Consider the following 144,179-nt stretch of genomic DNA (forward strand, 5'->3'; position numbering starts at 1 on the left):
ATCATTGAGACTTGTCACCAGCCTGTCATGTTCCTCAACAGCCAACGCATCCGCGATGGCGTGGTCACCAATTCCCGCATCGCCACGTGGTTGATGGCCCTCCAAGGGCGCAATGTTGAGGCAAGATATGCCCAGAACCACAAGTCAGCGCTAGGCAACGGCCTGGCTGCCTGCCAGAACTGCTCTGAGAACGCACCACCTGTGACAGCTAATGTGGAAGAACCACAACCACAGACGTGTCACAGATACTTCGAAGACAACACGTGCCAAGGTATGCCCACAGCTTACGTCGATGGATGTTCCTACAACCAAGAGGGCATCCGCCAAGCTGGCACGGGTGTGTTATGGGTAAATGACTTCCCTTGCCCACCTCAACACTTCAAGCTGGGGCCTCAGTCATCACAATATGCTGAGGTGGCAGCCATTCTCATAACTATGCAAATCTCAGCGACCCACAACATCAAAGAACTCCTGATCTGCACAGACTCGAACTATGCCAGACTAAGTTTCACATGCCACCTCCCAGGGTGGAAACAAAATGGCTTTAAGACTTCGAACGGTAAGCCTGTCAAACACCAACACTTGTTTCAGGCATGCGATGACCTAACGAGACAACACGACATGATCGTCTACTGGAAAAAGGTGAAAGGCCACTCCAAGCAACCAGGCCTTGATAAGGACATGAACGACCAAACCGATGCCCTTGCCAAGACTGGCGCACTGCACGGTAACCCATGGTCACCTCCAGCCCAACCACCGGCTTTTGATGTGGCAGCACTAACCCGCAGCAAACGTACCTTTCCTGCCGCACTGCCCGCCTCTCAGCCTCTCACTCTGACCCCGCAGATCTCAAACAACGACATAGCGGACATGCAAGCCACTGACATGTCCATAAAGACTTTCCTAAACCACCTATCTGACCCCTCCAACCACCCACTCACACAGTCTGATCTCACTGACAACCCGTGCCTCAGACGACTGCACGACATCAAGCACATGCTGCGTGTGATTAACGACATTCTGTGGTATACACCTGATGACACCACCACGCCACGGCTGGTGGTCCCTCAGTGTCTAAGGGGGGTGATGTTAATATACGCCCACGACGCGCCATGTGCTGGACATCACGGCACCAGAGCCACATATAAGACACTGAAGCAAGTGGCATATTGGCCCCGCATGCAAGAGCACGTAGCGGAATATGTCAAAGAATGCCTAATTTGCTGCCAGTTCCAACCTGCAAATCCGAACCACAGAGCTCCGCTGCAACGCAGAAGGGTCACCTTCCCATGGTCAAACCTCCAAATCGACTGGGTAGGGCCTCTGCCAAGGTCAACGAAGGGCAACAAGTACTTCCTCACAGTCGTGTGCCAGTTCACAAAATGGGTAGAGTGTCTTCCAGCACCCAACGACACCGCTCAGACCACGGCATACCTCCTGATGAATCACATCTTCTCCAGATTCGGATTGCCAATGAGTGTCAACTCAGACAGAGGTACTCACTTCACAGCTGAGATTATGCAGCAGATCTGGAAACTCCTGGGGGTCCAAGCTCAACTACACGTGAGTTTTCACCCGATTTCATCTGGCCAAGTTGAACGTTCGAATCGGACTGTGGTCAGCATGCTGAGAAAGTATGTGGCTGCCAACCAGAAAGACTGGGACGTGAAACTCCCGCTGGTGTTAATGGCTCTCAGGGCCACCCCACAGGACTCAACTCAGGTGTCTCCCTTCGAACTAATGACTGGACGACAGATGACCCTTCCACTGCACCTGCTGTATCAGCCAGGAGACTCCGGTCTCATCACAGCCTGCACCACTCACCAGTACCTCGATGAGCTGCACCGGCACCTGAAAGCAACCTTCGCTTTCGCCCAACAACAGCTTCAAAAGAGTGCCGAGGGCCAGAAAGCATACTATGACCGGAAAGCGTCACACCAGGAACTAGCCGTGGGTGACAGGGTCTGGTATTACAGCTTCGCGCAGCCGCCACGCACAGCCTCCCATCGGCTGTCAAAGAAATTCCTACCCCATTGGACAGGACCTCATGAAATTATTGACAAACTTTCTCCGGTGGCGTACCGAATCCAATTGAGCCGGGGACAGAAAGACCCAGTGCTCAAATGGGTCCACCGCAACCAAATTAAAAGACATTCGGCTGTTGGCCGAGAAAGGCGGGGAGAGGCCAATGCAAACTAACCTGATTACCCTCCTAGGAGTGAAAAGACTGTCCTGCCAAACCAAGGACAACTCGCTGACACACTGTCCCTCTCTCTCTCTCTCCCCTTCTCTCTACACATCTTCCCTTTCACCTCTAATAGGATGTTGATGTGGTTCGCCATCCTGCTTGTCCGGTCGACCCGAGGGCAACCGCCACCTGACGTCATCTCAACCGGCCCGGCGTCAGGCATTGTGCTGAGGGAGCAACCAGGTCTCTTGATCACCAACTGCCGGACCCACACCCAGAAGGTGTACGTTCGACTAGATCCCCGCAACGTGTACCGAGCACACTACCCCAGTGCAACAGCCCAGTACAGCTGGGCCGGGGCCCGATGGACCGAGGACTCCCTCAACCACGCCGAGGCCGACGTCAGGCACATGCTGAACCAACTCGAAAAGATGACCGTCACCCAAGCAGAATTAGGCGGACACAGCCGCCGCCCCAAACGGTTCCTTGGAGCTCTGCTGGGAGCCGCAGCTGCGGTGGGAACTCTGTTCAACATTGGTATGTCAAGTGTCAACGCCGTCAACCTAGCCACCATGAGACGACAGGTGGCTGAAATTCAAACAGAGATCCCACAGCTAAAAGAGCAGCTCAACGTGCAGAGTGCTTCCCTGCAGACCGTCGGAAGGACCTTGAGAGGAACTGTGGTCATTCTCAACACCCACAGTGTCCTGCTGAACCAGACTATAAAGTCCATGAAACAGCTGTTCACTGTTTTCCAAAATGACTTTGCCCAAACTCAGCTAGTCACCGCCCTGATGTCAGACATGTTGCGGGAGGTGAGCTCATCCATCGACAGCCTAGCCATGGGTAGGATCCCGCCCTACCTCATACCGTTGAGCCTTGTCCAGACTGTGCTGGCTTCCGCAATCACCACACCAGCTGATCCGCTCCAAGTACACCTGGCCTACTCGCTCGGCAGCGCCATCCCACTCTATGTCGACCCAGAGCAAAGAGAAATGGGCTTCCTCCTGAACTTACCCATCATAGAGTCAAGCCGAATCTACAGACTCAAAGACATTGTCAATGTCGGGTTTTGGAAGGGTAACACACACCTCAAAATCCGCACCCCAGACGTGGTGGCCTACCACGACAGCGATCCACAGTTGTACCTGGCCCCAAACCTGCACATGTGCACATTAACGAAAGACATTCACTATCTCTGCCCTAGCAAACCCTTCCTCAGAGATAACACTAATGGAATCTGTGGGCTGCAAACCATGTCCAGCGACAATCTCTGCCCGGCCGAAGCCAAGCCTCGCATGCAAGTGGAAGAAACCCGAGCAGAGATCATCGGTGACCGGTGGCTCGTCAACACTCCGGTACTCACGGCTACTCTTACCTATGACCAGCATGACACCGCCACCCGTGTCAGCCTGCTCAACCAGAGCATGTGGATTCAGGTACCTAAAGGTGCCATCCTCCACGTAGATGACCTGGCATTATATCATCTCCCGAGCCACGAGTACGAAACAGAACTGGAAATCCCCTCCTTCTTCAAGGACCATAACTTCACCCTGGCTCCAGAACTGGAACTGGAAATTGAGACAGGGGGGTCACAGCTGATCGACATTGCTCCCCTCGACTCTGCCCTACAAGCTTTGTCTCGACAGCCCCTCTTGACTACCTCACCTGTTGTCCGAGCCTGGACCGCAGCCGACACGGCGCTGTGCCTCTCTATGGTAATTAGTCACATCCTAACACTGGGCTTGGCTTTCATCCTGTACAGGAGACTCAACGAGAACCGAGCAGCTACCATCAGGCTCACCAAAGCCGTGTCCGGAGGCTTTCGACGAAACCCCCGGAAGGAGGATAACACGCAAGAAGCCGCGGGCAACCTCATTGAGTTAAGCCCTCAGCCCTGATAATCACCCGTGATCCAAATTCATGATTCACCTTCCATCCTCCCATGCAATGATTATCGGCAGACGAGATCTCCCCAGGGACCTCATCTCCCGAAAGGGGGGACTGTAGGGATTGAAGGGACAATCATTGATTCTCTTGTAGTAAAATCCTTAACTCACAACAGGAAAAGTTAACAAAGAACCCTAACTAACCCACATTCCTATTACCATGTGGTCCCGTGATAAGGTCTCCAACCTTCCAAACTGGCGCCTAAAAGTCTAGAGAGCAAATGGACTTTCAAACATTTATGGTGATAAATGGTCCTGAATGTCCATTAAACAGCGAATCCCCCCCTCCTGAGACAACACCCAGACCTCCTCGTGCCAGCCCGATTCATTCGCAAGGCACGATCAAAGAAGACCGTTATCTCTAGCACCCCTCTCCGGCGAGAAGGGGGGTGCCAGATGTTCAAATGAAGATACGCACACACCTATGTTCACACACACACATACGAACCCTAAGTTTTTATCTATAAATCGGCATTAAAACAGAGTTGGTGTATTAAAATACCTGCAACAGAACTATAAATGTGCAAACATGTCCTACGAATGTTTTCATGAATGTAAGACACTTATAAATACCTGAAAGTGTGGATTAAGAGGTGACTCTGCAATATGATGTCTGTGATGTGTGATGTTTGATATGTTTGTGACCCTAAAAGTCTGATCTATTCATTAAGCTGTATATCGATAGCGTGAAATATATATATCTACCTATATATGCCATTTCCAAAGTAAGCTTAAGGCCCTGCTAGTCATAAAGATGCAAATTGATTCCGAATGACCCACTCGGGGGGCGTAGGCTCTCTTCAAGATGGGCCATTATCATTGGCCGACACACCTATCCAAGGCGTGTTCTGTTTATCTTTAAAACCCCAAACATTCGCTCTCTGTTCTCTGTTCTCTGTTCCCTGTTCCTGTATCCCGATGTAATCTTTGTGTTTTATTTTGTTCCTGTTTTATTTTGTCTTCGTTTTATTTTGCGCATAGCCAGTCTGTCCTTAGTGCGGTCCTCGAGATACCCACGTGCGTTTTGTTAGTCTTCCAGCATCCCAGCGAAAGGACTATCTTCACGCATACAGAACCGCGTTAGAACTTTTAAATCTCCCGCGACAACCACGCTTGGAGGAATCAAAGAAGCCCGCCTCCTATTCCCAGGACGCCACGAGCTCGCTTCCACACCACTCTAACCAGGTCTGAATGCAAACTGTTCCATCTAAATTTAGACGCTCTGAAGTGTGTATTCTGTAAGCTGTCTCTGAGGACCTAACTGTGCTAGCAATTGTGTTTTTCCCTGTGTTTCTACCTTATTTTCTTATTGTTTAAGTTCATTTTGGTTTCATATATATATATATCTTTGTTTTACATGTAGTGTAGTTCATTAAACCTCATTTATACTTTATTGCCTCTGTGTTTGTTGTTGATCACATAACAAAGCCTCTTTAATATAAAGATCCTAGCTACAATCTGATAATTGTTAAGTGCACAAAACATTGTCAGTAAATTTAAGCTAAAATAAGACCACCAGCCATTGTACCTCTAGCGAAACAGCGCGGCGGACGGGCTGGCTTAGAAAGAGATATCAATCGCTGTGGTAATTTTAAAGATCAGTCATAGCCCTCTGTGCGGGATGTATATTCATAATTAATCATAATTCGTTGTGTTAATTGTGGTATACATGCCCTGAACAGACGTATATGCTGTACAACCCCTAGTTGGGTGATTTATCTATGCAAGGACTCGGTTCAAACTATATTCGATAATTTGTTGATCAGAGATTAATAACTGTTGAATATTTATCCCCAAAATCAAAATTGACTAAAGAGCTTATGAACCCCAGATTCCTTACAGTTGTTTTTCATGCTACTAAAAAAGACAATATGACTTTTCAGTCTGTCTTGATTTTGCCAATGCTGTGTTTTGGCATTATGGTTTGCAGGCATCTATATTTGTTTTTATTCAAATTGATCCTGTTGTAGAATATTTTCCTTAACCAACATGCACCAAAACCAGTTGGTGGATCAAAGCGAATGAGGCATTGATCTGTGTCTGTGCAGGCAGTCTTGAACTGATGTACTTTTTTTTATTATGTAATAAAAAAAACGGAGGTAGAACACGAGTCATTTTGGTTTTGGTTTCAATAAAATAAAAGCTTGGTTTCAATAAAATCTGACTTCAGACTAACAAGGAAGTTTTGAGTTCTGAAACTTACAATATGTTTTTGAGTTGTGTTTGTTGTGTAAGAATGCTTACAGTGCAATTAAAAATGTTTTTTAAAAAATGTGTCAATGATCGTTAGTATATGAATAAGCTTCCATTAGTTCCATCAATTTACACAGCAAGAATCTGGTCTTTTAAGAGTCTCAAATGACGTCTTACTCATGACTGATACAGGGAAATCCATGGCTCTAAACCTTTTAGATCTAAACACTGTGTTTGATTTGGTTGACCATGGCATACTCCTGTCCCAACTGAAGACTTGTGTGGGACTTCGCTGCACTGTAGTGCACCACTGCAGTGGTTTCGCTTTTACTTAGCAAATAGGTGGTTTACTTTTGGTCGTTGACATCACTCGTCTTCGAACATACCTTTTGGTTGTGGTATTCAACAGGGATCAATTCTTGGACTTGTGTTGTTTTCCCTGTATATGCTCCTCCTGGCCTCTATTTTTTGATAAATATGGTATTTCTATGCCGGCGACACCCACATCTATCTTCCCTTACAGCGTAACAATAAACACTCTCTTCATTTTTCTCCATTCTGTCACCTGACGGAGTTTGGGTTCCTTGCCAATGATGACACCTCTGGCTTGCTTAGTTGGGGACACATAATATTCAGCAACATTATTGATTTGACTGCACTATTGGATGAGAACTGAACTGAGCTGGATAACGACATCACTGTTTTTCTGCAGAACTGCTTTATAGATTAAATGAACTCATTTTAAAATTGATGATCTTTACAAAGGAACTGAATCAACACTGAACTGACTTCAGCTGAACATTGACACTATTTTCTTTTAGAGCTGGTGTACAGCCGAAATGAACTGTTTGCATCATTGAATCATTTTACTGTTATCACTGTAAAGCTGCTTTGAAACAGTCTGTATTGGATAAAGCACTATAAATAAACGTGATTTGACTTGACTCCTTCTAGAACCTTAAGATCATTTGACCTTGACCTACTCACTGTCCCTAGAGTTAAACTTTAAAAATCAAGGTAATTGCATTTTCCATACCGCTAGACCGAAATTTTGGAATAGCCTTCCACTTTACACATGCCCCATCCATCACTTCTTTTAAATCCTATCTTAAGACATATTTGTTCTTCCTGGCTTTAAACATTCCCTAAGTGTGTTATTCTGGGTTTATTTTGTATATTGTTTTGTATATTGTCTATTGCTTGTTTATTTTGTTTTTATTTCTATATCTTGTTTCCCTTTTAATTAATTGTGATTCTTTTATTAATTGAACAGCACTTTGCAGCCTTGGTTGTGTTTAAATGTGCTCTGTAAATAAACATATATTGATTGATTGATTGATTGATTGATTGATTGATTGATTGATTGAATACGTTTCCAGTAGTACACAAATAAAAAATGAAATTAAGAAGGTGTTCCTAAAAGTTCTCCCACCAATGATTATGTGATGTCATACAAGGAAGGGGAAGAGAACAAGATAGCGCCGTTGTCTCTGGCTTGCCGTCTGTCTCTCTGGATTACTTTTTGCCTCACTGCAGTTATATATTTCCTTTCCATGATACATCAAAGTGTTGCCTACCATGTCATTACATCACCTATGTACGACCGCCAGACGTTGCTTAACATTGGAACGGCAATGGAGTCCTGCTGTGGAAAAGACGTGCCGGCCGAGTGCTCCAATTTTCCGCCGCCTCCTTTCCTGATTTCCTTTCCTACCTCTGTGGTTGCGCTGTGTGCCGTCTGCACTTCCTTGGAGGAAGCAGCGTAGGAGGAGAGGAAAACGGGGTGGTATGGCCGTCAGGCTAAAATTGGGACTGGCGTCTGGACTGGTTGGTCGGCCTCGCCAGGACGCTTGTGTCCACGGGAAGGATCGTGGATTTTACATTGCGAGGCGTTCTCGGGAGACACCTTATCAATGGATCTGTCATCTAACTGGGGACTCGTCAGTGCAGCCTCAACGGCGGCGCATCCCTTACTTATGGCGTGGTGGAGTGGATCAGCGGCACCTTCTTTCACTGGAACGGGTACATCAGCAAGCATCGCAGCCGGTCAGTGATTCTGTATCAATTAGGATGGCCTTAGTAAATTCCAGATTGTTGGGAAATAAGACATTTATTCTGAATGACATTATAACCGCCGGCAACATTGACTTTTTATTTGTGACGGAGACCTGGCTCCCTGTTGGTGATATCAGTTCTTTCTCGGAACTCACTCCTACCAACTACAAATTTTTTAATACCCCTCGTCGTTCGGGCCGGGGTGGAGGACTGGCAACTGTGTTTAAAAATTGTTTCTGCTGTAGGTTATTGGAAACAAATTTATACTCGACTTTTGAAGTACAATTCTTTTCATTAGACCAGTTAAACTCGTTGGTAATTACAGTACTGTACCGTCCTCCGAAAACAAACAAAGATTTTTTAAAGAGTTTTCAGACTTTTTAGGGGGTATTACTCCCAAATATAATAGACTTTTAATTGTTGGCGATTTTAATGTTCATGTATGCTCTGACTCTTCAGCACTAGCAAAAGACTTTTTAAATCTTATTGAAACATGTGACTTTGTTCAATGGGTAAATCAGCCAACCCACGTACATGGCCATACGCTCAATCTGGTTTTATCCCATGGTTTCTCCATCTCAGATGTTAAAATTGGTGATTTAAGTTTCTCAGACCACAGGCCTGTTATTTTTAGTGTTGATATTTCATGTTACACCATTGCTTCTGTTAGACCTAGTAAATGGTCACGTGTAGGCTTATCCTGTCCAACGTCTGCTGATGCTTTTTCTACAGTTTTTTCTGACGCTGGGCAGGTGTTTTCTATGGAACATCTAGCAAAAGCAGTAGATATTGATGAGCTACTGAGTGTATTTCACTCTCTGTGTACCAACGCTCTTGACACTGTTGCACCTTTGAGACTTAATTGTCAGAAAAATACATTTGAACCTTGGCTGAATAGCAACACTCGCCACTTAAGACAACTTTGCAGATGAGCAGAGCGAAGATGGAATAAGGATAAGCTACGGGTGTCCTATGAGATATTACGGGAGTCTTTAATATCATACCAAAAAGCTGTTAAAGCAGCTAAGTTTTATTATTTTTCTGAGATAATAGCTAAAAACTGAAACAATCCTAGGATCTTGTTTACGATTTTATATACTGTTTTTAACCCTGTAGGTAATAATTATCTTACTGAATCTGCTTCTACGTGTGAAAATTTCTTGAATTTTTTTGTGGAGAAAATAGTAACAATTAGACAGTCTATACTAACCTCGACCACAGATCCTGCAGATACTCCTATGGCCACCAGGTTTCTAGACTCTTTTGAGCCAATTACCATATCCAGTTTAACAGATGTAGTTGCTAAGTTGAAACCTACTGTCTCATCTTTTGATATTGTTGATATTGAACAGATATTTCAGAATGTTGGGTCATGGATTTTGTCCATTATGAATGGACAGAAATGCCTTCTCTCAGGTTTTGTTCCAGCTCTTTGCCATGCCATGGTGAAACCAATATTGAAAAAGCCTAATATGGACATTACAAATTTATCAAATTTTAGACCCATCTCAAATTTATCTTTTATATCTAAGATCCTTGAGAAAACTGTGTTACTGCAGTTACAGAGCTTCCTTTATGCGAATAGTATCCTTGAAAAATTCCAGTCTGGTTTTAGGATTAACCACAGTACTGAATCTGCTTTATTAAGAGTTTTGAATGACATTCTGTTATCTGTTGATTCTGGGTCATTTTAATTCTTTTAGAGTTTGATACTGTTGACCACAGAATTTTACTGTCACGCCTTGAAAAGTTTGTGGGCATCCGAGGAAATGCTCTTAACTGGTTTAAGTCTTATCTTACAAACAGAACCTTTTCAGTTGGCATTGGAGGTTCTGTTTCGTCTATAGCTCCTCTTACCTGTGGCGTTCCACAAGGCTCCATTTTGGCTCCTACTTTGTTCTCATTATACATGTTACCACTAGGTTAAATTTTTAGGAAACACGGAGTGTCTTTTCACTTATATGCAGATCATACCCAAATCTATCTGCCTTTCAAGCGCACTGACACAAAAGGCCTAGAAACCCTATTTGCGTGTTTGAATGATATAAAATCCTGGATGGCCTCAAATTTTTTACATTTAAATGCGAGTAAAACGTCTCAGGTTACGACTGTAACCATAGTTCCCTGAGAAAGGGAACGAGACGATGCGTCATCGACGCTTTGGGAACGCCCCCAGCGTGAATGCGTCTGAGCATCAATGTCAACTAGTCCAATGGAAAGAATGAGCGTCACGGGCGGGTGACGTCATGACCAGGAAGGGATAAAGCACATCCGGTGAAAACCGGCATTAGCTTCAAAAATGTCGAAGCAAGCCGATCACAGGGATGCAGGAAGTATGGCAGGGTGACGCATCGTCTCGTTCCCTTTCTCAGGGAACTATGGTTACAGTCGTAACCTGAGACGTTCCCTTTCGAGGGAACTCGCGATGCGTCATCGACGCTTTGGGAACGAGAATACCCAAAACGCCAGAATTCCAAGTACCTGAGTGTCAGTCTGTTGAAACTAAGCACTAAGCACCTGAGAACCTGGGGCAGCATCCAGGTCCAAGCTGTAAAACCTAACGAATGTGAGCGGTGAGGACCAGCCTGCCGCATCACAAACGTCTTGAAGAGAAACTCCAAATAGTAAGGCTTTAGAGGCCGCCATACCACTCGTAGAGTGAGCTCTGACCGCCAAAGGACACGGCTGGTCAGAGTACTCGTATGCAAGTGAAATAGCCTCAACTATCCACTTACTAACCGTCTGTTTAAAAGCAGGAAGACCCTTCTTAGGTAATCCAAAGCAAATAAATAACTGGTCGGACTTCCTCATTGAAGATGTCCGATGAACATAAGTATCCAGTGCTCGCACTGGACACAAGAGGTTCAGCCTTTCCTGGTCCGCAGATGTAAAAGGAGGAGGACAGAAACCTGCAGCACAATAGGCCTCGGAATAATGGTAGGCACCTTTGGAACATATCCATGTTTCGCGTAAGATTGCCTTGGCCATCCCCGGTGCACTCAAGGCAGGTGGGGACCGAAAGGGCCTGAAGGTCTGACTCTTATAGGGACGAAATAGCTAGCAGAAAATAGTCTTAAAAGAAAGGAACTTCTCTGAGACCAAATCTAAGGGCTCGAAGGGAGCCCCAGATAGGCCTTCTAGAACTATTGCAAGGTCCCCAAGCCAGCACCCTAGTGCAAGTTGCAGGCCTCAGCCTCGAAGTGCTACGAAGGAAACGAGTGATCAGGGGGTCTCGACCCACAAAAATGTACTACCCACCAGGGCGTGGAAAGCTGCAATGGCCGCCACGTATACCTTAAGCGTGAAAGGACATAGATCTGATACAAAGCGTTCTTGCAGAAACTCGAATACTGTGTTTACTGAACAGTTAACCGGATCCCACTGACGCTGGTAACACCAAGAAGTGAAAAACTCTCGAAATAGTGAATAATTTCCTCGTAGCGGGAGCTCTGGAGCTTAGACTGGTCTCAACAACCTCGGTTGAGAGACCACTCTCTATGAGTTGGGCCCCCTCAGAGGCCAAACCCACAGTTTCCAAATCCCCTGCCGGGGGTGCAATATTGCATCCCCTGCCTGAGACAGAAGGTCTCTCCTGATCGGGACCTCCAAGGGAGGTCCGTCGAGGAGAAAAATTAGGTCCGCAAACCAAATTCAGCTCGGCCAGGGTGGTGCTACTAAATAGGCTTATTCCATCCTGGCGGAATCACTCCAGAACTCCTGGGAGCAGAGCAACAGGGGGAAATGCGTACAGACGTAGCCTCGGCCACGTCTGCACCATAGCAACCAGCCCCGAGGGGACTGGTTGAGTGAGGGATAACCAGAGTGGACAGTGCGTCGTATGCTGAGACGAGAACAAATCCACTTCTGCCTGGCCATAAAACTCCCATATTTGCTCCACCGCCTCGGGGTGGAGTCCCCTGGCCTCAGCCCCTGCCTCGACAGGGTGTCTGCTCCAATATTCTGGCCCCCCTGGAATATACACTGCGCTCAGACAGCGTAATTTCCTGAGGGACCAAAATAATAGGCCACCAACGTGTTGTCTGTGGGTCAAGAACCAGAGTTTCCTCCATATAACCAAGGCGCGGGGATACTGCCGCGTGATCTTGATCGTACGGAGTTGGTTTCCCCTCAGGGAGAACCCTCTGGTCCTGAGCCACCACTGTAAAGGTCTCACGTACAGCAGGTCAAAGGGTATCACATTGAACAGTGCTGCCCTGAGGCCTAACAGTCACTGTTTCAGAACAACACATGATGGCCCCTCAGGTCTGGGAGGAGATGTCTCAACGCATTGAAGACGACCATCATCTCTAGGCAATTCATGTGCCAAGCGAGATGATGACTCCTCCCAAGCCCTGAGCTGAGCGGCCTTCCAATACCGCTCCCCAGCCGGTGAGGGAAGCATCTGTCGAGATCACAACTCGATGGCAAAGAGCTCCCAACACCGGACACTGGGCTAAGAACCAGTGTTTCCTCCATATAACCAAGGCGCGGAGACACCGCCGCGTGATCTTGATCATACGAAGTCGGTTTACCCTCGGGGAGAACCCTCTGGTCCTGAGCCACCACTGTAAAGGTCTCATGTACAGCAGGCCAAAAGGTATCCCGTTGGACGCTGCTGCCACAAGACCCAACAGTCTCTCGAACTGTTTTACAGTGCGTGACTGGCCTAGCCTCAGGCTGTTAGGATAGCAGCTACACGAACGGGCGACAGAGTGGCCCGCATCGTCAACTGAATCCCATACCACACCAAGGAAAGTGGTTCTCTGTACTGGAGAAAGCACACTCTTCTTGGCATTGAGCCTCAACCCCAACATCTGCATATGAGCGAGAACGACACCTCGGTGCCGAACCGCTAACTGTTCTGATTCCGCTAGAATCAGCCAGTCATCTATGCAATTCAGAATGCGAATACACTGCAGCCTGGCGGGGCCAGAGCTGCGTCTACACACTTCGTGAATGTGCGGGGTGATAGAGCTAGACCGAAAGGAAGTGCCTGATAATGGTGTTCTTTGCCCCAAAGAAAACCTCAGGAACCTCCTGTGCTGAGGGAGGATGGAGATATGGAAGTATACGTCTTTTAGATCTATCGTGACAAACCAGTCCTCGGATCTGATTTGAGTCACGATCTGTTTGAGTGTCAGCATCTTGGACTTGAGTTCCAGCACCAAACACTCCAACAGACGAAGATCTAGTATGTGACGCAGCTCTCCATCCTTTTTTGGAACAATGAGATAACGACTGTAAAGACCCGACACAATGTCGGGTGAGTACACCTGCTCTATAGCTTTCTTTGCTAACAGGGCCTTTACCTCTTGCTCCATTACCAGAGAGATTACCATTACCCATAGAGATATATTTGGCAGTAGCTTCCGCGCTGCCAGAAAATCTACTAAGGGAACCAGCCCCTCGAGGCTGGCCTCTGGTGTAATAAAGACAGCCAGTTCGGGGACCTGAAGCATACTGGCAGGAACCACCCGAACTGACTGTTTTCGAACCCCCCTCAGAGGGCGCGAGTCCGACGCAATGTCGAGTTGACGCTAAATATTTAATTTATCTACAGCCTTAGTAAACACCTCCACCAGCTTATTATTATTTTTTTTATATATACATTCTTTATATATGTATTCACTTTATTTTATATATAATATATAAACTATCATATATATATAGGCTATATATATTTCTCATACGCTGGGAAAGAGATGGCAAATCCACTTCCCCCATGATTGTGTCACTTTCAATGCCCAGCACATCTACCTCCTCGGAGGTAGAGCACTGAAGCATTGATTTCTCTCCCCGGGCGGAAGAGACCGCAGCGCCGGCTTCCGAGACCGGCGAGAGAGCACTGGATCCCTCGTGGAAAGGGAGGAGATAAGATCCGCGGACCCGTCTCCAACCCCGTAAAGAGATCCTATTCGCGATCCACAGGAATACATTCTCCGCGCTGCCTCGGCAAACGCGGTTCCTGCACCCTGAGGATCGCGAGCCTGGCCACTTTCCTCAAAAAGCGCCAGGCGAGAGCGGAGCGGAAGCATCTCGCAATGCTGGCAATCAGCCCCCTCGAAGGCTGACACCGCATGCTCCACTCCCAAACAAACTACACAAAGCTTGTGTGTGTCCCCACCCGTTAAATAACGCGGGCAGAGAGAAGCACAGAGTATGTAAAGTTGTTTCGCCATAACTCTTCCCAATAATATCGAACAGACAACAATAAATAGACAGAGACAGAGTAACACAGATCGCTTGCTGAGACACAGAAGCTAATGCCGGTTTTCACAGGATGTGCTTTATCCCTTCCTGGTCATGACGTCACCCGCCCGTGACGCTCATTCTTTCCATTGGACTAGTTGACATTGATGCTCAGACGCATTCACGCTGGGGGCGTTCCCAAAGCGTCGATGACGCATCGCGATTTCCCTCGAAAGGGAACTGAGGCTATTGTGTTCGGACCCTCTGTAGGAAATGGGAAAAACTCTTTTAATGTTTCAAACCTGTACTTTGACATCAAACCTACAGTTAAAAGTCTGGGAGTCACTTTGGATTACTCTCTTAAGCTGGATAAACACATAAACTCAGTAGTTAAATCAAGTATTTTTCACTTGAAGCTGTTATCTAGAGTAAAGTCTTTCCTATCACCGAAAGAGCTTGAAAGAGTTATACATGCTTTCGTTCTATCCCGCCTGGATTACTGTAATTCTTTATATGCAGGAATATCTCAGTTTTCCTTTACAAATGGCTTCAAATGGTCCAAAACGCTGCTGCTAGATTCCTAACTGGGGTTCGCAAACATGAACATATTACTCCTATTTTATTGTCTCTTAACTGGTTGCCGGTGCGTTATAGAGTCGATTTAAAAATATTACTGTTGGTTTTTAAATCCTTAAATTGTCACATGTCTGTCCTGTCTTGTGATGCACATGGGTGTTTGTTATGTTGAGCCATGTGCTCTTGTCATTGTCTGATCCCTCCCCCTCGTTACCTGATTATTGTTTGAGTTCTCCCACCTGTTCCTTCTTGATTTGTTCCCTTCTTAAGTCTCCTCTTGTTTGCAGTCCTTGTCGGATCGTTGTCTAATGTCTCCCGTTCCCCGTGATCCTCTGTTCAGGTTCTGTTCTGGTTTTATGTTTATTCATTGTGTTTTTCCCCCCTTGAGGGTTTTGGTTTGTGTTTGTTTATTTTATAATTAGTTATTTTCTCCTGCACTTGAGTCCTAACACCTTTTTGTATTACCCATTCCGTGACATAAATGGCCTTGCACCTTCTTACTTATCTGAACTGTTAACTGTGAATGTGCCCGGTAGGTGTCTACGGTCCACTAGCAGTTATAATCTGTCCCAGCCACATTCACGATTAAAGTCGAGAGGGGATCGTGCCTTTGCAGTTGTCAGCCTTTGCAGTTGTCGGTCCTAGGCTTTGGAATAGCCTCCCTGTATCCCTGAAATCGTTGTCCTCTTTATGTGAGTTTAAATTTAAATTAAAGCTGTATCTTTTTGACCGGGCATTTCTCTAAAATCCTCCACATTACAATTATGGTTCTATTACATTGTCTCAATGGTAATGGTATTTTGATTTTCATTTTATGTTTTCTGGATTTTTGTTTTGTAAAGCACAATGGTCAACTTCTGTTGTGTTTATTCGTGCTATATAAATAAAATAAATGAAATGAAATGAAATGTAATTGATTAAAAAATACATATAGTAATTTGTATCCTCATTTGTCAAAAAAATATAAAAATGAGTGAGTAAGGTTTTTTTTGGTTACACTTTATTTTAAGGTGTCTTTGTTACACTGTAATTATACATTTAAGTACTGAGTAATATTAAGTAACTAGATGTACTTACTATAGGGTTAGGATTAGGGTTTGGTTTGGTTTAGGGTTGGTTGCATGTAATTATGCATAATTTATAGTTATTACTTTAGTAACGGCATGTAACATATGCAATAATGACACTGTAAAAAAAGTATTTTTTTATTGTAAAAATGCGGTTTGGCAATGCTGCAGATTGGCATAGGTGGGAAGCGACAGCTTTCTTGACTGGGTGAATCTTCACATAACCACAGCGATCGATGCTGTCAACAGAGGTGAGGAGAGTCTTTCTAGAGACATTAGCATTAGCTTAGTGCAGGGAGCGCCATGACTCAGGAATCTCATAATGCAGCTCTGGAAAAAAAAGAGTGGGTTCAACGGGGGGTGGGTGACTTTGTTCTTCCAGTGCCTTGGTCAGCATGCTCTTTGTCAACAGCGCCAGGAGGGTCACCTGTGTTGCTGTAGGGAGCATAGAGTCCTCGATGGGACTGCAAAGACTGTGGACTGAGGACATGACATCATAATCGTCCTTCAATGCACCAAAGGAAACTAGGCCATGGGCTCCAAAGGAGGGGTGAAAGCTAGTTTCAGCAGAAGTTACTGGAATTTCAGAAGAGTGAAAGGGATGGGGGCACTGAGCTTATCACCGGAGTCCTTAGAGTTTCTGCAGGCTCTTTCTCCTTGGCTCCATAACAGCTGCAGAGAAATCTTGTGGAAAACCTGGGCGGCAAGATCGCACACAAGAACTAGGGTGATCTGGAGGTGGAGAGCCCTAACATTCATCACCTTGCAGTGAGAGCAGTCAGACTTGTTGGACACAGCTTTGGTGTGGGCATGGCCCAGCAAAAAACACAGCTCCTGCTGAGAGATCAATAGGTCCATGATAGGTCATGATCCTCAATGCTTTGCTGTTCTCGTTGAACGTTGCAGGAGGTTTTTTTTCATGTTTTTTCATGTTTTTTTTTTTTGTGTAACTATTCATAGAGTCTCTGTATTTTTCCCCCCTGTGTCAGTCTTTTTTGCCATCCATTCAAGAGGAACCATAACCTAAACAGCATTGAAAACAAAATGAACTGTGGTTGGTTGGTTGCTTTACATCTCAGTCAGATGATTTCTTCTTGAAATTCTCCAGAATAAGTCTGCAGAGACCAGCAATACGTCAAAAGTCTGACTATATACAAGACTATTCCAAGACCAATAATGGATGTTAATTGAATGATACTTGAGTAAATCATATACATAATGAGAACTATGTTCTAAATTTCCTCAAAGGTAGTAAAATATAGATCTTATATTTAGTGGTTGTAAGTGTATTAGCTTGAATGATCTGAAGGTCTCTCCACAAACCCTCTTAAGCCCTATTCGGATGGGATTAGTTTTACATGGAGTAAAATAATTATTTAAGTAAAAATTACATCAGATAATACTAATCCCGTGCGAATAAACCCGTTGTAAATATGTACGTAAATAATCCGTCATTACCTGTTTAAAAGTTGTTTTCTGCGGTTTTGGGAGTATGGAGTACTTTGGGAGTATGGAACGCTTGTAAAAGCATTCAGTTGCGACAAGTCTGTCGCAAAACTTAAGTGTTTTCCACATACCATTCAGATCAAAAAGAAGGTCGAAAGCACTTGTCAGAGGCACAAAACTTATTTTAGCTTTAGGTAAGTGCCTATTAGCAACAGAATCCAATCAGAATGTAATTCATTTAATTAATAAATCAATCAACTGGACCTAACTGTTATATATAGGTGATATAGATTATATGTGTTTGCACACGTGACATTTGGAAGCAACGTGATACACACACACGACAACAGGGAGGTGACGGCGTTGCGTAAATAAAGTCACCCCTCCCACTAGTTTTACTGAGATTTCTTATTCTGTGCAAATTGGCCATTAATATTACAGATATCCTGTGGTAAAATTACATTACTCCATCTACCCTTGTAAAACTAATCCCGTCCGAATAGAGCTTTAGTTGCCTAGAAGCACTACCTGTGTAAACAATGTTAACTTGCAGTGCAAACTCTTCCATTTCTGTGGCTTCTTCACCTCATAGCCCTTGGTTTCACATCCAACCTCAGACAGAATGAAACATGTTTCAGCACAAAACCTCTATGGAATGGGCAGCTACACACTTCTGCTCAATTTGAGGCTAGTGAGAGGACTGCTGTGTACTTTTATGCTGTTTTCACACAAGAGTTTAGACTGACAAATTACCTCACTTTCCCACCCTTCTTGACCATGTCAACCCTGTTGTGGGGCTTAGCAGACAAAATGGTGAGAACAGAGGAAACAGATTTCTTTTGTGTGTGTGTGTGTCTGCTTGGTATTTTTTACAGTCTTTGCTCTAGTTGCACCCACTTCCTCAATGGTAACAGCTGTCAAAACGTTGCAGGATTACAGTACACCGCACTGGCATTAGAGCCTGGCAGAGGACAGGAAGCTAGGAGGGGTGATGCATGCTAGGAATAAGGGCCATACGGTTCGTCAGAGTGAGGTGAGAGCAGCCCAAGGGAGGAAAAACTAATGTAATGAGAGCAGCCATGCTAATGATTGTAATTCTACAACATGTGTCAGATATATGACAGGGTTTCTACTGTGATGATCTAGCTACAAACGATTAACAATGTGGAAACTGAATATTCTCTGACATACAATACAGTACACCGTTTAGATTTAAACCACCACAAAAAGCTGTTATTGAAGAAATATAGTGAGGCTCAGTTTCTCTAGTAATGCATCTGACAATAATATTCAGTCAGGACCACTTTTATCAAATAATAATGATACAGACTTCACTGACAATTGAAGCAAACTGTATGTGTTGGACTAAGCCCCGCAGTGGTAAAGATCCAGCAGAATTACATTACCACATGATGCAGACAGTCTCACATGCATATGTTACATTGAATGGACACTTGATATAAGTTCAAAGTAATAAAGGTACAATAACAGATTTAAGATAAATACACAATAGATTACCAACCTGAGATTACTAACAGCTTAGATTAACAAGACCTATATAAAGAGTACTAGAGGCAGGCTGTTACAGGACAGCTTGCATCCTTGGAATTGAAAGGAAGTCGAGAGAATAAGTGAATGGAGGAACTGCTCTAAAATCATGATCATCTGAATGTCAGCTGATGGCGAGCTTGATTAATATGATCAGCCTGAACTAACACTATGCATGTCTCTAGATCGGGTACGGTTCATATCCTGTAAGAACTTACAGTGAAGTTCATAGTGAACATGCTGTCAAGCAAAGCCAAGGTCATAGGTTAGATTCCCATCAATGGACCTATGGAATTCTGCATAATTAACATCCAACCATGATTGAGATTTGAGAGCTTTGGGAAAGTGGATGATCAGTGAACAAAAGTGTCAATTTCGGTCTGATCATCAGTAATCGAATGGCTTCAGAAGACTTGAAATATAGCACAGAAATTTCTATAGATAACTTTTAAGGTGATTGTTATCTTTTCCGGAACTTGACATTCAGTGGTCTATGCTTTCATTGTATGGAAAATAGTGTTTACATTATGCTGAATACTTTTTGTTTTCCACTGAAGAAAAAAAAAGTCAGTATGATGGTGAGTAAATTATAGCAGAATGTTTATTTTTGGGTGAACTATTACTTTATAACTGAAGTAGATTTGTCAATACTAAATCACTTTTATGAGCAATTTTCTAATATTCTTAGCACATGAATGTTGTTGGGAAAGTCAGAGCTCTCTCACTATAAGGCTTTACACAGCTGGTGAAGAAATTGAGGCTGTTGACCGAACAAAAGATCCTCAGTGGGGAACTAGTATCATAATCTGGCAAAGTTGTTTCACTTCTGATTCAACATAATCAGAGGTCCTTAAATTATGTCAGCATGATGTTGAACAGGTTTGCAAAAACATGTCATCAGAGAGGTGCATATAAATGTTACTCTGTTGTTTATGTTTTACAAAACATTATAGGGTTTGGTACCAAGACGTCAAAAATATGCTACAAAAGATGAAATTATATACTTTATTTTTTTCCCCTTCCTGTCCATCTCCCCAGATGTGCATCGTCCTCTCAGCTCACCAATTCTCACTAATTACATCTCTGGTGGCAACAAATTCAATCCCATTCCCAAATAGAGCCGGACATTGGAAGATGCTATTCCAGAGAGAGTTTGAAATGGCTTCAACTGAACCAAGTTTGTGGACTTAAATATACAGATATGAAAGCCATCCAATATAAAGTCCTTACAGAAATCTGTCATTGCAGTAAAGCACCTTGAGACAGCTGTTTCCTGTCTGTAATTAACCTCTGTGCTCCCAAAACAGGATAAAGGCAAGAACAGGAAACTGTGACACCATGTTGATCAGTTCAGTTCCTTGATGGCATGTCTTTGTTTACACTTGATTGTATAGTTGTGTTATATTAAATGTTAACCTGGCAGCATAGGTTACTTTTTTCAAAATGAAAATAGAATTTAATTAAATCAAACTCAATGAAACCCAAAGATTTGTAACCCTTCATACCACTTTTACAACTTTTAACAGTAGAGAGGATTACCTTTGGTAAACCTGGTCAAGTTGGATATGACAAAATAAATAAGGATCTTTCTTTTTTCATTTTAGGGCCTGCACACCTATGATGCTTGGACTCTATTGGAACTCCTCCATTTATAAGGGTCCAAGCACTGAAATTGCACAGGGCCCTATTTTTTTTCTAAGGATTATTATTTATTTATTTTAATCGTTTGGGTGCTTTTGGGGCCCTTAACATGCTCAAAAACTCTTTGTACTCATGTCGCAATCGTCGGCCATTAGGGCATGGGCTTGGGGAGGGGGGTCTCTACAGTGCCCCCTTTGATCGACTTGGTACATATATCATACATTCTTGCACATATATGTAAGCAACTTTGCACACATGTAGTTCTCATCGAGTTGAACAACTTCTGCACTGCAAGACATATGTTCCATTCGACAGGAAGTCAGCTATTTAGAGTTTTGTGAAAAACGCATACACTGAACTTTTTAATACTCCTCCAAGGGGATTCAAGTAATTGCCAAGACATGATGACAAGACATTGAGGATGTTAAATTGCAAACAGTTTTTTGATATCTCGAACGGTTTGGTCATGGCAAGGCTATGAATTAATGACAAAAAAAAGGGAAACAGAAAGTCTATGTTCATTGAAGGAGGCTGATGACATGGATGTGACTATTGTGAGTCCATGTCATAGCGCCACCAACTGGTAGCAGGAAGTGTGTCACTTTCAAAATTCTCTGTAGTGGACCCTTTTTTTTTAAATCCTGGAGATTTAATCAGATCAACATCAATTCTAGTCAGTCTAATCCAAAGACCTCTGCGATGCTAAATTGTGAAGCTTTTGAGTTTTCATTGAAATGAGTGTTTGTGGTGGCCTGACAAATCTTTATGTTTTGGTGTGAAACAGGAGATTTTTGTAACTCAAACAATGTCCAATCTGCCCCCAAATTCCAGTGTTTGTTCAGAGTTCTGGCCTGTAGACATCTACATGCCAATATTCAGTTATAATCTTTGGCAACAGGAACTGACATGTTTTACACTGTAATACACTCACCTAACATGCACCAAGGTGTGAGGGCCCGATCAATGATGCTTGCGGCTTTAATTCTTTCTTTCTTTCTTTCTTTCTTTCTTTCTTTCTTTCTTTCTTTCTTTCTTTCTTTCTTTCTTTCTTTCTTTCTTTCTTTCTTTCTTTCTTTCTTTCTTTCTTTCTTTCTTTCTTACATTTGGACTCATTTCTTTATTTTAAAGATGATTTCACCAAGATGAATGAGTAATTTCTGATCAACAATATTCAGATAAATGAAATCCCCACATCTAAAGTCCTGTAAAATCAGAAACACAGAATCTCAACATTCTTTAAAAAATCTTTTATTGTTTTCAGATTTTCTTGCCTTTGTTATACAAAGATGTTAAATAACTTAAATACATTCTTACCAGTCATTCATGATCAGTTTATACCTACAAGCTATACACATGAGGTAGAGGAAAATAATTTAGAGGAAAATAGTTTCCCATAAGACAAGAAAAAGTGGACAAAGACAAACTACTGAAAAATCTCTGCCCTTAAAAGAAAAAGAATGCATTTTAATAGTTGCAGCATTGCACAAACCCTGACAAATATCAGAATAGTGACCAGGCCATTAGAATTTAAGAGAGAGAAAAAAAATAACATTGGTCAAATTCTAAGTGTCTGTGATCCACTCTTAATGAATGTAAGTCTAAACAATGAACTCACTTGCTGGTTCTTAACGTTATGTTTATTTAATTTAATAATCAATATAGTACTATAAAATTGTTCAGTATTACCATTTTGCTACAAAGAATGAGATTGCTACAGCTAACTGGGATATATATATATAGTCTTACTGTGGGTGTTGAAGTTTAGTATTGGTTACATGCTAATATTCTTACTCTTTGGTATGTATTCCTTATAATGAAATAAGGAAAAGTTGCATTTCAGACGTAAAAGCAGAATTAAAATTTAGAGTGTTGGCATTTGTCTTTATCTTGGGGGAATTATTTATTTTGACGATCAGGAACAATTACACTGAGAGGGGAAAAAACATACCTCAACCCCAAAAAGCAAAAACCCAATTATAGGCCAAATGCAAGACAGAGAAAAAATATATAGAAAATCATCTTGAACTTTACAAAATGTACAAATAACACATGCTCATAAAACATTTAAAAAATAAGTTATATATTGTCTCTGTGTCCTTTTCCCCCTACCAAATACATTTTATACAGGTTGCATTGGAAAGTAAGATTAAGGAACCAAGACAACAACAACAACAAAAAAAGAAAGAAAATGAAAATCTAAAAAAAGCCTTCTGTCAATGAAAAAATATGACTGATTACTGAGAACATGCAGCATGCCAAAAATGCAACTATATATGATATCTACATTGTAGGTCAAAATACTTATTGAGCTGTGATGTGAACAGGCATCTGAGGAGAATTGCATCTCATATGTATGTCATTGCTGTTTTCTGTTCACCTCTTCTGTGAGCAGACGCCATGACTGATGAAAGACTAGGTATAGCCATTATGGTTTCCATGTAGTGTGCTAAGGTGTTTGTGTTTCCAAGCATTCTTTAATTTATAATAATGTCTCCCCATCAACTACTTGGAATTCAGCTCATTAGTTTAAATGAAATAAAAAATGGGTAACAGAATGGTTGTTTTAAGCCTTTATGTATAATGCATTTAAAGGTATTCATAATGTACATTATAATGCATTATATCTTTTCATAAATAACTGTAACCAAAGAAAAAATGCATTATAATATTAGCAGATTCTTTGTTACATCTGAAATTGGTTGTTTGTCATGTATTATAACTGTGGTTACAATTATTCATGAGTCCATACAATGCATTATAGGGTGCATACAAATTCATTTCAGATTTAAAAATGCTTTTATAATGCATTATACATAAAGGCTTTAAGTCAAGTGTTACCAAAAATGAATCCCTTCTCAGACAGAATTATTTCCTATGTCATCGTACACCCCTTGTTTTTCTATTTAATTTTTGCATCAAATTATTCTCTGAATTATTTGTATTACTATCAGTATGGAATATCAGCATTTTTGGCAGGCATATATATAAACATTTTTACTTTAGATTGTATGCAAATTTGCACAAGTAGATGTATCTTGTTTTATGGATGTTTCGATATTTTTACTGGGATACAAGACAAAATAATAATACAACGATTTGTTTTGTAGTGCTGTCATGTTTGACTTTTTCATATTTATGTGGATGTATATTTTTAGTTGAGCATTTGCTTATCTTCAATGTATCACCAAAACATTACTAGTTGAATCATCCACCATATGTTTTCGCAACATTTGTTCAAAAATTAACAAAAAGTATATTTGCTACTTTTAAAGATTTGACACAGATAAGATTTAAAATAAAAAACAGTGCTTTCCAGATGACACATACTTTCACAGAGATCATAGCGACATAGGTGTGCTTTCTGAGGATAATTTCGTAACAGCATAACATTTATTTACAAAGCACTGAACTTGGCACTTCATACAAAGTTTTGGGGAAAAACAGTTTGAGTTTGAATTTAATTGAACTTAAAACATCAAGTTAGACAGATCTAAACATCAGTATTCTGGAAACTTTTGTCCAAATGCATGTAAGCGGTATGCATGTGCCTCACTTTTGTCTGTATGCCACAGGATCATAACCATAGCTATTTACAACTTTAAAAAAAATAATAAATAAAAGATTTTCCAAGCTTCAGTGCGTGAATGGTGCCATTTTTTTTCTTTTTGTCGGTCTCTCACTCAGTAGTTCATTCACACTAAACTAAAAAAATAAAGAGCATATATAATTCATTTATATATTTTGTCATATCTTTGTTTCTATATAATTTATTTACACTAAGTGGATCTCAACAGAGTTTGGTGATCTGAATACAAAGTCATACATTGTCAAAATTCTGTGTTTTAAATTATTAAAAGTCTGATCAGAAACTTAGATCTTGTCATTAGGTCACACAGCGGTATTCTCCATCCCAGCTGTCATGTTAAATAATTTTCAAAAATATGGAACTTCAATGTTCTATTTTACAATATATGGACTTCTACATCCATATATTAAAAAATGTTGTGTTCAGCCTCTCAACAATTGTGAATAGATTCAATGTAACAGTCATTTTAGAAGAACCACTGATCGATTTACGAGCATGGGCATTTGAATCTAAAAACTGTCCACCATAATTTTCCAACATCAATATCTGCAAAATGCATTATCTCTGAGGTTAATTATTTCCCCCTAGAAATACATTGCAGAAAAGGGGAACTTTCTTTCTTTCCAACGCAGATTAGTGGCCCACATTTGCTGTCATGTTTATTCTCAACTTTTATTTGCTCCCTCCAGTTGTCTGTGAAACTGACAGAGCATTAAGTGACCATGAACCATAGCATATTTCATATTTAACTAGCATTGTCCTGAAAAGCACTGCTACAACGATTACAGCATTGAATCAGCAGCTTTAAATGAGGATGGACAGATCTGTCATCAAGCGGAAGCCTAAATCATGGAGACTAATGCTCATTGTGATATCTCCAGGATTTCTTTACCATCGAATGGTGCATAGTGGTTTCACTTGTTCCCTGAACAGTCATTTGTAGAGTTCATTTAAGGCAGAGTTAAATCTTAAATAGACTGGCAAAGACTTCCACTGTCAAGCAAAAGAAAAAAAAGTAAAAGCAAATCATTTTCATTCCTTGCAAGAACTATTCCTTGCGGTGTTCCACAAATTATATCCACAGAAAAACACAAATCAAAAGTATTGCTTTCCTAAGGGCCTTGTCAAAGAGAGAGATACAACACAAATGCAAGCACACAAACAATAAAACATTTGTGTGGTTAGTGGTTATTTAACATACTCAGATAAGTGGTGTATATAATAGAATTATAATGTAATTTTATCTATGTACATATGCATACACACTCTTGTGTGGGTGTAGAATACATGTGCATGTAGAATAAATCTGACACCATTTTGTCATTGCAAATTCCATCTCCAAATTAAATCATTTGGAATTAAGTCACATAGAAACACATACTCTTACACATACGGCTTGAGACATTTCAAGCTATTATTCAAATCATTGGATCAATAATTGTCTGTCCAAGACTGGACTTTACCGCTGATTGATATTTTGGCAGACAAATTACTCTGTGAAATGTTTAATTTAGTTCCAAAGTGTCGCTTAAAACTGTAGACCATTCCCTTAGGCTTGGTATATTACACAGCTTTCACACTGCTCCACATGGAAAACAGAAAAAATTATATAATAATAATAATAAAATAAAACGCCCTGCAAAACCTCTCAAAAAGTGCTTTCATCGTTTTTTTTAAACTAATTTGATGCCTTTGAGACCTTTCCCCAAACTAGGACAAGGGAATCCACCTAAACTTTTCACTTCTTCTTTCTTTTTGCCTTCCACTCATTCATTTCTCTCCACTGTTCCTAGACTGGTGAAAGATATTCTGCATGATTGTGATGGTTTTTACCCCTTACAGGTGTAAACCTCTTCTCTTTGTGTGCACTGTTTGCATTCAACATAGCAGCACCAGCGCACCTGGCACTGGCACGGTCTCGTCACCACTCGGCTCTGAGTGTTGTGCCCCCTGCCACAGCAGATGGCCTCGCAGTTCTTATCCTTGTAGCATTTGCGGGCCAAGGTGCCTGCTGAATATTTGCTAAGCCTGCAAAAATTCGGCGAGTCCTCAATGTGAAGAAGATCGGGGGTGCGGGGAATGAGGTCCGGTCGAGGGCCTGGAGGGGGCTGTTGCCCCTGGGATCGGGTCTGGGAGATCTCCCCCTCCCCAGTTGCCTCATTGGTGGAGCTGGCCACTTTGACTGAAGTCTCGTAACGCTGTTTGAGCTGCTTACCAATTTCATGAAAGGGTGCCAGCTGCCTCCAGCATGTTTGCACGGTACACGAACCTGAAACTCCGTGACACTTACAGGTGGTCTCCACCCCAGCCTTGATGACCTGTGCGGGACAAATGTTAAAAGAAGTTAGACGACGCACATCAAAGGTATTATAGTTTTACCAAACATCAACATGTATGTCTCCAATTATCTCAGCAGACACAGCACAGAGCTCAGCTGCGATACATGAAAGACACAGTAAGTGCAGTGTTTACCAAACCCTTATGTTACCCCTTATATTGAAAAATCTTTAAAGGTCAGTTAAACTGATGGGCAATGTTATTTACAAAACAAGTATTTCAAAAGCACATTGAGGCAATAACTTTGATGTTCCCACATAATTTGATTGCTGTAACCCTTTCCAAGACTGAAAAACAATATAATACAGGGCACCGAGGAGTAGGTATTATCCTCATTCTTACTTAATTGCCATAATTATGGCTTTATCAAAAGCAGCATCAGCTGTCATGGAATATCTGCGCTTTAAACAGTCAGTTATACAAGGATACACTTTTTTAAAAGAAGTTTGACCAAATCAATTCTTATTATGATAGCCATGGTAACTTTAAATTCAATCACAATATGCTAAGTGGAGTTTAAAAAAAAATGTTTTTAAGGAATTAAATAACCACTGATATGCAACAAAGTAGAGTTGTTGGGTTTCCATTAAGGAAATTCTATAGACATAATGATTTTTATAATGTATAAACTGTATATTCTATCCCATAATAATATCACAGACACCTTTCTGCATTTTTAGATTTTCAAATAATAATCACTTGATTATGTATTGATTATGAGTATGATTTATAAGCTGTTTTCCTCATGGGGAATAAAAAAGCCACACAAGGAGAATAAAAAAATTAAAAATGCCCCGCTTGCAATCATCTATATAAAAGCAGTGAATACCGACCAGCATCAAGGGGCTATATGATGCTTTTTAATGTTTTCCTTTTCCTTTAGTGTGTAATGTATCTGTGTGTGAATATAAGATCTGCAAATTTACAAAGTTCATAGTCTCCCACAAAGAGTGTATGCTATCTAACAGAGAACACTGCTCCAGACCGGCCTAAACCCCCTTGATCGAAGTCTAGATAGTACTTCTGCAAACATCTGTCACCATTATGTTTAGTTTAATTCAGTTCAAGGACTTTCAGTTTGCATTTCTTCAGTTCATGCCTTCCTTTGTTTGATTTCCTGCCTCTCTTTAGTTACTATGGTCAAGTCATTATTAGTTCCTTTGTTTCAGCTGTGTTCTATTTACCTTGTTTAGTTCGCTATATAGTTGTACCCCTATCTTCACTCTTTGTCTGGTCTCGATCACCTTTTTTTGAGTCCATAACTGAGAACTTTATTCATCTGTCTTCGTCTGTCTGCCTGCCTGCAAACACCTTATGACAACGTCTATTTCACAATGTTAAATATTAGCATAATGCCCACCCAAAGGCATACGTAAAGAAAGAAGACGAGGCTTCAGTGAATTGTAGTGTTGCTACCATGTTGTGGAGACGTGTTTTGATGCTGAAGCAAACACCTTTGACTGGCCTTGCAAAAGTGGATGAACTTACAAATCCATGGTTAAGATTTGTTGTTCCTTATCAATACAACCCAAAAGTTACAGAGCTGCAGCGTGTTTTCTCCCAGCTACCTGAACCTTGGAGAGTACAATGCCGGCTATATACACCTGGTAACACTTTACAATAAGGTTCATTAGTTAATGTATTAACTAACATGAACTAACAATGAGCAATACATTTGTTAAAGTATTTATTAATCTTTGTTAATGTTACTTAATAAAAATACAGCTGTTCATTGTTTGTTCATGTTAGTTCACAGTGCATTATCTAATGTTAACAAATACAACCTTTGATTTTAATAACGTATTAGTAAATGTTGAAATTAATATTAACAAAGATTAATAAATGCTGAAGAAGTATTGTTCATTCTTAGTTCATGTTAACTAAGGTTGTTAACTAATGAACCTTATTGTAAAGTGTTACCATACACCTAAATAAATTAGAAATATACACTACAGTAAAAAAAAATTAAAAACTGTATTTTATGTTGTCACTTGAGGACATACAATTTTTACTGTGAAGAAGACAAATTAAACCGTTATAACATCATATCTGAAAGGTAAGAGAGTTTCTAAATAAAAACTTACCACTGTGAAATGTTCTGGTTTTGATCAATCTGCTTCTATTCTATTATTAACTGTGTTTACAGTTACTTTAGAAGCCTTGGAAGCTGAAGTTCACGATTATGGTAAGGGACGTTACATTTCCAACACACGCTTGAGGTTTTTAATCTTTAATCAGGGTTTATTAAAACACGACATGAAATAAAATCCATGTACTTTCTTCTCTTATGTGAATATATCTGTTCGCAACAAGAAGTTATCGTGTTCACATCTGTCAACTGTCATTCTGACTGTCATCTGACAACTAGAGTTCCAATCAGGAGATGAACTTACAAAAAGAAGAAAGTACACAGATACTTTTTTAAATCTTGATTTCTCACAACTTTTGTGAGAAATCGGAGTCGGAGAAATTGAGTCGGAGTGAACTGTGGCACTAATAGAATCTTGCAAACTAATTTCAGTTTGTTTTTTTACCAAACCCTATCATATTCCCCCAGAACACTTGTAATATCTGACACGTGTAGTAGCAATTTATTCTGTGATACTTTTACATTTAAAAAAAATATATTGATGCTGATGAGCGCGAGCGGGACATTTCTTTTTTATTATTATTAGTTCTCCCTTGGTGGTCTGAAAAAGAAAGAAAAGCATACTGCAGGGTGAGTAAATGATGACCTATTTTTCATTTTAGAGTGAACTGTCCCTTAAATTTCATGTTATGCAGAGAGCATTACCAACCACAATGTTTGATCCATTCAACATTTCTGTAAGAAAGTGAACCTTACGATAAGCATAAAAAGGCGCTGTCTGGACAGTTTCTCTTGAACCAGTGGTAGACTTGTTCAACAAAAACTGCAAATCCACCACAAAGAAAGGAGAGGAAAATGTGTAACGTCAGCTTTAAAATGCAGGTGATGCCGAGGCTAGCACATTCCAAGTTTGTTCTCCATATGGGATTTGACCCCAAACCCCTTACACCTCCTTACATGTGCAGATGGACCAAAAATGCAGTGTTGTAAATCTCTTATCGCAGACAAAATGGCCCGAGGATGACTACTTCAGATGGACGAGCAAAGAGTCCTGAGCCTCTGCTGAGCGGTGCTGTAATTTATATTCATTCTAAAACTAAAACTAACAATATGAGACAATATGTTGGTGCCAGACCTGTAGTTTACTTTGGCTCTATGTTATGGGTCTTTTTCTGTACCTTCTTTTTTTTGTTTTTACTCTTACAATGTTACCTCGGCTCTTTCTCTTACCAAAAACAATGGAGGACTTGGACAAACTTAGTGCTCTTTAGACTGAAAGTGAAACCAAACCTTGATTAAAGGGCATTTATTATAAATTACTGAATTAAAAAGTACATTTAAGTGATTTAAAATGGGTCTTTTACAGACTATTTAAGAGACCGTAAAGAATGTGTGAAGCTTTTAACCACAACAAAGAAAGAAAGAACGCTAAGTGATACAATCAACTACAGTATATTGTGTGCAGATAACTCCAAGTTTCTCATGCATGTTTCTTTCACACAACATTTCTCACATTATTTATGATTCCCATTTTAAAGACAGTTTTGCTTGTGACGTTCAGGATCAGTACACCTGATCCAAAAAAAAAAAAAAATCACCCCCATAAACATAAACGTACTAACCGGACAAATACGTTCTAATTTATATCTTAGCAGCCTACCTTCATTCCTACATTGCTGTTGTGCATGTCTATCCGGGCGCGGAGGTCCTTGTTGGACCTCTTACCCAAGAAGTCTTTGACAAATTTGTTGCTGTACTTGAGGTTGTCTCCACAGCCACCCCACTGCCAAGCCTTGCGGTTCTCCAGGTCAGGAGCCTCATCACAGGTGCAGCGCTCCATGCGGCCAGCGCTGCAGGCTTTGGCCATGGCGTGGGTCAGGCCTGCTGAAGAGATGGCATAGAGGAATGCCGTCTCTTTGAAGCCTGCAAGGAACATGGGGATTATGAGGCAGCCAATAGTTCATTACTGACCTGCAATCCTGTGATTTGTCCTGTGATTTTATGTTGAATTTCACCCACAGGGAATGCTAGTAACAGCACCAAACTCACCTTGCTCTTACTTTTGTTCAGCAAGGAAGCATTAAATTAATCTAAAATGACAGTAAAGACAATTATGATGTTACAAATGATTTCTATTTCAAAATAAATATTTTTATTTAAACTTTCTGTATTGTGGGTACCACACTTTTTGGTGTCTTGAGTACAGTAAATCAGCTTATTAGAACGATCTCTTAAGGATCGTGTAACACTGAGACTGAAGTAATGGCTGCTGATGGAGCTTTGCCATCACAGTAAAACAAAAAAGGTCAATATTAAAATAAAAGTATTTACTTGCCAAAAGTTGAGATAACTTTTTTAAATTTTGTCAATTTAAATACATTGGAAAAGTCAACTGGATAAACGGTTAACTTAAAAGTGCCCCTATTATGCTTTTTTGGATATTACCTTTCATGTAAAAGATCTGCAAAATTTCAAAGATCGAAATGCACAATAAATGGAGTTATTGTTTGCTAAAAGAAAGAACCGATTCTGAACTGCCCGAAACAAGTTGTCAGAAATTCCGGTTTTACTTCCTGCACAAACCTACGTAGGTTTGTAACAAATTGCATAATGCCAGCCTATGGTCTCCATTGGCTCCCCACAAACAGAATCTACTCCCCACAAACAGAATCTACTCTGCTCTCAAACACTGTAGTTGTAGCTGAGGCATTTGTACTAAGGAAGCCTACAGAGCTGGTAATGGATGTTTCATAGACCAATCACAACAGACTGGGCTATCAGAGCCGAGTAGGCTCTCGGAAAGGAGGGGTTTATAGAGCCCACCAAATAAGTAATTGTATAGATCGCACACTACTTACCTCTCTTTAAAATGTGAGCCCTGTAGCGGCCCTCCAAGGTGCAGTTCCATCTCTCAAAGCGGAACTGGTACTGGCACTCTAAGGCACTCATGCTAATGGCCTCCATGAGAGTTTCAGCCACTCCAGGGTCCCGTCTGCACATTCTGCGCTGTTTTTTCTCCAGTTTGAGTCGATCACACAGCTTGTAGTGTGCCTTGCCGGCCCTTTCGTCTGGCTGTGAGGTCAGTGGCAGAATGGACAGGGGTTCATTACCTGTCAGCCTATAAGAGAGATCAATGAGACAAATATCATTACTGTTACTGGGAATTGTTAAAAGGAAATGATTTGTTGGTATGATGGCATATATATATATATATATATATATATATATATATATATATATATATATATATATGAATGTCAGAAGGGATGTGTCAGCCACTAGCCTTTACCATTTAGAAAAGGTTGTGTCCCAAACAAAGACAAAGTTAGTTAAAGGGATACTTCACCTCTGGAAAGATGAATGTGTATTTAAAATGGGTCATTTATGTAGAAGAAATGTGAAATTATTTTTGAATTTGGAGCTTTCTAGACTGAGAAAAGCCAGAAAATGTATTTTTGGCTTATGTGGATGAAAGACAACAACTCCCAGAATGCACTTGCTTTGCTGCCCTAGGAGGCCACGCCTACCGGTAACAGAGCGCAGTAGTTAAACAACAAGTCTAGGCTACTAGTGAGTCTCCGTGATGAGTCTGCCCGAAAATGTGTTTCGAGATCGCCCAAAATGTCCGGAATTCGGCTTTTGCGTTCTACAGTCGCTATTCATTATGTTTACTGTGGCGAGCAGGACGAGGCTAGGGCCACGGGAGAACGGCACGAGGCCGGTGGCGTGATTACCGATGAGCGACACCTGTGAGACGCACCGGTCTCGTATCTCTCACGGAGGAGCGGGAATTTTCTTAGCAATGTTAAAACGCACATCAACCGATCACTTGTTTAACGTTCATGTAAACACTACATTCAGATTCACCAATCGGAATTAATTCAGTTAGATTGAAACAAAAGCTGTGCATGTAAACAATGAATGGCGACTGCAGAAAACTAAAGCTGAATCCCGGACATCGACGGCCGGACATGTCCGGGAAAAAGAGGATGGTAACCCCTACTACTCAGCTTTCTCCACAGAACAAGAGCCTGCTAGCTTAGCTTCCAAAAAAAGATGGCTAACACTATGTGTACATTATGTGAGTGAGATCCCACCCTCTATGGGCAGGATGAAAACATGCGGAACAGCCCCTACTACTGACTGTAGTCTTTAGCCTCTGGTCAAAAAATCCTCCGATGACGCAAAATGACGTTTTTTGCGTCATCGGAAGATTTTTTCCAGACAAAAAATACATAAATCTCTCGTCTCAGGGGGATATGAGGGTGGAAAGCATGGTAATTCGAAAATACTACAGGTTTTCTACTAATACAAAGCCCTTTAATATATAAACAGTTGTGAGGTACAGTTTACAGTTACTGTGATATATGATACCGTTATTGTGATATAAATACACTCTACACATAGAACCAAGCTGTTTGTCTGGGCAATGCAAGTTCAAATCTTATTCAGATTATTTCCTGATCCTATTCTGCTCTCTGTTTTATAAAATTTCCTTCTTTTTTTTCTTTCTTTTCTCTGAAATTACAGCTGTTCTTAATGTTGGCCGTTAAGTGAACTGCAGCCAGCAACTTATTGCTCATGATCGCACTCATGCACACACTCCATAGTGACTCGAGCTAGCCTTGGATGACCAAATCAGTCACATAATGTACAAGACTGAACGTGATTCAAGGCCCCGATATACTCGCTGCGCAGTTTTTGTTCTCATTCTTCGCTTAGAATTAAAAAGAAGTTGGATATACCTTTGCAGCGATGTACTGTTAACGAACATTCTGACATCGTCCACGCTGCTGAGAGCGACGTTTAGATGAATATGTAAATATGTGCCACAAGCTTTCCTCTCGGTAACTAAATAAACACACACAACAAAAATGACAGTTAAGCCAACACATTCTCATCCCAAGGCGTCATCTAACTGACACTTTTGACCATGCGTCAACATGCCGACGCACATGGTACCCTTTAAGCGTCAATATGAGACGCTCATCCTCGGGCGTCATCTAACTGACGCTTTTGACCATACGTCTAAATCCGACGCACATGGCACCCTTTAGCGTCAGTTAGATGACGCTTCCGTTATGGGTAGGTTTAGGTCTGGGTTAGGGTTAGGGTTAGACCACTAGGAGGCGCGTTTCATATTGACGCTTAAGGGGTACCATGTGCGTCGGCATGTTGACGCATGGTCAAACATGGTCAAAAGCGTCAGTTAGATGACGCCTTGGGATGAGAACGGGTTGGTTAAGCAGTTAAGAAAGCATCTGATCATAGCGATTTACTTCCTGCACAAACCTACGTAGGTTTGTAACAAATTTGCATAATACCAGCCTATGGTCTCCATTGGCTGCCCACAAACAGAATCTACTTTGACCCGCTCTCAAACACTGTAGTTGTAGCTGAAGCCTGGAAGAGTTTGGTTTGTATTGTTGACATGACGAGAAGATTCTGTTTTCATGTGCTGCAAAAGCAAATCCATGGTGACTTGAATGAGCTGATAAAGCTGCACAGGTTGACCAGTAGGTTTATTAGTTTATAGTGGCCCCCTTTCGAGATAAAACTGATTTGAGTGGAATAACGTATAGTACTTGGGTCCAATACTGACAATAGTTGGACCCCTATGTTTGTATGTGTATGAATGGAAGTAAAAGGAGCTTAAAGTGTGACTGTGGCTTAAATGTGATACTATCAGTCCAGACAAATAAGAACTACTTTAGAGTTCCTGCTACATAACTGAATGAATGAAAGGACAAGCCCGGCTTCACCTCCAGGAAGGAAAAATTAAGGAGGGGTGCTTTGGGCACTTTTTTATGTGCGCCCTGTCAGCTCAATAGCATGAATGAATTCTGATGTGGTTAATGTTCTCAAATGTCTAATGCCCTATGGAAAACACCATTCTAGTTCAAAAGTTAATGTTTGTATGAACCTACAGTACACTGGGCTTCACTTTATCTACTGTCCAGCTCTGTGCATTTAGCAGCGGTTCTCAACTCTAGACCTGGGGACCCACAGCACTGCACATTTTGTATGTTTCCTTTGGGCCCTATCATACACCAGGTGCAATGCAGTGCCAGGCGCAAGTGTTTTTTGCTAGTATCCGCCCGACGCATTTATCCTTTTCACGTCCAGCGCCATGTTGTTTAAATAGCAAATGCATTTGCGCCCATAGGCGTGCTGGTCTGAAAACCCAGGTGTGTTCAGGCGTACTATTGGCGCTTTGCTATTTTGAGGCCACTGAAATCAATTTACCAACAAAAACCTGGTCTAAAGTCAATGGCGCAATATTTGTTTTGTTATTTAAAGAGCGCGTTAGTAATGTGCGCCCTATAGGCGGGTCCACAACATGCGTACACTCTGCTTATCACACACAGGGCACGTGCAGTAGCACACAAACATGCCAAACATTGAAAATAAAAGGGAATTGGAAATTACACTCTGATTGTTTTTTTTTTTGCACGTTATGCCCAAAACACACCCATTACTCATTAAAGGAGTAGTTCACTTTAAAATAAAAATTAGCCCATTATTTATTCACCCTCAAGCCATCCTAGGTGTATATGACATTCTTCTTTTAGACGAATACAATCGGAGTTATATTAAAAAATGTCCTGGCTCTTCCAAGCTTGATAATGGCAGTGGATTGCAACCAACAGATTGAAGCTCAAAAAAGTGCATCCATCTATCATAAACGAACTCCAAACGGCTCCTGTGGGTTAGTAAAGGCCTTCTGAAGCAAAGCCATGAGTTTGTGTAAGAAAAATATTAATATTTAACACGTTACAAAGTAAAATTCTAGCTTCCGGCCAACCACAGTCTACTTACGCCTTAAACGCAACTTGTGACGTCAGAAGTAGCGTAGTGCGTCATGGCATAGCGTAAATATCAGCAGTACATCGCATTAAGCCTAGTTCACACTACATGATTTTAAAACGTCGGGCTGAACTGTGCGGTTCACACTACATGACTTGCTCTCTGTGAAATCAGGAGTGTTCAAGTTGTTGAGCTACTAGTTCACACCACATGAAACAACGTGATTGATTCGCAACAGGAGGTAACGCACTACACGAGTTGACAACAACTCTGTCACCCAACGATTCTATCTTGTCTACAAACCACGTTTTGTCACGAAAAATCATCCGATAAAACGAACCGGAAATGACGCGAAACAGCACGCGCGCCAATACCCAGCGAAGAAGACGAAGAAGAACACAACACGCGAACATGCCTTGCTCTGATTGGCTGTAGCTCATGACATCGCGTGAGCTTGAGTCGTGTGCGACAGCTCTGGATATCTAGCATGCTAGATATTTTTCTGGGCTCGGCGACGCGTCTGCGAGCGTCTTTGAAGCGTTGTTGGCTCTTTCATACTAACAGATTGGTGAGCGTTCATCGCCCGCTAATCCCCTGCAATTTGCACGCGATAACACCCTGACCTGTCGGCGAGCTCAACGATTTGCAAATCGGGCTTAAAATCATGTAGTGTGAACTAGGCTTTACTCGCATAAGTTGCGCATTACACTTAAAGGGATAGTTCACCCAAAAATAAAAATTAGCCCATGATTTACTCACCCTGAAGCCATCCTAGGTTTATATTACATTCTTCTTTCAGACGAATATAATCGTTATATTAAGTTAGATTAAAAAAGTCCTGGCTCTTCCAAGCTTTATAATGGGAGTCAATCGGTATATTTTTAAGTCCATCAAAGTGCATCCAAGCCTGATAAAAGTGCTCGAAACGGCTCTGGCAGGTTAATAAAGGTGTTCTGAAGTGAAGCGATGCGTTTGTGTAGGCCTTCTTGTACTCAAGAAGGCCTTTATTATCCCCCCGGAGCCGTTTAGAGTTCGTTTATGTCGGATGGATGCACTTTTTTGAGCTTCAATCTTTTGGTTGCAATCCACTGCCAATTCATTCATTCAGTTATGTAGCAGGAACTCTAAAGTAGTTCTTATTTGTCTGGACTAATAGTATCACTTTAAGCCACAGTCACACTTTAAGCTCCTTTTACTTCCATTCAAGCTTAGAAGAGCCAGGACATTTATTAATATAACTCCGATTGTATTCGTCTGAAATAAGAAAGTCATATACACCTAGGATGGCTTGAGGGTGAGTAAATCATGGGGCAATTTTCATTTTAAAGTGAACTACTCCTATAAGAGAATAGGGACAACTCTTTTAGACCATGCGCTAGGCGCGCCGACCATTTTTCCCGTCGTTAAACTAGCAAAAGTAAATTCGGACACACCCTAAGTGCACTTGCGCCGTGCACTTTAGACCATGGGCTTAGATCGTTAAAATAGGGCCCTAGATCTAGATTCATGCAGCTCTCTGCTAAGGAGTTGATTGTTTAAATCAGCAGTGTAACTAAGAGAGACAAAATGTGCATATCGGGACTGAGAGTTGAGAAACACTGGCATATAGTATGTACAAATGTACACATTTTGGATCTGGTCTCACTAATGAAACAGCTCATCAGAGATTTCAAGACCTGAAATTTGCATACTGTTGATGGGTTGCTAGTTGCTTGGTGGCCCAAGTGAAAATATGGAAATATCTATGGCTTTGTTTAGATTTTTTTTAACCATTCACCAAGGTTCAGAGTTTGTGCAAATCACTAACCCTATGAATGAACAATAATAATAATGATGCTAAGACCACTAATAATCACAGAAATATCAGCAACCTAACTAATAGCAATGAACCCCACATACAGTATACTTTTACAGTTATGGTTGCTGGGTACATTTCAGCAAATATTGCATGTTTTAGACATGGCGTAGGCAGCATGTGATGGGGCAGTCCCTCTTTTGTCAGTTTATTTTAGAGCATGCAAGCATAAAACACACTTGCTGGGTCTGCCGCATAGCTGGCTTAAATTTAACCAGCATTCTGCGGTTTGTGACGAGGAGAGCTGAGAGTTACTTTCATAACACATTTAAGGGACAAGACTGTCAGCTAATGACCATATTGGTCACACCAATTGACAGCATTGGCAGAGTAGTAGCTCATTATGTGTAATTTCTGGGTTCCTTTTACACATTCAATGAGAGGCAAAGGAATAAATGGATTTACAAAACTCACGGACACAGGTTTTAAAACACATATGTTATTACAGGGAAGATTATAGCTTTAAATCTGCCACTTTTGTCTTCTAATATAGGTGCTGTCTATTATTAACTACAACCTAGGGGTTGCCCAGAAAACATACATCAACAGAGCTGCAGATGTTGACATTAATGACAGCACTGGAGGTTTCTAGAAACATTCTGCTCTGATCATTTAGATACAATTTTGCTGAGGAAAGCCATGTCAAGACACCAAGTTTTTGGCACTAGATACTGACTCTTGTCATGCAGCTACATTTCCAAATGTTCATGCAATATATCCTGAGCTTGAAAAAGAGCTGCCTCATAAGGAAATCATGACACATAAAAAACCCCAGATGTTTATTCAGTTGCTCAAAGGTGACTTCATGCAAAAATATAAGGGGGTCCACTTGTGTTTTTATTCAGTTCAAACCTCCAGGCTTGTTGTGAGATCTGGTTGACAAAATGGGGGACTTCTGGGGGAAACAAAAAATTACTTCAGCTACTTTTCCCATGAATTCTTTAAGCGAATGTGCTGGGTGCTCAGCAATGACCACAAAGTTCTTGATCACTTCTTGAATGAGCTTTAACACTATGTAGTCACATACCATCTGGCAATGTTACCTGAACATTTTAAGGAGTAGACTTAAATGCTGATTTTGATGTTTACACCAAAATGCTGTCTTTATTTGTCATCTCTTGAAAAAAAGCATAGGTTGGGGTTGTTTGAATAATTTGCTGTCAAGAAACCAAAACTACATAATCCAATTAGGACATTAGACACACTTGTGGCTTGACTGTGATCCTGTAATATTCTGGCTCACTCCCTCAACATTCCAACTACTAAAGTTCTCTGGGAATGGCAAGAAGGAATGTTCAATTCCCAAGCAAAGTGTATATTTCCATTATACCTACATCCTGGTTCCGCTGCTGTAAAATACTTGCAATTTCTTCTACAAGTTTTAGATACAACTCAGTAGTGATGGCAGACTGCAAGTTAATAAGCTAACAAGTGCAATGAAGCTTATGAAGAGAAGTTGACAAAAAAAAAATATGATGAAAATTGTTATGAGAGCCAAACATACATAGTCTGCAGGTTTCATTCCAAATACTAAAGGGAAATTCTGAAGACATAACACAGATTTAAACAGGTGGCTGCAAATGTTTGTGAGACATTTCTCTCGGGAGCCCTGACAAGCCATGAGTTCAGCATGTTTAAATGAACACAAACACAATCTTTGTGAGCTGAAGCTAAGTGTAAGGAATCTGTTTACTGCAGCAATTTGACATCTATTGACAAGTTATGGAACAGAAACTAGGCAAGCAAAGACTTGCAAATGCATATTAACAACACCCACATCCATTGCTTATTTTATAATGACATGTTTTTCCCTCATCAACACAGCCAAATTTAACGATACAAATAAACTTTGTTAATTAGTAGGCTAAATTTGACGACCTAAAATGTTTTAAATGTATGCATTTGATATAAACTTCACACACTCACAAATGACCATTACTTTATTATTATCAAATATCAAAGATACAACAATTGGCTGTTTCTAATTGAAGAACCAGAATTTATTTATTTTTTATTTTATTTTTCAAAAGTGTTATATTCTGGCCTAAAGCGATTTAAAATTACTTCTTTTTTTTTTAAAGGCTCAATCTTGTACTAAGGTTTTCAGAGTCCCAACTCAAAATTGACAATATACCCTTTAGTCGTTTAAAAAAGGATTAAGAATTCATTATCAGCCAATAACATACAGCCCAGAGACATGTTAGGCTGTAAGAATTCAACAGAAAACAAACTGACAGATCTCACAGAAACAAAACAGTAATTTCATGTTGGGCCTCTGAGAAGTCTTTGAGACAAGCCTCTATCTGAAACACAAAAGCTACTATGGAACTGGAGAGCTGCCAGAGACACTGAGCTCCTCTAATCCCTGGGCTACTGGTGATGGCTTACAGCCCAGTATTTTTAGCCTTTTACCCAGAGTGCTGGAGGGCAAGCCTGGATGTGTGAGAATGGAGAGCAGTCAAGTATTCAGCTTTTGAAAGATGAAGTCACCTCAGCTATGTGTGAGCTTTTATTTGGGCTCTTTTTCCAAAACTGTATAGATTTGACAAAACAGCCTTACTGCTCAGATTGTCTACAGTATGTCAACAGAGACAAGCAATAAATCTTACATTGAAGTTTTATCCCTGGAAATACCGTATCGTTTGACTTCTTCAAGGAATAGATCACCTAAAAATTAAACTTGTCATGTCATTATTTACCCAACCTCATGTAGTTCCAAAACTACGTCCTGTTGTTTCCATAGAACCCAAAATATAGAATTTGTGAAGAATATTCTTACATCTTCTCACAGCTCTTTTCCATTCAGTTCATTGTCACAATAAGATGTTATTCCTGGTCCCCTCTGCTCCAGATCTGAAATCTCACTGTCCATTCTGCCTATTTTAAATGGTGCATGTTATACCAACTGCATGGTAAAATGGTAACTGTTTATTATAATTATATTGTTTCAATAATAAATTTCAAATAAGGAATACAATCGGACAAAAATGGTAATAAATAAAACAATAAATTATATTTTTACAGACTTTAATACAGCTTATCCACATTAGACATGTGCCGATATACTGTAATACGGTATATCACGATAATGAACATGCACGGTATTGTTATCATGGGCACTACAAAATATCGTGATAATTATTGTATTACGGACTATTCCGAATTCTGCATTTTGAGAGAACTTTTCCATCAACTGGTTAAAATGCACAACACCACTGTATACTGCGTCAAAGAGTCATCCACACTCTGATGTAAACAACACCAACACGGATGAGAAGCATGGCGGAACGAGTGAAGGAGTCGCGCTGAATGAAAATGCACATTCACTCTCTTACAGCAGATGGCGCTATTGAATAGCACAAATGCAGCTTTTACCTTGGTAACTCCGATAAACAAACAAGCGCTACTTTCTGTTTCTGAACAGTATTAAATGTTTTAAACGGCCATACAGATTTTTGCATTCAGTCGTGTTCATCACAGCACCAAATACTTTCATGCATGAATTGTGACAACCTCAGTCAGGTTTTTTTCTTATGAGATTTTCAGGAGTCCACTTTAGTAGACAGTATGCGTTTTTGGTTTTAACTGAAGATATACTGTATTAAACATAATACAGTAATAACACACAACAATACTGTGTGTATTTAACAAAACAATGATATAAAATCATGTGAAAACTATAACAAATATACAAAAAATATAATACAGCTTCAATTATTGCAAACGCAATAGAGAGTGTTCCAGACTGACCAGCAGACGAAGAACTTCATTATTGATCTTAGCGTGAGGATGTCATTCCATCAAAGATCTCTACAACCAGTAAAGGTACAAGTCAAGTCACCTTAATTTATATAGCGCTTTTAACAATATAGATTGTTTCAAAGCAGCTTTACAATGATAATAGGAAATTACAGTAACAGAGATTGTTTTGGCTTTACAGCAGCTCTAGAATAAAGTTATTGTCCAGCTAAAGTTAGTTTTGATTGATTGATTCACTTCCGTTGCAAAGATCATTAGTTATAAACTTAGGGGCCGCTAACACGACACCGTTTTAACAGAAAACACTCAACGCGCTCGGGTGCCTGGTGAAAATTTTTGAAAAAAAGGTTATCTCTGCGCAAACCCCAAAAACGCAAACCTGCGCAAACGCAGACAGCATGTGCATGCGCATCACGTGTTCAGTCCACAGGTATGCGCGTTTGAATATATACATTCACCTAAAGGAATATTAGGAACACCTGTTCAATTTCTCATTAATGCAATTATCTAATCAACCAATCACATGGCAGTTGCTTCAATGCATTTAGGGGTGTGGTCCTGGTCAAGACAATCTCCTGAACTCCAAACTGAATGTCAGAATGGGAAAGAAAGGTGATTTAAGCAATTTTGAGCGTGGCAAGGTTGTTGGTGCCAGGCGGGCCGGTCTGAGTATTTCACAATCTGCTCAGTTACTGGGATTTTCACGCACAACCATTTCTAGGGTTTACAAAGAATGGTGTGAAAAGGGAAAAACATCCAGTATGTGGCAGTCCTGTGGGCGAAAATACCTTGTTGATGCTAGAGGTCAGAGGAGAATGGGCCGACTGATTCAAGCTGATAGAAGAGCAACTTTGACTGAAATAACCACTCGTTACAACCGAGGTATGCAGCAAAGCATTTGTGAAGCCACAACACGCACCTTGAGGTGGATGGGCTACAACAGCAGAAGACCCCACCGGGTACCACTCATCTCCACTACAAATAGGGAAAATAGGCTACAATTTGCAAGAGCTCACCAAAATTGGACAGTTGAAGACTGGAAAAATGTTGCCTGGTCTGATGAGTCTCGATTTCTGTTGAGACATTCATATGGTAGAGTCAGAATTTGGCATAAACAGAATGAGAACATGGATCCATCATGCCTTGTTACCACTGTGCAGGCTGGTGGTGGTGGTGTAATGGTGTGGGGGATGTTTTCTTGGCACACTTTAGGCCCCTTAGTGCCAATTGGGCATCGTTTAAATGCCACGGCCTACCTGAACATTGTTTCTGACCATGTCCATCCCTTTATGGCCACCATGTACCCATCCTCTGATGGCTACTTCCAGCAGGAAAACCATGTCACAAAGCTCGAATCATTTCAAATTGGTTTCTTGAACATGACAATGAGTTCACTGTACTAAAATGGCCCCCACAGTCACCAGATCTCAACCCAATAGAGCATCTTTGGGATGTGGTGGAACGGGAGCTTCGTGCCCTGGATGTGCATCCCACAAATCTCCATCAACTGCAAGATGCTAAAGATCAAAGAAAGGAGAACTCCAAGGCACTCTCAATTGAAAAAGTTAAAAAGCCTTTATTCTTATGGCTTGGTCAAATTAACCATCTAAAAAACTCCAACGTGTTTCGGCTACATGCCGTCTTCTGGGAGTTTAAACAGATCTCAAACAAACAGAGTTTCTTATGAACTAACGGTCCACCAATCAGAAGTCTCCATCTGTCAACTGCAAGATGCTATCCTATCAATATGGGCCAACATTTCTAAAGAATGCTTTCAGCACCTTGTTGAATCAATGCCACGTAGAATTAAGGCAGTTCTGTGCGCAAGCTTGTAGTCCTTCTTTGCAAACCAACCCTCAACAAACTACTTGTCTGGCCTTAAAAATTTATAATAAAGAATTATTTATCGCTTCCGCGTAGCCACGTGGTAGGAACCGCTAGGTCAAAGAGATGTGTTTTTAGTCTAGATTTGAACTGACAGAGTGTGTCTGCTTCTCGGACAATGTTAGGAAGACTGTTCCAAAGTTTTGGTGCTAAATAGGTAAAATATCTACCACCAGCAGTCGATTTTGAAATTCTAGGTATTTTCAACTGGCCGTAATTTTGAGATCGCAATAGATGTGAAGGACTACAATGCGTTAAGAGCTCGCTCAATTACTGGGGAGCTAAACCATTTAGTGCTTTGTAAGTAATCAGCAATATTTTAAAATGTATACGATGTTTAATAGGGAGCCAATGCAGTGTTGACAGAACCGGGCTGATATGGTCATACTTCCTGGTTCTACAAGAACTCTAGCTGCTGTGTTTTGGACCAGCTGTAGTTTGTTTATTAAGCGTGCAGGGCAACCACCCATAATAGCATTACAATAATCTAGCCTTGATGTCATAAACGCATTAACTAATTGTTCCTCATTTGTCATTGAGAGCATATGACGTAATTTTCAAATGAAAGATTGGCATCATCACATGTATTGCCATCATTATTGTTTAATTGCATCATTTAGCTTTTGAAATGTTATTTCACTATGCAATCCTATATTTGGAGCATACACATAAACAAAAAGGAATTTAACATTTTTAATTTCTGCTACAACCAATAAAACCCAACCCTTTTTTTTCTCTCTCTCTCTCGTTGTCACAATTTTTAAATCCAAAGATTTTGAGAAGAGAATTGTAACACCCATACTAAAATTTGTTCCATGACTTAATTTACTCTCTCCTTCCCACCATCTAAACCACTCTACTTCATTATTACTATCAGAATGTGTTTCTTGTAAAAAATAATTACTTTTAATAAATTCAGAAATCATTGCTCTTTTAAAACTCTATCTCTTCCCCCATTGATGTTTAAGGATCCTACTCTTCCAACCTCCATAAAAAAAGTTCCAATAGAGGGAAAAGAAAGCCAGGAAGAAAAGAAGAAATAGAGACACCCTTAGTGAATTACACATTTAAATTTCCTTTTCTTTGGGGTTTTCCCCTTTCTTATTTTCGTGACAAACTTTTTCAATCGAAACCTCTTCTTCCTATTTAGTTTGTCTTCTCCAACCTGTTTCATCCCGTATAAGACAGAACTTTCAAATTTCTTAGTATCAGCGAAGTAATCCTTCACTTCTGCTACTTTCCCTAAATTCTCATCCAAAAAAAAGCATATATTTCTTCCAAAGAATAAAACTGTTCACATCCCATCTGAGATAAATTTGACACATCTGATATAGGCTATCTGACAAAGCATCATCCTCACTTTCATTATTAACCATTTATCCTGATTGCTTACCCTCTGAAGTCACTATCTCTCCATCACTTCTTTACAAGTTTCTACCATTTCCACTTGCTCTGTATTCTTCTCAGTTTCTGTCATCACCATCTCTTCAACCACCTGTGTCTCACCATTGACATTATCTACCACCTTAAATGCTTCGGTAGTCTCACTCTCAGTACTAAAATTACCTGAATCCTTTTCATTATGCACATTCTGATCCTCAGTTTCCACTCTTTCTGTTTCAGTTTTCTCCACACTACCATTCGTATCATTACTTTGACCTATCTCCTTCATCCCTTTTATCTCTATGTGGGCATGACAATCGAACATGTCCTACAGAGGCGCATTCAAAACAGCACATTTCCCCAGTGTTCGCATACAACATGTACGTTTTCCCTTCGTACACGAGACAAAAGACAAGTTTAATGTCGGGGCGTTCAAAAACAAACACCTGCAGTCTGAAAGGCAACACATGCATCAGAGATTCATATTTACACCCAAGCGGTATTATCTTAATTCCACTTGCAAATTGTCCATACCTCGATAGCTCACACTGTATATCTTCATCAGGAATAAATGGCGGCACATTTTAAATAATTAACTTTACAGTTGGGAATACTAAAGGTTGAACAATAACATAAGCTCCACTTACCACTATGCCGCTCTCTACCAACCGAATCACCAGTTGTTCCTCCTTCAAAAGACCACCATGGCCTTATTCATCCCACTCGCTCAGCTACATCAAGCAACACATCCTCAAATGTTACTCCAACTTGAGTGATGCATCTAAATCTGTGACAGAGCGATAGCGACGGCGTTCACACATCCAGGTGCGATGCCATCCCTGCACTCGCCACGTAAATTCTAACTTCACAATGCTTCAATGAAACTCAAACTAAACTTTGCTTCTAGAATTAATGTTAGATTTGGATATCAATTGTAATCAAAAGAAGTAAGAAAGACAATAGAAAAGTCCATAAACATTCCCCTTCACCGTGACACCTCTCCCACTACAAACCGGAAGGAAGATAAGAGAGAGAGAGAGATTTGTAATTTGTGACAGATTTGAACATAAAGCAGGAAATATTAAGTCAAGTCAAGTTAAGTAACCTTTATTTATATAGCGCTTGTCACAATACAAATTGTTTCAAATCAGCTTTACAGCGGACTTTGTCATCTGTAAAGAGGGGAAAAAAAACGTTTAGTTTTTTAGTACATTGTTGTCGTGTAAACGGTACGTTTACCTGCCTTTCTTAGTTAATTTATCGATACAGCAGCTCTGGGGAAAACAGTGATGCCATTGTCCAGCTCAGTTCAGGTCTCATACAATGTTGTCAAAGCAGGCAGATCAAAAATATTAAGAATAATAAATTTCCCCAACTAAGCAAGCCAGAGGAGATAGTGGCAAGGAACCCAGACTCTATCAGGTGACAGAATGGAGAAACAAAACCTTGGGAGAAACCAGGCTCAGTCGGACGGCCAGTTCTCCTCTGGACAACGAATGAACAATGATCAGACAAGGAAGAGAAAACAAACAATGACTGTGTAGCTATCAGATCAGAGATGCACCAGTAGGAGGAAGACATGCTTTTATATTAGAACAGCCTAGTGCCAATATGGTAGATGTAGGAGAACAAAAGGGAAGAGTAAATGATAAGGTTACTTGTTCTTCTAAACCAGAAATGCTCAGTACTGGTTCTGGAGATCCACATTCTCATAGAATTATCAACCCGTCCATCATTTTCATGTGAACTCAAAGACCTCGACTAACTAATTAAAGTCTGTTTGATAAGAGCTGGAACTAAACATAAGAAAGTTTAAGGTGCTGGGTCTCTCCAAATATACACGGTGTATGGATGTGAACTCTCTCATCTGCAATATAAGATTAACTTCACTCACATCACATATAAAACTCACATCAGACTTTGCGACAATCAGTTAAATTCACTTGGGACAACCAATCATATTTTCGTTAATACTTTTTGAGAACTGCTTAGTCCAAGCAAAACCAAATATAATGTTAACAAGTTGGCATGAAATCCATTTTGTAAATGCTTGTTATAGATCTTATTGTAAACTATTCATCCATGTCTATGTTCTGTTTGGGGGGAATCAAAACATCATAACTCGATCTTCCATTGAAAACGTCTCGGTTACATATGGTAACCCTCGTTCCCTGAGGGAGGGAACGGAGACGTAGGTCAGACTGACCAATAGGAATCTCGCTAGAGAGGCCAATCTACTTCGAGTGAAACTAAAACAAGCCAATGCACATTGGCATGCAATCATTTGCATCAGCTGCGCGTCCTCGTCAGCGCGGGTATTTAACAGCAGCTGTTATGATTGCACGCTAGTTTTTTGCTGAGGAGCCAAACCTGAAAAAGCTGGCCGCCCCAGCGGGCGGCAGCAGATGTGGCGACGGGACCTACGTCTCCGTTCCCTCCCTCAGGGAACGAGGGTTACCATATGTAACCGAGACGTTCCCTATCGGTCAGTCACTACAACGTAGGTCAGACTGACCAATAGGAATCCCTACCAAAGCGCCACAGCTGCTGCACCCCATCCAGCGCCCCATGCAAGCCTCTACACCTTCTTGCCTAGAAGGACGATAGGAGGAGGCTACACACAGAGTGTATCTGTCACTGTTGTTCCGTAATAACCCATACAGTGAGATTATTGGATAACACTGGGAAAGCGTGCCCTTCAGTTAGGAAGGAGGACGCTGCGGAAGCCACTTACTTCAAGGAGTTATGTGGGGAATACATATGGACTAGCCCGAAGGCTGTACTACATATGAGATAGTGGGTGACTTAGCCCAAGGGAAAGACACGGGCTTCCGTTAGGAGCAGCCGTGGAAAATATACACATATGGGATCCCCGTAGGGTCACACATATGGAACCCAGCCCAGATCCGGTTCTCAAGGATTCAGCGGATAAAGGCCTGGCACCTGGACGCTCCGCCATGTCCGGGCCGAGGGGTTTTTGGAGGACTCAACAGGTTTTTCACTCTGGAGCAATAAGGGTGCACAGTAGGGTGCAGCAAGCCGACAGAGCCGGGCCTCTCGGTGCTTCTACCCGTTTAGGGTGAGAACACGGGAGGAGACCGGCTCTACACGTAGGCTATAATATCTAGCGAACGTGTTAGGTGTCGCCCAGCCCGCAGCTCTACAGATATCTGTTAGCGAGGAGCCACGTGCCAGCGCCCAGGAGGATGCGACGCCTCTCGTGGAGTGTGCATGCAACCTGAGCGGGCAGGGCACGCCTTGAGCTTGGTAAGCCAAGGCGATGGCATCCACTATCCAGTGGGCCATCCTCTGCTTGGAGACAGCCTTTCCCCTCTGCTGGCCTCCGTAACAGACAAAGAGCTGGTCTGAGGTCCTGATGCTTTGAGTTCTGTCAACGTACATACGCAGAGCGCGAACGGGACAGAGCAAAGCCAGGGCTGGGTCTGCCTCCTCCAAAGGCAGCGCTTGCAGGTTCACTACCTGGTCTTTGAAGGGAGTGGTAGGAACCTTGGGCACATAGCCAGGCCGGGGTCTTAGTACCACATGGTTGTCACCCGGCCCGAACTCTAGGCACGATTCGTCGACCGAAAATGCGTGCAGGTCTCCTACCCTCTTGACAGAGGCCAGTGCAACCAGTAGCAAAGTCTTCATGGAAAGAAGCTTTAAGTCTACTGACTGCAGAGGCTCAAAGGGAACATCCTGAAGTGCTCGAAGCACCAGGGAAAGATCCCAAGAGGGTATGGAGGGGGGTCGAGGAGGATTTAATCGTCTCGCCCCCCTAAGAAACCTGACGACCAGGTCGTGCTTCCCCACTGTTTTGCCATCTAAGTGGTCGTGATAAGCTGAAATAGCGGCAGCATGTACTTTGAGGGTGGAGGGAGACAGCCTTCGCTCCAACCCTTGCTGCAAGAAGGAAAGCACAGACCCTATCGAACATCTCCGGGGGTCTTCTCGGCGAGAAGAACACCACTCGACGAACAGGTTCCACTTCAGGGCGTAAACACGTCTCGTGGACGGCGCCCGTGCTGAAGTGATGGTGTTAAGTACCTCAGGGGGTAAGTCACCTAGAACCTCCGCGTCCCGTCCAGGGACCAGACATGGAGTTTCCAGAGGTCTGGACGCGGGTGCCATAGGGTGCCCCGTCTCTGAGTCAGAAGATCCTTCCTCAGAGGAATGGGCCAGGGAGGGACTGTCCCAAGGAGCATGAGTTCTGGGAACCAAGTCCGGGTGGGCCAATAGGGAGCCACCAGAAGGACCTGCTCCTCGTCCTCCCTGACTTTGCACAGTGTCTGTGCAAGTAGGCTCATTGGGGGAAACGCATATTTGCGTAGGCCCCGGGGCCAGCTGTGTGCCAGTGCGTCCGTGCCGAGTGTTCCCTCGGTCAGGGAGTAAAACAGCTGGCAGTGGGAGGTCTCTGAAGAGGCAAACAGGTCTACCTGAGCCTCTCCGAACTCTCTCCAGATCAGCTGAACCACCTGGGGGTGGAGTCGCCATTCTCCCGGAAGCACAGCTCGTGATAGCTCGTCGGCCACACGGTTGAGCACGCCAGGGACATACATGGCTCGAAGCGACCTCAGACGCTTCTGACTCCAGAGGAGGAGATGGCGGGCGAGTTGCGACATGCGACGGGAGCGTAGACCACCTTGTCGGTTGATGTACGCCACGGTCGCAGTGTTGTCCGTACGGACCAGCACGTCCCTGCCCCGTAGCGGCCTTTTCAGGCGGCTCAGAGCGAGATGTACTGCTAGCAACTCGAGGCAATTGATGTGCCAATGCAGTTGGGGAGCCGTCCACACCCCTGACACTGCATGCCCGTTGTACGTGGCACCCCAGCCGGTGGCAGAGGCATCTGTGAAAACCACAGCATGCCTGGAGACCTGTTCCAAGGGGACTCCTGCCCGAAGGAACGAGAGGTCTGACCACGGGCTGAAGGTCTGGCGGCAGGCCGGTGTGATTGCCACCCGGTGAGTGCCATGATGCCACGCCCATCTCGGGACTCGGCCGTGAAGCCAGTGCTGAAGCGGTCTCATATGAAGCAAGCCGAGCGGAGTTACCGCTGCTGCCGCTGCCATATGCCCCAGGAGCCTCTGAAAAAATTTCAGTGGGACCGCTGTCCTGCCTTTGAACGTGTTCGAGCAGTTCAGCACCGACTGAGCGCGCTGCTCTGTGAGGCGCGCTGTCTGTGCGACCGAATCCAACTCCATACCGAGAAAAGAGATCCTCTGCACAGGGGCGAGTTTGCTCTTTTCCCAGTTGACCTGAAGGCCCAACTGGCTGAGGTGCGTGAGCACGAGGTCCCTGTGTTCGCATAACTGATCTCGAGAGTGTGCTAGTATAAGCCAGTCGTCGAGATAGTTGAGGAGGCGAATGCCCTGTTCTCTCATGGGAACAAGGGCCCCCTCCGTGACTTTCGTGAAGACACGGGGAGACAGGGACAGCCCGAAGGGCAGGACCTTGTACTGATATGCTCGACCCTCGAACGCAAAGCGCAGAAACGGCCTGTGTCGAGGAAGAATCGAGACATGAAAGTACGCGTCCTTCAGGTCGATCGCTGCAAACCAATCTTGGGGACGGATGCATCCGAAAATGCGTCTCTGCGTGAGCATTTTGAACGGTAGCTTGTGGAGGCTCCGATTCAAAACTCGCAGATCCAAGATCGGTCGTAACCCACCACCTTTCTTGGGTACAATGAAGTAGGGACTGTAGTGCCCTGACCTCATATCGGCTGGAGGGACCGGCTCTATCGCGTCCTTCGCCAGTAGGACTGCGACCTCCGCACGCAAGACATGGGCATCGGCTGCTCTCACTGTAGTGGAGTGGATGGCCCGAAACTTGGGGGGACGCCGGGCGAACTGAATCGCATAGCCGAGCCTGATGGTCCGAATGAGCCAGCGAGACGGACTGGGGAGCGCTAACCAGGCTCTCAGAGACCGTGCAAGCGGGACCAAAGGGACTGTAGGCGTACCCGGAGTGGGGCAGCGAGGTGGAATACAGGGACGCGGCTCGGGAGGCTCTCTCTGGGAGGCGGCCCGTAGCAGGGTCTGTGTGTGCTGTGCAGCACTTACCTGGTTCCACGGGGCAGGAGGTGCAGGAGGCGGCTCGGTGGCGTTCTCGAACTGCACACTGCTGCTCACTGGCGACAGAGGAGGCGGATGAGAGTGGTGAGGATTCTGTCCCCCCACTGCTCTCCGGGTCCTCTTCGGACCCAGAGATGGTAGAAACTGCTCTTTTATTGAAATTTTGGGTACCGCTGGTTTTAAGGCCAGCGGCGGAACACAAACAAAACGAAACACAGGATTTTCCACCCGGCCCTCTTCCGGGGGAGGGAGCGATGCAGTCATCGTCTCCTGGAGAGCAGTCCCTTCCATCTCCGGGTCGCCCGTCCTAGGGCCGCTTACCCCTGGCTTTGCCGCCCCTCTTGGCAGGGGCCTGGACGGGCGGGGCGCCCTGCCTGCGACTGGCTCCACGGCGCCGCTTAGGTGGAGGCTGCTGCTGCGGCACGGGAGCAGGGGCAGACGCAGGCGGACGCCCTCGGCGACGAGCAGACTGAGGTGCCGCGGGCGGCGGGGTGGAGGCAGCAGCTGGCCGCCGCGGCAGGATGTGTTTGATGGCCTCCGTCTGCTTTTGTACAGCCGAGAACTGCTGGGCGAAGTTCTCGACCGCGTCGCCGAAGAGGCCGGTCTGGGACACAGGGGAGTTGAGAAACCGGAGTTTGTCAGACTCCCTCATGTCAGCCAGACACAGCCAGAGATGGCGTTCCTGGACCACCATGGTGGACATCGCACGACCCACCGACCGCGCGGTCACCTTCGTCGCACGAAGCGCGAGGTCCGTCGCGATGCGAAGTTCCTGAAGAACTTGGGGATCATGACCACCCTCGTGCAGGTCCTTCAGTGCCTTGGCCTGATGGACCTGCAGCAACGCCATGGCGTGCATGGCAGAGGCAGCTTCCCCACAGGCCTTGTAAGCCTTGCCGGTTAAATCCGACGAGTACTTACAGGCCCGGGAAGGGAGACACGGTTCTCCACGCCAAGTGGAGTTAGGGCACAGCTGCATAGCAACGGCCCGTTCCACTGGCGGGATGCGCGTGTATCCCTTAGCTGCCCCGCCATCAAGGGTGGTGAGGGAGGAGGAGCCACCGGAACGGTTTCTGGCAGTAAAAGGTGCCGTCCACGTTCCCGTAAGCTCCTCATGCACTTCCGGGAAGAAAGGCACTGGGGTGGGTTGCTGAGAACCAGCGCGCGCCACCCCGAGATACCAATCATCCAACCTCGAGGGTTCGGGACACGGTGGAGGATTCCACACGAGCCCGACCCCGTTGGCGGCCCGGGAGAGCATGGCCATCATCTCCGGGTCCGTCTCAGGCACCGCTGGCACCCCCGAAGGAGGCAGCGGTGCCGAGTCGTCGTCCGCAGAGAAGTCTGACCCACCCTCCGATGCAGCGATCGACATCTGGTCACTGGGAGCCCCAAAGGAGACAACCGGTACACACCTCGAGGATGGTCCAGCTTTCTCCAATGGAAGCTCAACTGGCTGCGGAGCATGAGAGGGGTGAGGGCTCCTAGGGGGTTGGTTCCCCGAAGGAGACGCGCTCACCGTGATCCTCAGGTCACCCGCGCCCCCGCCCGAAGCAACCCTCTGAGGAGGATTGGAACGAGGCAGAGGCACGGGGACTCCGCCCCTTTGCAGGAACAGGAGTCTCGACCGTAGCTCCGCGATGGTCATCTTCCCACAATGGGTACATGACTCATCCACAAACGCTGCCTCAGCGTGTTCAATGCCCAGACACACGAGGCAGCGTTTGTGACCATCCTGTGAGCCCAGGTAACGACCGCATCCAGAAACACACAAATAGAAAGTCATCTTTTTCTTTTTAAAAGACGCTCTCTATTTGTGTAAGCTCTTTTAGGGACTGCTCTCACTGGTGCTGAAACACGCAGGGGAACAGTCACTGCGAACACAGACAGGAATGTGCACGTGTCTGTGCGCGATCTCTCTCTCTCTCTCTCGCTGTCTTACCAGCTGTGAAAACAGCTTTTGAGCGCTCGTACGGCGCACCTTACCAGCTGTTACAACAGCTTTTTGGTTTTGCTCAATACCACAGACAGGAGAGAGAAAAAGACGACTGTTCGCGCTGCCGTGCTGTAACGCCCCCACCGGGAAGGAGAGGTCCAAAGAAGAGGCTCGTAGTCACACTCTGTAGGATTAAACATGAAGCGTTTGGCTCCGAAGCAAAAAGCTAGCGTGCAATCATAACAGCTGCTGTTAAATACCCGCGCTGACGAGGACGCGCAGCTGATGCAAATGATTGCATGCCAATGTGCATTGGCTTGTTTTAGTTTCACTCGAAGTAGATTGGCCTCTCTAGCGAGATTCCTATTGGTCAGTCTGACCTACGTTGTAGTGACTGACCGATAGGGAACTACAGACCTTACTGTACATTTGAACACCCAGGAGTGTGCCCAAGACAATGTGCCACTGAAATATCTGCTACACAAAATAAACACAATATAGCTAGATATAAATTTGGAGAATCATTTATACCATTGTTATATAGACCCTTTTGCGGTTAGTAAAATAATTTTGTGGGTGGAGCTTAGGTGGAGGCAGAACGATTCCTCTGGCCGCTTCACTAACGCTAGTTAGCTTGTTAGCTTGTTTTTTAACCATGACTGGAGAAAATCCGATTTTATCTTAATGTGTAAGGTCACTCACTTTCCAGGACCGCGATTGTTATTTGCAAAAGTTAATTTTAACGGAGGGAACCAGATTGGCCGACCCGTACACGCTCACTCAATGGATGGACGATCTGACAGGATTAACGTTAACGCTACCTCCGGTTGAGTGACCTGACATTTACAAACCGAGCATAAAGAGAAACTGAGGACATAAATCTTTAGATGCCTATAAATATTTGCTGAATGGTTATGTACATGACTTGTGTGGTACGATCAGAAGATCTGCCTAGCCAGCGCCAAGACCAGAAGACGACCATGTAAAGAGTGACATTACAGTGCAATTGAAAATGTGTGGATGTGAATATTTTCTAGAAATAAAATTCCAGATCCAGCTAATTTTTTTACTTTATGTATTTGATTATTCTTTCTTACCAGGTTCTTCAAAAAGTCTAGTCAGAATCAATCACAACAATTTATACAATCATAGATGATTCACAAATAATCACAATAGTTTAGAAAACATTATGCAATAAAATTTCAAATTGGAAATTACTCCGTCAATTATTGCACTCACAACAACACAACAAGATGACATTTTAAGCTCCTTATGTAGCCGAATCTGTACTGGTTTGTATTGGCTGCCTCCAGTTTTCCCTTTGTTTTGCCTCCAGCTAACGCCGTGACGTAATTGTGATGTCGGCGCAAAAAGGGTCTATATTATCATATCACCCAGTCCTAAAAACATGCTCTATCTATAGCATTGAGACATTATAGACTCAAAATTGTGACTTCTGTGTTTATTGTGAAAAGCGCTATAAAAAAAACAAACATTTGAATTGACGTATACTATCAGTCCCAGACCATTTACAGTTTTTATTACAGGTGTCCGTGTACAGATTCTATCTTTAGGGTTGTATGATTTTTTCACCACTTGGCTTTTTCCATTGTGCTTTCTCACAAGAGTCTTCGCTGCAGTCCTGTCACTCAGCACTCTGGGTTTGTTTGCCCCCTTTTTTATTACTGTCAGTGTCAGCACTTCATATTGCCCGTGACATAACCATCATATGCATTTTCCACAAGACTCGGCTCTAGCTCAACCCCCCTATAACTGTACTGCGTAGAGGGTGAATGAGAGAAATAGAGGAGAAGATGGAGAGGTGGAGGGATGCTGGAAGATTTGTCACTGGACGGTGCAATGACTGCTGCTTATATACACTCATAATGATGATTGACAGGACTGAATGATTAGACTCCTCCCAAACCTATTTTTGAAAAGTCATTTAGGCTGCATCCGAAATTGCATACTCTTGAGTAGGTACTTATTTTGAATGAGTAATTATTTTACGGCTGCTAAAAAAGTACATTCTATATAGAATGAGTGTGTGTAGTATGAATGTAATCTGGATGTACTGGATGTACATTCGCCATCTTGTCATTATCATGTGACCTGCCAGCATCAGTTACGTCGCTTTACTGCCATTCATAAATCCTCTCTGGCCTCATGGGATAGTAACGTGTTCATTGTATGCACACTTCAGAATCTCGCCGGAAGAAGTAGGTCATCCAGGTACTTTTTGCTTACTCTTTTATGAGTACTGTGAATTTGGACATACTTCTTTTGTCACATACTGTTTTTGCCTACTATATAGTAGGGAAGTATGCGATTTCGGATGCAGCCCTGATGTTTGTGGTCACACGTTAAAAGGAGTGTGAGAGTGTCAGATGAACTTGTAGAGCCTCCTATTAATTTATCATCAAGGAAGACACCAGTATATACACTCACCTAAAGGATTATTAGGAACACCTGTTCAATTTCTCATTAATGCAATTATCTAATCAACCAATCACATGGCAGTTGCTTCAATGCATTTAGGGGTGTGGTCCTGGTCAAGACAATCTCCTGAACTCCAAACTGAATGTCAGAATGGGAAAGAAAGGTGATTTAAGCAATTTTGAGCGTGGCATGGTTGTTGGTGCCAGACGGGCCGGTCTGAGTATTTCACAATCTGCTCAGTTACTGGGATTTTCACGCACAACCATTTCTAGGGTTTACAAAGAATGGTGTGAAAAGGGAAAAACATCCAGTATGCGGCAGTCCTGTGGGCGAAAATGCCTTGTTGATGCTAGAGGTCAGAGGAGAATGGGCCGACTGATTCAAGCTGATAGAAGAGCAACTTTGACTGAAATAACCACTCGTTACAACCGAGGTATGCAGCAAAGCATTTGTGAAACCTTGAGGCGGATGGGCTACAACAGCAGAAGACCCCACCGGGTACCACTCATCTCCACTACAAATAGGAAAAAGAGGCTACAATTTGCAAGAGCTCCCCAAAATTGGACAGTTGAAGACTGGAAAAATGTTGCCTGGTCTGATGAGTCTCGATTTCTGTTGAGACATTCAGATGGTAGAGTCAGAATTTGGCGTAAACAGAATGAGAACATGGATCCATCATGCCTTGTTACCACTGTGCAGGCTGGTGGTGGTGGTGTAATGGTGTGGAGGATGTTTTCTTAGGACACTTTAGGCCCCTTAGTGCCAATTGGGCATCGTTTAAATGCCACGGCCTACCTGAGCATTGTTTCTGACTATGTCCATCCCTTTATGGCCACCATGTACCCATCCTCTGATGGCTACTTCCAGCAGGATAATGCACCATGTCACAAAGCTCGAATCATTTCAAATTGGTTTCTTGAACATGACAATGAGTTCACTGTACTAAAATGGCCCCCACAGTCACCAGATCTCAACCCAATAGAGCATCTTTGGGATGTGGTGGAACGGGAGCTTCGTGCCCTGGATGTGCATCCCACAAATCTCCATCAGCTGGAAGATGCTATCCTATCAATATGCGCCAACATTTCTAAAGAATGCTTTCAGCACCTTGTTGAATCAATGCCACGTAGAATTAAGGCAGTTCTGAAGGCAAAGGGGGTCAAACACAGTATTAGTATGGTGTTCCTAATAATCCTTTAGGTGAGTGTATATAGGAATAAAGGAATTTTATTAACAAAAAGATTGAAAAAAGTAACAAACACCGCTACTAAATGAATACTTATGGATAAAGAAATAACGTGATTGGTGACTGAATTGGATGTTACTTTGGAAAAGTTACATTTTCTTAAGATAAAAGGTTGTTTATCCAAGATTAGGTAAACTAACTAAATTTAACAAATAAACTCAATGATTATTTGATATTAACAAACATCAGCTATACAACATCTTATGCAAATTAAAAATAATACACTGACAACACAAACTAATGCCAAGGTCTCAGGGAAGAGGTTTGGGAAAGTGATATTTACGTTCCACGTGGTGATGAGTCTGATGTTGGCAATGTCTAGAGTCTTGAACACAAAGTACTGGGGAATGCTGAACTCCTGGAGCACAGCGAAGGTCTGGAACACACAGATGAAGGTACCTTGGAAGTGAATGTTTTAAAGTTGGTGCAGAAGGTCCTGGCAATCTGGAATATGCAGATGGAGGAGCTTTGAAGAGAAAGTTTACTTGTGGTCATTGCTGTTGTTGTTCTTCTAAAGCTCAGATCCGTTTAATCCTTCATGAGCAGGAGGTATTTTCAAATTGGTGCCTTCCGATCCAACAACATGATTGGCTGGGGTCAGAGTTAACACAGTATGGCCCCACTCGTAAAGTTCACAGTTTGAACAGTGTCTTTAAGATTTTACCAATTTTTAGGTGATTGAGGTGCTGAACTCAGATAGAGTCCAAATATGATTCTCAAATGTTGAATTTTTTGCGTTTATGTACACCGTAATGAGTTATAAGTACTGAGTTAAACACTGTTGTCACAAACAGCACTCATTAAGTGTATACAGTTCCATGAATGTATATAAAGAAGATGTGTTTCTTTTTTGTCCAGTTTGTGTAATGTAAGAATGTATTCTAGCTCTTTGCATGCACCCGATAGTATTAAAAACCTGATGTTGTTCGTAGTATGGAAGAGAGATTATAGAAAACAGATGTGAAGAGACACAGTATAACTAATCACACTCAAAATCCTGACAGTTTGATATATGGAGTTCTAAACAAAAGTTCGGGAGGAGCTTGTTTTTCGACTGCTTACCCTTACCTCACTCCCATGACCTTCCGTCATCCCTTCAAATCTTAAAAGTGTATATTTAAAAAATAAAAACTACTTGCTGATAATATAATAGTAATAAAATAAAAGACTATTTAAAAGTGCTCTAAGCGATGTCACGTGTTTTTTAGGCCAAAACATTTTTTGTCACATACAGCAAACATCTCATCACTATCCGCTAGCTGCCTGTCCCCTGAACACACTGTAAAAAAAACACGGTCTCTGTAGACACCCCAGGCTCCACAAACGGCAACAAAAACAAACTGGGCCAACCCGCACCACGAAACATAACAAACAGTGTTCCAGCCAATAACCGACAAGAAGGATTTGGGGGTGGGGTTAATGCGCGGATGAGGAGGAGGAAGGGTCTAGTTAGCCTCCGTTTTGTTTGACAATACTTCGAACATCAACAAAAAGTGACGTCACCCAACATCGCTTAGAGCACCTTTAAGAGAGTACACATTCATGACTGTGTTTCCTAATTTAAGTAAACTGTTACAAAGTGCTCTTTATAATAGGGTAATTTACAAATAAAGCTTCAAATAAGGTGATGTAATGCATTTTGCTTTTCAAAACTGATGTAATGCATATTTTTGAGACATGGACAATGTGTTTAAACTAGTTTCAGTTGTTAAATAACATTTCAAAGTGTTTACAATTTTGTCAATTTTTTTAATGTGTTTATGGCAGGTGGTAGGCCTACAACCAAGTAGTTGTATGTATATACTGTAGTTGTACCACCTGACATGGAAAGTGTACCTGTCACCATTATGTTCAGTTAGTTTGCTTACATGGACTTCTAGTGTGTTTTCATTCATCACATGTGTTTCTTTGTCTTTGTTTCCCGCCTCTCATTTGGTTCACTGTGATTAGTTAGTTTGGTTCAGCTGTCTACACCTCGTTATCTTTAGTATACTATAGAAGGTCATGTGTGCTCCTTTTTAGTTTGTCCGGTCACGTTAATGCTAGTGTTGTGTTTGCTTATTTGTCTTTTGTATCATTTGCTTGTGTGAATTATTAAAGCCGTTTTGAGCCTGATCTTCATCGTCCTGTTCTTCCTGCAACCCAGTGTGACAGTACCAACCTACCCATACTTGAAATTAGTATTTGACAGAGATCTACAAACCTTTTCACTCTCCCACAAGGATCATTTGAGGTCCACTGGATGATACATTATCATGTTGTTACAGTTATTACCTTGTCAATTCATGAAAATAGAGACATGTTTGCAGTTGTGCCACCCTGACATACAAATGGCTGGACAAAATGTAAATCATCTTAACGGCTTTAAAACTACTGTTATTCATAAAATGTGTTTATATTAAATGTTTCAAACCTAAAATTATGCCATAGTATTTAGTTTTTAGTTTTATAAAATTATTATTATTATTTTTATGACACCATTTTAGATCGTTTCTTTGTTTATTTGTTTGGACAGTTGCACCACCTGACATTTTGGGGGTTTAAGATAGCAAAACAAAATCTGATTATTTAAATGTACTTAAAATGAATTCAAACTAAATAGGTTTTATAGATTAAAGTGATATATGTAATGAATTTATTAAAGCTGCAGTCCGTAGCTTTTTTAAGTTAAAAATAATCCAAAATAATTATATTAAAAAAAACTTATTCTGCCAGTGGTCAAAACTATCTGCTTGCCATAGCTAGATTCAAAACGGTTAGCTTGTAATAATGATTTTAATTCCAGTGGTACTGGTGGGTTTCCGCGGGAAATTCGAGCATGTCTTTGCGTCATAACGTCACACCCGTACACATAAAGAAGGAGTTTCGGCTAGCCGGCTATACTGCGCGTGACGAGATGTTTAGATGTATAGGCTTTTCTCGCAGCACTTTACATAATTAAACTTATGGCATCCAGAAAGATCCAAACAACAATCATCAGTGTCAACTGGAGATTCAGCAGTTATAAAACCCAAAAGACTTCATACTTCGGATTTAAGGTGGCTAGAGAAAGAGAAAGAAACCATCTCATGCGAACACAAGGATTTAAACATCGGCGGGGCTTTTGAAAAGTGCGTGAACTCCGTGTTTTGAAGGGGTTCAAAACGGAAGAAGAGACGGTTTTTTTCTGCTGAACAAGTCAGTTAAGACATTTCAATAGTTCAATCGTGTAACAGTACGTTTTCTTAATTCACACAGTTATGGAGTTTCCTATGTTGTGCCTTTCTCGTTTTGCTATTATGGAGAATATGAATTCTGAACTACACAGGTAACCATAAAACACATTAAATTTAACATTAGTCACGCAATGCTGATGTGATGTTGTTAACATGAACAGGCTATAATTTGCACTGTTGCTGTAAATCGCGTTGATTAAATCTAACGAAGCTTATCATGTCGAATGCTTTTTCCCCCTTAGTTGGTCAGAACAAAAATGGATGTTACTTACTTGTTCAGAAGACATTTTCTTATGAAAATTCTTATGTTGGTCAAACTTTCAAAAAGTGAATCTGTGATTCTGAATGACAGTATCCACACAGCGCGGTGACTGACAGCAGCACTCGCCTCAAAACACTGTGTTCATCCGCGCTGTTTCATGCCGATTTACAACCCACGTAAAGATGATAATTCTGCGAATCACTGCAGTTACAGATTTCGAACAGAGAGATGGCGACAAAGAGGAAAAGCTACGGACTGCAGCTTTAAATTATTTTAAAAGGAAATAATGCACTTGGACACAAAAATATGCACGTCATGTCATTGACCCAACATAATGTCAAATAAAAAAAATTGACTGTAAATTACATTTTATATCATTATGTTTGACTAACATAGTAAAATGCATGTAAAGTACTTGATTATAATTTAAACTGTAGTTTGTTATTCAACAATACATTTTAAGTGCACTTTTAAAAACTGCAACTTCATCATTACAAATTTGTAATCACAAATACATTTAAATACGTGACATACAGGTTTCAATAAAAATTACTTTGGATTATATTTTAGTTAAGTGCACTTTACACAATATTTCAAATACAATAGAAATAATTTTGAAATTACATATAAAGATGTACTTAAAGCTGCAGTAGGGAGTTTTGAGAAAACGTTGACTTAGCCTGAAAATTTGAACAAGGACAACTTACAGGTCCCACCCACTTGCTCTCTGCTGCGCTACAGCCCTCCCTCCACAGCTCGTCCTCCACAGCGGAGCGCGTGTTGTGAACGCGCAGGCTAGTAAACAGGGCCACCGATGACGGCGGATAAAAAGTTATATGGCACATTCACTAATAGGGACTAAACGTCAACAATATGCTTTACATTGACTATGGCCTGCCCATACTTTGACTACAAACTTGGTCCTCAAATCATTATGTATTTTGCAATAGCCTACATGTAACTTTATAACGTTGCACTCTTTCTATAAGTTATAAATAGCTAGTTAATATAACGGTAACTAACGTTACAGTATGTAAGTAATTATTCTAGCGATATATAATGCTAGATAAGGTGTGCTAGTACATTATTTCAGCAACATGACAAGCCAGTGAATTAGCAGGTTTCAATTGTTGCTTAGCAGAGTGCGTGACATTTTATCTACATGTTATGCGGCTAGAGTTTTGACACCGAGTCAATGGGCTCTGTGTAATTCTTTCTTTTTCGCTTGTTTATCGTCATCAGTCTTTTTCCTTTTACCTCTTTGTTTTATGAGCAGGTGTCACTCGAGAATTGGCAGTTTAGGTTGTTTCTCCGTCATAAGCACAGCTGCAGCTCGCCGGCAATCTTGAGTTTGAACGACGGCTCGCGCTCCGGCGCTCGCGCTGTGCAAGAGAGGGGTGTGATCAGCGCGTACACGAGCGTGATTGACACTGCTGAGACATTCCTCCTGGCTCTGATTGGTTGTTTCTGACCGGGAGCGTGTATTTATTGCAAATGGCAATAGGACCACTGGGAGGAGCCAGAGGAGCTTGATTTTTACACAGATTATCTGTCTCATATTCTACTGTCAGGACATAATGACAGTTTTAGCAAATACATGTTTTCAAAAGTTACCTACAGGAGCTTTAAGTCCTATACTGTATAAGTGGGTCAAAAAAAGCACTCTTAAAGCAATAGTTCACCCAAAATTTAAAATTTTGTCACTTCCTGTGTTTAGTTCCTGCCTTGTTAGTTTGCATAGTTACCCTTGTTTGTTACCATGGCTACTCATTGCCTACACCTGTCCCTCGTTAGCCCCTTGTTAATTTGTGTTTCTTCTGTTCAGGGTCTGGGTCAGGGATAGGCAACGTCGATCCTGGAGTGCAACTGTCCTGCAGAGTTTAGCTCCAACCCTAATCAAACACACCTGAGCAAGCTAAACAATGTCTTCAGGATTACTAATGCTAAAGGCAGGCGAGTTTATATCAGGGTTGGAGCTAAACTCTGCAGGACAGCGGCACTCCAGGATCGACGTTGCCTATCCCTGGTCTGGGTGTTCTTTGCTGGATGTTTCGTCAAGGATCTCAGTTCTGCTCCCTGGTTTTCTCGTGTTTATTAGAAGTCAAGCCCCTATTCTATTGTAATTGTTAGTTTTCTTCTATATTATTATTAGGGGCCAAGCACCGAAGGGGCTATATAGCCCCTATTGTATCCGTTAGTTCCCTTTCGAGGGAACTCTACACTGCGTCGAGAATCGACTCTTTGGGGACGCTCCCTAAGCGTGCGCCTCTGAAGTATGAATGAAACTAATCCAATCCTGATTGGTGTTGCGTCGTGACGTAACATGTGACGGCATACCCGGAAGTATAAAAGTGACGCTTTCACAACACACACTAGCTTTCGCTCTTCAGCAAGCGCTCTGTGTTGAAACTGTCTGTCTTATTTGGTGTTGTTTGTCAATCAGTTGATCAGAATGGCCAGCGAACAATTTAAAAGATGTGTGCATCCTTGCCCTCGTTTTATTACGGGTGGGGACACACATGCTTTGTGTGTGAATTGTTTGGGAGCGCAGCATGCACAAGCAGCTCTTGAGGGAGCTCTCTGCTTCCGAGGAAGTGGATGGGCTCAGTATTGATGCGGATGACCGTGATTTGGGCGCGCCAGTTCACGGCCAAAGCTATGAGGAGCTGGTAGAGGTTGTGACTCGTGCTGTGGCCAGACTTAACATTAGCTGGCCACATGATGAGCAAGGAACGCAAGTGAAAGCAAGTTTGATGAGCGTTTCCTGCAGCACAGGTCACAACCTCAGCGCCGGGCTAACTGTTTTTCCCCAGTCTTACAAATAAAGAGATAGGAACTCTCCTGGGAAAAACCCCACTCTTTTTTAAATCTGATCACATTCAAATCTAAATGATTATTTGAAGAGGTGGGTGTGAGATGGCGGTTGGTCAGGCTGGTACGTTCCTGTACTCTAAGACGATTTTACAGGCGTATAATGGCACTAAACGTACCATAGCTTATTGTAGCAGTTATGATGGTTGAGAGACATCAGTGGCTTAATTTGTCTGGTATAAAAAAAGGGAAGACAAATATTTTCTGCTGAACGCTCCGCTATCACCTTCTGGCCTGTTCTCCGACGCTGTAACTTCTATCGTCGACAGGTTTATGAATAAATAAATAAAATAAATATATATATATAAAAATAAATATATATATATATATAAAACTATATATGTTGTCCCGCCGTTTTTGAATGTTTCGGGCTACATCAAATTTCCAGCGAACGCACACCGTGGCGTTCACCCCAAAAGCTTGCAACCGGGCACCGACTATGGTCACAAAATTTTTCCAGACTTTTTCCTGCCGGTCATCTGCTTCAGGAAGTCGAGAATAGTGCTCGAGAAACACCCGAGGCCGGTCCCAAGGGGCTGGTTCCCTTAGTAGATTTTGTAGAATGGCAACGCCTTCCAATTATCTATATGGGTCCTGAATATTTTTAAATATGGGTACGGACTGCAGTTCGGTTACCGACCTCCCAGCTTTGTTGGGGTCGTACCGACCGCAGGGGTTCCAGAACAGGCTCGGGTTATGGAACAAGAGGTACAGACTCTACTGGAGTTAAGGGGCCATGGAGAGTGTTCCCCTACCAGATAGAAAGTCCAGGTGTTACAGCCGGTACTTTTTAGTTCCAAAGGAGGATGTTGGACTGAGGCCAATTTTAGATCTAAGGCTATTGACTTGTTCTTTGAGGAGATCCAGGTTCAAAATGCTTACAATTTCCATTATCGGAAACCAAATCAGATCCGAGGACTGGTTTGGCATGGTAGATCTAAATGTTGGGGCTGTCCACTCAGTTGCAGGGCAACCGATGTTGTTCTTGCAGCGGGGCCCGGAAACGATGTGTATTACCCGCCGTCTATGACGCTTCGGGCCGCATCATTTTCCAGGGAATGCACTCTGCGTCGTCTGTCCTCGAAAAATAGAAAACGAGCATCAGTTATGGTCACGAAAACCGTATCGACTACAGCCTGCCGGTCTTCCGCTTCAGGCAGTCGAGAAGGGTGCTCGAAAACCACCAGAGACCAGTCTCGAGAGGCTGGATCGGATGTGGTTCTTGCAGCGGGGCCCGGAAACGATGTGTATTGCCCGCCGTCTATGACGCTTCGGGCCGCATCATTTTCCAGCGAACGCACTATGCTTCGTTTTTCCTCGAAAAATAAAAAACGAGCATCAGTTATGGTTATGAAAGCCGTATCGACTACAGCCTGCCGGTCTTCCGCTTCAGGCAGTCGAGAAGGGTGCTCGGAAACCACCAGAGGCCAGTCTCGAGAGGCTGGTTCTCTTAGATCGGGGTTCTTCCGTTCGGCCTAGCACTCTCTCCCCGCATGTTCATGTGTAGGTTTATGGATGCGACTCTGGCTCCACTGAGGCTTCAGGGCATCCGTATACTGAATTACTTCGACGACTGGCTCTTATTGGCCCAGTCTCGAGGAATGGCAGTTCGGCATTGAGATGTCGTCCTTGGCCAGAATTAGAATCGGGGGTTGAGACTCAACACTAAGAAAAATGTGTTGGACCCAGCTCTTCTGGGCATGAAATGGAATTCGATTACAATGTGGGCACGTATGTCTCCCGCTCGTATCGAATCCATCCTGGCCATGGTGTCCGGGATAAAGCTAGGCCAGGCCATCACTGTAAAGCAGTTTCAAAGACTGCTGGGCCTTATGATAGCGGCATCCAACATTATACATTTGGGCCTTCTACACATGAGGCCCCCTTCAGTGGTGGCTGAGAGCCAAGGGTTTTTTCCCTCAAGGGGAATCTGTTCCGTATAGTCAGAGTTACGCGCAGATGCCTTCGTTCTCTGGTAATTTGGAAGAAACCTTGGTTCCTATCCCACAGGCCAGTGCTGGGAGCGTCATGTCGCCGGAAAACCGTTTCGACAGTCGTCTCCCTCACTGGTTGGGGCGCGGTCATGGACGGCCGCTTTGCCAGGGGTCTGTGGCAGGACATCATCATTCTTGGCACATAAACTGTCTAGAGATGATGGCTGTGTTCAGGGCTTTGAGGAGCTTCCTCCAAAAGCAGACATCAATGGTTACCATGTCTTAGTACGATCAGACAATACGTCTGTGGTAGCTTATCTGAACCAACAAGGGGGACTCAGATCGCGCCCTCTGTGCAGACTGGAGCATCAGATTATTCTTTGGTCCCAGGGGAAAATACTCTCTATCAGAGCAATGTATATTCCGGGGGTTCAGAATCAGGGAGCAGACATCCTGTCGAGGCAGGGGCTGAGGCCCGGGGAATTTAGACTTCATCCAGATGTGGTGAAGTCAGTATGGGAGAGGTTTGGACCATTGGAAGTGGATCTGTTTGCGTCTCGAGAGACGTCCCACTGTCCACTTTGGTTCTCCCTCTCACATCCAGCCCCACTGGGGTTGGATGCCATGGTACAGGCCTGGCCGAGGCTTCGCCTGTACGCATTTCCCCCGATCGCTCTGCTTCCGGGAGTCCTGGAGAGGGTCCGTCAAGAGGGCATCAGTCTACTTCTGGTTGCCCCAATGTGGCCGACCCGAGTATGGTTTTCAGACATAATATCACTCCTGATAGCTCCGCCATGGCAGATTCCTCTGAGGAGGGATCTGTTGTCTCAGGCGGAGGGCACAGTCTTTCACCCTCACCCAGAGCTGTGGAAGCTGTGGGTCTGGCCTCTGAGGTGTTTCAGTACCTAGATGCTGGTCTATCAGCTGGAGTGGTTGAAACCATACTTAGCTCTAGGGCTCCGTCTACTAGGAGATTATATGGCCTCAAGTGGAATGTCTTTTCCACTTGGTGTAGAGAACAGGAGTTAGATCCAGTTAACTGCCCAGTGGCTTCAGTTCTGGAGTTTCTTCAAAATCGTTTCTCTGCGGGTCTCTCCCCTTCCACACTTAAGGTGTACGTGGCTGCCATTGCGGCTTTCCATGCGCCTTTGAGTGATGGGCCTCTGGGGAGGCACCAGTTGGTCATTCGTTTTCTCCGTGGTACTCGGAGGATGAGACCGGCAACCAGGTCCAGAGTTCCTGCCTGGGACCTGGCAATAGTTCTTGAAGGGTTATCCCTGGCCCCCTTCGAACCTTTGCAGTCGGCTTCGCCTAAGGACTTAACGCTAAAAGTGGTATTTCTCTTGGCTATTACCTCACTTAAGAGGGTGGGAGATCTCCAAGCCCTGGTACACCAGCTTGCTTGGAGTTTGCCCCTGGCAGAGTAAAGCTTTTTTGCACCCGAGTCCGGGCTAAGTGCCTAAAGTATCGAAATACGGCTCGGTCTACAGTTCTTCAGGCATTCCATCCTCCACCTCATGTGTCGGCAGAAGAAGAGAAGCTTAATTTGCTCTGCCCCGTCAGAGCTTTGAGCGTGTACCTAGAGAGGTCCTCTTCTTGGAGAAAGTTGGACCAATTATTAGTATGTTTTGGGTCACCTAAGAAGGGGCTCCCGGCATCCAAGCAAACTATTAGTTTTTGGATTGTTCAGGCTATTACTGAGGCTTACACGGTGCGCGATTTGCCTTCACCTTTAGCCGTGAGGGCTCACTCAACTAGAAGCATGGCTTCTTCTAGGGCCCTTCTTTCGGGAGTTCCTCTACAGGAGATCTGTGAGGCAGCCGGTTTGGCTACTCCACATACTTTTATTAGGTTCCACAGTCTCCACCTTCCTAGTACGCCTGGCACACACGTGCTCAGTCCTTGCTGAGTGCCTAAACAGTTTCACTCCGGGACAGGCCTATTCGGTGCGTGGCCTAGTGGGCACTCGTTCCCCAAAGAGTCGATTCTCGACGCAGTGTAGAGTTCCCTCGAAAGGGAACGTCTCGGGTTATGACTATAACCCTTGTTCCCTGAGAAGGGAACGAGACACTGCGTCGTTCTGCCACGCCCCTTGAGGCCTTAGAGCATCTTGCTTCATCGCGAGGCTAGTGTGTGTTGTGACAGCGTCACTTTTATACTTCCGGGTATGCCGTCCCATGTTACGTCACGACGCAACACCAATCAGGATTGGATTAGTTTCATTCATACTTCAGAGGCGCACGCTTAGGGAGCGTCCCCAAAGAGTCGATTCTCGACGCAGTGTCTCGTTCCCTTCTCAGGGAACAAGGGTTATAGTCATAACCCGAGACGTTTTCTTCACTATTATTATTATTATTCCTTATGGCAGCCCTATGAACCATAAGTAGGAAAATGATGAAAATTGTCACACTTGTAGTGATGGTAATGAATAGTAATCTGACCAACTTTGGGGTCTCTAGGACCAACTCTATAGCACAACCACCAGTTCAAAGATTCACATTTGAAATGGTTATAACTTTTGAACCCTTTGATCTAAAACAAATGACACTTATGGCGCTTTTCCATTACCAGTACCAGCTCGACTCGACTCGCCTTGGCTCGCCTTGGCTCGCCTCGACTCGGCTCGCTTTTCGCTCCGTTCTCCATTGCAGAAAGTACCGCCACAAAATAGTACCCGGTCGTCATAGCGACGCCTTTCGTTCCTCGTTGCCCCATCAAGCTCTCGCTGGATCCTCTCTTCGGCAACTAAACAAAGGAATGTCTGCACCTCCTCGTTTGACCACGGCGTATTCTTCCGAGTTGCCATAATAATAGTAGTAAGTTTAGTAACTATCTCTGGCCAAACTATTTAAAAATGGCGGGGTTATTCTGGATACTCCATCTGGCGCGTGCAATGATGACGCAGTGAATAGTGACGATTCTCTCTGACCAATCAGCAGTCGGCATTGTTTTCACGTCACATTTTAGTATCGCCTTAGCTCGCTTAGAACCTCGCCGGAGGTGGTACGAAAAAAAGTACCCGAAAGCAGGTACAGGTACAACTTTTACACAGTGGAAAACCAAACAAAGGCGAGTCGAGTCGAGCGGAGCCGAGGCGAGCTGGTACTGTGTAGTGGAAAAGCGCCATTAGTACACCTGATTCCTCTCATCATGCTGATCACATTTAACGTCTTACATTAAGACTCCACCCATTACAGTAGTGGCCATTTTGAAAAGTACATTGTTCAGTTTTATCGCTACACCTCCTTCAAATCTTCTCCAATTCGAAAGAATTACGAAAATTGGCTCAAATGATATTTGGACTGAGCCGCACAGAAATGACTGAAAATATTTTTTTAATTCATTTTGTTCAGAAATTATGATGTCGCGAACTTAACAAGGTCGACCCAAAATTGGTTCAGAGGCTGTATCTCGGCCACACTGAAAATTGATAGGCTTCATCAGAACCACGATCTGAGATTCCATGCCAAATTTGGGAACAGCGCCACCTACGGGGTCATGGGATCTGAAAAAACTGTTTGTCAGAAAATCATGATCTTGGTGTCTATGGGTTCCTTGTGTCATGCCGAGGATTCCGATTTTGCTTGGACTGGATGAAACACGTGTCCGCCATTTTGAATTCTTTCATAAATTGCAATAACTTATAAACAATTTGACACATCTTCACAAAATTTTGTAGGGATCATCTGCATCATGTCCTGAAGGAACCTGAGAAGCTTAAACCTAGTGTTCCAGAGAAATAAGTTTTTTTGCAAAAACATACCTTTTGAAAACATTGTTAAAAAATGTATTTCTCAATGTCATCATGTTCCTTGGTTTATGCCAATTCCAATGATATCTCACTTGTCATTTTCCATCAATTTGCCTGTCCGCCATATTGAAGGAAATTTTTTTTTGCTAATCCTACACATTTTTCCCAATTTTGTCCAAAATCTTTGGACTGAGCCGCACTGAATAGATGTTTGATGTTAATACTTTTACTTTTGACAAAAAAGTATTACATTATTTTTTTTATTTTGTCTGTACTTTTATCTGCCTGTTTTATATGTAGCATAGGATTATAAAAATATCAGTTCTGAATTTGTGAAGACTGAATGGCCCTCATTTATCATTCTTGCGTAGAAACGGGCGTATATGTTGGCGTAAGATTATGCTTACACTCCTCTCACCGCCTGATTTATGAAGCTGTGCGTACCTTTGAAATCCAGGTGTACGCAATACCTGCCCTTGATAAATCCCGCGGCTGAAAACGATCGTCATTAGAATAACACGCCCCTATATATTCAAGTCTCCGCTTCCCCCACGCCCTCATTTTACGCCATGGACACACGGAAGACGGCAAAGAAGAGAAACTTCTCTGACGTGGAGCCCGAAATGACCTATCACAATGCAATATTTTACAGCACGTCTTTTGAATTAGCATTCAATTTCGAATCACGTTACATGTATGGGGTGTACAATAGTGATGATGATGATGATGTGATGTGGAGTACCATTAATTCACATTAATAATTGCATGACAATTTGTAATATTATTCTTAGTATTATTAGTATGCTTTGTATTATTAATGACGCTTATTGTTATTTAGAAGAAGAATGTCATTATTATTATTTGTATTATTATTATTATTTAAAAGAAGAAGAATGTTTTTTTTATTATTTTGTCAGTCTGAATTATTTTTTGGTCATTGAAAGCCTTTCGTTACCGAACCCAGTCCGTGCGCACCTGCCGGGCCTAACCATGAAACGTCAGGGTAAAGCGCACTAACTCAAAACGTGCGTACACCACCTCCTGAGCTGGCGTAGGATTTGAGCGTGCCGTACGCCAACGTTCATATTGATAAATCTCAAAGTCACCGTGGTTTTGGGTGTACGCCAGGTGTACGCTGGAAATTTGGTGTACGCACTTTTGATAAATGAGGGCCATTGTGTATAATGATCAATATGCATAATTTTTTTTTAAATAAACATAAGCATGGACACATTTTAGCCAGCGAAATTATAAACATACTTTTAGAAAGTAACTTTTGATCATAAAAATAGACATCCAAAACGCTGTTGTCATGTAATCGAACAGCCAAAAAGTTTTAATTTTTAGTTGAAAACGGTGTCGTGTAAACAGCCCCTGAACCTAGACTAAAGCTGCTGTCACACTAGACTTTGAGCATACAAAATTCCTGCAATGGTAACAAAATGACGTCACATTCTGCACTGTCTTTTTAACAAAACCTATTTCAGTATATATACAGTCTACTCCACTCTTCTGCAACTCTGCAATCCTGTAGATTTAAAGTTTGTATTCTTTTATGTCAGCTAAATATTCGCGGTGTGTTGTATCAATCTTCTATTGGTCACAAGGTTTCACGTGATACGAATTCCCAGGTCAGAGTTCACCAAATTTGAACTTTGGAATGCAGCATAATTTGAAACTTCTTCGCTTCAGCTTGCATTTTCTGTCTCCCACATTTGCACGTGTATGAATGGAAGTCAATGGAACGAAAACCGTAGTGTGACCACCCCTTAAGCGAACTTGCTTTCAACACGTTTGGGCTTGCTGGTTGTGTGGTCTCCAGGCTGGCAAGTCAGGGTCCCCAATTACTTCAAATGCATGCCAATCATTCCCCCCAGCTGTTGACCCCAAACAAAGCCTTTTCTCAGACACCCCCCCCAGCTGTCTACCACAGTAACCCAAAACAAAGACAGATGTGAGGAAAAGTATGAGTTACTCGCACAAGCCAAACAAAAACCTTCGAGGAGTCCATTCGTGTTTCTATCTTGGCTTGAAATGCACTTCTTCAATTCTCTGGACAAAAACATGGCAATCTTAGCCAAATCTCAACAGATGGGTCTGCAAGATGGATTTAACATTAGTCCACGGTGATTGTTCAGAGTGTTTCAAGATGCTTCAATGACATTTCACACATCACAGTCATTGTTACAAATATTGAAGAGATACCAAGCAAATCTTTCCGTACTATAAACATGCTCAATATCTGCTCAGTGTCAGCAAAATGAACCTGTGGCCTCCAACACTGACCCTGTCTGATTGTATTTTGTTGTCAGAACACCTCCTCCAGGGGTAGAGGGGGCCCATGAAGCACTTCTTATTCTAGAAAAAGAACACCACCTCATTCGGGGGCAGAAAAACACCTCCTCCTATACTTCAGGGGTAGAAGAATCCAGAGAGCTGGATGAATTTCAGGCTGCAGTGCTGGAGTCCAATCTAGAGTCTGGCTGGCCTAACCTAGCAGGAAAGCAATAGTGGTAGATCCAGCCAAGCAGCAGTGGCAGCCAGTTGTGCATCTTGCCGCCCCCACATGTGTGGCAGCCAAAAAATCCTAATGACTCCCTTCATAATGATCATGCTAAAGCTAATGCTTACCTGTGGGGTGCGGTTAGCGTGGCAGGTTAGAGATTACTGCTGATTAGTGTTTGACAGGTGGATACATCGAAAAGACTTGCTGGATGTGTTTATTTGTTTATGAATTTTTAAATTGGTGACAGCTGTGAAGAAGAAGAAGTATACAGCTGTTGTATACCATGTTAGGAGAACGGTAACTGAGGCTATGTTTACACGGAAACAATCTAAAGAGAAAACGCAAAAGTGGCGTTGCATTATCACTTTTTATTCTGCGTTTAGACAAGCGTTATGGTTGGGAAATCCGCGTGCATATGGTGATGCAAAAGTGTGTGAAATTCGATGTAGTATGCACTCCAGGCGGCTAGGTGGCAATGTGAAGCACTGCCACACAACAACACCAATATCTTAGAATATTTTGTACAACTGCTGAAAAGACTCTTGTATGTTTTTCAGAGCTGCTAGGGCAACATGAAGGTCCGACGTATGGAAATAATCTGACATGTTGGTTGTTATTTTCCTGTACTGGCGCATGCATGTGACGTAAACGCGTACGCGACCAGAGCCACCATGAGCAGATTTGCCTTTTTACCGTTTAGACGGGAACGCGACGGTGGAGCGTTTTTAAGATTTCCACTCTGGAGGGTGGTTTCACTTTTTTGCGTTTTTAAGTCCCCAAAACGCTGTTGCCGTGTAAACGAAAGGCACATCCGATAAAATATTTTTACGTTTTCACCCGGAATCGTTCTCGTGTAAACAGGGCGTGATTAATACTTTATATAGTCAAAAAAAAAATTAAACAGAACTGTTTACTATATGACAACATTTACTTAATAGTAAATTAGTGTACACATTAGTGTAATGGTTTAATCAATTACTTGTCTGAGAAAACACCTGACTGAGACCTGGTGCCAAATCACTCATGACTTCTCCATAATTTTTCTCTAAAATTATTAACACAAATTTGACAAAAAAAGCATTGTAGACATTCCAAGTCTCACGAATATCTTTTTTTTTTTCTTCAAGCAATGTCAGTCAACATAGAGCAGCTGATCTATATGATGACACATCTTCATGAACACAATTTCGCACCCCTAAATGCATCTATGAATTCACCAGCAAACTGTCTGCCTCACAAGAACAAAGTGCAACCAAATAACTTGAAGATGATGTGTCATGATGGAAACAGTTGAGTAACACACACAGAATGACCTTTAGAGTCACTGTGGGCTGTAGCTACCCAATGAGACTTGTTCTCTTGTTCCCAACACCAGTCAACTGGCAAAACGGCTGAGAGGTTGAGAAATATAAGGTTGTAAATTTGTCTGTTCTAGTCACGTAAGAACACACCAAAATCTACAGGGAAACTGCAGATAAGTACAAACACAGGATTGCTAAAAATCAATTGGACACGGATAGACATTCGAGATTGTTTGAACATTTTGCAAAGAAAAGCACATGTTTTCCATGTGCTAGTGGGGCCAGATGGATGAGGATGAGATGATTATTTACTCGGCACTAATATTTTGTTTGGCAAGGTCACATGAGAATGTACTTAAAATCATTAACAGAGTTGCCAGTCTATTACAGCTGTAACCAGGTGTAATATCCAAAGGAAAAGTTAATGGACAATACCAAACACATACCAAAGGAAAATTATTTCTCAAAGGATTTTTCAGTTATGTTTTAATCAAGGATCAACTTTGTCATTGATGTTTCTCTAAAACTTTGTTTGAAACACACAAATCAATTGAGGTGCACAAGAATAGTTGGATTTTTACATTTTCTGAAGAAAATGCACATGGTGTTTGTTTTAGTGCAAAGCTCTGTTGTCGCCAGGTGCTCTGGCTGGTTTCTGGTAGTTGCTCGCTGTCTGCAGTCAAAAGAGCTCACCCCCATGTTTCAGTGAAATTCTAATCTATTAGAAAGGTCCATCTGTGGCCTGAGACGTTGGGAAAGGCTCCAGCATCCCTGCAGACAGGACAAAGTGGATTGGAGAATGGATGGACCCAAGTTTGAGGAAAATTAATAGTGATACTTCCCTTTGGCAAGCACTAGTAATATAATTGTGGACAACATTGCTGAGATGATTTGGTCTTGGATGAATTTGATGAGAAATTACTTGACTCAAATTTAATTCACTGACGTTTATATTCCGGAAAAAACGGGAACTACAAATTTAGGCATAGTTTTTCGCATTGTTGTGAACTGCAAGAGGTTGTAAAATGGTGTAAGAGGTGACACAGCTGTAAGGTTGTTTTATATGGAGACTAACTTGAGAAGCAGTTCAGACTCCACAAGTAATCTCACTGGTGTCTATGAGAAACAATATTTCCAAGCCACAATTTCTTAGAAAATAATTGAACTATAAATGTAGAGTAGGACACACACACAGTAAGTTGGTGCATACAGTAGCGTGCGTGTGGTTAGCATTAGTAAGAGGTTTAATCGCGGGGCTCGACACAGGTCAGCTGCTCAGCGATGGTGACTGTGTGACTGGCACAGCATGGGTGCGCCACAGAGCTCCACATGACTACCTATCGACCTCACACCATGGCACTGAGAACACCAGCACCCAGTGACAGGTACGAGAGCTGCTCCACTCTCTCATTTGGGCTTCCACTAAAAGCCTTTTCTAAAAGCATGCAAACATAGACCTTAATGATGTGTTTGTCCTGACCATAAAGACATAAAAATGGACTTGAGAAGATGGGAATCCTAACATGCTTTGACTGTGAGGGGTCAGTAACATAGCATTTATGGTTTTTATTGTAAGCTGCATGACAATATAATGACACAGCATCCATGACACTGATTCTATGGATACACTGATACATTGATCATCTTCATTTCAAATAGAAGACCCAAAATGCCTTTTACAAAACCAATTAATCTTAAAATACCACCTAAATAAGTTACAGTTATTTATATTTGCTGCTGACATAAATTATATAGCTTTTCCTACATATTAGAGACTCTTGTAAAGTACTACATCTACAAGTACTGCAGCTTGTTCCTAGAGGATCCAAAGACCAAAATGCCTTTTACGGAATCAATCTTAAAATGCCAGCTATAAATCTTAAGCTGTATTAGTTATTTATTTATATTTATCTTTCCTTTTTCACAACTGATGCCTATAAAGGAACCAGTTGTATTACTTAAATGTTTTGTTACCGAAAATATAATTGGCTCGTGTAGATGATACAGTTATACAATGTCCATGTCTCTTTTCAATTAAAATTCAAGTCTTTAAGTATCTCTTTATGGAAGCATTATGCTATGTACTATATTAAAATAGACTAATAATACTGAGCACGTGCACATGCACACCAGTACGCTGATAACTCACAAAAATCAGCTTATTGAAATAACCTGTTGTCTGGGTTACATGAAAACCAATAACCCGACAATGCAAGTAAACGTCTCGGTTACGTATGTAACCCTCGTTCCCTGAGTACAGGGAACGGAGACGTGTCGTCCCTTCGCCATGTTGCTGTACTTTCGCGGAGGGCTGGACTCTGTTCGGCTCCTCAGTGAAAAGCGCCTATGCAATGTTTTACTTCCGCTTTTATATCCGGGTTTGTAGGCGGCTCGCGGAATGCAAAGATTGCATGCCAATTTTTATTGGCTCGTTTTTAATTCTATCAGAGGTAATTAGGCTCCCTAGCGTGATCCCAAATCGTCAGGGAACTCCCCGACGACACGTCGGAGTTCCCAGGACGAAAGGGAACCACGTTTACAGGACTTTATTAATAAATCCTGTTGTTTCACAGTAGTGATGTCAAAACAAAATCATTTCCCATAATAATTTAAAAAGGCTCCCGGAGTATTTCATTGTGTCGGTTGTGATGGTAAATAAAGCATTAAAAAGCGAAGAAGACTGCAACATGTCAGCGGGAAATTTACGGCTCATTTATTATCCTCTCATGCAGTTACAGATGCTGCATTTTGACCGTACCACTTCTGCTCCTGCACGAGATGAGAACACTTTTTATTTGTTGGATCAAGAAAGAGTCTGAGTTTGCGATATATTTCCTTCTCCCTTACTACAAAACCCTCACTGTCTGGATGTGCTTAAATCCACACTAAGGATGCATTTTTGTCACATATCACACATGTGCACTTCAATAAGCTTACAAGACACGATAAGAACTCTACACTCCAGTTTACATGCATTTTCATTATCTTGATTATTCGCTAATAAGTATGATTATACTTATTATATGATTATAATTCATGACAAGTCAATTTATTGAACCATTTACACAGACTTTAAACTATGAGATCTAAAATAATTTGTTATCCTGCTGCTCCCTTTGGTGAACAACAACAGTACTGCAGCTTTCATCTCTGAATCCCACTGATTTAAATGGCTGAAATAAAAAATAAAAAATTGCTGCTAGCATCCTGAGCATCAGAAGTTCATCAGAAATTCGGCATGTTCAGTTAAAATGTCTTCTTGCCCATGTGTATGAGGTTCTGTGAAATTTAAATATCAAACATTAAAAATTATGAAAACTGATAGGAAAAAAAAAAGATTTCTTATCCTGTGATCCCCTCTCTTGGACAACATTAGTACAATGTGTTATAGTCCATCGGCCATTTTGAGTTGCCAAATACCTTTCCTGATCTCCCCCTTAACCACTTGACTGATTCATACACAAAATGTTGCATCTATAGACACTACTATTCAAACCGTTTAGAAGATATGAGCCAATACTTTTTGTAGCCATGGCTCAAAACACCTATCAAAAAGAATTTTGCTTCTAGCCAGTATATTTGCAGAGATACAAGCAGCAACGTAAAAGTACTTATTATAGCGCCACCTATGGTCAGACCGGGGTGTGTGTACACCTGAGAAGTGGGGTGCATTTGAGACCATCCTGCCAAATTATGTGTTTCTCGGATTAATAGTTTTGGCTGGCCAGAGCTTTATAGAGCAGAAAAAAAAAAAGTTTGGCACCTTCGTTTATAAATAGCTGCAAGCAGCATGAGGCCGAAAGGCATGATGAGGAGCATGAGTATCATTCAAATCGGTATGCTGCACTGAATTGAAAGAGTTGAATCGAAACTCTGCAGGTAGGTACATCTCCAGGAACAGGATTTGGCACCTCTGCACTAAGGCTGGGCATACACTGTGCAATTTTCGTCCGATTTTGAGCCGAATTCTGACTCATGCGACTCTTTTTTGAGCCGGGCCGTTTTTCAGTTTTCGTGCGTCGTTTGTCGTGTAGTGTACAGGGGGAAACGAGAGGCAATAAACCTCTCCCGCCCGGTAATCGGATGGTCGGATGAATTTCTGGCATGTCAGAAAATTTTGGACGCCCCTTGTGAGGGTATCGCACAGTTGAAGCAGGGTTGCGAACCGATTGACCTAAACTCAAGTGTTTTTTCCCTCACTGTGCCTGCACGAAAATAGAAGTTTAACTATTTCATTTTTAATGCAGCAATAAAGAAAACGAAAAGAGGGAGATCTTTAAGTTCTGAAGCGCACATCGATGGATACTTTTCTATCCCAGCCTTCACACAAGGCCACGGGAGAGGATGAGGATACGTCATTATCGAACATGGAGGAGAACAGCGACGCGGGTGTTTTGAAATACCATGGAGTAAACTGTTGAATTGTTGAAGGTGTTAAGACGCTAGACAGTATATTTGTGATTTTTCTGTAAAAACACTTTTGATTATGTATAGCTATGTAACAGCGGAGCTTCAGTAAGCACAAATACGTCCCCAAAAAGGATTTACATAGACATGTAGTAAGTGTCTTTAAAGGGATACTCCACCCAAAAATGAAAATTCTGTCATCATTTACTCACCCTCAAGTTGTTGCAAACCTGTATGAGTTTCTTTCTTCTGCTGAACACAAAGGAAGATATTTTGAAGAGTAATTGATTGGAACCAAACAGTCGTGGGGCACCATTGACTTCCATAGTAGAAAAAAAAAATACTATGGAAGTCAATGGTGCCCCACAACTGTTTGGTTTCAATCGTTCTTCAAAATATCTTCCTTTGTGTTCAGCAGAAGAAAGAAACTCATACAGGTTTGCAACAACTTGAGGGTGAGTAAATGATGACAGAATTTTCATTTTTGGGTGGAGTATCCCTTTAAGATGTGTATGGTTTATTTAACATCTGACAGGAAAATTTTCGTTAAGTATTGAAGATGAGCACATCACAACATGAAATAGACATCTGAGTGATGTATGTTTTCAACCATGCTTACATTAGATGAATGTAAGTAATGTAAATAAACAAATCTACATAAAGTAGCTAAATATAAGTTATCTATTTTATTTGTCCATTAGTATTGTTGATAAATTGAGAAGAGTTTATGTTGAATAAAAAGTGAGTTAACACATCAGCAACAACCTCAACATATAAATGTAGTATTGGGCTCATAAATCACAAAGGTAACGTGAATCTTGTTTGAATGAGTGCGTTTACTACAGAAATGAATAAAAATCAATTTAAATCTAAAGTTGTAATTTATTTTAATTATTGTGATTTCAAACAGAGTTATTACAGCGCTTTTCTGATTCTTGATTTCTGTGCATTTGCTGCAGAGCTTTTGTAGTGGAGCAGGGCCTGCAAGGCAGGGTGACGGCGGCATTTTGTGAAAAAAAAAGAGAAAACCTGAAACAAAAATATAAAGTAAGATCATTTTGTTACTTCTAATACAGAAGTCAAATTATATTGTGCTATTAAAATGACTGCTTTTGTTTAATATTTGTGCATTTTTGTAGGATTTGAAATGTCCAGACTGGTGTGAGCACTGAGGATGGGGAGCCCACAGCAGCATCCTAGAAATGGTATAGTGCCATGGACGTGACCCTCAATCACTCCACCTGTCCTTATTGCCTCATCTGGCCCTGATGTTGCTGTGGTCTCTTCATCCTCAGTGAGCCCAGAGCTAGCGAGAGCTTCTAGAAAAAGACCAAAAGACATTGAGGATGTGATTTTGGTCAAGTTTGTTCTGCTGGTTTCTGTTCATACAATGGAGCCTGACTTTCAGAAGCTTCAAAAGCATCATCAAAATTGTCATGAAGCTTCTGGAAGTCAGGCTCCATTGACTAATATTGTATGAACAGAAACCAGCAGGACACACTTGACCAAAATCAACTTTTGTGTTCAGAAAAAGAAAAAAGAATGAACAACGCAACAAGGGGAGTAAATAATGACTGAATTTATATTTTTTGGGTGAACTAAACCTTTAAGTCCCCCAAATAGAAATTGTATGAAATGTATGTATGCATTTATATGTAGTACATTGAAGAAATAAACTTTAAGAAATAATCAGCTTTATTTAGTGTTTGTGCCCGAGATGATTTCAAAAAAGGATTTACAAAAATCACATTTACATTAATGCATTTGGCAGATGCTTTTATCCGAAGCGACTTACATTTACATTTACATTTAGTCATTTAGCAGACGCTTTTATCCAAAGCGACTAACAACTGAGGACTAAACCAAGCGAGTCATCGTGAAGAGGCAAAAGCAAAGCAAGAAGTGCTCAAAATACAAAGTTCAGACATAGCTCGGAGTAGCATAAGCCAGGCAAGCGAGGATTTAGAGGAAAGGAATTTTTTTTTTTTTTTTTTTTTTTTTTTTTTAATGTTAAGTGCTCCCGGAAGAGATGAGTTTTCAGTTGTCTTTTGAATGTTGTCAGGGATTCTGCATTCCGGATGAGGGTGGGGAGATCACTCCACCAGCATGGAACCGTGAATGAGAATGTTCTGGAGAGTGATTTTGTGCCCCGCTGTGATGGTACCACGAGCCGTCGCTCATAGACCGATCGTAGGCTTCTGGTAGGGATGTAGACTTGTAGTAGTGAGTGGAAGTAGGAGGGAGCTGAACCTGTGGTCAATCTGTAAGCAAGCGTCAAAGCCTTGAACTTGATGTGAGCAGCGAGTGGTAGCCAGTGCAGAGAGATGAACAGAGGAGTGACATGGGCCCTTTTGGGCTCGTTGAAGACCAGACGAGCTGCAGCATTCTGGATCATTTGTAGAGGTTTAGTTGCACATGATGGAAGTCCAGCCAGAAGAGCATTGCAGTAATCAAGCCTAGAAATGACCAGGGCCTGGACGAGAAGTTGTGTTGCATGCTCAGTTAGGAAAGGCCTGATCTTCCTGATGTTGTGCATAGCAAACCTGCATGATCGAGCTGTCTTTGTAATGTGGTCTGTGAAGGTCAGCTGATCATCAAAGATTACTCCAAGATTTCTGATCGACCTTGATGGGGTGATTGAGGAAGAATCTAGCTGGATAGTAAGGTCGTGCTTTAGAGACGGATTGGCAGGGAGGACGAGAAGCTCAGTCTTTGCCAGGTTGAGCTGCAGGTGATGTTCCTTCATCCATGCCGAGATGTCCGCCAGACAGCTTGAGATCCGTACAGCTACTGTGGCGTCATCTGGTTGAAATGAGAGGTAGAGCTGGGTGTCATCAGCATAGCAATGGTAAGAGAAACCATGTGCCTGTATGATAGGTCCCAGTGATGTGGTGTAAATGGAGAAGAGGAGCGGTCCGAGAACTGAACCCTGAGGAACGCCTGTGGTCAGTTGATATGCTTTGGATACCTCACCTCTCCATGTGACCTTGAAGGACCTACCTGTGAGGTAGGACTTAAACCAGTTGAGGGAGGTTCCAGTGATGCCCAGTGATGAGAGGGCGAACAAGAGGATCTGATGATTCACAATGTCGAAGGCAGCAGACAGGTCCAGTAGAATGAGAACTGATGATTTGGAAGCAGCTTTTGCGACCCGCAGGGCTTCCGTGACTGACAGCAATGCAGTCTCGGTTGAATGTCCTTTCTTGAAGCCAGATTGGTTGACATCCAGCTGGTTGTTCAGAGACAGGAAGGATGATACTTGGTTAAAAGCAACTCGTTCAAGTGTTTTCGCAATGAATGGTAGGAGAGAGACAGGTCTGTAGTTCTCTAGAAGTGATGTGTTTAATGTTGGTTTTTTAAGCAGAGGAGTTACCCGAGCCTGCTTAAATGCTGTAGGGAAAATGCCAGTGTGGAGGGATGAGTTGATAATGTGTGTGAGAGCTGGTAGAAGTGTGGGAGAGATGGCTTGTAGAAGGTGTGAGGGGATGGGGTCTAGAGGGCAGGTGGTAGGATGACTGGAGAGGAGAAGTTTAGATACTTCTTCCTCGGTTAGTGGAGTGAAGGAGGAGAGAAGGTTATTGGCTGTGGGAGAGGTTAGTCTGGGTTCCTGTGCTGAGAACTGACTGCTGATAGTGGTAGTTTTGTTAGTGAAGAAGTTAGCAAAATCATCAGCAGTTAAAGAGGAGGTGGGTGGTGGTGGAGGTGGACAGAGGAGAGAATTGAATGTCTTGAACAGTGAACGTGTGTTAGAGGCGCTGTTGATCTTGTTGTGGAAATATGAAGATTTTGCGGCGTGAACATCAACAGAGAAGGCAGAGAGCAGATATTGATACCTATTGAGGTCAGATGTGTCTTTTGATTTGCGCCATTTCCTCTCCGCTGCCCTGAGCTTGGTCCGGTGTTCACGAAGAACCTCAGATAACCAGGGGTTAGAGGGAGTAGCGCGTGCTGGCCTAGAGGAGAGAGGGCAGATATTGTCTAAAGAAGAGGTTAGGATGGAGCATAAAGTATCCGTTGCAGTATTCACATCCAGAGATGAGAAATGTGAGGGTGAGGGAAGAGAAGATGACACAGCAGAGGAAAGATGGGATGGAGAAAGTGAGCGCAGGTTTCGTCTGAAAGTAAATGGTGGGGAGGTTGGTGGAGCATGGGTAGTGAGTTGTAGATTGAAAGTAATGAGGAAATGATCTGAAACTTGGAGAGGTTTCACCAAAATGTTGTCTGTGATACAGTTGCGTGTGTAAACCAGGTCCAGTTGGTTGCCTGACTTGTGAGTACCGGTGGTGATGAGCCGTTTGAGATCGAAAGAGGCTAGGAGAGAGATGAAGTCTGTTGCATACGGCTTCGCTAGGTGAATGTTGAAATCGCCAAAGACTACAAGTGGGATGCCATCCTGAGGGAAAGAGGACAGCAACACATCCAGCTCTTCTACAAAGCTTCCCAGTTGACCTGGGGGGCGATAAATAACTACAATATGGATCTTCATGGGAGTTGTAAGTGTAATAGCATGATATTCAAATGAGTTGTTATTGCATAGAGAAGAGAGAGGTGAATATTTCCAATTGTTAGAAATGAGAAGACCAGTGCCCCCACCCCTGCCCGACTGGCGAGGTGTGTAAGAGAAAGAGAAGTTGTTAGAGAGAGCAGCAGGGGTTGCTGAGTCTTCTGGACGGATCCAGGTCTCAGTCAAGCCCAAGATATTAAGAGTAGAATGAGATGCAAAGCCTGGAATGAAGTCAGCTTTATTGACTGCTGATTGACAATTCCATAGACCCATAGAAAGAGTGAGAGGTGAGTGTGAGGATGAGAGAAAAGGGCGCAGATAAGCAGTATTGCGCTGCCTTCTGTGCGTGGTGAGAGAGCGTTGTCGAGAGACAACAGGAATGTGTTGAAAGCACATAATGATAATGGGAAATAAGATAGAGGTAGGAAAGGGAAGGGTGTAGAAGATACTTTAAGTGCCTTGCAGGTGTCCTTGCTCGGTGGAGTCGCGCAGGTAGAGTCGCAGGTCTTTACCCGAGTCGGTCTTAACACGAGGAGGCTGAACGCGAGAGCTGAATGCTTCCGCTGACGCTTCCGCGACAGCGCGCACACTACATAGAAATAATGCTATCAATCGTCTGAGTGAGGACAGCTGTGGTAGTCCAGCTGTGGTAGTCCTTACAGCACACTTATTACAGGGAATATCCCACTGGAGCAACCAGGAGTAAAGTGCCTTGCTCAAGGACACACAGGTCGTGGCGGCTGTGGAGACCGAACCAGCAACCTTCTGCTAATCAGTTCAGTGGTTTAGCCCACTACACCACAAAAGTGATAAAGCTACAAAAATAATTAGCATGTAATTGTAAAAATATTAAATAAAATATGGCAAGAAACGGACTGCTGACATGAATTTTAAAACGTTTAAATGTTTTACAGGTAGAGCAGGCACACGAATGTTTGGAGCAGACACAGCGGCAGCCAGATTGTCCCGCACATGTTCTCCCACTCTTGCTTCAAGGTTGTGGGGTTCAGGGGGGGCCATCATCATGGTCTTCAACATCCTCTGGCTCAACGATGTCCCCATTGAGAAGAGTGGGATTGTGAAGCACAGCGAAGCACGCAACAACCTCAGGCACAAAGGCATGGCTCACCAGTGGAGCACCAGGGTGTTTTCAGCATGCTCTACTATGCTTCATGCACAGGAGTGCTTGCTGTTGAAACAAGCCTGCAAGGGTTCTATGCGCCGCCATAGACTAAACTGGAATAATGAGTAAAGACATTTTTAGATTATATTAGGCAAATCACAAATACAATCACTATTATGATACTAATTGCTTATCACTTTATTTACACCTTACACCAATAGGTGGCGCTATTTCCAAATTGATGTTGTGTGGTCAGTGTGAGGTGAGCGTGTGAACGAACGGCCAAACCGCATAGAATAAGCTATTCTAGTTATTGTGGACAGGGCCTCAGTTTGGCATCATGCCAACAATTTTGTTGATGCATTATTCAAGAATGGTCCATCAAAAAGTTTCAAATAACTTTAAGGCATGGTCTGAAGATTAAATGAGCCAACGTTGGTGAAAATCAGAACAACTAACTAGGAGGAGTTTGAAAAGTAGGTTTTCAAAGTAATTCAAAATGGCAGACAGCAATTTCAACCAAATGTGACGTAATTGGTATCATTGTTCTCAGTATAACTCAATGGATCAATCAACACTAGTTAAAATAGACGCAAGTAATTGAAAGCTATTAGCATTTTTGAAATTTCATTATAATTTGACCACAAAGTGGCACTGTCTCAACTTTTTCACTACCTTCAGGGCGTGGTGCCAATGACACACACCAAGTTTTGTAAGGATACACTAATGCTTTTGATAAAATACAACATTTTACGACAAAATTAAAAATGGCCGACACCCACAATGGGTGACAATTTGGTATCATTTGACTTGGCATGCTGCACCAAATCTAAAGAGACCAATTTTGAAGTTGTGAGGGGAAAAAAAGGCATTTTTCATATCTCCTGACCACTAGCAGGTATCCTTAGGTAATCCTCAGGTAACCTCATGTTCATTTTGGCATGATCTTCATAAAACATTCACGCATTATTCAAGAATGGTTTGACTAATCAACTTGAATTCCCTAACTTTTTGTTGGCATGGTCTACAGATTATCTGGTTTGATTTTGTAACAGTCAGAGCCACGGTCTAAGAGAAGTTTGAAAATGTAGAAAATTCAAAGTGGCAGAAAATTTCAAAAAATTCATAACGTCAAAGTCATTAAATCATCTTGAGCCAAGGAATCAGCAAAAAAAAGTATTATTTTGTTTGAAGCCCTTACGGGTCATTATTAACCTAACATTAGGTTTTAACATAAACATTAGTGCAAATTTGCGCTGTTTTACGCTGTAAAACTGAATTGCCCTTTGGGGACTAATAAAGGAATCTGAAACTGAAACTGAAATTTGGACAGTTGGTGACGCTAGAGGGATTAAGGTCCAAATTTGCTGTGTTTATTGTTCAGACTGTCCTCTATCTGTGTGCCAAATTTCACAACTTTTTACCATATGGTTCTATGGGTTGCTATATATGGTGGCCCAGTAGAGCACAACACAACGAAATTTAAAAAGCAAACATAAGTTCACAACATAACAGAATCAAGCCACAACACAACGAATTCAAGCCACAACACAACGGAAATTCTCCAGACCACTAGATGGCTCTCAGAGCGCGGTAAAGTTAGTCTTCCTTACCACTGTTCTATAGAGTCAGCAGTCTTACAAAGATATCAATACCACGCTTAGTTTAAACAGTATCCATTGAATATCGACATGAAATATTAATTCAAGTTTGTTTTAGTTATATAGCACATTTAAAAACAGCAAACACAGCTGACCAAAGAGCTGAACAAAACAAAAAACAAAGAAACACAGGGCAAACCACACATTCTTGACAGAAGCTCACAGTGAATTGAAAGCCAATGAAAAAAAATTGGTTTTAAGAGATGATTTAAAAACAGTTAAAGCCTGTGCCGATTGATATGCGCCAGAAGGCTGTTCCACAGCCAAGGGCCATCAATAGCAAAGGCTCTATCTCCTCTATGCTTTAATCACAATCTGGGGACAGAGAGAAGTCTCTTATCACCGGTCCTCAGATTTTGTGTGGGATTGTATCAAGCGGCAACATTCTAATCTGAAAAATGAAGCCTACCCGCCCCGGAAGTGCGAAAAACTGCAATATATCGAAAATCCGCTAGTGGCAGGTCCCAAAAGGGAGCAAATGTCCATAGACCCCATGTTAAAATGTCCGTTTTCACAGCATAAATTCATGTTTTTACAGGTTGATCCCATGGACTTTTATTGTATTTTTCGATAGGTTCCGAGTGCCTGACAACGGTGAGGGGGGTGAATTTTTTTCTAGCTGGTTAGTTTAGATCGTATTTAGATATAAAATGTATGACAAATAAGGGCGTGGTTAACTTTGATTGACAGCTTGATTGACAGCTGATAACTGGCTGCGCCGAGTGGAATTCCTGAAATTTGACGTCTCGGCCATGATCTGACACAACACATCATACCACCTCTGTATCCTTTCTGAACATTTGTATTGTAATATCGTACATAAAATGGGTTGCTCTGCTATAAACTGCACTAACCGACACTGTAGGAGTACTTTGCTCCATTTTTTCCGGTAAGTGACATTCCACTACTATTTCACGTATTTAGCACTATTTAGCATCAATGTTTGTGGGCAGTGGCACTGCAACAGTTAGCATTAAATCGCCTCAGATAAGTTAGCGTCCGAGGTACTTTACCTATGGTTATAACCGGTTATAACTGACATTTGAAACACTGTAAATGCGTCTGCCAAATGAATAAATGTAACATAAGAATAGACTGATATATGTCCCACATTGGAGTGTTAATACATTTTGATGGGTTGTACTCTTCAGCAGCTTTGCAGTGAATGTAGTAGCCATAGACTGTAAAAAGTAGCCTAGTCTGCCAGTCGATCTTGTAACGTTACAGATAGCTGAGGCAGCTTGGCTGAAGAGGCGAGTCCACCGGCCGGCTCAGTCTCACACAAAGCCCGCCCTTTTACCCATATATGGATTGGCCAGAAGGTCGGTGGGGTTAGGATTTCCCAAGATTTTCAAAAGATGGCGCCGCCCATACCCCCCATAAACGGCCTCAAAACCGTTATTCAGAAAGTCTATGGGTGACGTCACAGACGCTTTGGGATGAAGTACACAGTTGCCAACTCTCGCGAGACAAATAAGCAACTGGAGCTTCAAAAACAAGCCCAATATTATTAGATTTTTTAGTTTCAGCATTATCATTTATTATTTATTACCAATAAATGAGTCTGCAACATATTAAACTGAAACCACTCCTTTATTAGAAAAGGATAAACAGATTAGGGGAAAAAAAAAGATTTAAAAAAAAAACAGCGAACTGCAACATAGCAGAACTGCAACAAAGCAGAGGGCACGCACTATCCTCATCTCCGATCACCTGTGAGGCTGGATAGGATTGGGGAGATGGAAAAGGACAAAAAGACAAGCAGGAAAAGACAAGAGCATTAAAGGGACAATGTGTACTTTTTTATGTATTTTATTATTTAAAATCAATATTTTTATTCATAAATATGTCCTCAATGGTGTACAGATACCTCTGCCAATTATCTGACTTATCCTCGTAAACGAAGAATTTATTATCTTTATATACATGGGACGGGTAGGTCCACGGAGGCTTCCATGTAGTTCCGCCATCTTGAAAAACTATAATAGCAGAGAGGGACAAAAGTACTTGGCCAACGCGTTTCCACAATGCGTTTTCGTTCAGAGCCAGCATGACGTAACTGAACGCAGCAGAAACGGAGGAGCAGAGCAGTGAGAGGCGCTTGTCACTGCCCCGGCAAGTGTAAACGGCTGCATTGCAAATCCTCGTCGCCAGAAAAGTCCAAAATAGATCGTAAAAGGAAACGTGACCGGAGATTACAAAAAACACGAGTTAATGTCGGGATAGCTTTTTCCAGGTGGATAGAGCTAATCCAGGAGAAAGATTTCAAAAGAGACGCTGAAGTCCTGCTTTCTTCTCGACAGGTAAGTCAATGTTACAGGCTTAATTACAAGCTTTTTTTCATTGTTTGGTTGTGTACTTTATTTTATAGACAGATGAACATTTATATTTTAAAGTTGATGATGATATCTAACAATGCACGTTGCCTACTTCAGAAAATATAACGAATGAAGAAGGCATAACTACAGATTACAATAGTTCATGTTTTTCACAGTCAGTAATTCATACTGTAACATTTGTTTGTTCGTTGTGTCAAGTTGCTGTTTGTTTGAAATAACAAACCTGTTCACCCGAAGGAACACTCGACGAAGTGCTATTAGAAGACATAATGGCTACCGTAGATGCAACACGCATTTGAAAAAGCTAGGCGCTGGAGACCACAATTCATTTGAATGCAAAATACATTTTCACCGCTAGATGGGAGAAATTCCTACACAATGTCCCTTTAAGGGGAGCTGTAACATATATTTAGCTTAATAAAATAAATTTGAACCATATGTATCTTCTGTTAGTATAGTATACACAAGTTTATGAGCCGTTTCCGCTCTACATCCTAAACTCCTCCCGTCGATGCAACCCACTTCCGTTCTGGCGGTCTGGGTTTGTTTTGCTAGCTAGCTTCGACAAAGCGCTGATATCGCAGTGACATAACAATTACAACATGAAGAAAGGTGGTTCGGGAACGATGTGTGTGATAGTTGGTTGTAAACACTCGAGAAAGCACCTGAACGAGTGGTTAGATAGAGAGTTCTACGACCGCAAACCAGCTACGAAGAGGTCCATGCGCTCCATTGTTTACACACAAACACACTCACACAGTATCGCGCCCGCGCCTCTCTCTCACACACAGTTCGATCGCCTAATTATTATCATCATGGCTCACACACACACACACACACACACACTTTGCACTCTAGCTAAGAAGCCTATGATATAGTTCGGATCGTCAGGAGGACATTCACTGACAGCGCGTTCTCTTTTGTCTAGTCGCGCATGAGTGGTTAAAGCATTTGCGTGAATAAGAGAATGGTCATAACCCTAACAAAAGGATGACAGAAAGAACAGATGTTGCGTTTGCATTAAATATTTTAACACGTTAAAGCTGGACAAAAATGAATCGGGAAAATATTTTTCTCACGGCCGCACGCCGGAGATCCGGCACGGTGGCGAAAAGTGATTGCATTATTTATTGCAATAAGTAGAGGCTTCAATCGTTTTGTTGTAAGTAGAATAGGCTACTGCATTTTAAGGGGTTAGTTTCGACATTTAAAGGTATTTTAACCGGTAAAATGGTTGGTTGGTACACAGCAGGTAAAACAATGCAGAGTCATAAGGATAATTGCAAAAGAGATCATGTCTTTATTTATAGCTCAGCAGTAAGTCATGTTATAGGTTACAGTCCGTTTTCCAAATACAAACACGTATTCCATCCGCAACAACATGCTTCTTTTATTTCCTATAATCATGTAAATGTCTTCCCTGATTAAGCTATAAACTGCAAACACTTATTTAGCCACAATTGTTGTTATTATGTTAAAAGAAACATTAAAGTAACACACAGATACATTTGCTATTACCACGGACATAAACTGATAGTTATTTGCACGTTATGTCTGTTTTATCTAGCTGTGTATGACATGACACAACCGACTTTGTTGCTGTGCAGATATTGATATGCCTCGACGGCTTTCAGATTGTCCAATTGCTTTTCCATCTATTGCCATGGATTGCACGAAGTAGGAGCAAATCTCGCTGTACGTTATGCTGGGCCACGTCGTCATGTTAGTGTTCTGCACTGAATTCGGGTGGGGGATAGTAACGCCATCTCCAGTCGTGGAACCGTCGCTGTGTACACCGGCAGACGCTGTGTGCAAACCTCTTCCGGCGGAAATGAAGTGCATTTAAGTAGAGTTATGGCGGCGCCCATGATTTGGCGCGTAAACTTGTGTATAGGACTAGGCCTACTTGTTTTTATTAAAGCCTGTGATATAGGCTTTAACGCAAAACATTCACGCATTATTCAAGAATGGTTTGACTAATCAACTTGAATTCCCTAACTTTTTGTTGGCATGGTCTACAGATTATCTGGTTTGATTTTGTAACAGTCAGAGCCACGGTCTAAGAGAAGTTTGAAAATGTAGAAAATTCAAAGTGGCAGAAAATTTCAAAAAATTCATAACGTCAAAGTCATTAAATCATCTTGAGCCAAGGAATCAGCAAAAAAAAGTATTATTTTGTTTGAAGCCCTTACGGGTCATTATTAACCTAACATTAGGTTTTAACATAAACATTAGTGCAAATTTGCGCTGTTTTACGCTGTAAAACTGAATTGCCCTTTGGGGACTAATAAAGGAATCTGAAACTGAAACTGAAATTTGGACAGTTGGTGACGCTAGAGGGATTAAGGTCCAAATTTGCTGTGTTTATTGTTCAGACTGTCCTCTATCTGTGTGCCAAATTTCACAACTTTTTACCATATGGTTCTATGGGTTGCTATATATGGTGGCCCAGTAGAGCACAACACAACGAAATTTAAAAAGCAAACATAAGTTCACAACATAACAGAATCAAGCCACAACACAACGAATTCAAGCCACAACACAACGGAAATTCTCCAGACCACTAGATGGCTCTCAGAGCGCGGTAAAGTTAGTCTTCCTTACCACTGTTCTATAGAGTCAGCAGTCTTACAAAGATATCAATACCACGCTTAGTTTAAACAGTATCCATTGAATATCGACATGAAATATTAATTCAAGTTTGTTTTAGTTATATAGCACATTTAAAAACAGCAAACACAGCTGACCAAAGAGCTGAACAAAACAAAAAACAAAGAAACACAGGGCAAACCACACATTCTTGACAGAAGCTCACAGTGAATTGAAAGCCAATGAAAAAAAATTGGTTTTAAGAGATGATTTAAAAACAGTTAAAGCCTGTGCCGATTGATATGCGCCAGAAGGCTGTTCCACAGCCAAGGGCCATCAATAGCAAAGGCTCTATCTCCTCTATGCTTTAATCACAATCTGGGGACAGAGAGAAGTCTCTTATCACCGGTCCTCAGATTTTGTGTGGGATTGTATCAAGCGGCAACATTCTAATCTGAAAAATGAAGCCTACCCGCCCCGGAAGTGCGAAAAACTGCAATATATCGAAAATCCGCTAGTGGCAGGTCCCAAAAGGGAGCAAATGTCCATAGACCCCATGTTAAAATGTCCGTTTTCACAGTTGTTTCACGTTGTTTGTTTGAAATAACAAACCTGTTCACCCGAAGGAACACTCGACGAAGTGCTATTAGAAGACATAATGGCTACCGTAGATGCAACACGCATTTGAAAAAGCTAGGCGCTGGAGACCACAATTCATTTGAATGCAAAATACATTTTCACCGCTAGATGGGAGAAATTCCTACACAATGTCCCTTTAAGGGGAGCTGTAACATATATTTAGCTTAATAAAATAAATTTGAACCATATGTATCTTCTGTTAGTATAGTATAGGACTAGGCCTACTTGTTTTTATTAAAGCCTGTGATATATTACAAAAACATTGTAAAAATGACATGGGGGCGGGGGCGGGATATGGGGGCGGATTCGGCGGAATGTTTTGACGAATTACGCCACAGCACTTATATGATTGCACTGATTGGCTAAAGCTGTGAGCAGACAGTGTCAATCAATGTATTGGAGATTGAGAAAATGGCAACCGTGACCATAGATGTAAAGAAAACAAAGTTGCTTGTCAGATTTTCCTAAAAAGCAACCATATTTTTTTTAATAAGCCCAAAAAACGCAACACGCAACCCGTGCTGTTTTAACGCAACTTACTAAAAAAAAAAGCCCAAAGTCGCGTATTATAAGCGGACTTGGCAACTCTGATAAAGTAGCTCAGACAAATAGCTCGGTGCCAGATTATTTAAAGAAGAATTTCAAACTCAATTCTAAAATGCACAGGTAACCAAAGCAGCGATCTCAAAATTGGAGTAACGTGGTCAAATTTACGTTGTCCTTTGAGGAATTTTGCAGCGGCATTTTGCATAGCGTCATTTTAATTAATACAAATTCTACATTTAACAACTTGGTGGAATTAGGAGACGTTCCCTTAGGCATCGTTCGCCGTGGTAGCACATCAAAGCATTCTCAGGTATAAATAATCATCTATAATGCACGTAAGTGATTTTGAATTATTATTTCATGGTGATATACAACTGTTAAAACTAATCTTGGAGTTGATATCTTTGTAAGACTGCCGACTCTATAGAACAGTGGCAAGGAAAACTAACTTTAGTGTTGTGGCTTGTTTTCGTTGTGTTGTGAACTTATGTTTGCTTTTTAAATTTCGTTGTGTTGTGCACTACTGGGCCACCATAGCCATAGACTTCAAGAGTGGAATAATAAGAAGAAGAACACTAAAATATACAATAGGTGACTACGAACCTTCGGTGTTGGCCCCTAATAAAATTAAGAAGAAAATCAGTACAAATACAATAGGGTTCCGGCACCTTTGGTGCTTGGACCCCTAATTAACCAAAAACATCTTGTTAGGAATATACCAGACTTGGAGACAGAGACATTAGTGAACCCAACTGTGAACCCAGGTTTTTACTGACACATTTACCATTTACCATACTTTTGGGTAGGATTAGTGGTGTGGGGTGCGTGGGTATTACACGCAATAAAGTGCGTATCATATGCACGCGAAACTCATTTTTAGCACTCATTTAACTCATTTAATCTCATTCCATGAGATCAGGCTGGTATACTATACTGGTTGGGTAACATGCTTTTCTCTTTTACCAGGGTGACGCACACACACACACACACAGGGGAGCAGGAAAGATGAATGAACACAGCCAGTGTTGCCAATATTGCATCTTTGTCACTGCATTAGTAACTTTTCACTGCTTTAGCAACTTGGTTTATAATTTGTTGTTTTTTAAAGCAACTAGTAAGAAATCTAGAAACTTTTTGGACTCCTGGCTAACATTTAGTCAGTCACTACATCATACTCATACAAATCAAATATTTGTTTTCAAAACATATCGCAGTATATAATTCCCTAGTTCAATCTTAACCCTCTGGGGACCAGAAACGCGCCGGCGCGTTTTGCTCGTTTTTTTTCACATAGCAGAAAAATAGACTTAAAGTACTACCATCATTTCTGTTCATATAGAGTTAAGAAATATGAGAAAATAATCTGTTAAATGTCTACTTTTTTATGTGCCCACATACAATCGAAATAAAATATTGTGCTTTTGTAAAATAAAGAAAATAAACAGGGTGTGCGTTCTGCCTCTCGGTCACCGTGAACTTTTTTTCTGGAGCACGTCTCTAATCTTCAACACAACTCAGCTAATACTATTCACCCAGCCATAAGCAATATATCTTTTAAATCATTTGAGTTTGTACTTTTAAATGATCCGATTCAAAACTAAAATTATTATTCTCCGTTTATGTCATCTATATAAAAAGAGAGACGTGTCAGCCCATCTCATTATCGTTCTCTCAGCTGATTATCTGTGGTAATGTGACACGCCTACGGAGAGCACGCGCTATTCAAACGCAAATATGTGAAGCAACACATTGAGACGCGTTAACGCCCATGAACTCTGAAAACACACATTATTTTTTAGTCAGATTAATCTACTGTCGTCTTGCGCGGCTATATGTGGAACAATCCTGGGACATTTACCACTGGGTTATTTTCACTTCGAGGATGAACAGATTCAGCTGAGAAGTAAGTGTTTTTTGCAAGTGCTTTGTTCTAATCGCGATATAGAATAACGTAGTGTCTGTAAACGGAAAAATAGCATACTGTTAAATGTGAATCATGTTTGTGTCACACAGTTTGTGTGTGTGTGTGTGAATGAATGAATGAACGCACAGATACGCACTGTTACAGACTAAATAACAGACAACATTTCGTTGACTCGTTTTGGATAAAGTTTTTACTCTAAAATAGACATCAAATAAGCTTTTTTAGGAGTTTCTGCTCATATGTTAAATATATAGTATGTTTTGTCAATAAACTAATCAACTAAGATGTTATAGTGTTTGTTCAAGCTATATCAAAATAATGAATCCTCAACTTTGAAATATGTATGATCAAACTAAGACATTTATGGAGAAAGACAATTTTCTTTTCAAGATGTTTCCAACTCTAACTTTGAACTGAAATAAAACCATGTCTATATGGTGAAGGGTGTGTGATAGAAGTGTCCAGACGTATGCACCCTGTATTTTCCTTATAATATCCAAACAATCTAAAAGCCATTCTTTTTTAAATCTCCTCATTCTTTGTGCAAGGCTCCTGTAATGATATGGCCTGATAGCACCTAATAGGGCCATTATGGGAGGGTCTTTGTCTTTCTCAGGTGTGGAATGCCATACATATTAATGAGAGATCAAGCCTCCTGCATAAAGCTTTCTCAAACAAAACACGTCATTAAAAATGTAAAAGACTTTATTGACTTATCTGAATGAGTAGTCAGGATGATTCTCACATAGTTTTGGAGCAAATATTCTAGGCTATGTGATACAATTTTCAAAAGTCTTGTGAAGAAATAATCAATATGTGTTTTGTGGTCTTATTTCAGCAACTTTCATTTTTATTTTTTTCAATAACCACGCATAAACATTATTCTATTAAAAATACAAACATGTACATACATGTTGCTCAGATCTCATGGTAGCCAAGTTTGTGCTATATAGAGTGAATTTACATCTTTGCCATTAACATGTTTATAAATAACTGAAAAAAGCACAAATGTCAGTGCATGTCAAAACATCCCAAGGGCCCCAAAAACACTCTGGTCCCCAGAGGGTTAAAGACTGAAGACTGAGTGTAGTCATGCGCTTAACCTATCCTTACCAAAACCAACTATCGAGACAATCAATTAATCTGCCATCAATAAAACCATAATTTACATCCAAATACATCCAACCTGACTTCTTGCTGCATGACTGATAATAGATAGATAATAGATTTTTTTTTCAAAGTGTAGGATCTGTTGTTGTATCTTTTTGGTTTGTTTCATGTTATACATCAAGCAGTGCAGCTCAAATGGACTAAATGAAAAAGCAATGCAACTTAAATAAAAAAACTTCCATCAAAGTACATTCTGGGGTTGACTTGCCTACTGTTTTGAGAGCAACACCCAGTCCATGCAATAAATGTGCATGTATGGTTCATAGCTCAGGGTTTTTACAGTCATCTTATGGTTTTTTTAGTCATCTAATCTTGGCTGTAGTCACTGATCATTTTGGCCCACAGTCCACCCAAAGCCCTCTGTGGAGGAAAACAGTCTGTGGTGGGAGACGGAAAACCCATGACATGGTAGTGCCACTAATTAACGTCGTTTCATCAATCCATGACCACCAAAAGCTATCCAGATTCCATATTGGCTTTCCGGTTTTGCCTGGCTGTGCTGCTGTCTGCGATGCCCATCAATGCATTTCCAACAACAGCCTACATATCTACAAAGCACACAGCTGATGGTAGGAACGGACCCGCCCTCTCTTAAAAAATTGAGGCAAACCTCCAAGCTGTGGTTGGATCCATGCTACCAGAATATTGAGCCGTTTGGATCCAAGTGAGCCAAACACATTTAAAGACATTCCCCAGAGCAATAATACCATATAATCAAGGCAGGGTTGGGATGACTCCTGCGGGAGAAGCCATTCTCAAAGCTTGTCAAGAAAGCCATTGAGGAAAAACAAACCGGTAGAAATTTAGAGACACGGAATTTCTGTTTTTCAAGTGGTTACTTGAAATGTCATGAAAGCCAAAGAAATGTTGGTAATCTTAAGTGTGTTTATAGTACAAAAGTTACACTATGTTAAGCTGTCCAGCAATGATACACACTTTTGTGGGGTTGTGCCTTTACATTATGTGTTTGTTAAGTCAAATGTTAACAATGGCATTTTAATTTCGATTCAGTAAATTGTCTGTGCGTGTATACAGCCTCTGAAGGAAGTGGTCACGTGAAGATCTTCAGTTGCAGACACTGCTATTCTCTGGCACTGAAAGGCGATCCACCGCAGCACAGGCAGCAGCTCTCATCAACATTCCCAAGCACAAGTCTAGTCAAGAGATTAAATCTGAAGCCTTATGCAGCAAACTGCTTCTGTATAGGGGCTTTCCTGTGAGCTGTGGCCAAAAAATGCCATTGCAAACAGATCAAACTGACCACAACTACCTTTGAATAAAACTGCTGCTCTGTTTACCTTCTCCCTGTATCCTCGTCACACAGCTCTCGGTGCTCATATCTGTTTTACCACTCATTTCCCACTGTGCTAAGGTTTTATAAAGGAGCAGATGATGACTGAAGAGCCGAGCACTTTTACAGTAGTGACTGCACCCCCTGGTGGAAACATCAGGCACTGCAAGTACTGCTACACCTATTGATGGGCAGGTTCTGACAAATCATGACTCATTAATTAGTTAAACCAAATCAGAATAAATGAATTAGATGACGAGTGATGCATATCTAGAAATGTAAGAGGCCAGAGGCTGAGTGCTAGAAGCACAGTATTTCCTATAGAAATACTGTAGAAGCCTTGGGCCTGTTCTGACCTTGTTCTGGTTGGGTTTTGGGGGACGGAACGACACCAAATTGTTGAGCCCTCATTACAGGGTTATAATGTACATACACATGCATGTTGTTGCAGCCAACATCTTTAACGCAGGGCTTCGGAACATGTACAGTAAGTAACAAAAGTGCAGAAAAAAAACATCATCTACTAGAAAAGTGTCTGAAACTAACCTTATCAACTTCTAAAGGTATTCAATTGAATTGTCTCTAGCTAATAGGTCTAAGTATATTTCACCAGTCTTTTTTTAGGTCTTGTTTACACCTGGTATTAAGATGCGATTTGGTCAATCGGATCACAATTAGATGAGGCAGACGTATGACCGTTTACAGCTGGTGTTTTAATCCGTCTCTTTTGTCCACTTTCAACCACTTTTGTCCTGATTTCTTCGAGGGGGGGGGCTATAGGTGGGCAAATGTAACCAGCATCTCACACAAAAGTCGTAAATATCTTCCCTCAATTCGGTTCAGGTTTACATTTGGGACAGCAGTTCCCCACATGTGACCCCAGTCTGGCTTCCACAGGAGATCTGCATAAACTTGTCAAAACCAGGCACAAAAGAATCTCATTCCATGGATATTCAGGGCTTATTTTCCATATGTTTTCCCAGCATGTAACCTCTTCCCCTTTCTTTCTTCAGGCTGTTTGAGGTGAGCTCTAAACCGAGACAAAAAAAAAAAGTGTGCAGCCCTCTTATTGCCTTGTTTCCCAGGAACATTCAATGTTCTATCACTACTTTGTCCCCAACCATCCAAATCTGGTCTCCCTGGGATTTTTGTTAAACGAGATACAGCAGAAACAAACATTGGGCACCTGCCGCAACAGGCTAGATGGGACGGGTGGTAAAAAACTAAGTCTTTGCATTCTTGTGGCCAGGATGACAATTTCAGCAGCGGCTCAACTAGGCAAGGAATCCCACCCAACCCTCAGAGACGCAGACCGAGGTCAAACAGAGACTGTGTTTAGATTTCACATATGCTCCACCGCACTGGGGAAATTGGGTATGCAACATTGACCCTCTACTTAAGTAAATCAGTGCCAAGAAGATGCGGCATGTGCTTCATGGAAGGTATTTATTTGCACTTTAGTAGAAGCAAGTGTGACAACATGTCAAAATATAATGATTTCATGCTGGCTCTGGCACGAATGGCAAGGTTGAAAAGACTTAAGTTTGTTTATTGACTGTATATCATTGACTGTGGAGTTCTTAGCTATCTGGAAAATGACACCCATATCACCATTCAAAAATTAACACTCATTGTGTGAGATAAGAAAGAACACCCATAATGCCATAGTGAAATATATCACTAATGAGTTTCCTATAGTTTGTTTTCATGACCTGATAACATGGAAGTACAAGCAATTTCCGTCAAAGTAGACAAAGTGCTGAAACTGGCAAAGTGTGAATACTTTTAAACAATGGCTATTTAGCCTCACATTAGCATGACAAATTGAATGTTAAAAATATCAAGGCATTTATTAGACGAAGCCTCTTGACACTGCATATCTGCTCATGATCAGACATTGTAGTTTATCTTTTTCCATTTAATGTGCCAAAAAAAACAAGGGGAAATATTCTTAAGAGGCTAATTGCAATTGGTAACAATCTTTCAGATCAAATAATGGAGACTATAAATCTTTATATGAAGTATCCCACCCATGCTAACACAAGCCAGCATTTATTAAATTTATTGACTTCCTAAGAGGGGGTAGAATAGGCTTAGACCCAATCTACAACCATTGCAGCCCAACAAACCGGTTTACTGCTTCATAATGTTCAATGGGGCCTGAGGGAGCCACTCCCGCCCTGGCCCTTGATTTGCCCTAACAATATCCTCTCCTTAGCACACCTTTATACATAGAATCTTCCATCACTCTTCACCATGGATCCAAGAGAAATAATTATACGTCTTGAACTGTTGAGAAGTTGTTGAATGTGAAAACCTAGTACATCACTACAGATCCAGCCAGACTGGGTTAAAACATCAGGACAATATTAAACGCCCACCTGTCCTTGGAGTATGTCCATACATTTTGGATTATATTTACACCAGCATTATAATAGGCTACATTTTGTGTCTGTATAAGAGTTTAATAGCAGTCAACCTCGCTACTTTTACCCTCCAAACCTGGTTTAAAACTTGTTGATGCAAGTGACAATGGCTCACAGACGACGATGATTAAAAGTTAAACACATGTTTCCCGAAACATGAAGTTCTGGTGTGACCGCTAAAGGCGCGTAATGGAAGAATATCAATAAGCAGAAATGAACGCGTCATAGAGGAATACATTCCAAAGGCGTTCCCACTGTATCACAATTACCTCAATTAAAATTATGCTAGGGGAATGTTTATAGGGGGACCTGGGGAAACTGTAAATTTAACACACATTCTTGAACTTGCGCTAATTAAACTTAGTGAGCGAGTAAAATGGGTGCCAAAACGAGTGTTTATGCTGGATGAAGAAATATTATCTGCGATCTTAAAACAGACGTTTTGGCCACCAGGTTAGAGATCTAGCTTTATTGTTAACAGCTGTGTAGAACTGCTCGTGTCTAGTTTCATTCCTCTACAAGCATCTATGGGGAAAAAAAAGACGAACCTGACCGGCTTGTACCTGCCCGTCACGAATTAGCCCAAGAAATGTATGAAATGTCCTGATATGCAGTATTTAATACATTTGTGAATAGGGGCATCTTTAATGCATTTATAAATAAGTTATTAACTGGAGACTTCATGCAAACATTACGTTGTTATAATGAGAACAATACTCACACTAAATCGCAACTCCACAGGTTGTTACGGAGAGAAGTTTACATAACTTTTCCCCTAGATTGCGGTGTCTTTTTTGATTATGATCTTTGATTCATCATTTCCCATCTATCTTTCGTCTATACATTAAAAAACCTGAAGCTTGAAAAAACATTTAAAGCTTCTGCCTACCCGAAGTAAGCTGTGCTCGGTCCAGGCAAGCTGATCAGATGCACTATAATGGTAAATGATAACCATCCCAGGAGAAGGTGTCCATCCAGCATTTTGTAGCAGCTCTGGGGCAGCTCATTTCGTTCGTCCTAAGTTGCTGTGTAAAATCCTTTCTTGTGAGAACGGCACTTCTTATACACTCCGAGGATTTATGCGCCCCTCCCATTCACTTAGAACGGGAGAGAGAGAGAGAGAGAGAGAGAGAGAGAGAGAGAGAGAGAGAGAGAGAGAGAGAGAGAGAGAGAGAGAGAGAGAGAGAGAGAGAGAGAGAGAGAGAGAGAGGCTTAATTATTTACGTTTGCTTTTTGTAAGCATGGGCAGTAATAATCGTGATACTTCTAAAATGGAATAAATGTACCGGTTTTTCAAAATAGATCATACATAATCTCAATACTGGCTTTTTAATATCAGACAAAAGCTCTTGAGCTGATGAAAGATATTGAGCATGCTCAACCAGCATATGCTATGAATATTTTCCCTATTATTCATGTTTCATTTGGTTATCGCTTGCCCAGTAGAGTCAAAAATCTACTCATGTCTACTTAAACCGACATGACATTTTTTTTATTAATTATTTAATTAATTAATTTCTGAGAGGACATAGGCCTACTGGCTGGCACAAGTTCACAGGCAGTGTGCAATTACAGTTACATTATTTTTGTATTAGATAGATTTTGCAATTACTAGATGAAACGTTTAATAAGAAAGCAAAATAAGTTATTGGGAGTTATAAATCTTGATGAGAGATTTGGTTTGGCAAGAGCAGAGGAGAGAAGGTTCTTGTTTAAATGTGTTTTAATGATGATCAATAAAGGCAACAAGCACCACACTCCTAAAGCTCAGCTATGTTCTGCATCAAAGTAGATACCAATTGAAGACTTCAGATGCAAAAAAACTTTTATTTTTATTTAAAATGAGCATTTTATCAGGCTCTTTTGTTTAGATTCAATCATTTTACTTGAATGGCAATGCAATGTTTATAAGTCATTGAAAATGTTATTGAAATGCCTTATTTTCAAAAATGTCACAGATAAGAGTAAAATAAAAAAAAACAATAAAAGAGCTCATTTAGAAGAAGAAAAAATGTCAGACGGTTTTTGCATCTGCAGTCTTCAATTATTGATACACAAAGAATAGCGTGTCATTAAACATTAATAAATCCAGTAGCACTGAAGTCACAGATGAAACACAAATCTTGGCATCATAATCCACCACTTACACATCTTTGTTTTGGCAGCGAAATGTTAGTAAGATAGGGATCTGTTGGGCTGGTTCCAGCTCACTCTTGGGTACACCTGGAAGGAGCTCTTGACATGCTTGACATGACAGCTCTTGAATGCTGCAACAAAATGGACCTTTTCAATCACAAGGATCACAGTAGCAACAACAGGTGGGCTACTGGATCCTTTTGCCAAGTTTCTGTTTGCTAAACTGCCTGTTCTGCTGGATCATGATGACACAGGTAAAAAAAAAAAACAAGGGTGAAATGGCATTATTGAGGATCTACCTAGCAACCACAAGGCAATGACATCTGCTTTATTGACACCAGATGATGGGGCATTCAACCTCACAAATTAAAAGACTGGATTTAACTATTTGGCAAAAACAAGATTCCATAATTCATTTAAGCATGGGTCCCTTAAAATCAATATAAATTCAGTTTTTTTTTTTTTTACTTTCTTAGTATATTATTTGGTGTACGTTTTTTCAAATAAAAAAAAGTTTGCCTTCTTGCTCCGCTACCATCATAAATCCCTCTTATTTATCAACCTCTTCCCTCCAACTACTTGTAATATGGGGTTTCCCAAATCCCAACAATTCCACACAAAAGAGCCACCTAACTTACTGTATTAACACTTACCCTAATCGTAGGCGCAGGCCTGGACAGTGGACTGTGTTGTGTTGCTTAAACAGACCACCATCATCTCCCACAATCTTCCGAATGAAAGCAATTTAAAGGGAAAGACTGAAAGAGATCCACGCCGAATGCATCATCAAGCAAGTTTTAAACAAGTCTGTATCGTTAAGTCATTTCAGAGTCCAAACCTCCTTATGCTATGCGTTAAATTAAGAACTATCACTTTACTGCACAGGGTTTAAATTTAGCCAGGAGTAGGGTCTAGAATAGTTAATCATGGCTTTCTGAAACACAGATAAAGTACAGATTACTAACACCTGGATTATGAAATCCTGAACTAAAATAAACAAGATTCATTTAAAACCAACGGTGCTAATCTGAATTAGCACGACCGAGGTTGCCTGTAAAATGGAACGAACCAAGAAAAACTAAAAAATGTATGGAACTGAGAAGCAAATCCAAGGAAAACAATGACAGCAGAAAAAAAAGACTGCAATCAAAAAAAAAATACTGATCAAGAGAAAACTCTTTTAAAGCAAATAGCAAATAAAAACTGCATACACCACTTGTGGAATCTACATGGTGAAGAAAAAAAATATGAGAGCATTCTATCGCAAATGCTTTGCTTTCCCCCAAACTTTGAAACTTTGAGAGTAGGATTCGAACCAGGGTCTCCAGCATGGAAGGCAGGCACACTAACAAGGACGCTAGTCTCTAACATCAGTCACTTCTGCAATTCTTGAGGCCAGGGAAGTGAAGTTTACAAACACAGCTCTTACTAGCTTGCCTCTGTTACATACATACATACATATGTACAGCCTGTATATACACACACACACACACACACACATTCCTCCAGGAAATCAGTTTATTAAACTCTGGACTAGACCAATTCTAGGACTATTTAAAACCATGACAGAGAAAGCAGATTTCTGTTAATCTGGTTTAAAAGACTATTTAGTCCAGGACTAGGCTTAATCTCTGTCTGAGAAACCACCAAAGTGAAAGAAAACATCAGTACAAATGGAGAGCAGAACCATATAATTCAGAGAAATTTAAGTTTTACATAGCCCACTGGTATAAAATGAGAATTTAATCAAATGTAAGATTTTTATACAGTAGAAAACTTCTTTTCACCCAGTTTGCAATATGGACACACCACTTTCAATGAATAGGGTATGACTGGAATTCAATGAAAAGAATTAGCTCATAGAGACTTATGCATGAGATTTACCCAAAAAAATGACAGCTGAAGAAGATGATTGACAGGCCATTTGCACTGATGTGCATGTTGCCTTCCAGGGTTTTATGGTTAGGTGTGTAGGACAAATTCACTCCTACAAACAGTGCATCCATGCATGTTCATGGATTTGTACTTGTGTTTTTCTAGATCAGACATGCTCAAACAAGCATCTGTAAATGATCAGAATGGCTGCAGTTTTGAGCATGTACACAGGAGTGATTAACAAGTCATTTTCATTTTGAGCCACCACTTGAAATGATTTATGTTTCTGTGCTTCTATGTGTGTCACATACAGCCAAACACAAGTAACATTTCGCTTATAGAGATGTTTTACATTTCATTCATTTGGCAGATGCTGATATCCAAAGCGATTTACCTTGTTTACATTCAATATATTTCACATTTTTAAGCTTTGATTGGTCACACTTTATAAGGTGTCTATAACTACTGTGATAAGTACAATATACGTATTGTGTTCATATTATATCGCTAAACACTTTTGCTGCTATTGCGGTGGGATAAGGGTACGGTTAGGCAGAGGTTTGGTGGTATGGTTAGGTTTAAGGTGTAAGGAAAGGGTCAATAGCGTAATTATAGATGTAATCACAGAAATGTATTACATCTGTAATTACATGCAGGCATTTAATAAGTACAATGTAAAAACATGTACTATGTACAACAGTAAGTACATTGTGTCAAATTATTCATTTGAATGTTAGTACATATTTAAATACAATTAATATAAAGTGGGACCCTTTGATTGAACTGAATTTGTGAGGAAAAACACCCAATTAACCCATGTGATGTCTTGCAAAGAAACCAACACCTCATCATGACTAATAATTCCTTACAATGTAGTATAAGAATCTGTTTACTTACAACATATGCACTCACTTAGTGTGAAGTTCAATCCAACGGCCTCCCTCTCTCTGCATAAGTACAGACCCTACAACAGAATGAATCAGCGCTATCTTACTGCCATCTTACTTTAACCTATCCAGTCCTCGTGAATACCAGCAGTAAGTCTGGGAACTGGGTTGTGGGGTTCTTCTCATAAATGTATTCCTTTACTCTCTGTGTGTATTTAAATTCCATCTATCACAAACTGCTCGGAGAAACAAGGGTGGGGATCCAAATGCATCTTTATTTGAGGGTAATCCAAAATACAGGTAAGGGTCCGCAGAACCACGGGGCAAACAATCCAAACAATCAGAGGGAATGAAACACAGGGTAAATGGGAAAATCCAAGAATCCAGGCACGAAATTCAAAACCATAAACACGGAAAACTAAAGACAGCATGCTCAGAATTGCAGTGTAGCACCGGGCAAGACATTGCAATGAGTGACTGAACAAACGAGGCTTATACTGTATATGGTGAGTAAACAAGGTAATGAAAAGTAGCTGAATGCAATCACACATGATGAATCCAGGCAAAGGATTATAGGAAATGCAGTTATTGATAGAATGACAATGGTCCAGGGAGGAGTGCCCTCTAGTGGATATCAATTGCACTCCGGCTGGTGATCATGAAACCATCCATTCAACATTAACACATCAAGTCAGACTCCCCTGCCAACCTTTTCGGGGCCCTGTGGTATTTTCAGGATTTTTTGGCATCATTAGTGGTTTGGGATGTGGAGCCTGACACTGCATCTGTGGAGCGGGGTTGTCTCAGATCTCGCACCTCAGAAAAACTACAGAGACACCCTCTAGTGTTTATTTTCTTTGAATCATCTGAGGGCACCATCACACCCTAACATAAACAAGAGGCTTTAAACCACACATTTAAAGTCAATGTGAAATCGAATCCTTATTTACTTTCTCATCTTCAGAAAGTGGGTCTTATTGCTCTTATTGTGAGCGATTTATTGGTGCATGAGATTCCAAAGGAAAAGAGTTTGTCTCTGTAATCTTTAATCAAAGTATAACAACTTGATCTGGCGCTAAAATGACTTTCTTTTTTGGCTGATGTCACCAAGCTCTCTTGTTTTTCAACTCCTCCACCTCCAACCCCCTGTCACACAGAGACCACTTTTTATGATCAATTCCAGATGGATAAATTCAAGTTTCGCCCTACATGTTTTTTCCTCATTGAATATCCTGTTTCACTTTGAAACACGTCACATTACAGAAGTGAAATGGTTGGTTGTTTCAGTGGTCCAACATGTCAACTTCTGGTTGGTCAGGAAACAGCAATTCTGTTTGATGCCCCTAGTGGCTAAGAAATTTCCCATTTAAAGTCATCAACAGAATCCACAACCTATTTTACTTTCATTGTATGCATTTATTAGAAATACACACATGAACCACTGTGGTTATGGGTCAGTATTACACTTTAATTAGTATATTTTTCATACTTTGCATTATAACAGTGATGCTTAAATCGACTTGTATTTAAAACAATTGATTTTAGTTTTTAGTGTTTTATTTAAAATAGATAGAATTTTATCATTGACTTATCTGTAATAGCCAGAATGTGTAAAAAAACAACAAAAAACAACAACAAATGTATCGTGAAATTGATTGTATCGTAGAGGGTGAGTGTACCATAATAGAGCCAAGTGGTGACAAAAGCCAAAAGGAAAAGTCATTAGAGATGGAGCAAGTTATTACATTTTGCTCAAAGAGTATGAATATATTGTCAGGAAATACCCACTAGGCAGATGGCAGTGAATCCACACTGTAAAAAATGTTTGTGACTTTAACGGTAAAAGACTGTAAAAATGCTACGGTGAAAACCAGTTAGCTGGTTAAAGTTTCCGTACTATATATGGTGATTAACTATAATATATCTAACCTCACATTTAATGTAATTTTACAGTAAAATTGACAGTTTTTGGAAGTAAAAAAGATCAAGTCATTTATTAATGTTAATGTTCAGTTCAGTTCAAGTTCAGTTTCAGTTCAAGTTCTTTATTCAGTCATGATGTTATTACAGACACAATATTAATTACATCAACAACAAAATAATAACATTCAATGCTGAATAGGAGCATGAGGAAGACCTAGTCTTATAATTTCATGCCCCTTTTTTCAATAATCTTAGCTGACACAAAACAGATGGCTCGCCTTTTTTTTTTTTTTTTTTTTTTTTTTTAATCGAGGTAGGCTACAATATTACTTCACATCTAAATAATTAACAATTTCAAATTTGTCAAACATTGGTTCTTATGCTTCACTGCCTTCGTATTTTCTAAGAACCTTTTTTTTTATACATTTTATTGAATTGAACAATCGTGTTACATGTTTTTTGCACAATGTCCAAAGAGTTCCATAAATTGATCCCAATTACAAGAAACCCTTTTTGTTTTTGTGAGGTGCGTGAATGGTACACAAAAATTACCTTTTCTTCTGTTGTTACTGTCTGTAATTAGCATGAATTTGTTTTGAATATGTATTGGCACCAAATTATTTTTCACTTTCCACATAATTTGTAGTATTTTAAATTTGACCAACTCTTTTAATTTCAAGGTCTGCAATTTTATAAACAGTTTGTTTGTGTGGTCTCGTAAACCTTTATAAGTCACAATTCTTATCGCTTTCTTCTGAAGTAAGAACAGCCTTTCTGTATAACTGGTGCAAGCATTACCCCACACTTCGATACAGTATGTTAAATATGGAACAATTAAGGTTATGTATAGAAGCTGTAATGAAGCTTCATCCAATATGTGTTTAACTTTATAAAGAATACCAATATTTTTACTAACTTTACCTTTGATATGCTCAATATGAGGCTTCCAGCTAAGTTTGCTGTCTAACTCCCAAAAATTTGATTTCTGAGACACATTCAATATTTACATTCTCAATAACTAATTTTGTGCATCCCTGTTTTCCCTTTTTCCCTTAATGTTTATTGTGTTTTTTAAATTTCATGCATGTTGCCATGATGGTGTTTGGCGTTTGTGTGAATGACACTGTGCACCATCTATATATTAGTTTCGACCTTGTCTGTTTGTGGAAAAAGCTGCCAGTGATGAGTTGAATCATCATGTGACTCTTCACGACTGCGTTTGGTGGTTGTCAGTGTATTACAAAGGTACAAAACAGATATTAGTACTTCAATAGGTTGATAAATTAACATTATATCAGTTAAGTACATTTTTTACTGTGAATTTAAAGGTGCCGTAGGTGATTCTCTGCAGAATTTCTTTTTGTTATGCTGGTTGAAAGTCTCCTCATATCCTGATAGCAATCACTCTGTTAAGTGGTCTAAATGTATTTTTATAAATATATGTCCTCTGTGGAAGGCGTAGGACCATAAAATGTTCAATCGTTGCGTTCGGTCCGAACGGTCCTATAGCATGTGTTCCCTGTCGGTCAATGTGTGTTTGCACACCACTGCGCAGGCTGTTCACGCAGACATAAGTCATCAGCGCGATCACGTACGCTGTGCAGACAGAGCGAGAATGGCAGGCAAGCAGCAACAACCTAACTGTCCTTCTGAACCGACAACAAGTGGCACTGGCAAATGATCTACGATCTATATATCTTCATCAGAACCAAGCAGACTCTCATCGTGGAAACCCTGTCATGCGAGAAATATTATTACACACTGACAAGTTTTGCTAGCTAAATAAACCGAAACCTTGTTGCATCTAATTCAGTTTTTTTAAAGAATTTGTTTACGTTTGGTATTGTAGTGTTACTAACTGTAACACTATAAAGTTTTCTCACCGGTGAATGACACATGGTATTGTAGTAACGCTGTCTCCGGTCTTCTTGGCTGTGTGAGGCCAATGCCTCATGCTTTCAGGAGACGTGGCTTTGGACGGCGATTTGCAGGGAGGGTGGGATGTACGCTTTTACTGCTGTCAGGCTAAAGTTAGCGTTTTCCCAGATGTCCTACAGCACCTTTAAGTTACATCTCAGCCCATTCTCATCCCTAGGCGTCATGAAACTGACGCCTTGGGAATCATTTTGACCATGCTTCAATATTCGACGCTTTAGGCACCCTTTAGCGTCAGTTACATGACGCGATCCTAGGGCGTCATCTTACTGACGCTTTACCTTTAACGTCAGTTAGATGACGCTATCTAATCCTAACCCTACCCCAGACCTAAACCTACCCGCGTCATCTAACTGACGCTTAGGTAAAGCGTCAGTAAGATGACGCCCTAGGATCGCGTCATGTAACTGACGCTAAAGGGTGCCTAAAGCGTCGAATATTGAAGCATGGTCAAAATTGTCATTTTAGTGACGCCTTGGGGTGAGAATGCGTTGTACATCTGTAAAACAAAATGTTGCTACCGTATTTTGTACAGTCAATTTCTGGCAACCACAGCTGCTGTTTTTTACTGTAAAGTGCAGACAACACTTTATTGTAGGCAAACGCAAAACGGCAAACACAGGGTGAACAGGTGAGTAGTAATGCAATGTCTTGAATATGGAGAACGATGATATTAACAGTCTCTTTCTCTAACAGGTTAGATGGATGATGACGGGGAAAGCAGAGCACACACACCTCAGCAGATGGCTGGCGAAACAGCTCAGTACTGAAGGTAGATATCCACAGAACAAACAGGGAGACACCAGGAGAAGACACAAGGAATAGTTTCAGGGAAATCATCACAGCAGTCGCTGGGATCAGCAGAGAGCAGGTATGAGAGTCTTTCCTTGTTTAAGGCCAGACAAATGCTGAGGCCAAGGTGCTTTTATGAGGAGCTGATGAGGTGAGTAATTGGTGGCAGGTGCGGTTGATGGAGTGTGTGCAGGCGGGAGCCAAGAGGGATTCTGGGAAATGTCGTGCTGGAGACTGGGCTGGTCACTGGAGATTTTGACATATTGCTTACACTTTATTTTAAGGTGTACTTGTTACAATGTCATTATACATCTAAGTACTGAGGAATATTAATAAACGACATGTACCTACTATCGGATTAGGGCAGGATTTGGTTTTGGTTTAGGGTTAGTTGCATGTAATTATGCATCATTTATAGTTATTACTAGCAACTAACTGTAACATGCAACAAGGACACTGTGAAATAAAGTGTTACCAATATTTTCTTTAGAATAATGTGAACCTATAACATATATTAGCAAAGCAAATGGGCTCGATATGATTTAATATAGACTTTAAGGGCTGATTGTGAGAGAATTTGCCATGTTTCAAATACAAATCTGTCCTGTGGAACTATTTGATGATTACTACGACAATACCAATGCTACTCTCAAATATATTTTCCTATATGCTGTATACATCATAGCTAGCATTATGTATGTCCAGGGAAACGGTTGGTGAAAGACAACAGGCTTGTAAAGAGAATGTAAAGAATTTTTTTAAGCATCATTTGCTCAACTGATAGAGTAGGTCCAGAGGAGCCCCTTTCAAGGTGTCTGAGGAATGTGTAAGCAGAATACGGCTTGCATAGAAACCGTACACTGTTTGTACAGTGTGCATTGGTGGACTTTATTGGATAAAAGCATTAGTACATCACTGAGTTGATCTACTGAGTTTATCTATCATGATAGACCCAGTCTGTTAGTGTTCTAAATATTAGTTAGCTACTGTTAATGCGCATTTCTTCTCTACTTATTGTGAAATTCTTCTGATAATATGTATTGACATGTCAGAGCATGTCCACTAAGCCTCCTAAAGGCTTTCTCTGTAGACTACATGTCCTCACAATACTCACAGTTTTTTTAAGTCAAACATCATAAAGGAAAAAGATTCCTGGGCCTGAGATTCAATTGCTAAGGACCCTGAGGGAAACACAATATCGTAGCAATCAACCCCAAAATCACTAAAAAGAAGCTTATTGCTTGTAGTCTAAAAGCAATAAAAGCAACAAACTGAAGGGAAGTTTATTAGGTGTCAGTGTAAATCTATCAGAAAATATGTGCAATAGTGTGCAATGAGTGAAGAATTGAGCAGTTTTGAGTGAACATACTCAACCAAGGTTTTTTGGGTTTGCCTACTTTGTCCTGCAGTTAACCTTATAGAACATGAGTCATAGAGCTTTGTCTTGGTCTGTCAAGCCTGATAGCTGATGAAAGCTTTCTAAGGTCATCAAATAAGGCACTACCTTTAGCACAAAATCCCTTTCCTTCCCCTCACTGTCTCTTCAGACTCTGGAACTGACAAAGTGACAATAGTGGACAAGCATTTCCAGGGAAGAGCCCAGTTTTCAAAGGCCAGGGTCAGATAAGTAGGTTAACAAAGGGAGGAATGAGGTGTCCACCCGACTGATTTCAGCTCTGTAATGATTGGATGGAATAGAGTTGACGCAGATGGACATGGCTGTAATGATGCTGATGTCAAGAGTAACTATTAAACATTCAGATGCCGTGTTTCATCTTCTGTTTCAAAATGTGGAGGCAATGAATAAACAACGATAAATATTTTTATTTTAAAAATGTATAACAAATCCAAATGAAGATGCAATCCAAGTTAGATGCAATAAAAAAATAATTAAATTAATTAAAAAAAGGTCCATTCATCTAATGGCATGAGACTTGATGTTCTGGTTGACACTTGCTATCTTGCTATCTCTACAAACAAAACAATTTATTGGAATGATATCTGGAAATCTATACTTTTTTTATATTTGTCAAATAAAAAAACCCGAAATGAGCCACAACACAAAACACAAATACACAGAAGTGAAGTGGCAACCCTACAGTTCAACATCCTGAGTGTATATTCAAAACGAATAGCTGGATGGATGAATGTTATCTCAAAAATTTTAAGCGTTGGATCAGACTTCCTTATGACATTGACCCTTGACAGGTTTGCGCTTCCATGATTCTGTGCTGTTTTCTCCAAAATAAAGACTGTACAAATAAAGTCAGTCTGTGTGGACAGTTTTCATTAGCACCAAATGCAATTTAGGCGATTACATGGAGTTCTATAGTAGTATGCTTAATCTTCAGAACAGCATGGCTTTGCCTTTGTTTATGTTGGCCCCTTGTTCTGCCTCTATGTTTCCCTTTACCACACCCCCTTGTTTAGTCTTTCTCTCATACTCATTTTGCTAATTGTTCTCACCTGGTCTTTGTGTGCTTCCCCCCGACTTATTGTGCTCTCTTACCTCATGTCTTGGCCAGTTTGTTTTGTGGTACAGTATATGGAGACAGTTTGCTACAGAACAGTACATACCCTTGTCCTGCTTCTAATGATGGGAAACTGAGGCTTTCTGAAGTGTTTGAGGCTTTGATCAAATTTGTGCCAAAAAACGGTTCATTACTTGAAGCTTTTAACACAATGCACATCTAAAAAAATCATCGCAGAGCAGAGGATGTATGGTTTTAAAAAGCATGTGACCAAAACAAAGCTTCGGAAGTCAAGAGTGAATTATACCAATGAGACCACAACTTGTGTCATGTGTGGCCTGGTCAATGGACTCACTATGGGCCTGTTTACACCTGGTCACTTCATGCGTTTTTACTGATCAGATAGCTATCTGATTTATCAACACGATTCGTTTAAACCTGGTCACATAAATGTGTTTTTGCAAAACGGATATAAATCCGATCTTCAATTCCCGTGCTATATGCAGATTTGATGGAGTTCACGTCACCTAAAGCAAGTTATGAGCTGCTTTTTATTGATCATCAGCTTCAAAATCCAAGACCGCAATAGGAGAGAACGGCATCAGCACTAGTAAGATCATTTCGTTTCTTTATTTTTAATGAAGATGATTGTGTGTTAAGCGTCTACGACTTGCATTCACTTTGATTTGCGATAGTTTACACTTGGCTTGATGAATAGATGATCTGTCACATGTCTGTCCTGTCTTGTGATGCACATGGGTGTTTTGTTATGTTGAGCCATGTGCTCTTGTCATTGTCTGATCCCTCCCCCTCGTTACCTGATTATTGTTTGAGTTCTCCCACCTGTTCCCTCTTGATTTGTTCCCTTCTTAAGTCTCCTCTTGTTTGCAGTCCTTGTCGGATCGTTGTCTAATGTCTCCCGTTCCCCGTGATCATCTGTTCAGGTTGTTGTTGTATTGTTATTCATTGTGTTTTCCCCCTTGTGGGTTTTGGTTTGTGTTTGTTTATTTTATAATTAAACTTTATGTTCTCCTGCACTTGAGTCCTCACACCTTGTTGCCTTACCCATTCCGTGACATGATCAGCTGCTCATCTGCTGTGACATATAACATGACATATATCCTATGTATTTCAATTACATTTGTTTAATTTAATTTACTTTTTTTCATTCCAAACAGCCGATATATTTAGCCAAAACCTGATATGCAATGGGAGTTGAATAGTTTTAAATACGGTAAAAAAATATGGTAACAATATAACACATGATATTTTTGAGTAGTTTTTAAGGGCTTAATTTCTTTAATGGAATCTATCTGAATAAATCATGTAAAATTTCCTAAATTATTTAGTCCAAAACACAATGAATTTAATATATTTAATGAAATGTGCTTTTATCTTAAGTTGACTCTCAAAAGTGTGTGATTTAGAGCGAATGGAAATTACCTGTTTAAATTTGACTTTGAGTTATGTTGTACAATTTAAAGACATTCACAACCTAACCACTTTTTTTATGCAAATTACAAGACCCATTATTAATTTTTTTTACAGTATATATTTGAGTACCGCAAAACAATGTTACAAACAAACAGCTAGATTGACTGTTTTTTCAAAGTGGGGGCTGGCCTGACCTTAGTTTGTAACTTCACTATTTTCACTAGTTTATTAGGTGTTTCAGCATAACCAGCCTTGTACAAATGATTAAATGATACGCAATGATTAATTTATTTTTTTAAAAATTACATTTTAGTCTATAACACCGTACACAATGGTCAATTTTTTTGTTTGAACATAGATCGAGTACCCGCCCTTGAAAACGGGTGGGCGTGCTTAACCACTGTCGTAAGATAAAAGGTGTGTTCAGTTCGACATCGGTTGTGGCTGAATGTAACCGATCAGTGAGAGTTGCCGCCCGCAGGCGGGGAGGAGCTGAAAATGGAGACGTGAATTCAGACACTTTCTGCTTCCCGTAGTGACGCCTGCGCTGTGTTTGCATACTTTACCACAGCTGAAGTGAAATAAATGCAATATTTATCAAATACACAGACGTTTTAGATACGTTTCCATTTAATACTCATATAGCCTACTGCTTAATACAGTGCCTGTTTGTACAAGAATAAAGTTCAACATAACATAAGCCTATACTATTTAAATACCAATGTGGTGGGGTCTACATTTTTTAATCAGTTTTATTTTGATAAACGTGAAACAATATAAAATCGCGACTACATGAAAAGAGATTTTACTGTTATAAAAAACAGATTTGTTACCATAAGTGGAACTGAAGGTGTGGGAATAAACACGAAACACACGTGATTGTTGTCATGCGGTGAATCCGGCCAATCGTGAAACAGCTGTGTCGTCATTGGAGCTCTTGATTAACTGGGCTGGCTGAGTCCTGCGGCTGCTCTCGAATCGCTCTCGCGGTACTTTGATGCCATACTTCCGTCACGTGGCATCGGCGCTGTCTTAAGTGGGACAAAATTTCTAACCGGCAAGTCGGCCTGCACAGCGCTGCATGAAGTCGAACAAGCCTAAATTGTTACGTCCCTTTTGATCAGTTTCTGAGTTCTCTTCTGTTGTGGGAGTTGTTTGTATGTATTCTGTCCAGGAAGAAGACCGGATTGGTTCCTGCAGTCTGATTGGTGCCACGCCCTGCTTGGTCAGCTGACTCCTGGACATTTATAAAAGCCTCTTTCGTCACTTCTTTCATTAGCCTTGTGTTCACTCGCCTTGTCTGACTTTGCTAGTTAGTTCTAGAGTGCATTAGTAAGACTGTTGAGTGTTTGTTTATTTTTGGTTTCCTGTGAACCGTCATATTTGTGTTTATCAACCTCGATTCCAGATTACCCCTGTACAGATTTGTTAGCTCTTATACTTCACTTTAGGGATGGGGAAATGAAGCCTCGTGAAGCATTGAGGCTTTCCCCTGACTGTTCCGGGAAAAGATTTAAGGCTTCGAGAGTGTCGAGAACAGCGCCATCTGGTGCTTATTTAAAATAAAGCAGCCAGAACCCTGTGTTAAAAGCTCTGTCAGATGAAGCAACCACAACACACTCCATAATTTCAATGTTATGTGTACAAATAGAAAGCCTTACACGTTTGTGTTTGATTTGTCCATTAATAAATACATTATTTTACCCATTAAAGTGTGACAATAAAATATAAAATGAGCATATCATTTAACACACACACACAGTGAATAAGGACATTGTGTGATAGGATATTGTGTGATAGGATCATCTGTTCATCTGAGACTTGGCAGTGATAGTGCTTATGTAACTGTAGGAATGACAGAAAGGTGATAAAGATTTTAATTATTCTGTAATGCCAATGTATATAGATGGGGGTAGACATGTTTCTGCATTCTCCAGTATTCAAGTGGATCTTCAGCTCTTTGTATGTTTGTCTCTGTAAGGTATTTATCCACTTCTAGGACTAGGATCACATCAGAAGTGTCATTTGAGCTTTGTTTGTGCTGGTCTACTACAGCACTGTCCAACAGAAGCCAAATGTTTCCACAGAAGTGTGAGGATACATTTTTTTGGGGGGGAGTGACTGTACATGTACATTGACTGAATATAAGACACATCAACGGTCAACAATTATACAATACAATGATAAAAAATAACATTTTTAGAAATGCATTCATACATTGGAAGCTATAAGCTCAAAATATTCCCAGTTAGGGGAAGTCTTCTTTTTTTGGCTATTGCCATTGCTGTAAATACAAACCCATCACCAAACACCCAAATACCAACACCAAATTACCTATAAAAAAAAACACCAAAAGTGCAACGATCTTACAAAAACAAAAATACACAACAACAACAAAAAAATAATAAGTAGTTTTGGTTAAAGTACAGCACTCTCCTCACAACCCATCAACCAGACTGAGCCAACAAGGACCTTCGAGCCTTCTGACACCCAAAGCGAAACGCGCACGTGATTGGACAGAAAGTGAGGCTTCGTTTGTCATCGATCACGTGACCTCTGGGAAACCAATACACACCCCGATACGGGGCTTCAATAGAAATTGCTTCGCTTTCGCGATACGCACACCGAAGCTTCAGTGTCATACGTAACATCACTACTTCACTTCACTTGTATTTTATATAGTAAGTTGGCAGGTAGGCAGACAGATGCCACTTTATATCTTAACTTTATTGCCATGTTTTTGATATGGTTCTGTTCTGTCTCTGTCATGATTTGATCTGGTTTCCTAGGCTATGTTTATACAACATAATTTTCTACTGAAAATGGAAAACTTTTTATGCATTTTAACTGTTATTTACATCACAACGGTTTTGGGGCCTGAAAAAAGCAAGCTTTTTAAAACAAGGTTTTGAAAGCGATGCCTTTACCGTCTCCATGTATACAACAAAAACTTGAATTTGTGAAAACGGTGACGTCATGCGCATGCGTATTATGTGTTTGCGGAGTGTTTCTTGACAAAGTGACATCACCAACTACTGACCTGGCATGCATAATACAGCCTTTTTAGTCATTTTTCCAGATCTGTGTTCCGTTTTGACAATGTTGTCATCTGTTTTTAGTACATCGCGGTCGTGTAAACATACCCTTAGGGTACGTTTACACGACAATGACGTGCTGAAAACAGAAAAGTATTTTCTTTGTACAGATGACAATGTTATCAAAACGATCCCCGTTTACACGGATCCGTGAAAACCACTAATGCCGCTGTTTTGTGCATGCTAGACAAGTAGTTGGCGATGTCACTTTGTAAAGAAAGACCATGCGCCTGCGCACACACGCATTCTTTTACTACAGTGCACTCGATCCAAACTCGCATGCCTATACACACAAATTAAACAATTTATAATTTTTGGTCCGATTTTCATTCTAGGGATGGTAATCTTGATAGTACTGTATTATTACTTTGTCTTCTGGGTAAATTTCATCTTCACAAAGCCAAAAAAATTCACTGTAATCCCAATTTTAGAATGTTCTCCTATGATGTACAGTCATGTTTTACTTCCTTTAAGAAAATGTCAAAACCTATCAAAAACATGCATCATCACTGAGTCTGTTGTAAGGAACCTTTAATTTTTAATGATGACAAAATGTTATATTGTGTTGATTTGTGTAATTTTTATAACCACTTGTCCGTATGTCCCCCTTATTTCTTACTGTTAATATCTGTATACTTTCATTTGCAAAAAAAGCCTATAGACTAAACACGAAATAGCCTACGCATGTGCATGACGTCACCAATTTCACAGATCCGTGTTTTTGTAGTTTACACGGAGATAAGGGTGTCGTTTTCAAAAGTTTGCGTTTTCAAGCCACCTAAACGCTGTTGTCGTGTAAATGAATAGCCAAAACGCATAAAAAGTCTTCCATTTTTAGTTGAAAATGGTGTCATGTAAACTGCTCCTTAGTTTGTTCCCTGAACTACTGATACCAGTTCTGTTAATTATCTCATTAGTTCTACTTGTTATTTAAGTCCTGAGTTTCCTAAGATCGTTGTTTGATGTTGTCATGATTTCCATTACACAAGAGTAGATGTTAAAACTTCATGCTGATTTGTACTCGGCTTTTGCCAAGACAAGCAAAACTAAGACGTAGCTTTACAGTAAACTATGCTTCTCCATCCATTTACGCTTCTTTCCATATGGTGGTGTGACTCCCCTTCTGTCCGGCGTTAACGGCTGCAGTGTACTTGATGCGTCAGCACACGCGACGGCTGCAACTACAGGACCAGCACGACAACCGTCTGGATTGAGCCGAGTAGGGGACATCTCTAGGGTCTTCAAGTGGGCACCTTCCGTCCTCAGTGTTTCGTCGACTAGCCCACGACACCTCAAGAGGGCTCGACAGTGACTCTGGCGTCCCAGAGTCACCCCCCTCCGTCCCCCACTCAACTCAGCCCAGCTTACTGACCTCTACATCCCTCCTGCTGCTGAGACCTAACCACAATCTCTCCGCAACCCAACCATACGCGCCAACCCGTTTGACTAAGGCTGTCGAGCCCCACTGGTGCGTTAAAGCAGTGGCAACGGTTCCGTATAGCATACCAGCTACCGCAAAACACAATATCTGCCCAACCACCCGTCATTCACGCAATATCCACAGGAACGTATACAAATAAACCAACAGACTCTTCAAGTTTTCAAGAATTCTACGAAACCGTAGCGCGGCGGCCTGTACACAGCCAGCTAGAATCTTTCCGTCTCAACCACAGCCAGTTGCTGCTCCTTTCTGCTGCTTCAGATAAGTTCTTTACTGTGCGACGCAACTCTTGGCCACTGAATCCGACGTCTCTGAGGAACCGGGTTGTAGAGTGTGCCACAAAACCTCGACAACCCACTTCCACTGGATAAACCTGGACTCTCCATCCTCACTGTTCTGCTTCAGTGGCCAGATGAGCATACCGCAGTTTCTTCCTCTCATATGCCTCATCTACCGCATCCTCCCATGGCACTGTTAACTCTATCAGTTGAACAATGTGTGCCGATCCAGACCACAAAACAATATCTGGTCATAGGTTAGTGGTGGCAATCTCAGGTGGAAAAATAAGCCGTTGATCAAGATCAGCCAGCATCTTCCAGTCCCTAGCAGCTTCCAGTTGTCCTGGGCGAGAATTGGTGTTAACACCTTTTCTTGGTGGTTGCTCGCCTGGGCGGAGGAATATTGTCTTCTGCGTGTAACGTTTTGCTAGAACAGGCGGCAACTTATTGGTCATACTACGCTTGCCTTCCAATGCTAAAGCCAAACATCGCAGTACTTGGTCATGGCGCCAAGTAAACCTACCTTGGCTAAGAGCCACCTTACATCCTGTCAAAATGTGCCTTAATGTGGCAGGTGATGAACACAAAGGACAAGAGGGATCCTCTCCTACCCAGAGGTTTAGGTTCTGCGGTGATGGGAGAACATCATATGTTGACCTAATAAGGAAACTGATCCTACTCTCTTCCATTGACCAACGGTCTTGCCAGCCCATCTTGCGTTGTTCCACACTCTCCCATCTCATCCACTCTCCCTGCTTGGCCTGGGAAATGGCCTTTATACACCTCATCCTCTCCTCCTGCTTTCGCACCTCGTTGACTACCAGCTTCCTCCTTTGAGCTGGGCCTGCCTTGTGCCATTTAGGAGGAGCTAAACTGAGCCCAAAACCCCCTCTTCCATGCTGTACCTGTCCCACGATATCCCCAATTTGCAGGGCAGCCTTTGCCTCTACTACAGATTTCTTTGCTGACCACTTTCTACGAGTTTTTAACACAGGGGCTGCCTCCCTTACATATTTGTCATTTCCAGTCTGACCTTGGCACACTTAAGCTCCTCGGTTAAAGCAGAGACTGGCAGCTGCAATATTCCTTTACTATAAAGTCCCACTCTGCTGAGGCAGCGTGGAACTCCCAACCATTTCCTGATGTATGAACTTATCAACGCTTCCAGCTTATCCACTGTTGTCAAAGAAACGTCGTTCACGGTCAGTGGCCACAGCAACCTCGGCAGTAGACCAAACTGAAAGCACCAGAGTTTTAGTTTGCCAGAGCACAGCTGTTTATGCTCTTCAACCCTTCCACTGCTTGTCATCTAACTTCTCCCACCCGAACTGTGTCCTTTAGATCCCCATCGTACCATCTCCCAAGACTCTTCACTGGCTTCTCAGAAACTGTTGGTATTGCCTCACCATTAATGAAGAATGTTTTATCTACTACCTTTCCTTTAACTATCGAGATGCTCCTTGATTTAGAGGGCTTAAATTGCATTCATGCCCATTCAATATTATCTGTTAACTTCCCCAATAACCGATTAGTGCAGGCTACTGTTGTAGTCATGGTTGTCATGTCATCCATGTATGCTCTGATTGGTGGTAGTCGCATCCCAGCAGCCAAGCGCTCTCCTCCTACTACCCATCTTGATGCCCTAATGATTACTTCCATTGCCATGGTAAAAGCCAGTGGAGAAATGGTGCATCCTGCCATTATTCCAGCCTCTAGGCATTGCCATGCAGTGCTGAATTTTGGAGTTGAGAAACTGAATAGCAAATCTCCAAAATAGGCTTTCACTAAATTTGTTATTGACATTGGTACTCTGAAGAAATCAAATGCTGCCCAAAGAAGCTCATGTGGCACTGAACCATATGCATTAGCCAAATCCAGGAATGTCACATGGAGCTCCTTCCTCTCCTTTTTAGCTGACTGAATTCATTGCCAGATAACATTGATGTGTTCTAAGCATCCTGAGAACCCTGGAATGCCCGCTTTTTGAACTGAGGTGTCAATGAAGCCATTCTTTAATAGGTAGGTGGACAATCTCTGGGAAATAATGCTGCAGAAAATCTTACCTTCAACGTTTAATAGTGAAATAGGACGAAACTGACTGATGCTTGTAGCATCTTTTTCTTTAGGTATAAAGACTCCACCTGCTCTGCGCCATGCTCTAGGTACAATCTGTTTTTCCCATGCCACTTTTATCAATTTTCACAGAATTCGCAGAACTCCTGAAGCACTCTTGTACACTCTGTACGGAACTCCATTAGGCCCTGGAGATGATGAAGCCATTGCCTTTCTCACAGCCTGCTCTATCTCTTTCCATTTAGGTGCACAGACCTCCATTTGGTATTCTGGTGGGTTGATAGGTGGTATGTCTGATGGAATTGACATAGGCTCATGCCTTTTTGCATCTGTATGCGTGTCCTCCAAATATCTCTCTAGCTCAATCCTAGATGTTTTTAAAGTGCCATTCTTCTCACTGGTGAATAACTTCTTTATGAATTTGAATGGGTCTTTATAGAATTTAGCCCTCGCACGTTCCTTCTTTTTGTAGCGTTTCCGTAGGCGCTCAGCTCTGTGTAATGTTGCTAGCTTATCTTTTATGGCCCTTTGTAAGAGATTGAGTCCCTCCTTCTGACTTTGTTCTGCTCTTTTCCATTGCTTCCTCAGCTGTCTCCTTTCTCTAACTAACCCTTCAATTTTCTGCTGCCGTCTAGACATTCCAGGAGTAGTTTGTACTTTTTCCTTCCTTTTTTTCCACACCAAACCTCTCACTTCCATATGCGTAAATGATGTCCCCAAATTAATCCAGCTTCTTTTCAACTGTACCAGTTAATCTTTCCAATGCAAAGCATAGATCTGTGTTTACCGTGTCCCATGCAGTTTTCTCACAAGCTCTTGGCCATCTAACTCCAGGCCTATGCCCGTTGAGGTTCTTTTCTCTCTTATGCTGGTTAGTCTGACCGGGTTCACAAGTATGAATATGTTCATCACTAACTGTGCAAGCCCTCCTATCGTCAATGACAGGGGTGCTGATATCCTGCGAGCTGTGGTTTGCTTCCTGTCGCTGGATTTCATTCGACTGACTTGACTGACTTCGTAAGAAGTACTGATCAGTGCGAGGCCCTTATCCCTTCTCCCTCAAGCATTTCATTTTCCCTTGATGAACCTTCAAACCCCTGACCGTTGTCACCTTGCTCCAGCCACAGACACAAACTTGGAGTTCAATGACTTTACTAACTGCAGATCTTGAACTAGTCTTACTCTCCATACTCATATCCGTTTCCATTCCTAAGTTGTTAACCATGTTGTCCAACATTGAGTCATCTTCCGCCCCCGCTCTCGCAGACTCTAGGGGTATTTTTCTCTTTAATTTCTCAGAAGCCTTGGGCGGGTGTCTCCTGCATCCTGTAAACACGGAGCTGGATACTGCCGACAAGGGTACCAGCCCCTTTGGGGTCTCTTTCCTCCTGTCAGCTGTCTCTCCAGGCTGTCACAAGGTCTTTCCCTTGTTGCCAGCAGCACTATTCACCGCAGTCACTGGATGTATCCAGATCTTCATGATTTCCATTACACGAGAGTAGATGTTAAAACTTCATGCTGATTTGTACTCGGCTTTCGCCAAAATAAGCAAAACTAAGACGTAGTTTTACAGTAAACTATGCTTCTCCATCCATTTACGCTTCTTTCCATATGGTGGTGTGACTCCCCTTCTGTCCGGCGTTAACGGCTGCAGTGTACTTGGTGCGTCAGCACACGCGACGGCTGCAACTACTGGACCAGCACGACAACCGTCTGGATTGAGCCGAGTAGGGGACATCTCTAGGGTCTTCAAGTGGGCACCTTCTGTCCTCAGTGTTTCGTCGACTAGCCCACGACACCTCAAGAGGGCTCGACAGTGACTCTGGCGTCCCAGAGTCACCCCCCTCCGTCCCCCACTCAACTCAGCACAGCTTACTGACCTCTACATCCCTCCTGCTGCTGAGACCTAACCACAATCTCACAATCTCTCCGCAACCCAACCATACGCGCCAACCCGTTTGACTAAGGCTGTCGAGCCCCACTGGTGCGTTAAAGCAGTTTCAGTGGCAACGGTTCCGTATGGCATACCACCTACCGCAAAACACAATATCTGCCCAACCACCCATCATTCACGCAATATCCACAGGAACGTATACAAATAAACCAACAGACTCTTCAAGTTTTCAAGAATTCTACGAAACCGTAGCGTGGCGGCCTGTACACAGTGTTTAATGGTTGTAATATCTGTTTCCCTGAGTCTTCCCTTGGATTTTTGGATTAAAGACTATTTGTATTTTGAAATAAAAAGGAATAGTTTTATAATTGCTATGTTACGGAAATTACAAAGGGAAGGGATGCTGACAATACATTATCACTTTTTAGTGATTAAAGACTAAATATTACCTTAATCCGTGTTTGATTAATTGACTCTGGATCTAATTTGATCAAACCCGTCAAAATGACTGACAACTGACTGACAAAAGAAAATGCAAGAACAGAAAGGTAATTTGGAGTTGCTTCATGTCGTTGGCTTATGCCCTTTTCGAGTTACAAGCAGAAACTGATCTAAGAAGTCCCAAATAATAGATTTCTGCATAATCGGCTGCACATGCATATCAGATTGTTGTCTAACACAGACAATGAGATGGTTACTTTATTCAACCTTGACCCAAAAATAACCTAATTTTGATAGATTTTACACCTTTTGTTACTTTAAAAGTAAATGATAGCTTAAATCCTGGGGGAGTATGCCCAGACCCATGAATCTCTAATGATGCTACTAAAGTCTATAAAAATAGGACCTAATTTTCTGTGAAGGGATTGAATAGAATTTTAAGTATAGATTTGTCCTGGCAGAAAATTACCACATGTTCAGTTTTTCTACAGAGTAATTTTTTTTTCTCTTGCAGTGCTGATATAACCTGACTCCGCCAGATGGATTTGCTCCGCATATCCATCTGGAAACCTTCCGTTGAAGTAGTTTTGGTAAGGGGCGAAAATACTGGTTAGCTGATTGGCCTATGTTGGTGATAGACGGGCCAAATCAACCAATCAGATCAACGAAGCATATGACGTACTAACAGAGCGTATCTTTTCCTCTGAGAAAAGCCTCCAGAGCAGTGTTTTGCTCTTCTTTCAGTGAAGAAATACTCTGTAATTCCGATAAAACTTGCTCGATAGCCACGCTGATGCTAGTTTCATCCGCTGAAGCCGACATGTTCTTTAGACTGAACTGACGCGCTTCTCGTTGCGTCACACCTCAACCCGCCTCAAAGCCAACGCTGATTGGACGTTCGTTTGGTGAACTGCTCCCAAATTTTCTTTAACGGAAAGTATCCAGACTGATCTGCGAGTGAAACCTTGAAAGCTCGCGAGATCAGGATGGTCTCACGAGGCTAGTGCTGATATGGACATTAAATTGTTGATGACTTGAGCAAGTTACCAAAACCACTCCGAACACTACTAACCACCCTATTGTGGCAGTGAGTTTTACAGGAGCAAGCACCTTACATAATTTCTTCATAAAAGTTTTTTTCAAAAAATCTATTTTTGACCATTGACCTTATTTATCAGCTTAAAACACATGCTTGACCACAAACATCTTTCAAAATTCTTGGGTTCTCTGTGAAAAACTACAGAGCAAAGAAAGTTATTTTCTTATCTTCCTCATTTACTCCTCATTTTGCTCCTTAGTAACTTATACAGTGCTCTCATGCTGGCCTATGACCTTTGGTAGGGGTAGGAGTGAAAAGAGCAAGACCTAGATCAAACACCTGAGAGGGACTGCTACAGGTATTTCATTGTTTTCTGTCCTAACATTATCCTCAGGAATTCAGAAAGCTCTTATAGATTTAGTTCAACAACAAAAGGCTGTTGTCAGTGAGTCATGATAAATGGAGATTTGACAGGTTGATAGCAAAAGCTTGCTGCATTTAACAATGCCTAGAAAAAAATGCACATTCCATAAACAGTGAGGTAACATTTGTTATTAGAGTATTGTTTAATTTACAAGCTTTTTAATGTCAGCCTGCATGAATGTTTCTGCTGCTGGTTCTCTGAAAATGGTTGTTTACTTTATCTCTTTAATTATTGAATACATTGAACTAGACATTTAGAAACTATAAATGTGTAATGTGTGTAATTTCTGTGCAACTAAAAAACAGAATTATAAAAATTGTAACTGTTGTAAAATAGGTTTCCTGAACACTACCCTGCCTACTTTTGTTTGGACAATTGCATACTCACACGCCAAACTACACCATTGGCTGTGTTCATAATGATAACAGAGCAATGTTTAGGTAGTCACTAAGTGTTTACAAGGAAACAACATACAGAAGATTTACTCGTAGTTGTCCATGCATATTAAACTGAGATTTAAAAATTACAAAGCTATGAATGAGCTGAAGTCAAGCAAATTTTCAGACAATACTGACCTCTAGTGGTTTTAATTCACAACCATATAATAGCTTGGGCTCTTCAACTCTGGTCCTAGTTAAACACATCTAAGGTCTTCAGGATTACTAGAAAGTCACAGGCAGGTGAGTTTGATCGGGATTGGAGCTAAACTCTGCATGACGGTGGCCCTCAAGGACCAGATTTGAACAGCCCTGGCTTAGAATAACGCCACTGCTTAAGTCACTTGCACGCACCTATAGTGACCTGATTTGTAGCCAACCAGGAAAGTAAAAGTGAGTATTCATATTTTTAAAAGTAAACTGCTACTGTAAAACTGGCTCTTTCCATTGCTATAACCTTGAACAACTAAATCATTCTTTTAATGCTTTTGCCTGCTTGCAGCATTTCATTTCTTCACGTATCCTATGCCACAGACCTGGTCCCTTGTGATTGACCTAAACTGACATTTTTTTTCCTCTAAAGCCACACAGATGTTCCAGGCAGTGAGTCAGCACCTTACGAAACAGGAATATGAAATATACTCCACGGCCGTCCGCCTGCTGTGAAGGAAAGTGAGACAGAGTGGATTGATGGGACACTTGTCTCAGCAGTGGGTGATATAAGACAGGATGCGTAAGACTTTCTGTTTTTAAGTCAGCTCTTGCTCTCTGCTCATCTGCTCTTGGAAAAAAGTAGATTTTATTCCTGCTGTTTGTGAAGACTGGAAATGTATTCATGTCAGGGAAATTATTAGTTCAACCTTATGAGTCACTAGAAAAAAAAAACAGGGTTGTAAAACATTTTAATGCAGCAAAGTACCGGTTTCCTTGTTTTCTAATCTTGTGTATATATATTTTTTATTTTTATTTTCTTTGTGGATTTGTTTTTGACGAAGAGTTTGGCAAAACAAAAAGACTCAGAAAATCTGAAACAATCTTCAGAATAGTCTTCTGAATATTTCTACACTGTCTGCTTACAAATATGTAATATCAATAAGTTATTTAGCAGAGACATAATGAAACTCTGCTTACTATGGAGCAGCCTGTGTTAAAGTGGATATAAGGGCTAAATTCATGGTGCTCTCCTTGCAGCAATTCATTTATCAATGATTACCAGCCCATAGATTTACCCACTACGCCTTCTATATCATAACATCTGTCAACAAAACATCAAATGATCTCTCCTTAAAGTAATATTTCACCCAATGAACATTCTACCATGAATTACATTACACTCTTATGTCGGTAGAAATCAGGATACATTTTTTTCTTCAGTGAAACTGTCATGCGGCAAACTCAGAAAGGGTTGGATCCAAATGCAGAAGGTTTATCAAGGTAATTCCAAAATTTACACACAAGGAGACTAATCTGAGAACACCAACATAACAGACATAGAGGGACAAGACCCAACAATGAGCACAGGAAACACATAGGGCTTATATACACAAAAGGTAATAGACTAACAAGAAAAACAATCAAAGATTTATGAAGGGAACACAGGAAAAAGGAACCACGCGCACCACAAACTAAGGAGCCATTTACACGACACTGTTTTCAGCTAAACTTTTTATGTGTTTTGGTTATTTAAATACACAACAATGGTGTTTTGGAGGCCTAAAAAAACGCAAACATTTTAATACGGGTTTCAAAGTTCAAGTTTGTGAAAACGATACTGTTATTGTCTCCGTGTAAACTACAAAAACGTGAATTTGTTCAAAACTGTGACGTCATGCACGTGTATTATGTGTTCAGTCTATAGATAGGCACATATTGTTTCTTTACAAAGTGACATCGCCAACTACTGGCCTGGCATGAACAATGCAGTGTTTTTAGTCGTTTTTCGCAGATCCGTGTGAACAAAATGAAACAAAAGCACAGGGAACACCTATGTTACAGAAACACAAAAGGAGAGGTTATGCAGAATGTCCAAACTGCTCGTAGTTTTCATGTGGCATCACACCCTGATAGAAACGCCCACCTGGAGGGCAAAACAAGGCTTTCCTCCATTGCCCACCGGTCAGGTTTACCGGGTTTGTACAAATGTAGTCTGACAGTGATATGAAAAGACCAAATTCAATATACAGCTGATTGATAATGCATAGAAAAACTGCAAATTTAAGGCACATTAAGTGTTTTTCATGTTAAGTGTTTTAAAATGTCCCGCTGTTTTTAGTGGTTGAAATACTGCAGCAGGGGCTGTGTATAGATCGCAAGTGCCCAAATCTTTAATTTTGTTCACATATCTGATTTTTCTTCTTTTGAGATGGAGAATTGACAGGCCTTTGCTGCAGTTCTTTGGATGTTTTGCCCTCCAGGTCTCTGTGCCAGTTATGTGATTGAAAAATTCGATAGAACCATAAAAGAAGTCCATAAAACTTGTGATAGCGATATGTGAACAACTGATCAAAATGTATATGATGTCACGTTGAAAATTTTGCCCTCTGGTGTATCTCGCAAATCTGCTTTTATTGTAATGAAAAGAGCAGTCTGAATATCCTTAAGATATTTTCGTTTTGTGTTCCATGGAAGAAAGAAAGTCATAGGAATTTAAAACAACATAAATGTTGGTCAATACAGACAGATTTTTAACATCCACATTAATTGTAACATATTTTTGGAACTGAAAATGAACACCTTCTACCATATAAGTTAAATGAGACATTTTGAGAAGGTGGTGAAATAAAACTTGGAAAGAGGAAGGTTGAGTGACGTACAGCTGGTGTGGAAGTCTGGCCCACCCAGTACACTTACTCTCCTGGATACCACCTTGACTTTGCATTTCTCCACATGACATCATGGTCTCAGTGAGGTCAGAATAGGCTCATGACAGCACTATAATGTTGACACAAGCACTCTCTGTTACCCACAGAAAAAAGTGTAGGTTGGGAAAAACAGGATTGAGGGTGTGCATTTAAAAGCTGTGAAACCAGGAAAAATGTGAAAAGATTCCTGATTTAGTGTTACCCACAGGTCTTTGTTTCTTTCTTTCTTCATTTTTATTTATGTCATGACAACTCTCGGGAGATTGGTATGGTAATAGAGGTTGGCATGGTAACGGAAATGGCAATGTTAATGTATTTGGTCTTGGCGGAAAAGATCTGCTACGCTGCTGCAGAGCAAGTACCGAGACTTGCTACTGCCAATAAATTCACAGACATTGCTGTGAGCATGTAAGACATGCTGCTGCTGCTGCTGCTGCACATGTATCATTCATGAATTAACCGCCGTAGCATATCTATGCAGGTGGAGCTGGGGAAGGTGGAGGGTTTCTGGAAGCGCGCTGCAGACTGCTAATAGTAACACTACCGGTATTTGTTTGAATGTTGAGCCGCAGCAAATTGGCCGCTGATGCAACAACAACCAATCAGCTGTGTTATGTAGATAATGATGTGATCGCTACTAAATTAGTTGTACCTATCAGCCTGCGCTATTGTTACGTCCTTACGTTGTTAATGTTTTTCTCTTTTACTTTCACTTTCTTAGTCACGTCCTATTGGCCCACGCCGCCCAACTGGTCACCATATTCCTGTGACGTCAATGACTGACTCTCCAATCAGATCGGTGCCCCGTGGCATAAAAGTGGAGAGGAGACGCCATTCGCAAGGCCCTATAGAAGCTTTAAAGCTCTGTTCTGTGTGACAGCCTATATTCTGTGTATAGTTAATCTGTGTATCCCATGTGTTTATTAATTGTATGTAACCGGCTTGTGTACTGTCTCATCTCCATTTGTTCTAACTCTGTTATTGCGCACTGGTTACAACCGAGGTTTGAGAAAGGGACAGGTAAGGAAGTCGTGCGAAATGCATTGTGCACACCTAGATATTTCACTTTGTATTAGATACACTAGTTTAGGGGCGAGCTCCACCTGATGTATTTTACGTTTGGGTAGTTGGTGTAGGTCAGGTAGTGCGTCGAGGGACATGAAGACTCTTAATTTCATTACTTTCTTAGGTTAGGTTAGGTTAGAGATTGGGCCGCAAGTTAGTTTGTTTTTGTTTATTTCTTTGATTTGGAAGCCACCCAAGTCTCCCCATTTTTCTTACTTTTATGGTGCCTGTTCGCCATCTGTGTTAGGCTATGCTATTGCGGAAACGAAAGCAGCAACAACAGCCTAAGAGCGTTGGTTTTGTGAGTTCAGTTCCTGCGGTACAAAATGATGATCATGATGGTAGCTTTGCACCTTTTCTAATGAAGGGTTTAATTTCATTGACGGGAGAGGCAGATGATTAGAAGGAAGTTCCAATCTTGCGTAATACTGGTGCTGCACAGAGTTTTGTTACTTCTACCATGTTGACTTTGTCAGAGAAATCATATTGTGGTGCCAGTGTCCTGGTACAAGGATTTGAGATGGGTGTAGTGAGTGTACCATTACATCTTGTACATTTACAATGTGATCTAGTCACAGGTTTTGTAAAGGTTGGGGTTCGCCCTTCACTACCTGTTAGGGGAGTCACTCTTATACTTGGAAATTACTTGGCAGGAGGAAAAATGATTCCCATTTTAGAAGTGTTAGACAATCCTGCAGTGTCTTCCTCACCAGATGTCTGAATTGAATCTTATTCTGAGGTCTTTTCAGCGTGTGCTGTCACGAGAGCTCAGTTGCATAGATTGAGCGATGAAATAGCCTTATCTGATTCTTTTGTGGCTTCTGTGTTTGCGGGCAATTTGCCTTCTCAGTCTGCCTCTATTTTACGACCAAAAGCTCAGCCAAGTTTAGAATCTGAGGGTCCAGGAAATACTTTGCCTAAACCGGAATGCATTATCACTAGCTGTCACTCGAGAGCAAATGTGTGCAGCGCAACAGAAAGATTTGACTGAGTAAATGCTGTTTCCTCCCGGGTGAGGAGGTCCTAGTTCTGTTGCCTGTCTCTGGTTCCGCATCTGCTCGTTTCTCTGGTCCCTATCAAGTTTTGAAAAAGATAAGTGACACTGATTACGTCATGGGCACTCCTGACAGAAAATGCAAGTCCCGTGTTTGCCATGTTAATATGCTTAAAGCGTATCATTCCAGAACCTCACCTGTTACATCTGCAGATCCCATTGCAGGGCCTGCGATCTCTTCTGCTCTTTTGCTTCAGTAATGCCTTCCTTAGTTGGTAATTCCAGTGCGGATGAGGATGGAATGGTGCTGCGAAAAGCATCGAATCAGTCTGCCAGGTTAAGCAATTCAGAAATGGTGAAGGACCAGTCCAAACATCTAAGCCATTTAGATGCAGAGCGGCGACAGGATGATGAATGTATAATTCTTGAGTTTCCACAATTATTTGGGGATATATCCACTCAGACCACTGTGTTAAAACATGTCATCAAAATGAGCTGCCCTGTTCCGATATGGCAGCATGCATATAGAGTAAATCCCACAAAGAGGTCTGTGATGCGTGCTAAAGCAGAATACTTACTTGAGAATGGTCTGGCGGTGCACAGTTGTAGTCTGTGGAGCAGTCCATGTTAACCAAACAATTACATAACTTTAAATGAGTCCACCCCGCAAGATTACTGTTATAAACATGAACCTCGTCTGAAAGGCAAAGGCGGAGGTGTTGCTGTAATTTATAGTAATATTTTCGGAATTACTAAGAAATCTAGTTTCAAATATACTTCTTTTGAAGTGTTGGTGCTTAATGTAACAATATATAGTGCAAATGATAAATCACGTTTGAGATTTGTGCTGGCTACTGTATACAGGCCACCAGGGCACCATACTGACTTTATCAAAGAATTTGCTGACTTTCTATCAGAATTAGTACTCGCTGGAGATAAAGTCCTAATTGTTGGTGATTTTAATATACATGTAGATAACGAAAAAGATGCATTGGGATTGGCCTTTAAAGATATTCTTAACTCTATTGGAGTTAGACAACAAATGCTTATATCACTTTAACTATTTTCATATCCATGCTAACAGCATCTAAAACAGCAAAGACATACAACAGATGGCTGCTGCATAAACACGTGCAGTAAACACTGCTGTTATATATGCTTTATTGACTCACTCATGCACTGTTGACGCTAGTTTAAAACACTTCTAACATGAAGCTAGTTTAAGGTAGACCAGGTACAGTTGGTAAACTTTTTGCTTTATCCGTTACCACGCCAAAACTAGGGACTAAAAATAAATTATTTTTTTATATGACATTTCCTTTACTTGTCTACTAAAATATTAATAATTATTAACATCTATAAGTAGATCATATTTGCCACAATTATAGCTCATAAACATAAGAAGCTTTTTTGGTCCAACTGTACCTATGTCGGGTACAGTTGGAACAGTACCAGAGTACAGTTGAGACACCCATCCGTAATGTTGTAAAGCTGTCTAACCAATTCATTGCAAATGTAAAATACATTTAAAAATTAGAATTCAACCGTTTTTATTTCCATTCAGTATTTTATTGGATTATTTGTTTAGTTAAAAGTAGTTCATTTGTAAAACATTTTACAGTAATGGCAAACAGCGATACAATATTTAATTTCAGTTCATCGTTCAAATAGTAACAGTTGAAAAGTTGAGTAACAGTAAAAAACATTGAACAATTGCAAACAGCAATAATAAAATAGATCAAATGCAAACAATAACCTAATAAACATAATAACAATAAACATAATAAATAAAACATAATAACAATAGCCTAATAAACCATAAAAACAAAACAAAGGTCATTCAGATGGAGAGATGGAGGTGCAACAGCGGAAGGCCCGCAGAGAGATGGAGGTGCAGCAGTGGATGGCCCAGAGAGAGATGGAGGTGCAGCAGTGGATGGCCCAGAGAGAGATGGAGGTGCAGCAGTGGATGGCCCAGAGAGAGATGGAGGTGCAGCAGTGGATGGCCCAGAGAGAGATGGAGGTGCAGCAGTGGATGGCCCAGAGAGAGACGGAGGTGCAGCAGTGGATGGCCCAGAGAGAGATGGAGGTGCAACAGCGGAAGGCCCGCAGAGAGATGGAGGTGCAACAGCGGAAGGCCCACAGAGAGATGGAGGTGCAGCAGTGGATGGCCCAGGGAGAGATGGAGGTGCAGCAGCGCATGGCCTGCAGAGAGATGGAGGTGCAGCAGTGGATATACGGACAGATCCCAGAGCAGTGAATCAATTCTTGACATTCTGAGGTGACGCTGCCAGGAGCAAGAATTTGTTGACCAGCTCTGACAGGTCATAGAGGGTGATCGTTGTTCCAGGATGCCTCTGGTGCCACTTGTCCATCTCACTGTTTAGGTGTTTCTTTAGTGGCCCATAAACAGTTCTATCCAGTGGTTGAAGTTGGTGTGTGCAGTGTGGGGGGAAAGACAATAGAACCACGCCATGCGCCCGACAGAAGTTGACAGCTTCAATTGATAAATGAGAGGAGTGGTTGTCCAACAGGAGCAAGACTTTGTTGTCTTCTGTTGCCCTGGTATACTGAACAAAATGCTGGTGGAAGACAAAGTCCTGCTCCTGCATCCAGCCACTACCATTGGCTGTGCCAATTGAGCCCTCTGGACCACCTCTGATGAAATGAGGGAGATACTTTTTTCTGGGAAAGACAAAATGGGGGGTGGGGTAATGTTACCCAGGGCATTTCCTGCCAAGGCCATGCTAACAAGGACCCCCCTCTCTGCAAATGTTACACTCCCAACTCTTCTCTCTCCCTTAGTTGCAACAACGCATCCAGGAGTCTGGACTGTAGTTAGGCCCGTTTCGTCCATTGTCCATATGTCTTTTGCTGTGAAGCCATGCCTCAACAGGACTGTGGCCAGCTTATCAAAGAATGTTGCCACATTTGTGGGATTAAAACTGGTGGCCCTGCTTAAACTTGTGGCCAGAGGCCTTCTTATTGAAAGGTGTTGGTGCCTTCTCATGAAGTTTGAAAACCAGCTCTCACTCGCCATGCAATTTTCAGCCCACTTATAATCCATAAAAACGAATCGGTTACCTAACGTAACCTCGGTTCTCTCTAGATGAGGGAACGAGTATTGCGTAAGCTAGCTTACGCTACGGGAAAGATTCATCTTTTCTGAAATATTGAAGCCAAAAATTATCCTTAATTTTGTATCCATTGTCAACGCAGTGCAGCAGCTGCAGACCTTGAGCAGGCTAGCTAGCGAGCTCATTGGTTGCTCTGCGGCAACTGCTGCAGCCTATAGACGAACTGAATGAACTCGCATCCAATGAGAGGCGCTCGCGCCTTCATCGCGTCACAGCCCGCCAAACTGGGCGTGGCTAGAGTGTATATTAGCGAGGTTCGAAGGCTGCATCCCTGGTTTTCATAGAATGAAGCGAAAATCGCTCGTGGCGCGAGCAGGGCCGGCTACGCAATACTCGTTCCCTCATCTAGAGAGAACCGAGGTTACGTTAGGTAACCGATTCGTTCTCTTACGAGAGGTTCTCTCGTATTGCGTAAGCTAGCTTACGCTACGGGAACCCATTGTCAAAGCCGTGCGCGCCAAGCATCCACAGCATGAGCCCAGGGGGAGAAAACCCCGGGGAGCCCTATGAGTGGGGAAGCATTTTGGCCAGCAAGAGTGCGGGCCAGTGTGTATGTAATACATAAGCACATAGTGGGAAGAGAGACAGAGCGGCAGTGTCGGTCTGTGGAAAGTTTCCCATCAGTGCAGCTCACCAGGAGAGCTGTAGCGTATTAGACCGCTAGTAATTTTGCCTGCAGGGCGGGTACTTCCAGATTGTAAAATCTGACAAAGGTGGAGGGGGAAGGCCAGCCCGCTGCCACACATATGTCGTGAATGGAAATCCCGCTGGACCACGCCCACGAGGAGGCCATGCCTCTAGTGGAGTGAGCCCTAATGCCTAACGGGCATGGCAGGTCTTTTGACGCGTACGCAGCAGCAATAGCGTCCACCATCCATCTAGACAGTGTCTGTTTCGAGGCGGCGAGACCCTTGGTGCGCCCTCCGAACGAAACGAAAAGCTGCTCAGTGCGTCTGAAAGAGGCAGAGCGCGCAGTATACAATCTCAGTGCTCTCACAGGGCAGAGGAGATTGGCGTCACATTCGCTATTGGATGTTGGCAGAGCCGATAGGGAAATGATCTGCGCTCTGAACGGGGTACCGATCACCTTGGGGACATAGCCGTGTCTAGGCTTTAAAATGACCTTGGAGTCATTCGGTCCAAACTCAAGACACGCGGTGCTGACAGACAGCGCATGAAGGTCTCCCACACGTTTAACTGATGACAAGGCAGTCAGAAAAACGGTTTTGAGTGAAAGGTATTTCACATCCACGGATTGAAGCGGTTCGAAAGGAGGGGCTTTCATAGCTTCGAGAACTATAGAAAGATCCCAGATAGGAACCGATGGGGGGCGCGGGGGGTTCATCCTTCTAGCTCCCCTGAGGACGCGGATGACCAGCTCGTTTTTTCCCAGTGACTGGCCGTGCAGGGGTTCAGTGAACGCCGCGACGGCCGCCACGTATACTTTGAGCGTGGATGGGGACCTGCCCTTATCCAATAGCTCTAGTAGAAACACGAGCAGCGGCGAAACCCCACATGTCCGTGGGTCCAGATCTCTGTCTCTGCCGAATAGGCGCCATAACATCTGGACTGTTAGAGCATGCAGGGACCATTCCCCTGGGGGAATATTGTCTCTGGACAGTCTGTCTGGGCCGTCGTTCAGGTGGCCTGGCACATGCGTCGCTCTCAGCGAGCGCAGATGGCACTGGGACCAACTCAGTATGCGTTCTGTCAGATGGAAGAGGTTCCTGGACCTGACACCGCCTTGACGGTTTAGATAGGATACCACAGATCTGTTGTCCGAACGGACCAGGACGTGGTGACCCTGAATGATCGGGAGGAAGTGCACGAGCGCGTACTCGACCGCTATCATTTCCAGACAATTTATGTGAAGGAGCTTTTCCTGCACTGACCATAGGCCAAACACCGGTGAGCCCTCGCAGACCGCGCCCCAACCCGTGTTGGACGCGTCTGTCGCGATGACTTTTCGGCAAGATACAGCTCCCATCATCACTCCCCGCTGATACCATTCGGCCACTGTCCAGGGCTGCAGAGCTGAGATACAGGTCTGAGTCACTCTGATCGGCTGGTGGCCTGTGGCCCAAGCCCGGCGAAACGCGCGGGTGTTTAGCCAATGTTGAAGCGGGCGCATGCGCAGTAAACCCAGCTGGAGTACTGCTGAGGCTGAGGCCATGTAACCTAGCATTTTCTGAAATTGTTTCAGAGGCGTGAGGTTGTTCATCTGAAAAGATGCGGCTAGTCGCTGAACACGGCGCGCTCGCTGTGTTGATAAGCGAGCCGTCATAGCCACGGAGTCTAGCTCTATTCCAAGGAAGGAAATCGCTCGACTGGGCTGAAGTGAGCTCTTGGTCCAATTGATTGTGAGACCCAAGCTGTTCAGATGACTTAGGAGAACTGTCCTGTGAGACAGCAGCTCCGTGTGTGATTGTGCCAAAATCAGCCAATCGTCCAAATAGTTCAATATTCGCAAGCCCTGGCTCCGCAGGGGTGCGAGCGCCGCGTCCATGCACTTCGTGAAAGTACGGGGTGCTAGGGACAGGCCGAACGGAAGGACGGTGTATTGATAAACCTGACCGTCGAAGGCGAATCTCAAGAATGGCCTGTGACGGGGATTTATCTGAATCTGAAAATAGGCATCTTTCAGATCGAGAGATATAAACCAGTCCCCCTGGCGCACGTGCGCGAGGAGTTTCCTGACTGTAAGCATTTTGAACGGTCTTTTCACAAGCACCCTGTTCAAAAATCTGAGATCCAAAATCGGTCTGAGGCCGCCGTCTTTCTTGGGAACAAGAAAATAACGGCTGTAAAACCCCGACTCGCTCAGAGAAGGCGGCACTCTCTCTATGGCCCTTTTGCACAGAAGGTTTGCTATTTCTGAACGAAGCATGCAGGCTGCTGCCGTGTTCACAGTCGTTTCGAGCCGCGCTCGGAAGCGGGGAGGGCGGCGATCGAACTGTAGCAAATAACCTTGTTTTATCGTGCTTAACACCCATTTGGGTATCCCTGGGATAGCTTCCCATGCTTTGAAGCGTAGCGCTAGAGGGTGAATGGCCAAATCGCCCTGATTGCCGCACACAGCGAGCTGAACAGAATGTGTGAGCGCGCTTATTGTGCTTATGCCTGGCGGCTCGCAAACAGCAGGGGCTGGCCTTGTGACAGAGTGGGCAGAGAGGGGGTGCGCGCACGGGCTCGTGGGCGCGTTTATTGACTCTAACACTCGAGCGGGCTGTGCCCGCTTTATGGGAGTGGACTCTGACAGGGACACGGGCAGTGTAATGATTGTGTGTAGGGGTGAACACTGGGTTGTGGGCACATTTTCTACACATAAGGCATGTTTGCTCTTTAAGAGATTTCTCTGGGTCGCTGTAAAAACGGCGTTTGGATGCAGGCAAGCGGGTAGTGCCACCGGCTTGTTGGCTGCTGTATACACCACTGCAGTAGCCTGAGAGAAGGGGACTGACAGGGGGCGAAGCTTCGGCGGCGGTCCGGCCGCGGCGGGACTGAGCCGTCGTTTTCTCAACGTAGCTAGGAGGACTTCGGTTTCTCAGGTTTCAGCGCGATCCGAGGCCGAGGCCCGCGGGGGGGCGGCGGTCTGCGGCGGCTGTCTGAGCGCGATCAAGGGCGGCCGCCCTGTCGACGCTGAGAAATCTGGCTGTGCTGAGCTGGACGCTGTGCAGGGTCTCGTGCAGGAGGCTGGTCACGTGTGCGGCCTGCAGAGGAGCTAGCGCGACGAGGCAGGAAAAGGTTCATGGCTTGGGTGGCTTTCTGGACTTCTGAGAAGCGGTCAATAATGCCACTCACCGCAGAACCCGAAGAGACCGGAAGGAGAGAGCGGCGCGTTGAGGAACGTGGCGCGTTCAGTTTCTCCCATGTCGGCAAGCGTCTCTCGGTCACAGTCAGCGAGGCCATGCACTTTCCCAGGGCTTGGGCTGCAGCTTTTGTGGCGCGAAAGGAGAGATCCGTCGCGCTCCTTAGGTCTGACACAGCCTCTGGGTGCCTGTTTTTCTCATCCCACTCCCGAAGAAGGTCCGCTTGGAGGATTTGCAAGACGGCCATGGAGTGCAGAGCGGATGCGGCTTGGCCGGCGGCGGCATAAGCGCGGCCAACACAAGCGGAAGTGGTTCTGCAGGCCTTAGACGGGAGCGCGGGCTTAGACCGTCATCTCGCAGAGGGCGGGCAAAGGTGCGCTGCGACCGAATCCTCGACCGGGGGGATGGAAGAATACCCTTCTCGGCGGCGCCATCCACCGAAGAGAGAGAGGTGGAGGCATGGGAGCGGGTCCTGGCCGAGAGAGGAGCGCTCCACGACTTAGTGAGCTCGGTGTGGAGTTCCGGCAGGAAGGGGGCGGCCCGGGCCGCGGGCGCTGCGCGGCGGCGGCTCTGTAGAAAGCAGCCGTCGAGTCTGTTGGGGGCCTGCTCAGGGGGCGGTGACCACTCGAGCCCGAGGCGGTCGACGGCCTGTGTGAGGAGGCGCATTAATTCCTCTTCGACTCCGGCGCGGGTCCTGCTGGATTCGTGGGCCGAGGAGGAGGCGAGGGAGCCTGACCACTCCTCGCTGTCTGAAGCCATGACGGAACAGCAGTCCTTTACCTCCGCCTCGTCATCCGAGACGGCAGCAGTGCGGCCGCTCGCGGCAACTGCGCGTCCGGGGAGGGCGGGGGGGGTGAAAGCGAGGCTCGAGGGAGAGGCTCCGGCGAGACAGTCGCTTCCAGCACCGGTTACGGCGGCCTTTGGGAGCGGCGCTTTTTCTTGTGCGGCGAGACGAAAGGCGTCGCGGCGGCTTCGGCTTTGAATGCTTCGAGTCGAGCCCGCAGGGTCGGCATCGGAAGCTCCTCGCAGAGGTCGCATCTGCCGTCAGCGAGAGCGAGCTCTGCGTGCTCCAGTCCCAGGCAGAGAGCGCAGATGAGGTGGCGGTCTCCGGCACTGAGAGGGGCGCGGCATGAGCCGCAGGTGGTGCGAGGCATCTTTACAAAGACGCTCGTGCTCTTTTGTGAAGTTCACTGAGGAACTAGCTTAGCTCTAAAAAGGATACGTCACCGGATGGCGTAGCTTGCCGGATGGCTGAAGGTGGCGAAGACGGCCGGCTTCTTCAAGCGCTGTCCAAGCTCGCTAAAATGCCCCTCAGACGGCGACGCGTCTTCTGTGTATCAGATGCGAAGAGCTTCGCTGAAGAGATGAAAATCAGGGATGCAGCATTCGAACCTCGCTAATATACACTCTAGCCACGCCCAGTTTGGCGGGCTGTGACGCGATGAAGGCGCGAGCGCCTCTCATTGGACGCGAGTTCATTCAGTTCGTCTATAGGCTGCAGCAGTTGCCGCAGAGCAACCAATGAGCTCGCAGGTGCTGCACTGCGTTGACAATGGATACAAAATTAAGGATCATTTTTGGCTTCAATATTTCAGAAAAGATTAATCTTTCCCGTAGCGTAAGCTAGCTTACGCAATACGAGAGAACCTCTCGTATTAATACGAGGATAATTCAAAGGCCAATTTGCATACCTGAAATAATAAAAAATAAGTTTATAATCCAGTTGCACTAGTATAATTGAAGTTGTCATTTTATGATTTAATAATTTCATATTTGACCTAGAAGTTTAAGTTTAACAATGCATTTAAAGAAGAGATCATTTCTGTGTGCGTCTTTGTATGTGTACTGTATGTTCTTCAGTATGTGTCTTTGCTGGCTTATTTGAGCATCAACATTGTGCTTAACCTGAACTTTTCCTATTGATGCTTTAACTTTTACTCTTCCGCGTATTCCTACCTCTTTTAGGGGGAGCCCAAAGTATAAAGCTGCTGCTTTCCTCAAGTATGAAAAAAAACTGCATTGCAGCCCTTAAAGCCTACTGAGGGCATCAAATTTGAGCCCTGCTCAATGAGGTCTCTTCTTCACATATCGGGGCAGGGAAGCAACAGGAATGTTTAACTCCTGTGCTGCACTCCTAATTGACCTCCCGTCCTCGTCAATTTTTGAGGCCCTCTCTAAAAGATCTGCAGCAACTCCAATATTCATCCTCCTAACTCTGAAACGGGGCATCCTGCAACTGGCATAGCACACACACACGAACAAAAAAAGTCTACAGGATATGCTACAGTTATATTTTACTTGTTAGTCTGCCTGTCCAAACAAATACATTTACATTTTATTCTCTTAAATGTGCGCTAATACACATGTGCGAAGCAAATATCACAGATCAGTTGTGCATGCTAGTTATTTAAGGTGTTTCAAATGTACCCCTGTACCAACTGTACCCGGTCTACCCAACTTGTAAAGATTGCTCCACTTAGGAATTAATAACCAGACCACACAATATGCACAGAGATGTGGAATAAAAGATCATTTTTACTTATCTTATATATTGATTCCACCAGAAAGACTAGGGAGAAATAGTGATGTAACAACATAAATTTATTGGCAGCCCAGCAAGCAATTATAAAGTTATTTGGCGTAGGCCCCGTCCGTAGTTCATTATCCGAGGGTAGCGGATCTGCATTTCCTGCCTGGAGCAAAGGCAGGGGCGCAGCCGACCCCCCGGGGGGTATGGACAGGACCATGCTGGTGGTGGTGGGGATGGTGGAGGTAATTGTCGCATCGGTATCTGCGAACTCAAACATGGTGAGTACAGATCTTTTATGCAGCGAGGACATGATTGGATAGATGTGAAGGTAATAATGACGTAGTAATTAAGTCTTCCTGGCAGAACTTAATGCTAAAGCTTCCATTTCCAGATGCGTTCTGAAAGCACGCTGTAAACTGTTAACAGAAAATAATACATCTAATAAAAGTATTTGAATGTTTGATTAGCAAGCTCATTGGCCCCTGATGCAACAGCAACCAATCAGCTGTGCTAAGTAGATGACGACATGATTGCTACCAATAAGCTAAAGACCTGCCAGCACCATTCAGAGTTTCATGTCAGAACTATGTAATAATTGAATTAATGTAAGAATTTGACACGAAAAAATGATGCATACATTTAATTAGGTTAAAAAAAAAGTCTTTATAAAGGTAAAAATCAATTTAAACTTATTGGAAAAGATTATTTCTGTCACTGCAAAAAAATATGAGGAATAACAAAAACTTTAGGAGTTTGCTGTCCACCGCAGCCCAAAACCTGCCATTGTACCAAGACAATAAACACACTCAGCTAAATTTTGTCTAATTATCGTTATCAAGAAAATCCCAGAAAATATAGAGATATAATTTTTTGTCAATATCGCATTCCAGATGCAGGTTTCTGAAAGCGCGCTGTAGACTGCTAACAGCAACGCTACCAGTTTTTTTTTTTTATGTTGAGCAGCAGCTCATTGGCCGCTGATGCAACAACAACCAATCAGCAGTGCTATGTAGATAATGATGTGATCGCTACCAAATGAGTTAGACTTATCAGCCTGCGGCATCTAGAGTTTCATGCCAGAACTAGTTAGTTGTTTGTTTGTTTGTTTTTGGTTCTGTCTAACAAATCTTAAATTATGTATTGTTTTCTGTGGTAGAAATAACTTTTTCAACATTTCTGAATAATTTTGCAGTCTTATTTACCTTATTAAAGCTACTTAAAGGTGCTCTAAGCGATGTCACGCATTTTTAGGCCAAAACATTTTTTGTCACATACAGCAAACATCTCCTCACTATCTGCTAGTTGCCTGTCCCCTGAACACACTGTAAAAAAAACGCGGTCTCTGCAGACACCCCAGGCTCCACAAACGGCAACAAAAACAAACTGGGCTAACCCGCACCACGAAACATAACAAACTGTTCCAGCCAAAAACCGACAAGAAGGATTTGGGTGTGGGGTTTGGGGGGTTAGTGCGCGGATGAGGAGGAGGGAGGGTCTAGCTAGCCTCCGTTTTGTTTGACAATACTTTAAACGTCAACAACAAGTGACGTCACCCGACATCGCTTAGAGCACCTTTAAACAGCTATTATAATTTTATGTGTCTTAAATAAAAAACATACATGATATTTTCACACTTTTTGTCTAATTTGACAAAATTATAGCTTGGAATAATTGGAAATAATGTACAATCAATTTTTTTAGCTACATTGTCTCCATGGTAAGCAAGAACACTAACTTACTAAACTAAAAAAATATATACAAAAAATAAAACTGGCAAAATTGTTGGTTGTGGTTGAAATTACAGCTGAGACATATTTGATATCATTTGATAATTGATTTTTATATTTTATGAAAGTCTGGGTATGGAAAACTTGTTGAAAGTTAATTTCACAACACAAAATTAAGACATTGGACATTCCTGTAGTTGAAGACACAACCGGTTATGCCTTAATGTTTTATATTGACCTTTCACCATGTTACATTATGGTTTTACATTAACTAAGGTCATGTGCTCATCTATGTCTGCAGTTTAGAAGAAAGGTGTTTCTGTTTAAAGGGGTCATGAATTGAGAAATCAAATTTTCCTTGATCTTTTGACAAATAAGAGGTCATTGTGCCATAAAAATATACTGTAAGTTTAAAGACTGCCAGCACAGACACAGATCAAGGCCTCTCTGACTCTTTGTTCTGCCCACTGGTGCATGTTGGTGAAGGGAGAGTGTGGCGGGGGAGGCGTGGTTCAGCGAGGTCTGCGACGAGAGAGAGAGTGGAGAGACGAGCGGCGGTAAGTGGGTCAAGTGCAAAATGACTGACACCTGTGTCTCGTTGCAGTAATTGGCGTGGGGAGTCTGTATAAAGTCAGACGGGAACCAGCGTTCGAGGAGAGAGGGCTGAGGACTCGTGGGATCGTGGAGGAAAGAGGACTCTATTGACAAGTTACCGAGTACTTTGTACTGTGAATGAGATTTATGTTGTGAGCGCATGTGGCGCGAGTGTGATCTGAGTTTATTGAATAAAATAACCACGAGCCTCAGCCAGCCGACCCCGGTCTCCTTCCTTCTCACACATACACACAAGGGAAATACAACACTGGTGCCGAAACCCGGGAAGGAAGGAGAACACCGCCGCCAAGATGCAAACTCCGTCAGGAACATCGGGAACGCCATTTGCGGACATCATTACATCGCTCGCGAGTCTGCATCAGGAGAACCACCAAGCCCTGCTGGACTTGCGGGCGGATCAGGAAGGTCGGTTCCAAGCCATGATGCAAGCCCAGCAGGCGGACCGCGAGCTGTTCCGGAGCTTGCTGGACCGGGAGGTTCGGACGGAAGGGACTTCCCCCAGCTCCACTCCAGGCGCTCACATGGCACTCATGAAGATGGATGTCTCTGACGATCCCGAAGCCTTCCTGGATTTGTTTGAAAGAACGGCTGAGGCATGTGAGTGGCCATTGACCAGCTGGCCGGTACGGCTGATACCACTGCTGTCGGGGGAAGCCCAGAAGGCTGCTCAACAACTGCCCGTCCAGAACCTCCTGGTATACGCTGATTTGAAACGAGCCATTCTCCAGAGGGTCGGCCTTAACCCTGAACAACACCGTCAACGTTTCCGTTCACTGGAACTGGCAGAAATAGGCCGACCCTTTGTCTTGGCGCAGCAGCTCCGGGACTCGTGCCGCAAATGGCTGTTGGCCGGAGGAGGCGGCGCCGAGGCCATCATCGACAAGGTGGTACTGGAACAGTCCGTCTCACGCTTACCGAAGAGGACTGCCCAGTGGGTCCAGTGCCACCGGCCGGCGTCGCTAGATCTGGCCATCCAGCTGGCGGAGGATCAACTGGCGGCGTGCTCCGGGGTTGGCGAACCCCTGCCATCTATTTCTCTCTCTCTCTCTCTCCCCCTGTCTCTCTCTCTTCCCATTCCCCTAAGCCTGTTCCTGTTCCCAGGACCCGTTTCACCGGACCACCGAGGGCACCTCCCCGTTGGAAGGCGGGAGCAGAGGGTCCAGCCGGGTCGCGTGGTTCCGTCAGGGGAGGGGGGCCGGGACATCCTGAAGGGCTTGACACTGTTCCTGCGCTCTCCCCACGCCAATTCCTTGACCCGCTTCCTGCCACTAGGGCGGCGGGGAGGCCTGGGCCGGCCTGTTGGCGTTGCGGGGATCCGGGCCATTTCGTGGACCGCTGCCCGGTCATGGAGGTTGGGACATTGGTCCGGATCCCGGACGTCCCACAGGCCGCCCCCGATCAAGCCGGGTTATACCAGATACCTGTGAGTATTAAGGGGGGTACCTATCAGGCCTTGGTGGATTCAGGTTGTAACCAGACCTCCATCCATCAAAGCCTGATACAATCCGGGGCATTGGATACGGGCCGCATGGTTAAGGTGAGGTGTGTGCACGGGGATATAGTGGAATACCCCTTAAAGGCCATCACTATTAATTTCAGGGGACAAAATCATTGTGTGGAGGTTGCAGTTAGCCCGCGCCTCCGGCATCCGTTAATTTTGGGTACGAATTGGCCAGCTTTTGAACTATTATTGGGTTGTTTGACAACGGATGTCTCTGGAAAAAAGAAAAGGCGGGGAAGGGGGGCGAGCGCTCAGGTCGGAGAGGCTGTTCCTGGACCCAGCGGAACTGTTTCAGGGGAACCGAGCGGCTTGGCGAGGCTAAACCTCTCCACCCGCGATGACTTTCCCCTGGAACAGTCCCGAGATGAGACGCTCAAACATGCGTTTGAACAGGTCCGTTCCATCGATGGGCAGATCCTCCAACCTGACCGCACGCTCTCCTATCCTTATTTTGCCATTATTAAAGATAGGTTGTATCGGGTGACCCAAAACACTCAGACAAAGGAAGATACAACCCAATTGTTAGTACCACGGGGCCGTCGGGAAATGCTTTTCCAGACGGCACATTGTAATCCGATGGCGGGGCATCTAGGGATGACAGCTACGTTAAATCGTTTAATGACCCGATTCTTCTGGCCGGGCATTCACGAGAACGTACGCAGGTGGTGCGCGTCGTGTCGTGAATGTCAGTTGGTAAACCCACCGGCCGCCCCAAAAGCGCCGTTGCGCCCTCTACCTCTTGTGCAGGTCCCCTTCGAGAGAATTGGTATGGACCTCATCGGGCCATTAGAACGATCGGCACGGGGACATCGCTTTGCGTTAGTTATAGTAGACTACGCAACGCGATATCCTGAAGCAGTGGCGCTACGCACTATATCAGCGAAAAGTGTGGCAGACGCCCTGTTTCGTTTAATCTCCCGCGTGGGAATCCCGAAAGAGATTCTCACGGATCAAGGCACCGCGTTTATGTCACGCACGTTAAGCGAATTATATGAATTATTGGGCATTAAATCGGTGCGTACCAGCGTCTATCACCCACAAACGGACGGACTGGTCGAACGATTTAATCGCACGTTGAAAACAATGATTCGTAAATTCGTACAGGAAGACGCGAAAAATTGGGACAGATGGCTAGAACCCCTCTTATTCGCCGTGCGAGAGGTCCCGCAAGCCTCCACGGGGTTTTCCCCCTTTGAGCTTCTTTTTGGACGTCAGCCCCGTGGGGTGTTAGACGTCCTAAAAGAAACTTGGGAGGACGGACACTCAGATAGCAAAAATGAAATTCAGTATGTCATGGACCTGAGAGCAAAACTCCATACACTGGGGCGGCTCTCTATGGAGAATTTGCTTCAGGCTCAGGACAGACAAAGCCGGCTGTATAACAGGGGAACTAAGCTTCGAGAGTTTACACCGGGAGATAAAGTGCTCATTTTACTACCAACCTCCAGCTCCAAATTGTTAGCGAAGTGGCAAGGACCCTTTGAGGTCACACAGCGGATAGGGGATCTCAATTATGAGGTAGTACGAACAGACAGGGGTGATTCACGGCAAATTTACCATCTCAACCTCCTAAAAAAATGGAGTGAGGAGGAGTCAGTGTTGCTTGCGACGGCAGTGAGTGGAGAGGAGGATCTCGGGCCAGAGGCGATCATCAAAGGGAAATCTCTCGCCCTGGCCCCGGGGGGGGATCACCTCTCGCCCTCGCAGCTCACTGACATCACAAGGTTGCAAAGAGAGTTTGCCGATGTGTTTTCACCCCTGCCTGGTCGTACTAATCTGATCCAGCACCATATTGAGACAGAGCCGGGCGTGGTAGTTCGCGGCCGGCCATACAGATTGCCTGAACACAAAAAAAAGTGGTTCAGACGGAATTAGAGGCAATGCTGAAGATGGGAGTAATTGAGGAGTCCCACAGTGACTGGGCAAGCCAGATAGTTTTAGTTCCTAAAACGGACGGCTCGGTACGGTTTTGTGTGGACTATCGCAGGGTGAATGCAGTGTCGAAATTCGACGCTTATCCAATGCCGCGGATTGACGAGCTGCTTGATCGGTTAGGTACGGTTCGCTTTTATTCGACGCTGGACTTAACGAAAGGATATTGGCAGATCCCCTTGTCTCCCATGTCCAAAGAAAAAACAGCCTTCACCACGCCGTTTGGGTTACACCAATTTGTAACACTTCCTTTCGGGTTGTTCGGGGCTCCGGCCACGTTTCAGCGTCTCATGGACAGAATTCTGCGACCCCATGCTCCATATGCCGCTGCATACTTGGATGATATCATCATCTACAGTAATGACTGGCAGCGGCATGTGGAGCATTTAAGGGCCGTCCTCGGGGCGCTGAGACGGGCGGGGCTAACGGCCAACCCGAAGAAGTGTGCAGTTGGGCGGGTGGAGGTAAGATATCTGGGCTTCCACTTGGGTCATGGTCAGGTGCGTCCCCAAATTGACAAGACAGCAGCAATTGCAACCTGTCCTAGACCTAAGACCAAAAAGGAGGTGAGGCAGTTCCTGGGGCTGGCGGGATATTACAGAAGGTTTATTCCTGACTATTCGGACCTCACCAGCCCGCTGACTGACCTCACTAAAAAGGAGGTACCAGATACAGTCCAGTGGACGGAGCAGTGCCAATAGGCTTTTACCCAGGTTAAGGCTGCTCTGTGTGGTGGCCCGCTCCTGCACTCTCCTAATTTCTCTCTCCCTTTTCTGTTGCAGACTGATGCGTCGGACAGGGGGCTGGGCGCTGTCCTGTCCCAGGGGGTGGAGGGGGAGGGCCGCCCGGTGCTGTACATTAGTCGTAAGCTCTCGAAGAGAGAGACTAAGTACAGCACCATAGAGAAGGAGTGTTTGGCCATCAGATGGGCGGTCCTCACCCTGCGCTATTACCTCCTGGGGCGGGAGTTCACCCTCTGTTCGGACCACGCGCCCCTGCAGTGGCTCCACCGCATGAAGGACACCAACTCGCGGATCACCCGTTGGTATCTCGCTTTACAGCCTTTTAAGTTCAAGGTGATCCACAGGCCGGGGGTGCAGATGGCTGTGGCTGACTTCCTCTCTAGGAATGGGGGGGGGGGCTGCAGGCCGGATGGCTCCCCGGCCTGAGTCGGGCGGTGGGGGTATGTGGCGGGGGAGGCGTGGTTCAGCGAGGTCTGCGACGAGAGAGAGAGTGGAGAGACGAGCGGCGGTAAGTGGGTCAAGTGCAAAATGACTGACACCTGTGTCTCGTTGCAGTAATTGGCGTGGGGAGTCTGTATAAAGTCAGACGGGAACCAGCGTTCGAGGAGAGAGGGCTGAGGACTCGTGGGATCGTGGAGGAAAGAGGACTCTATTGACAAGTTACCGAGTACTTTGTACTGTGAATGAGATTTATGTTGTGAGCGCATGTGGCGCGAGTGTGATCTGAGTTTATTGAATAAAATAACCACGAGCCTCAGCCAGCCGACCCCGGTCTCCTTCCTTCTCACACATACACACAAGGGAAATACAACAGAGAGATTCACCAACAAGTACTACAACAACTGTGGTGCCTTTATGCAGTTAATATAGTCTTTGTGTATTTTATTTCTGAGAGACCAATCTACTTTGAGTGTAACTAAATGAGCCAATGCACATTGGCATGTGAAATGCACTGAGCTGTGAGGCGTGCCGTCTGGTTGACAGAGTCCAGCTCCATACCGAGAAAAGAGATCATCTGCACAGGGGAGAGTTTGCTCTTTTGCTAGTTGACCCGAAGTCCCAACTGGCTGAGGTGACTGAGCACCATGTCCCCGTGTTCGTACAACTGCTCTCGTGACTAGGTCAGTATAAGCCAGTATAAAAGCCGCCTTCGTGACTTTTGTGAAGACGTGAGGAGACAGGGTCAGCCTGAAGGGAACGATTTTGTACTGATATGCTCGACCCTCAAACGCAAAGCGTAGGAACGGTCTGTGTTGAGGGAGAATCGAGACATGAAAGTACGTGTCCTTCAGGTCGATCGTGCGAAAAACCAATCTCGGGGATGGATGCATTCGAAAATGCGTTTCTGCATCAACATTCAGAACGGTATCCTGTGAAGGGCCCGGCTCAGAACTCAGAGGTCCAAGATCGGCCGTAACGCACCGCTTTTCTTGGGTACAATGAAGTAGGGGCTGTAGAACCCTGCCTTCATATCGGCTGGAGGGACCGGCTCGATCGTGTCCCTCACTAGTAGGACTGCGATCTCTGCCCATAAGACAGAAGCATCGGCTTTTCGCAGCTAGCGGTCGGGTGGAGGCAGCAGCTGTCCGCCAGGGCTTTGATGGTCTCTGTCTGCTTCTGTGCGGCCGAGAACTGCTGGGCGCAGTCAAAGAGGTAGGCCTGGGAGATGGGGGAATTTAGGAACCAGATTTTGTCGGCATCCCGCATGTCTACCAGGCACAGCCAGAAATGGTGTTACTGGACCACCAGAGTGGACATTACCTGACCCAGGGAGCACTCAGTGACTTTAGTTGCTCGTAGGGCGGGGTCGGTTGCTGCGCGCAATTCCTGCATTACGCTCTGGTCAGAACTATCCTCGTGCAGCTCCTTGAGCACTTTGGCCTGATAGATCTGAAGAAGCGCATGCCAAGCAGAGGCGTCCTCTCCACAAACTTTGTAAGCCTTGCCTGTTAGATCGGACAAGTACTTACAGGTCCGGAAG

General features: G+C 42.6%; 1 protein-coding gene across 1 annotated transcript; it reads right to left on the reverse strand.

Moving 5' to 3' along the window:
• Nucleotides 1-24,975: 24,975 nt before the first annotated feature.
• Nucleotides 24,976-97,761, reverse strand: wnt9a (wingless-type MMTV integration site family, member 9A). Its single transcript, XM_056264802.1, has 4 exons — nucleotides 97,599-97,761; nucleotides 31,723-31,982; nucleotides 30,525-30,787; nucleotides 24,976-26,756 (listed from the first exon to the last, which is right to left on the reverse strand). Exons 1-4 carry the CDS (start codon nucleotides 97,688-97,690, stop codon nucleotides 26,268-26,270), a joined length of 1,104 nt encoding a protein of 367 aa, XP_056120777.1. The 5' UTR covers nucleotides 97,691-97,761; the 3' UTR covers nucleotides 24,976-26,267.
• Between the last annotated feature and the right edge of the window lie 46,418 nt (nucleotides 97,762-144,179).

Source organism: Rhinichthys klamathensis, unplaced genomic scaffold (assembly GCF_029890125.1).
Source record: "Rhinichthys klamathensis goyatoka isolate OS25496 unplaced genomic scaffold, OSU_Roscu_1.1 h1tg000011l_1, whole genome shotgun sequence".
NCBI lineage: Eukaryota > Metazoa > Chordata > Actinopteri > Cypriniformes > Leuciscidae > Rhinichthys > Rhinichthys klamathensis.

Excerpts from the sequence above, each read along its gene's own strand:
- wnt9a (XM_056264802.1), bottom strand. The coding sequence starts at position 97,690 with ATGCTGGATGGACACCTTCTCCTGGGATGGTTATCATTTACCATTATA. Across the intron at positions 31,983-97,598 it reads CCGAGCACAGCTTACTTCGG|GCTGACAGGTAATGAACCCC; the intron begins GTAGGCAGAAGC and ends TCTCTCTTATAG. Across the intron at positions 26,757-30,524 it reads ACAGCAATGTAGGAATGAAG|GTCATCAAGGCTGGGGTGGA; the intron begins GTAGGCTGCTAA and ends TGTCCCGCACAG.